The 144179-nt window shown below is 42.7% G+C and overlaps 2 protein-coding genes across 2 annotated transcripts in view; one reads left to right on the top strand and one right to left on the bottom strand.

Annotated features, from left to right (window-relative positions):
- The window catches only part of GALNT2 (polypeptide N-acetylgalactosaminyltransferase 2), a 73230-nt gene extending 20319 nt beyond the window's left edge, over positions 1-52911 (top strand). The window contains exons 2-16 of the mRNA XM_081188252.1: positions 9791-9884; positions 20251-20404; positions 23004-23102; positions 23220-23287; positions 24522-24587; positions 31286-31407; positions 34064-34151; positions 37295-37382; positions 39950-40053; positions 41488-41614; positions 42809-42901; positions 44443-44526; positions 45897-46023; positions 48828-48947; positions 50209-52911. Of these exons, the coding sequence (XP_081044378.1) occupies positions 9791-9884; positions 20251-20404; positions 23004-23102; positions 23220-23287; positions 24522-24587; positions 31286-31407; positions 34064-34151; positions 37295-37382; positions 39950-40053; positions 41488-41614; positions 42809-42901; positions 44443-44526; positions 45897-46023; positions 48828-48947; positions 50209-50364 (1590 nt within the window). The 3' untranslated portion in view covers positions 50365-52911. The remainder of the gene's footprint in view (positions 1-9790; positions 9885-20250; positions 20405-23003; positions 23103-23219; positions 23288-24521; positions 24588-31285; positions 31408-34063; positions 34152-37294; positions 37383-39949; positions 40054-41487; positions 41615-42808; positions 42902-44442; positions 44527-45896; positions 46024-48827; positions 48948-50208) is intronic.
- A 4108-nt stretch (positions 52912-57019) lies between these two features.
- Positions 57020-133765, bottom strand: PGBD5 (piggyBac transposable element derived 5). The gene is made up of 7 exons (XM_081188244.1): positions 133063-133765; positions 93894-94321; positions 85952-86086; positions 76746-76926; positions 73673-73870; positions 73315-73420; positions 57020-67390 (listed from the first exon to the last, which is right to left on the bottom strand). The coding sequence occupies exons 1-7, from the start codon at positions 133736-133738 to the stop codon at positions 67195-67197; spliced, it is 1920 nt and encodes a 639-aa protein (XP_081044370.1). The 5' UTR covers positions 133739-133765; the 3' UTR covers positions 57020-67194.
- Positions 133766-144179: the final 10414 nt, after the last annotated feature.

Below are 144179 nucleotides of genomic sequence, written 5' to 3'. Positions count from 1 at the left end.
AACTCAATTAGAATCTATTTTTAAAGCAGGCACACGTGTAGTCATAACACAGTGCTTAGTGCTGTTCTGAGGCAATTATTTTTTATGATAAAAACTTCCTAAAATGTACCGTCTCTTGTTTTTGATAACAAGGACTTGTATTTGACAACTCTACTGTTGCATGTTCAAGGTGCTATTTTATTATATTTATTTAATAACATATCTTGCCTTTCTAACCCAAAAATTATATACAAGGGTACCTCACAGATAAAGCTGAAGAATTTCTACCCACCAAAACCATAACAAAAACACAGCATAAAGACACAGCAGCAAGCAGAACTAACAAACTGCAGGCTTAAAAAAATAAGCAGTAGGGAGTGAAACAACTGTTCCTCTTAATGCTCAGTAGAAAAGAATGGCCTTCCCTACTAATTTAAACCTAAAAGGGAAGAAAGTTGAGTCTACCTATAAGTTATGCTTTGATAAGTCAAAAGTTTCCCTTTCCAGAGGAAGGAACTGTTGAAAGTTGAAAATCCATGTAGTCGGAAATAAACCTTTTGTTATGCTCCTGCATTGGCCTTGTCTGACTTGTTCAAAACTTAACAGCGGTTAATTGATCTGCACTTGGATTTATCTGGTGACGGGGATTTGCGCTTGGTCTTGTGCCTGTTCAAGAAAGGATGCAGTGTTTTGCTGCAGATGTTAGTGTTGCCCGATAGATATTCATCATTATATAATGTTCTCGATAGCGTGTGTATCATGAAATGACCTGTGCTTTGGTATCTGTTCGCTGGAAACAAAGTTCCTTCTGTGTGATTTGCTTTCAGAATGATACACTGAAGTCTTCCAGAAACAAATATTATACTGTTAACACATCTCTCGGTTAACTTTAGGACTTCAGTTTGTAACTTGCTTCAGCTTGCTTTTTGCTACATGACCTTTAAAGTTGCTCAGTCAGTTGTAGACTTGAGTTGGTTCTGTTACTGTCATTCTGGCAGTTTTTAACTAAGGTTTCCTCTGCCTGTGAAGCACCTAGTTGTAAGAAATATTTCTCTTGACAAATGTGTCACCTTCAGCATACCTTGAAAAAATTAACACTCCTCCAAGGCTTACTATGTTCTCTAATAACATCAATGCAGTCATGCCTTTTATCTTTAACACAGTTATTATTTTCGCATTATTGGTCATTATGTTGTCAATTCTTCTAAATACCATATATGCATCCTTGGGTTCATCTTGGTGTATTGATCTAGGAATGCATACTCAGAAGCTCAAGAATTCAGCTCACGCTGCTCTCATAGTTCCATATATTACAGGTATGACTGTAGGACTACTGAAATCTGAGCAATGCTAAACAAATGTCACATGGGTGAGATTGCAATATCCTTGTCAGCTCAGTGGGCTGATGGTAGCTGAGTTTCATCTCTATAATTACTTATTTTCATATTGGGGGGAAATGATTTTTTTCCTATAAGAGAAAATGTGAAGGATTTTTATAAATAATCCTTCTATAACCCTGTATATAATAATTCATTCCAATATACTAGGGCTTTGCAAACTACTGTAATGCCTATCTCTTACCTATCTGAACTTACTTTTTTGCAAAACTAGTCCTAAGATTTTCTTGATCTGCAAATAAAGATTTGGCATGGTTGTGTCATCAAACCACCATGTTACAGTAAGATTTCACGGAAGTATTTGTGTTGCAAACAAAAGTTTGTTTGGATACATAGAACCGGTATTCTTGGGCTTATTTGAACTTGGTGGGACTTACTTTTCAGTCAACATGCATAGGATCAGGTTTTTGCCTTGTGCAGCAAGGCTTTCAAGGTAGATTGCTAGACTCCCTTGGTGTGTGTCCCTTTCCCATGGGGAAAGTAGGAGTGAGAGTCTATTCTAAGACGCAAATGTTTGCATGGGTAAATGTTTAATTAATTCAAAACAAATAATAGTTACTCATTTTAATTTATTAAAATTTATAATTTATAGAAGCAGGTAACATCCAATAATCTAGTTACAGGTAGGTAGCCGTGTTGGTCTGCCATAGTCAAAACAAAATAAAAAAATTCCTTCGAATAGCACCTTAGAGACCAACTAAGTTTGTTATTGGTGTGAGCTTTTGCATGCATGCACACTTCTTCAGATATCACAGTATATGCATGGTATAATATATTTAAGTATTTAATTTATTAGATGTTAATAGATCTAGATAGAGTTGAGGGTTGTTTGTAGTTCAAGTAACATTAGCCTCCTTAGCCAGAGCACTGTAAGGAGAAAGCAAGTTCTTGTTTAGTGAGCCGCTGGCTACCTGCAAGGTTCCTACCTCCATGGATGAGAGATCCTTGCCCTTTCTTGTTAATCTGTGGTTTCAGAAAGACTCTTCAGATGGCCAAGACCACACAAGACAGGCTCCTGCTTGATTGCTATTGCCTGGCTTCAGTTCTCAGAATTTTATTTTGCTTATTTATGTACAAAGACTGTTATTTTCAGCTTTCTTAGCAGTGTTTGGTTCTGAATATATTGGTGTTAATTAAGAATCAAAGCACATTTAGCAGATGGAAACTGCTTGAGCCAGGACTGAGTCAACTCTGAAATGAGAGAGAGAGTTTAACTAGTGAAAAGTAGCTGAAAGGTATTCACTGCTATTGCTGAAGCAAACATGGCAGCAGCTTTTTATGTGTATTGTGTCTCGCTTTCTCTCTGGGGCAGTGATTTAAAAAAAAATCACTTTGGTCATGCCTGCACTCCAGAGGCAATAGAATCAGAGACTGGCATGCAGTTGAAATCCTATAGGTGCCCTTTCAGACACCGAATGTGAACAGAAGAGCTTTTTTGTTATTTGACAGAGGGTCTCATTTATGGAAGGAGAGGAGGTGTTTTGCCAATTTCTGGAGAATTTGCAGCTCTCCGGGGCCTACAGGGAAAATGACCCCCGCCCCAGCCTCTATTAGTATGTGCTCAGAGCACCCTTTCTATGAGGACTATTCTGTTCTTGGCTTCTTATAATCCTATAATAATATTTTCATGACATAATAGAAAAGTATTTTCCAGGACCCAAAGGGCTCTGTGTGCCAGTCGAAAATGCTTCTCTACACACAAATGGAATCAAATGATCCCTCTCCCGTTACATGTAGCTTAAGAGAGTTTCCCAACTCCCAGAAGTTGCATTTCAGGGGCATGTGGAGGACTGGATGGGAAGGTGGAAAGGCACCAGTATGCACACATAGCTTTATGCATGCACATTATGCATGCCTTTGGATTGCAGTCGCGATACTGTTCTCTTCTGGTACTTCTGTATTGACATTCAGAAAATGCTAGTAGTTACTTTCCCCAGTTAATATCGATTGTGAAGTGCTTTGCTCATATTAGTGCTGCACAGGTTGGCAATAATGGTTGCAACTTGGGTTCAGTACTAGCAATCTTGAAATATCAGCAATATGATGTAATAAACTCCCCTAGCCAGTCTTGAAGTTTGACCTGATTTTTGCTTTTACAAACGTTACAAGCGGAATCTGCAATAAAATGTAGCATGAGCATGGAGTGCTCCTGTTAGGCTCCATCCAACCGTGTTGCCTTTCTGGATAATCTATTTCATTTCCCCCTCTGCTGGCTGGGGCTGATGAGGTTGCAGACCAAAACTTCAGGAGGGCACCAGGTTGAGGAAGCAAGATGTAGACACTCTGTCATACTTGCATCTTGCTTTTCAGTGAAACACAGCACGGTGTCAAGTTTTGCTTACATTGACAGGTTGTACTGCAAACCCTTCTTTTATTTAGTGGCCCACCTAGCTTGCTAAACTGCAAATTGTTATCTGTATCTGATTTAAATGTCTGAGGGTCTTGTAAGGAGAAAGTGGTACACAAATACACATTGCAGCCTTCTAAACCTACCATAGTTAAAACTCTATTAGTATGACTTTGTTCTTGAAGCAAATGTGTTAAATATTGCACCACTGAAATGCAAAGAAATTGCATATATTTACAAATGGAAAGTGGACATAAAAACACACAGATGGCTATTTCAGGATATGTAGAAAACTTGGCTGTTAAATTGCTTCTCTTAAGAAATTGCAAGCATCTTCTCTTCCAACACATCCCAGGCTGTTCTCATGTCTGTCACACTGTTACACAATGCATTTTGAATTTTCCAGAAATGGCCTGTTAATCTGGTATAAACAGTGTTTTAGATCCAGAGTTGCACTTCTATTTGCAAAAGTGCTAGTGATTCATGGGGGCTGCTAATCTCAGAGGGAGAGGAGTAGTGATTGTCACTATTTATCCTTCCCTTCTGTGCCACCTCCCAATATGGAACCTTCAACCCAGGGGTCGCCAAGGTTTACCGGCCATGGGCTGGATCACTCCCACGGAGATTGTCCGTGGGCCAGACTGGCGCAGCACAATGCCAGAAATCGCGTCTGCGCATGTCAACGGCACCGGAAATCGCTTCTCCACATGCCCAGATGCTGGAAATCACGCCTGTGCAGAAGCGATTTTTGGCGTCTGGACATGCGCAGACGCAGTTTCCAATATCTGCGTGTGCGCAGATGCAATATCCGGCGCTGCTCGGCGAGTCCCTGGGCTGCGCTGTGCTGGTTTAGCACAGTGCGTGGGGAACTCGCCAAGCAAGCGGCTTGGTTCGGGGGTGGCTCGTGGGCTGGTAAAACGGTCTTCGTGGGCCGCATCTGGCCCATGGTCCACACGCTGCCGACCCCTGCTCCAACCCTTCAGAGCAGATTTGCGGGGATGCGGACAATGAAGCTGGGGCAATTGTAAATTGTAAATGGAGCCCCATTCATAGGAACTATGAAATTGACCCACTATTTTTGTAGCAAAGGCAATTCTGTTCTTCATTTTTGAGCATTGTATCTCTCGTATTTTATGGAACTTTACTAGAATAGAAAAGCTCTTTGTATTTCACACCTGGTTCTTGGATTAGTTCATAGTTTTTGGTATGTGTTTTCTTTCTTAAATTAACTTAGATATCTCTTAGATATGTGCTTTCTGGGCAGAGTTAATTTTGGAGTTTCCTAAAGTACACAGAGGGACACTCCTCCTAAAAGCTGCAACCCAACCTTACCTTTCCCTGCCTTTTACTACATCTTGGGATGCTAGTGACTGAAATGTGTTTTGTATTCAGCATTCTAAATTGTATAAATCCATTCACTAGATCTTAAATTGTGTTCATGGATTTTATTAAACCATCCACACACAAACTATTTTCCCTGTGCAAATGACATTCTGTCCAATGCCTCCAAATTTATGCAGTGTCCATTTTAATAATCCTTTGGGAATCTTTTTGTAAAACCAAAGTACTAGGCATTATTCAGAATAATGGCAATGGCTTGGAATATATTATTTTATAGAAGCCAGTCTTAAGGTATAATTGACATTCCACACAGTCTGGAGAAATTCATCTCAGCAAACCTAGCATTCATCCAGCTGTCTGTGTATAATTGCACAGATATGGACTGACTCTCATTTTAGATACAAACAATTAGAGTGTGAATTTTTTAACCTTCAGTTGAAAACTTCGCTGCATTAAACTACCTAAACATAATGGTGGGTCAACAATGACCATAATTAAGTGAAGATGTATTTTGCAGTCATTGACAGGGTTTTTAAATGTTCCCATGTTTTCCAAATTATATCCCTGCTTGAGATTCTTACAATGTGTTGGCTGTTTGGAATATATCTGAAACATCTTTAGCCTTTATTTTGATGAGTTAGTTTTATAAGATTAGTGCTCTTACAAGCTGGGAAGATTTACTGTCCCAAAGGATACTTTTTCTGTTTTGATTTTTGTCCCCTCACCCCACGGCATTCAATTACTACTCTGAATTTTTATATAATAAAATATATGATAAAAAGCTGTTTCCTCTTCCTAGGTTTGACTATCCTAAGTTTAGATTAAAATAACACCATATTTTAGGAGCCCAGGTGAGCAAGCACTTAGACTTTTAAAATCCATGAAAACAAGGAGAAAACAAATGGAAGGAACTCTGATAGGCAATTTCAGGAAGTACGAGGGACTGCATAAATGCACCCCTATGCTACAGGTTGCCCACTTGTGGACCATGGGCAGGAATTACCTAACTAGCCCCAACATCAACAGAAGCTCCCAAGCACTGTGATTGGAGAGTGCTGGCTGGGGTGAAATCATTCTAGCCTTCCTGACTCCTTCCTGCCCCTCTACTTACCCTGGCATTCTCCTTATATGGTGTTGTAATTATTAATTGCAACATTTCAGAAACACACTGCAGGCTTTCTGAGAGACTGTTTTGAGCTACAGATCTGCACAAATCAATTCAGAACAAGTCAGTCTGGCCTGAAGTCTGCTTCAGCCCAATCTGGTCAGGATATCTAGACATATTTTAGAAACACGGTCAAATAAATTTTGTACCTTGGTTGTCTATGTAGAATGCTACAGGTCGTGTTACCGTCATCTTTTTGTACTGTAGTGAATATAAGAAATAGGAATTAAAAGCTAAGGTACCACGGAAATGATAGATTTGCTGCTTTTAAATCTACTGTGTTACAACAGACAACATACCAAACTGTATTGTGTTTTGAAACAAAAAGTGCTTAGTCGATGCATAGTGGAAGAAACCTTCCTGCGTCATTAGTTGAGTCCCCCAATGCTGAACATTTGAACAGTCATCTAATAATGTTTGCCTAGTTTTATCTGCCATTTTTTACATGGGCTGACGTAAATGTATTGCTATAAAACATTGCAGGACGGGGATTATTCTCATCTGTGAAGCTTGTGCGTCATGCTGTCTTTGTCAGTTAATCTAAATACTTATAACTTCCTTTATATATTTGCTTCAGGCGTGAGTCTGTAGAAATTGGCTTCTGTGCTTAGTTTACTAAAGCCTGTTCGTGAGAAATGGCGGCTGCCATCGTCTGCTTTAAAATTTCAGTTGTGCGTGATTTTTGGGCAGTAACTGTCATATATCTCAAAGGGCAAAGCCCCCGTGGGGGTGGGGGTGCCCTTTTCTTTATTACCATTGGAAATTCAGATTTTTCCACTTAGTGTCGCTGGCTCTGTAACTTCTGTGAAGATATATCCAGCTAGTAGAGGTGATTGTGTAGTCCTCTGCTTGGCTTTTTTCAGATGTTTCATGGGAAACACAATAGGGGAAAATACAGCACGAGCAATCAAAGCAGGGGCTGTATTAACTCCATCTAAGCAATATTCCTTGAAATTTATAGTGCTGTAAGTTGCCTTGTGGGAGGTTGTTTCTGCCTAAAAGTGGAGTGTAAATTAACTAAATTTAGCAAATAAGCTATGTTGGCATTAACCTGTCACAATTGTATTGCCAAGTCCCATTGAGTTCAGTAAGAATTATGTTTAATTATGGATTATAGCACCATAAACGGAGCCTGTTTTGTTATGCAGTTATCTGCCATCTCCTCAACCAATATTCTGTCCCCTCTTTTTCTCCCTACTTCCAGGAATGCAGATGTTCAGGGCTAGGATTATAGTGAAAACATGGTTCTATTTCTCTCACTAACTCCGCCCCCAATTGAAGAAGGGCTGTAGCTCAGTGGTGAAACACGTGATTTGCACACAGAATATTGCTGGTTCAGTTTCTGCCATCGCCAGGTTGTGCTTGGAAAGATTCCTGTCTGAAACCCTGGAGAATTGCTGTCATTCAGCGTAGAATGCTGAATTTACAGTCTGACTTGGACTGACAGCTTGCTCTGTTGCAAATATAATACAATCTAACCTTTAAAAGAAACTACAAACATTTTTAATTTGGGAAGAGTAAACTTGTGGTCCTTCTGTTTCAAACAGGTTGCCTTTTTATGCAACAATTTAAAGGTGTGTACCAAATGCAGTACTGTATTTTTCGCCCTATAGGACACAATTTCCCCCCTCCAAAAATGAAGGGGAAATGTGTGTGCGTCCTATGGGGCGAATGCAGGCTTTCGCTGAAGCCTGGAGAGCGAGAGGGGTCGGTGCGCACCGACCCCTCTTGCTCCCCAGGCTTCAGGAAGCTATCCGCAAGCCCTGGGAGCCCAGCGGGAGTTCCCACCGGGCTCCCTAGGCTTGCAGATAGCAGCCTGCAGCCTGAAACCTGGGGAGTGCAGCGGAGCGCACCCTGGGCTTCGGGCAGCTCTCTGCAAGCCTTGGGAGCCTGGCGGGAGTTCCTGCCGGGCTCCCAAGGCTTGTGGATAGCAGCCTGTTCTGAGGGCTGGGGTCGGGGGAAGCTCGAGCTTCCCCCGCCCCCGCCCTGCACCTGGGGGGGAAATATATATTTTTTTCTTTATCCCCCCCTCCAAAACTAGGTGTGCCCTATGGGCCGGTGCGCCCTATAGGGCGAAAAATACGGTAATTCCTAAAATGATATAAACTAATACCCCAATACAGAGCCATCAGAATGACGATATGTATATTCCTGTTTCTCCCCCCCCCCCCTCTTTTGCCTTTGTTTACATAGAGGCTCATATTTCACAAACTTTAATGTCTTAATGGCCACCAGAGTTAAACTCGATTATTGGGAAATCAATAGGCCAAAACACGAAAGCATGACTCTGAAGAAAAGTTCACATGCAAGATGTAGAATAAGGACCAGCAAGTTCATAAAATAGGCATATTTACTCATTTCTGGTTTCTGTTGGTAGTTCTTCCAGTTGCTGTTAATTCATTGAAAATACACTGGGGTAGAACTGGTTTTCAAAACACAAGACTTACAAAAGTTAGCATCATATATTGTCTTTATTGTAGAGCAGTGCACATAGGGGGATGAGGGCATGGATGCCCAATTTTTAAAACTAAAGATAGCAATGAATCCACTGATTTGTGCTCTATTCATGTTCAGTATAATATATGCAGAAGCAAGCTGGCCCACCTCCTAGCCAGTCTCTGGTGCCCCCCGGCCGGCTGGCTTAGCCCTCCAAGGCCTAGGACAAGTGCACCTGGCCGCCCCCCCCACCTGTATATACCTGTGATTAGAAGGGGGAAATTTATAGATTACTGTGACTGCCATGTAATTTCTGTTGGTGAGGACCTCGTGCTTGGTTCTGTGAGAACGCAGAAATGAATTCAGCTGTTAACATTATAAAATTGTAAACTAGTCTAAGGCTTATTGTCTAATCCCTTCTATGGCAAATCAAACAACTATGACACAGAAAACAAGCTCATGTTACAAGCCCTGCATCTTAAAATTTCTCAGAATTTGAAGCCGTTTATTTCATTTATTTCATCATTGCTTGGAGGGAGGAGTGACTCACAGAGTACTTTCTCGTTTTCATAGTATACAGAATTAGAAACAGATGTTTGGAAAGTTAATGCATGGTCGAATAACTCCCACGTGGAGTAGAATATCACAACAGAGCTTAGTAAAATCTAGACAGGTGGGAAAAATAACTTGCTGTAGATATGTGACAGTTCCCAGTTGTGGTGTTTGGTTCTGATAAAGTGGTCTGATTACCTGGCATATATTTTAACACATTGCATGTCATGCACATTCCTGAATATTGGATATTTAATAATTTTTGGCCAGCCACAGTGTGTTAGCTGTAAAGGTACATAGTTTTCTAGTAAATGGTTTTTGTTGTCATCGTCAGGATTTTTTGCGGTAGCCTTGGCAATAGATCTTGTACTATTCACTTGTTCCACATATAGTGGATGTCTGAAATGACTGAATATATGCTCCATTGCTCAATAATCCCTCTTGCTAATTGAGGCTGTCACTTTACTTTGAATTAAAATTTTATTGATTCCAGGAAGTAAAGTAGTTATTTCTCTCCTTGACAAACTTTGTCAAGTGTGAATTTAATGACAAATCTGTTTTTTGTCTTCTCAGGATGACCCAAATAATGTTAATGCATTAAACAACAAAGAACAACGCAGTAATAATGGGAACGAAAAATTGCAAAACATCGAGACCCTACCTCCAGGTATTTGAACAGTATTTCTTTATTTTAGAGTAAAGTATGGACCAGTTATGAAAATTAGCTTCTAATAGCAGGAGTAGGAAATATGCTTGGTATATGTATGAAGGGGACAGGTGTGTTTTAAGGTTTTCATAAGTCATCATAAATACAACTAAACAATAAAATGTTAGAACCTGTAAGACTGCAATCCTATATCCATTTACTTGGGAGTCAGCATCATGAACTCTACAGCAGGCATGTATAGGATATTATTTTGTTTTTTACATTTTGATTTAATGTTTGCTGCTTTTGCAGCAACTAAGCACAGCAACAATAAAACATTAACAAATAAAGACATCACTTCTCAATATATAAATACACAGAAAAGATATACTGTAAAGACAGAGTAAGATTAAGAGTCTCATGCTCTACTGCGCTATCCCAGCTCTAGAACAATAAATGAATCAAAACAAGAAAGATACTGTAAATTAATCAGAACAGTATAAATTGCAAAAGTATGAACCAAGCAACCCTGCATCAACCCCCCCCCCCAGTCATGAAACAAGTCTCCCCCATCTTTCACCCAGGGTGCATGCACTTCTGTCCCACTTCTCATCACGGGGAGCAGGTATCCCCAGGATGATTTCGCCCTCGAGTAGAAACCAGATTGAGAAGTTTAGGTAACCAGCTTCTTATTATAACTAGATCCTGGAGAGAGAGAAAATCATACAAGGCATATAACATCCCGCTCCTCACCTGTTTCCCAGCCAGGGCGGCCAGATCCGCAACAGTCAGTTCTCACTCTGGAGTGAGGAAAAGCTTCCATTCTCCCTCTTTATTACCCCAAAAGGCAAATAATAAGTATCCTATACCATTCCGCAGTAAACCGCCCTGAGACCTACAGGTATAGGGCGGTATACAAATTTTATAAATATAATAATATATAAGAGCATAGGTTTTTAAAAAGAAAGGAGCAGATCAACAAATTAAAACTCAAGAGAAGTGGCATCCCCAAAGGAAAATTATTCCTTTTCTGGTTGGCCCACCAATGATGCACTGCTGCATGGAATGCAGAGGATATTGTATAACTCCATAGGCCCTGCCCTGATAAAGAGTCGCTAATGCCCTGTGCTTCCTTGTCACCTTCCCAAACAAGCTGTCTTTATAGGCAACCAACCCAGAGATATGCAAATGATATACAGTTGAACCTTGGAAGTCGAATGGAATCCATTCTGGAAGTCCGTTCGACTTCCAAAACACTCAGAAATCAAAGTGTGGCTTCTGATTGGCTGCAGGAAGGTCCTGCAGCCAATTGGAAGCCCCATTGGACGTTTGGTTTCCAAAAATAGTTCACAAACCAAAACAATCCCTTCCGAGTGTGCGGTGTTTGGGAGCCAAAATGTTTGAGAACTAAGCTGTTAAAAAACCAAGGTACGACTGTATGTGATAATTGTTATAACTGGTTTTTTCCTCCAGTGAAAGCTTTGCCCCTGAAAATCTCAGTATCATTAATATGTAAAGACCCTGGTCATTGCAATTGTGGGGAGAGGCCCCAAGTGGCATTGTTTGCTAAAGGATGACACTTAAAGCATCAAGATGACTGTGTTTTTATACCATGTTTTAGAGAATGAGCAACTCGTAACTGAAGCTTCTGGACATTGTGGTTGACTAGGCTATGATTCTCATCATTGCCAAGAGCAATCTCCGAAAAATGAAATGTGTCACTAGTCATATATTTGGCTTCTGGGCTGTTCTGGAATAGCTGTGAGAAACTGTGTCAGTGCATAGCTTTAGGGGTTGTTGTTGTTTAGTCGTTTAGTCGTGTCCGACTCTTCGTGACCCCATGGACCAGAGCACGCCAGGCACTCCTGTCCTCCACTGCCTCCCGCAGTTTGATCAAACTCATGCTGGTAGCTTCAAGAACACCATCCAACCATCTCATTCTCTGTCGTCCCCTTCTCCTTGTGCCCTCCATCTTTCCCAACATCAGGGTCTTTTCCAGGGAGTCTTCTCTTCTCATGAGGTGGCCAAAGTATTGGAGCCTCAGCTTCACGATCTGTCCTTCCAGTGAGCGCTCAGGGCTGATTTCCTTCAGAATGGAGAGGTTTGATCTCCTTGCAGTCCATGGGACTCTCAAGAGTCTCCTCCAGCACCATAATTCAAAAGCATCAATTCTTCGGCGATCAGCCTTCTTTATGGTCCAGCTCTCACTTCCATACATCACTACTGGGAAAACCATGGCTTTTACTATACGGACCTTTGTTGGCAAGGTGATGTCTCTGCTTTTTAAGATGTTGTCTAGGTTTGCCATCGCCTTTCTCCCAAGGAGCAGGCGTCTTTTAATTTCGTGACTGCTGTCACCATCTGCACTGATCATGGAGCCCAAGAAAGTAAAATCTCTCACTGCCTCCATTTCTTCCCCTTCTATTTGCCAGGAGGTGATGGGCCCAGTGGCCATGATCTTCGTTTTCTTGATGTTGAGCTTCCGGCCATATTTTGCGCTCTCCTCTTTCACCCTCATTAAAAGGTTCTTTAATTCCTCTTCACTTTCTGCCATCAAGGTTGTGTCATCTGCATATCTGAGGTTGTTGATATTTCTTCCGGCAATCTTAATTCCGGCTTGGGATTCATCCAGCCTATACAGCCTTGCCGTACTCCTTTCCCAATTTTGAACCAATCAGTTGTTCCATATCCAGTTCTAACTGTAGCTTCTTGTCCCACGTAGAGATTTCTCAGGAGACAGATGAGGTGATCAGGCACTCCCATTTCTTTAAGAGCTTGCCATAGTTTGCTGTGGTCAACACAGTCAAAGGCTTTTGCATAGTCAATGAAGCAGAAGTAGATGTCTTTCTGGAACTCTCTAGCTTTCTCCATAATCCAGCGCATGTTTGCAATTTGGTCTCTGGTTCCTCTGCCTCTTCTAAATCCAGCTTGCACTTCTGGGAGTTCTCGGTCCACATACTGCTTGAGCCTTCCTTGTAGAATTTTAAGCATAACCTTGCTAGCATGTGAAATGAGTGAAATTGTGCGGTAGTTGGAGCATTCTTTGGCACTGCCTTTCTTTGGGATTGGGATGTAGACTGATCTTCTCCAATCCTCTGGCCACTGCTGAGTTTTCCAAACTTGCTGGCATATTGAGTGTAGCACCTTAACAGCATCATCTTTTAAAATTTTAAACAGTTCAGCTGGAATACCATCACTTCCACTGGCCTTGTTATTTGCAGTGCTTTCTAAGGCCCATTTGACTTCACTCTCCAGGATGTCTGGCTCAAGGTCAGCAACCACACTACCTGGGGTGTACGAGACATCCATATCTTTCTGGTATAATTCCTCTGTGTATTCTTGCCACCTCTTCTTGATGTCTTCTGCTTCAGTTAGGTCTTTACCACTTTTGTCCTTTATTATGGTAATCTTTGTACGAAATGTTCCTTTCATATTTCCGATTTTCTTGAACAGATCTCTGGTTCTTCCCATTCTGTTGCTTTCCTCTATTTCTTTGCATTGCTCGTTTAAGAAGGCCTTCTTGTCTCTCCTTGCTATTCTTTGGAAATCTGCATTCAATTTCCTGTATCTTTCACTATCTCCCTCGCATTTTGCTTGCCTTCTCTCCCCCGCTATTTGTAAGGCCTCGTTGGACAGCCACTTTGCTTTCTTGCATTTCTTTTTCATTGGGATGGTTTTAGGGGTACTAAAGCACAAAAAGTGAAATGTGTATACACTAAAACAATAATAGTGCACAATAGCATGGCATATCAGATTCAAGGTTCGGTTCTTTATTTTGACTGTGTGAGGTGAGAGGGGTGGGGGACTGTATTATTTCCTTCACCAGCAGTTTGAGCTATGGATTAAAAAAGGAAGACCAGAAGGAATAGAAGCCAAGCTTATTCCACCCTTTTTAAAATAAATTAGAATTAATATTAAAACTAAACCCATAGTTGTGCCTGAAACTCTCCATGTAATTCAGGGGCAGCAAAAAAAAAAAAAGGGGTGGGTGGGGTGGGGTGGGGGAGATGATATTTCACTTATAGTTTAGGGAGACCCCAAAAAGAGAAATTCTTAGAAAATGTATCTGGATATTCCTCTTCTGAGAAATTGTAGCCCAGCTTAATTTTTATTCTAGATAAGCAAGCCATATTTTGATAATATTGTTTTTTCCTAGTGCATACTAAAGTACAAAGTTCTGTTTGCTTAACACATTATTTCCTGGCGGTTTTATATTAATTGCTGCACTGTTTCTAGCTTATTAATCCACTTTAACATATAGGTTTGGATCCAGACTATTCCCTAGGCAAGCGGAAGGCATTTCTATCTTGTATAGCTATCCCAATTACCCCTTCTTGCCATAGCTCCACATTTTGTGACTCTTAGCAATGGCTTTGTCAGAGAGTACATGGACTGCAGGGACGCAGGTGGCGCTGTGGGTTAAACCACAGAGCCTAGGACTTGCCGATCAGAAGGTCACGGTTCGAATCCCTGCGACGGGGTGAGGTTCCATTGCTCGGTCCCAGCTCCTGCCAACCTAGCAGTTCGAAAGCACGTCACACTGCAAGTAGATAAATAGGTACCGCTCCGGCAGGACGTTAAACAGCGTTTCCATGCACTGCCCTGGTTCACCGGAAGCGGCTTAGTCATGCTTAGTCAGGCTGGCCACATGACCCGGAAACTGTACGCCGGCTCCCTCGGCCAGCAACCCCAGAGTCAGTCACGACTGGACCTAATGGTCAGGGGTCCCTTTACCTTTGCCTTTACATGGATTGCAATGAGATGAAGGCAGGAAAGGCCCATATCATTAGCAGAGCTTTGTTCATTATCACTTCATCCAACCCATTACTCTTCTACCAAGGGTTTAGAGTGACACCTGTGTTATCTGACTAGTAACCCTGTTGAATGGGCATGCATAAGAACAATAACTGCATGTCCACCAGATCCTGCTGTGGGCTATCAAGTTGTTAGAATGACACTTGGACAGCACTTCTGTTAGCTGCAAATAATCTCTCTAGCAGAGCCTTTGATAGAAAACACACACGCCTACTACTAACCTGGTGATAAAGATCATAGCCTCTTGGAGCGTCCTTCATCTCTCTTCCTATGTTCACTTTGGCATATAAATCTGACCCCGGGCATTGAAGCAATAAGCATTATTGTGTCCAGTTGGAATGGCTTTAGTCTGTTGATAATTCTGTGTGCTAGCTTCATCTTTTAAGATCACAAACCAGTAGGAAAAGAATATGGGCTTTTGCAAGCCATTAAGTTTCACAAGGTAAACAGATGTTCTGTGTTTTGAAATTCTGAACAGAATTTTCTGAATCCTGCAAAACTTGATGACCTCACTGCTGTTAATAAAGTATGAGGATTATAGCTCACTGAATTTAGTAGTGCCGGCTTATGCAGGACATAAAAACCTGAGCTTCCCTTTTGACACTCAACTTAAAGAAAGATTTATATGCAGCTTTGTGAATTAATGTGTCCCAGCCCGCAAATGCTACTATCATTTTAAAATTGTACCAAAATTTTATGACCACACACTTTGTAATGAAAGACTTGCAGTTGACCTTTTTAATAAAGTAGTAATTAATATGCTTTAATCTTTTAATTTTAGCTGTGATAAATATTAATAAAACTAAGGTTGAGACTAACAAAGGTTGAATAAATCTAAGCACACTTTATAACTAATATTTCCTCTTTGGCTACTTTCCCAGTATTGGCTCCTCCATTTACATTCGATCATATTACCAAAGAATGTAATCAGTACTGCTTTGCACTGAGTACCTTATTGTTGGCCTGTCACTTCTGAATCTGTTTTCTGATTATGTCTAATCTGAGACAGGCTGTCTGATCCGTGTTCTGAAGTGTTGGGAAGGACTAGATGGGAGCAAAGCATGACATTAGAAAGGAGGTGAAGGTAGACTTGCATCCAGCAATGTTCTTCTGCTGATACAAGACTAGTTGACCTAGCAGAGGCTTGAGTTGAATAGAAAGGCGGAAGATGTGACTTCTGGAGATTCCCCCTTTCTCCTGCACCCTTTCCCACATTGCTACCTATTGGTCTTCTGACTCTCCGAAGCAAATTTTGGGGGCAAAGAGCTGATTTGGGGAACCAGCAAAGATTGTACCCCCTCTAGTTATGGAAGTCTCCGCTGGATCAAATACTCTCTCATCAGGGGAAGGACACAATTGAATTCAACCCAGAGTTAATACAGGTTTCTGAAACACTTCATTATCTCTTACCATGTCCCTCCAGCAGTATACTCTTCAAAATAAGCAAATATGCTTCCTTTTCTCTCCAGCGTTTATAGTGTCACCTTGCTGACATAAACAGCAACCAGCAAAAACTGACCCAAATTCTTTTTGAATCTGTCAACCTGAATTCAGGGATGAATCAAGGCTTTGAGTCTCCTTAGGCACAGTTAACTAGATGCTTTGTGCCTGAAGCAGTGTGACTGAATGTAGCTCCCTCTTGTATTAGAACTGTAGTTACATTCTCATTCTTGCTGAGTTCACATCCATAGCAGTTGTGGAAGGACTCCAAATCCAAGGTGAAACAATAGTTCATGTTGCTATGTTAACATTGATGAGAGAGTTTATTGTGTTGCATATAAACTAAATGTCTTTAAATGTACAAATTGGTAAGCAAGTTGATGTTAAGTATGTATATTTAAAAAGTATTTCAAGTAAATGGCCTATCTGTTTTTCAGACCACTTCTTGCCTGTTAATGTTTTTCAGCTTAACAAAACAACCCCCTAATGGCCTCCAGAATCAAATAAAAGAGTGTTTTTAGGGTTACAATAGCATTGGGTTCCATGAAGGATCCAGATTCCTGGGCCAAAAGTCCAAGAAAGACATTTAAAACAAAACTTACTTGATAGAGGTGCTGCTAAGTTATTTGCTCTGAGATGGCAAAAGGATAAATGCTCCCTAAATCAAATTTTACTTTGAAATGCAAATGTCATTTTGCACTCAGAAGATGTGCTTTGGAAGTTGAACATATTTCTTGAGATTGAGTTTGTGTGTTTTGCAGTGTGCTTATATTGAAGAAATGTCACAGTTAAGCAGAGTATTTCAAATTTATACTATCGTGCTTATCTGCATTGCTGTAACCTCTGAAAAAAAGTGCAGTGGATGAATAGAAAACAAATACTGGTCTCACTGATTGTGTAATAAAACGGCACATTACCTAGTTCATGTTATAAATAGCTTCGTTGCTATTAACAATTGTAAGGATGACATATTTAAAGTCAAGTTCTTAAATGTTTCATTGGCAGCAGAGCTTCCTTAAAGCAGGTCTGTCATGATGCGTGCTATAACTTGTAAACTGAATTATGCATGAAGCTGATGCTACGTTTTGTGGAATATTTTTGTTGATTATGGAATTAATCAATGGATGCACTTCAGAGCGCACACAGGCTTTACAAGTAACAGTTGCCCCCAGGTCCCGCTTGTGTGATTTCCACAGGCATCTGGTTGGCCACTGTGAGAACAGATGGGCCACTAGCCCGATCCAACAGGGCTCCTCTTACATTCTTGCACTCTTATCTTTCAGAAATATTATTAATATAATAATGAAATGTTACTAATCTTTAATGTCTCCATTAAAAAGTGAAGGCCACAACTCCCCCAATTTTGGACCTGTTGGTTGTTTGAGGTCCCATGCTAACTTCTATTTAAACTGGTATTTAAGGAGAAGCTGAGCCTCTTTTGCCTTGTCATATGATACAACCTATTTTAGGATGGATTCTTCCTGTAATCTCATCAGGCGCATGCCAAGTATGAATGCAAGTACCGGTTTCGTTTGCTTAACTGTTAACAGAGAACTACTATGGTGTAATACTGGAACTTGCATTTCATTCCCCACTCCACCCCCCCTTTTTTTTTGCATTGTACCATGATTGATTGATTCATTGCTTTGCCAGTTATGCCTCTGGGCACCAGCAGGCTCAGTATTATTCAATCATAGCCATAGTTCACTTTGGGCTGAACAGGAACGTTCTGCCAGCCTCTCTAGTGTAGGACTCACCCTTAATCAGACGCTACTTATTTGAGCTTTCTTTTTGGAAGGAAAAGCAGGGTACAAATGCTGAAATAAGGAATAGTTGCAGAGTGGCTTAAGCCTTAGGACATTTCTTATTCTACTGGAATGTTAGAATAGTGGAGTTAATGCAAGATCTAGAAATCTTTCCTTTCAGAGTTCAAAGGGATCACAACACAAGCCTCTTTTAACACCTTATACATTTGAAGCATCTTTAAGTGCTATGTATAACTTGAATCCAAACAGACTTGAACCCCAATAGATCCTGTTAAATTCAGTAGTTCATGTGTATCTGTTGACCAGGTGTATCTGAGCCAAACTGAAATGGAGACAGTTTACCCTAACTTGTGCTTCATATCATTTATGCGTATGCATTTTTTATGATAATGCATTCCAGAGAGAGAGGGGTGGGGAGGGAGAGATCTTATGTAGGTTTATCAGTGGTTTATGATGTTTTGCTGCACCTACTCATTCAGTTCATTAACTTGTAAGGCTAGAGTTGTTGGATCGAAGCAGATTTAGTCCCATCAGGGTCAACTGGCTTAGCTGGAATTAAATCATATTACTTCATCTCCAGTGGTTTGTGGACAAGTCAATGGCCTCTTTCTCAGCTATAAGTGATCACCAAAGAAAGAAAGAAAAGTAAGCAGAGTCGCTGGGGTAAAGAACCCTTTTAAGGTCCAAAATACACATTATGTTAAGAGCTTAATTGCATTTAAAGCGACTGGGTTTTCCAGCCTGAATGGCCACTGCTGAGAGAGGAGAGGGATTAGAACGGTCACAGTATTAGGGAAAACGTAACCCACATGAATGCATACATGCACACACCAGGCTCACAGTCTCCCTCTTGAACTGTTGTTTGTCACTGCAGCTTAGGGGATGTGACTTGCATCGAGCAGGAGCAAACCCTTAAACCTCTTTCTCTTGGTCTGTCACCGTCCCAATTAGGCTGTGTTGAAATTCAGAACCAGACCAAAATGCTTGCTGCCTGAGAGAATGACAAGATGGCACTTTCCATTCTGTTTCTTTATTTAAATTTATTTCAATACATCTCTTTATCTGAGGATCGCAAGGCGGTTTACAGATATAAAAGTACATTCCATAAAAGTGCATTCCATGCACAGAAGCAGACTAGACAGACCACTGAATCTTACTGGGGACACAACAGTGTCCACTACACCTGAGGGCAGCAGGCTAGCTTAAGGGAGTACAGTAGAACCTCTACTTATGACTGCCTCTACCTGGGCCCGTTCCAAGTTGCGACCAGGTAAATACCAGGTTTGCTGTGATTCGTGCACGCACAGAAGTGGCTTCTGCCATTTGTGCACACGCAGAAGCGGCCGCCGCCGTGTACACATGCGCAGAAGCGCACTGCTGCTGAATGCGGCTGCGCACAGTGGCGCTTCTACCAGCGACCCAGATCGACTTATGGACGGACCTCCGGAACTGATTACGTCCGTAAGTAGAGGTTCCACTGTATAGAGCTAGACATGTGGGTGCATACAGCCCTGTCTTCCAACACTCCTCTGCATCTGCTGTCTTAAGGCAGCCCCCTCACTGTGCCTAATGGCAGGGCCAGCCCCAGCTAAGTTAGTTTATTTTTTTTAATCATTTTAACTTCCTTAATGCATTTAATGCAACATGTAGTTTTGCCCCGTTTTAAGTTTTTCACAAGTTCTGCATTAGGTTTTAAATCTGAGCAGCTGGTGCACAGTTGTTGTTGTTGTTGTTGTTGTTGTTATTTTACAACAAAGTGCATGGTACTTGCAGAACCTTGTAATAAAATGCTACTGATAGGGCTGGCATGGAAGACTCTTTAGCCATGTTTGGAGTCTCAAAGCCAGGATCTGCGTGAGCTCCAGGCACCCATATGCAGCCATTTTGTTTTTCCTTTCATGTGAATGAATAAAGAAACAAGCTGGAATGCTGCAGTTAACCCAACTTTCTGTTACATCCGAACATGCCAGCGTACGGAAGCCAACTTAAATTGTGTTTCATATTCTGACTTCTTTGGAAGCCACTAACCATAGTTCCTACTTTGGATAGAATAGGAAGCTGTGGTTAACTGGGGCTTTTGGGGTTGCTTGTGCAAGAGTGAGTGAACAAAGGGGCAAGCAAGTGGCTTCATATATGTGCCTGAAACGTTTGCATAGCTTGGCTCATTTAACCAAAATTTAATAATCCAAACGTGGCCGGTGTGTGGCTGGGGGGGAGGAGGAACCTGTTGAGTTTGAAAGAAAGATGTCACCCGCATTTCTGACTACTTAGAAATGTTACTGTGCTTCTCTGTTAATTGTATATTATCTTTACAAAACCAGCATTTTGTGTTTGAATCTGTTAACACCAGATTTTCCTTTTCTTAGGGAAAGTTAGGTGGCAAGATTTTGACCAGGAAGCTTATGTTGGAGTCACCATGGTCAAAGCTGGCCAAGACCCGTATGCCCGTAATAAGTTTAATCAAGTGGAAAGTGATAAGCTGCGCATGGACAGAAGTGTACCAGATACTAGACATGATCAGTAAGTACCAATTTGCTGTATATATTGGCTTCCTTTAAGTAACTTTGCCTCTCTCCCCCCCAACCTTTTTAAAGTGGGACACAATCATTCATAGGAGGCCCAAATGCTATCTGAAATCATATAGACAAATGTTTTCTACCTCATTAAGAACTAATGCTTGGCTCTTTTGGTGGGATCATTGATTAACTAGGTTCAGTGTTGCTACCTTGTTTATTTTTTTTTGCATGGCATCAGTTTGTCTTCCAAAGCTATGCCTATTTGCCATGTGGCTTCATATCCAAGGTAAACTCCCTTACAAGTTGGCAAAGCAAAGTCAGCCCCTTATTTCCCAGTTAGTGGCTTCTTTTAGCCCCCTCTCTAAAATTGTAGTCTTTCAGACATTTACAAAGGATGAAGCCAGTGGAAATGTGGCCTTCTCTAGTTCTAAATGTGATATTTCAGCATTCAAGCTTTTCATAATATAATGTAAGGATTGGCCTCTATTCAGACAGAAGCTTTAAAATACTTGAGGGTCCATTGGAACGTATAAAATAGACTAAACATAAAAGTACCTGCCCTGCTATGCATGGAGAAAAAACATTTATATATTTTTTCCTTCCTGTGTCATGTGCTTAAAAGAGGCCTAGAAATGCATGAAGGCTACCTGCCCCGATTAATTCTGGAGTGGAATAAACAAAGGATTAACAAGGCTTTTCAGTCATATTGCCAGTGAGACTTTTAAGCAGCTTAATTTTATATGGACCCTTCAAATATTTTGAGGATTTGGTTCACTTTAGAAGGCCTATATTCAGCTTGGACTATTAAAGCTGATCAAATGAATTGCTTTAGACACAATTTTCTGCTGTCATTGGTAGGAATCGATTTAAACATAACTGGTGCACCACACTGCTCTTAAGCTACAAGCATGTTGTGATTATTATACTTTTTCAGTTTGACAACTAGTTTTAATGGGATACCATTGTGCAGATGACTCACAGCTTGATTTATCCACTGTTGAGGACTGTCTGAGCCATTTAGGATGAGCTTCCTCTTTCGAAGGTCTTCAACCTAATAAGAGTCTGCCTTGCCAAAATGCCACCTCACACAGAAATGATAAATCTTAGTGCAGCATGGATCTTGGTATTGGTACCCACCCTGTGGAACGCTTTCCCAGCAGATGTCAAGAAAATAAATAGCTATCTGACATTTGGAAGACATCTGAAGGCAGCCCTGTATAGGGAAGGTTTTTATGTGTGATGTTTCACTGAAGTTTGCTAGAAGCCACCCAGAGTGGCTGGGGCAACCCAGTCAGGTGGGCAGCATATACCGTATTTTTCGCTCTATAGGACACACTTTTTCCCCTTCAAAAATGAAGGGGAAATGAGTGTGCGTCCTATGGAGCGAAGACGCCATAGCCCTGCGACCCTCTCCCGGCTGGAGAGGTGACGTGCGGCTATGGCAGGAACCTCTACAGCCCCGTGTCACCTCTCCAGCTGGGAGAGCGCGCGGGGGGCTAAAGCAGCCCCCCGCGACCCTCTCCTGGCTGGAGAGGTGATGCGCAGCTATGGCAGGAGCCTCTACAGCCCCGCGTCACCTCTCCAACCGGGAGAGCGCGCGCGGGGCTAAAGCAGCCCCCCGCGACCCTCTCCCGGCTGGAGAGGTGACGCGCGGCTATGGCAGGAGCCTCTCCGCTGCGCCTTTCCGCTGCTCCCTGACCTGCTCTTTGGGGCTGGTGGTGGGCTTCCCCCCGCCAGCCCCAAAGAGCAGGTCGAAAGGAACCTGAAGCCTGGAGAGCGAGAGGGGTCAGTGCACACCGACCCCTCTCGCTCTCCAGGCTTCCAAGGTAGCCGCCTGAATGCACCTTAAACGGCACCTTGTTTTAGAGTGGGAAAACAAGAGGGGGAAAGTTCTCCCCCTCTCTGTGCAGCGCCTCCTGCCGCTTCACTGAAGGGGCGCTGGGCAGAGAGGGGGATAATTTTTTTTTCTTGTTCTCCCCCCTCTAAAACAAAGTGCGTCCTATTGTCCGGTGCATCCTATGGTGCGAAAAATGCGGTAAATAAGAAATTACTATAATAATAAGTGGACAGAGATGATGTGAGAGTTTTGAGTGGTTACAAAAGTTGGTATCCTCTCCATTGTGCCTAGGAACAGAGGTAGACCTTGCACCTATGCAAGGGAACGCTTCAAAAACACAATTCTTGCAACAGAAGGATAACATTTCTACAGCAGCCTATATGACAATTGGTACTCTGTGGCATGTACTCAAATGTCAGCAACATTCAGAATACCACACACATAGAAACATAGAATTGTAGAGCTGGAAGGGACCCTGAGGGTCATCTAGTCATGCAGAACAGCCATACAGAACAGCCCCAGAACTCCCCCACCAGTTCTCAAATCACAATCTTTAGCGCTGTTCCTGAGCTTATTTTAGCGTACGGAATTGCAGTTTATTTTTTACAGCAGCAGCAATTGTTCATCAGACTTTTCTGCCATTCCTCCTCTCCTACAAGATATAATATGGATGCCTGCTGTGAATCTTTCAGTAAGCATCTCTGCTTAGATGGCGCCGCTAAACATAAGCGGTCTAATGCTTGAAATGCTTTGTGTTTCTGTCAAGGTGTCAACGGAAGCAGTGGCGGATAGACTTGCCAGCTACCAGTGTGGTAATCACCTTTCACAATGAGGCACGATCGGCTTTGCTTCGAACAGTTGTCAGGTATTTCTGAGAACAATTTCTTCACCTGCAAGGGGCTGCTCTAATGTGGTGATATATGGTGATAATATGAATTTAAATTTTATCAAATGAAATTCATTGATTCCTCTCTTTTTTTAGTGTTCTCAAGAAAAGCCCGTCACATCTAATCAAGGAAATCATACTTGTAGATGACTACAGTAATGATGGTGAGTATTCATACAGGATTCTGCTCCTGAAGTCATCTTAAGAAGATTAAAATAACATATTGAAATAGTTGTTGAACCTCTAGTGGATTTCTTTTTGGTTGTGGTTGGCACGTATTTGTCAGGGTCCTACCTAGCCTGTAGCAACCAAAGCTAACACTTTCTTTATGATGTCCTGAATGAAATAGCTTGTTGTTGGCACCCATCTGTCAATGGGGTGTACCTCTGGAGTTGTAGAAAAAGCTCACACCCTGCACAAATCCAGAGTGGTGTCCCTAAGGCGGTTGGATGGCACCTTGTACACCTCCATCCAGCACCTCTTGCAGCCAAGCTGGTGCCAAGCATATTGCTCTGCTTTCCTTTGGACCACATCAACAAGGCTGGGGTGTGTGTGTCTTGTTGTCTGGGCAGCCCAGGATCTCCATACACACTGCTTAGACTTACAACTTGGGGAGGTCACTTCAGTGCTGCTAATACAGCAATTTGACTTGTGATCACAAGCAATTGATCTATCTAGTTGCTTGAGCTGAGTTTCCATCTATCTATTTATTTATAGAGGGATTTATATACCTGTAAATAATACAACATATCACAGCAGTGTGCCTTAAAAAGATGATAATCAAACAATAAAAACATTTTAAAAACCACTATTTAAAAGCAGAATGTTTAAAAACAAATTTAAGTAGTATTCAGCTGAATTTTTTTACTCATACTCATAGTTAAAGGACCCCTGACCATTAGGTCCAGTCGTGGCCGACTCTGGGGTTGCGGCACTCATCTCGCTTTATTGGCTGAGGGAGCCGGTGTACAGCTTCTGGGTCATGTGGCCAGCATGATTAAGCCGCTTCTGCCGAACCAGAGCAGCGCACGGAAATGCCGTTTACCTTCCCGCTGGAGCGGTACCTATTTATCTACTTGCACTTTGATGTGCTTTTGAACTGCTATGTGGGCAGGAGCAGGGACCAAGCAAACGGAGCTCACGCCTTCGTGGGGATTCGAACTGCCGACCTTCTGATCAGCAAGCCCTAGGCTCAGTGGTTTAACCCACAGCGCCACCTGCCTCCCTCATTATGCTCATTGTTATGTCCTGTAAATCAAGTTTGCCACAGAAACGAAGTTATTAGGTATTTCTTAGCTCCAAAACCTGGGTAGTTGTAGGTCTTTGACTGTTACTCTCCCCATCTGTTTCTTGAAGCAGTATGAACAAATGATTAACCAATTATGCCTTTTTCCTCAGCTGAGGATGGTGCACTCCTTGGTAAAATAGAGAAAGTGCGGATACTTCGAAATGATCGTCGGGAAGGTGAGCATTTTGTTTTGAGACTGGAAAAAATGTAAAGAATTCCAGGCAGAATTACTTTTGTTAACAGGAAAAACATGCTCCTGTGGCAGGTATGGTATGTAGAAGAAGTGAAATGCACTGAATAGAGCAGAAGAGGCAGCTATTTAATTTGATAGTCTTTTATTATTCTGTCTTCTGGCATAAATGCTCTCATTTCACAGTACTGGAGGCCTGGAGCCCTTCCTAAATCAACAGCTTCCTAACTATATAGAGGCTTTAGAAGTCAAGTGTGGAAAGCTGGTGGTCTAATTGCTTTCTTCTACTGCCATAAGTTAGAAAGACAGACTATTCAGTTGAACCGCATTGTCGGTGCTCTTTATGAAACTAAGTTACAAGCAGTTAGAATCCCTGGCCTCCTTGATATCTGCAAAAGATTGTAAAGCACAAGTTGTTAAGCATTCAGAAGTATGTGAATTAATGTTTGTATTTTCTTCCCTAATGGTAGGAGATGATTATTGAATCTTGCCTTGTAGGTGTAACATGTATTGTCAGAAAATTAAAAAAATGTAATTTGTAATGCCAGCAGCAATAAAACCTTCAGCGGCATTCCAGTAGAATGAAAACTTTCAAAGTCAATGTTAATTTGTTCTCTGTGGATGGCTAGACCATGCTTTGTTATAATAATGATGATGATGATGATGATGATGATGTTTATTCTCCCCCCCCCCCCATCTGACTGGGTTTCCACAGCCACATTGAGCGGCTCTCAACAAAATATAAAAAAGTGATAAAACATCAATCATTAAAAACGTCCCTAAACAGGGCTGCCTTCAGATGTCTTCTAAAAGTCAGATAATTGTTTATTTCCTTGACATCTGAAGGGAGGGTGTTCCACAGGGAGGGCTCCACTACCGAGAAGGCCCAGAAGAGTCTTTTCTACCCTAGACTCCTTTGCGAGGAAGGGTGAGCTAGAAATTAAATTAATTTATTGATTACATTTGATAACTGCTGTATTATCTACAAAATTCCTGTAACCGTGCAACATATACCCGAGGAGGCAGTTAAAAGATGGAAGGTATTTCCAGTTCATAGTCAGTAGTGGCATAGTTTCATCTGCAGGAACGTCTTTTACAAAATTTGAACAAATTCATCATTCAATGGCAATATTCTAGTCTTCTTGTATTATGTGAAGTTTAAATGATGTTCTTGTGCTGAACTTAAAACTTTGTTTTCTTTTGGAGTTCATAACATGTATAGATTGCTCACAAAGTAGCTTTAATGAAATGTTTGGCAAGATAATAATAATAATAATAATAATTTATTATTTGTACCCCGCCCATCTGGCTGGGTTTCCCCAGCCACTCTGGGCGGCTTCCACAGAAACCAAAAAACACTAAAATATCATACATTAAAAGCTTCCCTGAATAGGGCCGCCTTAAGATGTCTTCTGAATGTCAGGTAGTTGTCCATCACCTTGACATCGGATGGGAGGGCATTCCACAGGGCGGGCGCCACAACCGAAAAGGCCCTCTGCCTGGTTCCCTGTAGCTTCGCTTCTCGCAATGAGGGAACCGCCAGAAGGCCCTCAGCGCTGGACCTCAGTGTCCGGGCAGAACGACGGGGGTGGAGACGCTCCTTCAGGTATACTGGGCCGAAGCCGTTTAGGGCTTTAAAGGTCAACACCAGCACTTTGAATTGTGCTCGGAAACGTACTGGGAGCCAATGTAGGTCTTTCAAGACCGGTGTTAAGTGGTCTCGGCGGCCGCCCCCAGTCACCAGTCTAGCTGCCGCATTCTGGATTAGCTGTAGTTTCCGAGTCACCTTCAAAGGTAGCCCCACGTAGAGCGCATTGCAGTAGTCCAAGTGGGAGATAACTAGAGCATGCACCACTCTGGCCAGACAGTCAGCGGGCAGGTAGGGTCTCAGCCTGCGTACCAGGTGGAGTTGGTAGACAGCTGCCCTGGATACAGAATTGACCTGCGCCTCCATGGACAGCTGTGAGTCCAAAATGACTCCCAGGCTACGCACCTGGTCCTTCAGGGGCACAGTTACCCTATTCAGGACCAGGGAGTCCTCCACACCAGCCCGCCCCCTGTCCCCCAAAAACAGTACTTCTGTCTTGTCAGGATTCAACTTCAATCCATTAGCCGCCATCCATCCTCCAACCGCCTCCAGGCACTCACACAGGACCTTCACCGCCTTCACTGGTTCTGATTTGAAAGAAAGGTAGAGCTGGGTATCATCTGCATATTGATGGACACCCAGTCCAAACCCCCTGATGATCTCTCCCAGTGGCTTCATATAGATGTTAAAAAGCATGGGGGAGAGGACGGAACCCTGAGGCACCCCACAAGTGAGGGCCCAAGGGTCTGAACACTCATCCCCCACCACCACTTTCTGAACACGGCCCAGGAGAAAGGAGCGAAACCACTGTATAACAGTGCCCCCAGCTCCCAACCCCTCTAGACGGTCCAGAAGGATGTTATGGTCGATTGTATCAAAGGCCGCTGAGAGATCCAGCAGAACTAGGAAACAACTCTCACCTTTGTCCCTAGCTCGCCGGAGATCATCAACCAGTGCGACCAAGGCAGTTTCAGTCCCATGATGAGGCCTGAACCCTGATTGGAAGGGATCCAAATGGTCCGCATCCTCCAGGCGTGCCTGGAGTTGTTCAGCAACCACACGCTCAATCACCTTGCCCAAGAATGGAAGATTTGAGACTGGGCGATAGTTGGCCATACTGGCCGGGTCTAAAGATGTTTTTTTAAGAAGCGGTTTAATGACCGCCTCTTTCAGCGGATCTGGGAATGTTCCCTCACAGAGGGAAGCATTCACCACCCCGCAGAGCCCATCGCCCAGCCCTTCCCGGCTAGCTTTTATAAGCCAGGATGGGCAAGGATCAAGGAGACAGGTGGTTGGTTTCACTCGTCCAAGCAGCCTGTCCACATCCTCGGGGGTAACGGATTGAAATTGATTCCATGCAACTTGACCAGACAGGGCTCTAGCACTCTCCCGCCCCAGCCCTGCTCCCACGGTGGTGTCTAGCTCCTTCCGAATATGAGTGATTTTATCTGCAAAAAACTTTGCAAAATCGTTGCAGGAGATCTTGGGGTCTTTACAAGGCCCCGGTGGTAAAGGTGGTTCCGTTAAATTGCAGACCACCTGAAAGAGTCTCCTGCTACTATTTTCTGCAGATGCAATAGAGGCGGTGAAGAAAGTCTTCTTCGCCGTCGCTATCGCCACTTGGTAGGCTCGACGTTGAGCTCTAACCTGTGTCCGGTCAGATTCGGAGTGAGTTTTCTGCCACCGACGCTCTAGCCGTCTCAGCGATTGTTTCATCGCCCTCAGCTCCGAAGAAAACCACGGAGCTGTCCGGGCTCCATGCAATCGGAGAGGGCGCTTCGGAGCCAGACAGTCGATAGCCCTGGTTAACTCCGCATTCCAGCGGGCCACCAGGGAATCAGCTGAAAGGCCATCAACATGGGATAAAGCATCCCCTACCACTCTCTGGAAACCATTTGGATCCATTAAGTGGCGGGGGCGGACCATCCGAATTGGTCCCACCTCCCTGCAGAGGGGAAGGGTCGCGGAGAAGTCCAGTTGCACCAGGAGGTGATCTGACCATGGCACTTCTTTGGTTTCATTTTTACTTAGTGTCAGATCACCCACGTCGCTAGAGGTGAATACCAGGTCTATGGCATGTCCATGACTATGAGTTGGGCCCAACTTATTCAGGGACAGCCCCATGGAGGCCATGCTTTCCACGAAGTCCCGAGCGGCCCCTTGTAAGGTCGTGTCGGCGTGGATGTTAAAATCCCCTAGGACAACCAAACTAGGTGTCTCCAGGAGAACATCCGCCACGACCTGAAGCAGCTCGGACAGGGAATCCTTGGTGCAGCGGGGAGGTCGGTACACCAAAAGGAATCCTGTACTGCCCCTATTACCCAACTTCCAGAACATGCACTCAGAAAACTGGGTCTTCCCGGTAGGACGCCTGATGCAAACTAATGACTTCCTAAAAATCACTGCAACCCCCCCTCCCGCCCACATGACCTGGGTTGCTGTGCATAAGAGAAACCTGGTGGGCAAGCGGCAGCAAGGACGGGCCCATCTGCCTCATTCAACCAGGTCTCTGTCACACAAGCCAGGTCAAGATCAGGTAGAGGCATAAATAGCATTTCATTATCCACATCTCTATTGATTCCTGAGCTGAAAAACTGCACAGGGTTCTAAAAAAAAAGAAAAGTCATGCATAATAATTGCACTATAAGATATTAAAAAGTATATATTGTAAGCTAGCCAAAAATATACAAAATCTTAGTTTGCAGCCATTGAGAAACAGAGTAATAAAATCAGTAACCTGTCATTAAGAGCTAGATATGATGATTGATTACTACTATCTTATTAACAGATATCTGCAAATATGACGGAGAGAAAGAGAGAAGTACAGTCAGCTGAGCTTAACAGTAAAATTATTACAGTGGTGCCCCGCAAGACGAATGCCTCGCAAGACGAAAAACTCGCTAGACGAAAGGGTTTTCCGTTTTTGCGTTGCTTCGCTAGATGAATTTCCCTATGGGCTTGCTTCGCAAAACGAAAACGTCTTGCGCTTTTTTTTAAAAGCCGCTTGAAGAGGCGCAGTTGCGACAGACCGTGCTTCGCAAGACGAAAAACATTGCAAGACGAAAAGACTCGCGGAACGAATTCTTTTCGTCTTGCGAGGCACCACTGTATATTGATCCTGACAAATGTATAGATCAGTATACGCCCAAATGCAACACTGACTATTATAAGCTGTATGTTCAAAGGCAGAAAGAGTGGCAAGTTATTCAGACCACTGGGTAGTGGAAGGTGGGTTAAGGCACTGTGTTGTTGGGTTTGCTCATAAAAATTATAATAGCTCCTAAGTTAAGGAGATAGTCAGCTTTCAGTACTGCTATTGGATCATAAAAAAACATCTCTGATAGAGCAGTATTAAAAAAAAATATTCAGGAGAATATTATCAGAAGAAAAGTTTTCCACTGGGCAAATGAAACAAAAAGGTGGGAGGGAGTTGAAAAGTTCAAGAGGTAGTACCTCCAGGAGAGTGTTTTTGAAGAGATTTGTTGAACATGAAATGGGCAAGTAATTTTTAATTATATAATTTGCCTTTCCTAAGTTTTCCTTTATTTTTTGCTGCAGTATTTCGCCCCTGTATATTCTCTATTTCTGAAACATGAGCATCATTTTGACCTAGAGTACTGGTGGTTATCTGTTAATAATGTGACTGTTATTTATCCCAGATACCTTCCTTGTATAGTTATCATGACCTTATACTACCAAAATATATAAAAAAATAATTTAAACTGGAGTTAATTTACAAAACATCCCATTGGTTTTGTTTAAACTGTGTGGTCTGTACAATTTTTAGCAGCTCATTAGTAGTGTTGTTCCCAGAGGCGTGAAGAGGGTTAAGGTTGTGAATATCTCAACGTAAATTATTCTAAAATGTTCTTCCTATTATCAGTTTTATAGCAGAGAGGGACTGCTTAACACATAAGAATTAGAGCTAGAAAGTAATGAGGATTCCACTAGAATGTGTGATTACATCTAATTACTACATCATGGATGTTTGTAGTCTTTTCAGTCTTTATATGAAGTGATGCACACATGGGTAGCTTATTAGATGAACAAAGCACAATATGGTGTAGAGAGAAATAAGCAAATTAAAAATTCAAACTGCAATGCATAAACTTCTGTGTGATGCTTGCAAGGCTATCTATCACACACTTTGGATGAATGTAAAAATGGAAACACTAAGATATCAAGGCTTATGTGTTTGCTGAAAGTTTTCCCCTTCCTCCTCATATACATTAGCCTGTGTTAGTGCTTCCAAGTAGAGTAGTGATGGGCAACATTTCACTTTAGGTTAGTTTAGAGCTGGACTCAGCAGATAGAGCTGTTTCCCCCAAGCAAACTAATAATTATGTTAATTCGGAGCTCAGCTGGGGCTGTTCTGTGCTCCTGTTGACATCCCTGGAAGTACAGCACTCTCTGATTCCCTAATTCTTCCCCCCACAGTCCCCTTATTATGGCGACTGCAGCTTTCCACTTCAGGAGCAATGATAACGGCGTGGAGAAAGGGAGATGCTCTCTTTCCTCCATGGTTCTTGGAATTTAGAATGCTGCTGCTGCTGCAGCAACATCCCAGGTACCAGGGATGCTGGGAAAATTATGTTTCAAAATGTCCTTAGTGCTTAGGAACTTGCTACAGCGACACTCCTAATTTTCAGGCACCATGATGCGAAGAGGGGAGGCTTCCCTCATTCCGCTGCAACCTCTGGATATGCACGGTGATTAGGATGCGGGAAGTTGTTGGCCCAGTTTGGAATACCGGCACAAGTCCATCCGCAAGCACACCAGATTCATGTTTCACACCAGGCAGTTGTGAATCTCAGTAACGTGACAATAGGAAAGCCGAGTGTGACTGTATTAGTCACGAGAGAAGTTTATTTGGATCAGGTCTAATGGGCTGTCTAGCTCACTGTCCTGTCACCCAACAACAGCCACTGCTAGATGTTGTAGAAGGTGTAAGTATAGCAGGTTGATAAGTAAACTCAGTTGTTTTGCCTTTTGTCAGTAGTCTGATTCTTTTTGAACTGAATTACTAAACTGATGGAATAGTGAGCAACAAAAAAAGAAAGAAAAGAAATTGGCTAATATGTGGTCTTGATTTTCAGGTTTGATGCGCTCTCGTGTCCGAGGGGCAGATGCAGCACAGGCTAAAGTACTGACGTTCTTGGATAGTCATTGTGAATGCAACGAGCACTGGCTGGAGCCTCTTCTGGAGAGAGTAGCTGAGGTTTGTTATGAGGAACATAGATTATTGATCCATAAACACTGTTTTGTTTGAATTCTGTGGTGCTTAAAATCATTTGTAGTGGCTGTTTTCAATCTGCATCTCCTTTCAAACCACTCTTCCAAAATAATTCCCAGTGTACTAACTAGCATGCCAATTTGATACAAAGAGTTGTGAACTCCTGATTTCATCCATGGATAGTGGTTTTTTACTGTATTGTGAACAATGCTGTGATCCTAACTCGATGAAGGGTGGTCTGTAAATGAACCAAATAAATGAATGAAATGAAATTTGAAAAAGTAGTATTTCAGGCAGGGAGATTTGTACATTTTGCCCCTCACATGATTAGATCAGAATTGTTTGTAAATAATCATTGATTTAAAATAAAGAATTCCGGAGGGTAGTTCTTGGTTTAGTAGGCCACACAATTAAACCTAGCAATAGTTGACATGTCAGCCAACAATTGATTTGACCTCAATTCTGTTAGGTATTAGGAAAGTGTTTGAAAACAATGGTTGTATCACAGTGCCATATTACTATAGCATAGTTACACTTAGGATACACGCTTAACCCATATCAAGAAGCATACCATAAGACTGGGAAAATTGCAGAAAAGGCAACCAGTGAACAAGGGTTTGGAGGTTCTTTCCAAGAAAATGTAGTCAAATTCCTTTGTGTTATGCATTATTGTAAAGCTGATTATTTTAACAGCAGGCAAGTTTTGTCACTTCTGTTTGGTGTTACTTTGAATTCAGGATTTTTTTATATTATAATCAGCTATTGTTACAGACAGTTTGGAAATGGTTTACTTAATAACTGGCAATGATACTGGCAAACGTTATACAGTGGTACCTCGGTTTTCGAACGTAATCCATTCCGGAATACCGCTCGAGTTCCAAAACATCCAAAAACTCAAAACAGAAGCCTCAAAATGGAAATCTCAATACAGTACAGAAAACTCAATACGGAACCCGCATTTCCTGTTTGACTTCCGAGGCGAGTTCAAAAACCGAAGCATTTACTTCCAGGTTTACAGTGTTCGAGTTGTGAAACGTTCATCAATGGAGACGTTCAGAAACCGAGGTAACACTGTACTTTTATAGTAGCATTGGCAGTACTTTTTTTCTAGAAAAATAGGTGCCTGTATTCGCCATGAAGTTGTTACAGTACATACCACACTTTTTAATAATAATAATAAAGAGAAGTGCCGGTACTGTGTACCCTTGAGTACTCCTGAGTACCCCTTGGGGGGGGAAGCACTGAGTGTAGGATAGACAGTATAATAGGAGTAAGCATAATCTTCTTGTAATCATTACAACTCTTTTGAAGTCTTCAAGGGACATTGCTTATGTAGCCAAAACAGCACTACCATACTCAAGAGGGAGGTATTGGGAGACTCAGGGAGGAGGGAGCCCTGAGGTATGCACAAGTATAAAACATCTTTATTTTAAAAAAGTGCACGTGTGTGCACTCACAAAGAGAGCCGGAGAGGAGGATGAACCAAGATAAACACGAAGGTCCGGGAGCTGGTGGGTGAAGCTGCCCACTTGCCTCAAGACCTGCATTTTTACCATTAAGACTTAGAACTGTGCTAGTTCTTGGCTCTGCTGATTCTTGGGGGAGCAAGCAAAAGGTGGACGACTGAAGAACAAGCTGAAAAATACAGAAAGAGATGGGTTAGAGAGGCAAGTAAGGAGAAGGGGCAAGCACTCAATGGAAGCAGAGGGAAGGGGGCTATGGAGTGAAGAAGAAAGAGGCAGGTCATAGGAGTCAAAGCAAGAAATGGAGGGCAGAGAAGATAGAGACAGAAGTGAATAGTTGTGTGTGTCGTACACAGGATCTTTAGCACTTCCTTGCTTTTTCTTGCCTGCTTGGCGATCATGCACAGCCTAGACACAGAGGAATAGGCCCCCACTCTTTTTCACAGGGCTCCCTGTGCCCCACAGCTACCTGGGGGTTCCTCTTGGTTGCCGTCTAACCTCCCTGGCACACATTTTATTGAGAAATAGCTGTAGGGTTCCATAATTAGCCCCCCTCTGCTTTCCTGAACACATCCAAACAGGTTGGACTGTTCCTTTCCTTGTCTCCTGACCCATTTTATTTGGTGCCATCCCACTGTTGCCCTCGCCCTTCTCCAGATCCTCATGATCCTCCTACCAGTTGGATTATTGGCCTTGGATGTGGTGGGGAAATTACGTTCAAATCCCTGCTCAGATCCAAGGCTCACTTGAGGGTTCTTGATCAACTCATCTGCCTAATCTCCCTCCAACAGATGCATTAGAGGTTAAACACTTCTTATAGGAAAGATAGAATACCAATAAATTTATGACTTTGATATAGAGTTCAGCTTTGAGACTATTGCAGGGCCAGGCTTGCACAAATTACTGTTGCTTGCCATGTGAATGGTGCCTTCAGTACCCAGGTTTACTTTTCGCATAAATAAAGTATAGAATGAACAGTGGGGCTTGAGGACATAAGGAAAACTTAATTATAGAGAAATATTTTCTAGCAAATATATTTCAAGGGAGGTATAATCAGAAAAGTAGATTGCCTTTCTATCGATTTTGTGACAATTTCCATCCATTTCAAAAAGTTTCAATGACCTTCTGTCTCTGAATATTTTACACTGACTCCACCCCCCTCCAAATATTTATTTTAGGACAAGACCCGAGTTGTGTCTCCTATAATTGATGTGATTAATATGGACAACTTCCAGTATGTGGGAGCATCGGCTGATTTAAAAGGAGGTATGTACCTTCACTGGAACATAGGATCTTCCCGGGACCCCTAAATGTGAACACACCAAAGTATCACAACATACAGCTGAAATCGAAAAAAAAAGAGTTGGGGTGTTCTTGTTGAATCAGGTCTTTTATGGCATAGTTTTGAATGAATACCTGTTAAGTTTGTTTGGTTTTTTTAAAAAAAGAAATGTTACTTTCTGAATTGAAAAATCTGATAGAAATGGTGGATCTTTATAATGACTTCACAAAAATGTAAGGCTATACTTAAGCCATGAAAACAGAAGTGTTCAGTAGATATAAAGTGGGATGTTTCTACCTCAAATTTAAGTCCATATATGCCAGAGTAGCATGCATGGAAACAGAATATACAATGCCTAGTTCTTTTGCTATTTCTCTCTGTTAATTGATTTTAAATGTTGCATTTGTATGAACTACATTTGTGTGAAGTTTATTGCTGTAATTAGCTTTGGAGATCTTTTGGAGAAAGCAACAAATAAAATAACAAGAAGAACAAGCAGAATGTTCAGTATATCACCACTCCTCATAAGAGGGCTTCTGTAAACCTGAAACAGTTATCTTACAGTCCTGATCAGGTTTTACAAGGGCTGAACTGGATTTCGGGAAAGGGGAAAGGGAACAGAAAAGCCCTTTCTCTTCCCTTCCCATATCCTTGAGGCCTTCCCCTCAAAACCATTCATGTCTTCTAGTTTCAGATAATCATTATGAGCAGGTGATGGTGACTTAATTTCCTTATGAAAGGGGGGGGGGGGAGAGAGACTTCTTTATGGTGTTGTCCATTTTAGCTGTACAAATCATCTTGGTACACAATTTCCATTTAGCCTTAAAGTAGGTGGAACTTGTCTGATCAAATTGGGCTGATGCATCCATGTCAGATTACTTTCCTTAATCCTGCCAGCCCTTCAAGATATCTTATGCTCGATGTTTTTCGTTCTTGCTCCAGAAGAGCCCCCTAATGCCTGTTCTCGTGCATACAACTTCTGGCTCAATAATAGCTGGGAAGCAGTTGCATTTATTCTACTGTTTGGATTAAGAACATTCTGTGCCAAATTGCTATTTGAAAAAGCATTTTAGTGATCACAACACTACAATTAGTGCTGTGTAAAATTAGTATGCAAAATGCTTTTCTGATGAAGGATCTAAGTACAATGAAAGTAAGTTGAGCTTGTATCTTAATTGGTATATTGCTTCTGATAGCCTACAGATCTGCTAAGCAGAGGAGGGCGTATGAATAAGAACAGCACATGTATACACATGTAGAAAAAACAGTTGAGACTCATTTTGCTTCTATCATACTAATTAGCCTATTATGCACATTTTACCATTGGACTTCATTTTCAACTGAAATTCAGTGAATTATTCTGACGCTTCTAACCAATTTCCAGTCCCCTTGTGTATAGTCTAGCAAGATAAGCAGAGTCCCTTAGCCTTAGGGAAATAAAATGGCTTCTTGTACAAAGTCTCAAATTACAGAAAAATATTAAAATGCTTCTGGACGGTGTTTAGGTATGACTTGGGAAATACATATTCCAAAAGTATGCCGCTTTCCTTCTGGGGAAAATAAAATAATTCTTCATCAAAGGAAAGTTTGGAAATGCATAATTGTCTAACTTTTTAGGTGTCAGATATCCAGCAATTATAAAAGGATTATAAATTACACTGTTGTGGCACATTCAGAATATTCATTATTGCAATCATCTGGGGTAACAAGAATATCTGTCTCTCCTGTATTACATTTAAATTGTGCTTTTCCACCCAGGAGAACAAGTTGAAGAACATGGTTCTTCCCCTCCCTGCTTAACTTCACAACAACCCTTTGAAGTAGGCTGGGTTGAGAGTGTGTGGCTGGCCCAAGGTCAATCTGGGGCTTTCAGCTTGGGTCTTCACAATCCTAGCCCTACACTGTAATCACTGATTCTTTGTTAGTTGAAGCTTGTCTGTAAGCTCCATATCAGCAGATTTTCTGTAACAGCTAACAGCTGGTCTCTGCGCATGTGGCCCTGGAGTTATGGTTAGTAGTTGCAAGCTATTTACAAGCTCCTAACCATAACTCCAGGATGCAGGTGGCTCTGTGGTCTAGACCACAGAGCCTAGGGCTTGCCGATCGGAAGGTCAGCAGTTTGAATCCCTGCGACGGGGTGAGCTCCCAGCTCTTGCCAACCTAGCAGTTCGAAAGCATGCGGTGCAAGTAGATAAATAGGTACCGCTCTGGCGGGAAGGTAAATGGTTTGCCAGAAGCAGGTTAGTCATGCTGGCCACATGAAGCTGTCTGCAGACAAACACCATCTCCCTCGGCCTATAGAATGAGATGAGCGCCGCAACCTGTGAGTTGTTCGCGACTGGACTTAACTGTCAGGGGTCATTTACCTTTACCTTTAACCATAACGCCAGTAGTTATGGTTGCAAGCTATTTCTGACTGTTTTTGCAGAGCAGTGGGAATAATTTACGTCTCACAACTATTGTCCTAATTTAGCATTAGTAATTGAACAAATGCACAGGGAAAACCAGCCTTAATTTCATTCTGATTTTCCCTAGCCCAGCCAGAGCGGAGGCAGCGGTCTCTCTTGCGCATCCCAGTAATGGGCTCTGATCTTGGTCACTTTGACCCTCTAAGTGCACACAGAGAGGAACAGACAAGCCAGGACCTCTGTATAATATTACATCTTAACCTGGAATTGTTACCTCGGTCTGTAGCCATTATTTGTTCTTGGCTCGCTCATTGTGCTTTGTTGCAGCAAAACAGCACGGTCCCCGATTCATTCATAACACTGTTTCCTCTCTGCATCAGCAGAGAGGAAACAAACAACCTCAAAAGATGCATTTGTTGTTAAACCCTTAGCTGTTGTTTACAAACCGCACATGGTTCCATGTTACGTGAATGAGCTGGAAATCTCATGCATTCTTCCTGTTCTTGCATTCTCCTGCACAACGGGACTTCCACACTGTTTAATTTAACTTTAGAACCCTTGCTTGTCATTACATGCAAACGAGAAACCATAGATTAAAGCAAACTTTTGTCTGTTTTAAACCATGGGTCCAAAAACTAAAAGAAACAAAATGTTGTAATATCCGATCTGCACCTTTGTAACTTTTTCTTTTCCCTCCCCACCTCCCCACTGTCTCTTAGGCTTCGACTGGAATTTGGTATTCAAGTGGGATTACATGACACCTGAGCAAAGAAGAGCACGGCAAGGAAACCCAGTTGCTCCCATAAAGTATGTTCCTGCCACCACCCTCCCCCTCACAAAACAATGTTGTGGTTCTTAGTAAGTGCAACTTTGAGTTACCATCTCCCCAGGTTATGCTTGGCAGACTGCTCTTGAATTACTTTGCACATCACAAACTCTAAATGCAGGAGGAAAGTCTTGCATTTAATCAAAGTCTCAACTTGAAATATGGCAGGCTGGTACTTGAAGTCAAATATTGTTCACTGTGTATTAAATGCCAGAGCTTTGCTGTGGTAGTGATATTGAGTCATCTGAGACTTACCATTGGAAAACATAAAAAGGTATAACCTTCCATTTAAGGTGAGGTTGAACTGCCCGCAAGGAAGGAGAAATTGAAAACTGTTTTATGAAGCTTAGTGATTTTCTGTTCTGCACAACATACCAAGAAAGTAATATAGAAAATTAGTTAATACAGACTCCTTAAACAGTAGGGGTCTCACAAAACGGATAGCGTACTAATTTAATTCATTCTTTAGTTGCTGCTTTACCCAAATAGCATAAAGTGAGCATACAAATTATTCTTGTGTACACAGTTTGATTCTTATTACTATTGAACTTTTAAACTATTAACTTCTAAACCAAGGATGGCTAACCTGTGAGCAATCTCTGGCCTCCCAGAAGGGTTTCTGGTGGGTCTTTGGGGACCCCCTCAATTTTTGCAGCTTTTTTATTATTATTATAATGGCACTGAGACTGTGTTCCTTGGCTGTTTGTGTTTTGTTGTTTGGCAGGGCTGAATTTCCTTTGTGGAGTCACTGCAAGAGGCAGCTGCCACTTCCTTTATTAAGAGCTCCTTCCTCTTTAAGGAGCTTCTGCAATGCTTAGCATCCTTTGTGCCAATGCCTAATGAATGAAGACATATGTCTGTTCCCTAGAGTAGCTGAAGTCACTGGCTCTTGCTGGGCAGGATGAGCAGATATGGTTATCTAGCTCAAAAACAGAGATTTGCTATGATCTTGAAATAGATTGCTGGTGGTGCATCCCTCCCTTCCTTTCCTTTTCCCTTGCCAGCCCCTTCCCAGAAGGGAGCAGCACTCTGAAGCAAACAAAACATAACACAATCAACATATCATCCCTTAGCCTTCTAAGGATGAGCTTCCCCCTTCCCTTGCATTCCGCACCCACTGCCTGCAGGGAGGAAGAGAAGATGCAAGTTTGGAATGAGAGTGGAGCCAGGCTGCTGAGACTGGTCCCAGCTGCACTTTGCATCTCCTTGGGACCAAGGGAAAAAATAATCCAAAAAAGGAAAAGTTAAACGTGCAAAGTGCAGTCCTTGTGGTTGCTGCTTTGATTTACCCCCCCCCCCCCAGGCAAGGTGTTCTCCCAGCTTGACCTCCCCTCCCATCTCAATTTGTGCCTGATACTGGCAAGTTTGGTTTTTGTTTTCAGTTTAACGTGTTTTCAAAAACAGGATTCATTTTTAGCTCGGTGTGGTTGAGTGCCCCACACCCACCCGCCACCAGAAATAAAATGGCAGCAGTCTGAACTTTACATGGCAAATGAGAGCAGCCTCTGGGGTGTGTTGTTTGCATGAGCTGGTGTGTGGATTGTGTGAGAGAGCAAGAGAGGGCTGTCCACACCCACTTTGGCCACACTATGGTATGTACCCTTCAGAGGGCTGGCCAAGGGTGAATAGATAGTCCTTGGGCCAAGAAACGGTTAGCCACCCCTGTTTTAAACTGTTGCACTGTGTGTGTTCCATGCAGATCCTAAATTTAGTTCTCTGCATAGAACGCTCTTTCATGGGATATCCGCCTTCACTTTAAATTAATGTAAATTTCCTTTCCTTCAGAATGATACACTTAAAAGTTGGCAGGGGATCTCCTACAATTCCAGTGGTCAGAGGTGTGGGATTTGTGTGCCACATAAGTTGCTATCCCTCTCCATGAACACAAGAAGCAGAATAATCAAATGTACATAACTCATATCTAAGGCGAAGAATGTTTTGAGCAGAATATGCGTTATCCTGAATTTAAATCGATAAATGGGATAGATTTGTATGTTGGTTTGTAAAATACTTAAAGAACTTCAGAGGGCAAAGAGTTGTATTTTCACATATCTTAAGCTATAACTTGCTCTAGGGCACATCATACTAATTTATGATAATATGCAGGAGCAGGAAGGAGCCTTAACAAGCCTTGGACTCGCACGCTTCTCCCCCACTTCTCTCTGCACAGTCCAAAGGAAGACTGCAGCAGAATTCACTTTCAGTTTGAATTTCCGCTTCTTGTATAATCTGAACTAGGGATCCTAGTTTCTGGCTACTTATGGTCTGTTTCAGAACAAGCGTGCAGATAACATTTTTCAATTTCTAGGAATAGCCACTTCTGCTTCCAAGAAATCTGAGAAATGGTTAACCAGGAATCAGTTTTAACCGCATTAGTTACGTGATAACATGTTTCAGAGTGGTAGCATGTTCAGATAGCTAGAACTGAGCAAAATGGCCTATTTAAGGTATGAACAGAAAATGCTTTGTTGAAGAGTCTTCGTATCTGATTATCCTGTGCCAGTATGTAATGTTCAGTTTCCCTCTTTTATCCCTCCTGTCTCTTTAGAACACCAATGATAGCTGGTGGACTCTTTGTGATGGACAAATTTTATTTTGAAGAGCTGGGAAAATATGATATGATGATGGATGTATGGGGTGGAGAAAATCTAGGTAAGACTCTTTCTGCATAGAATTCTCTCTTGAAGAAAAGCAAATTATACTGTAATCTAATTTTTGTGAGTTCATGGCCTTTAGTTCACTGTCTGGAGTGGGTTAAAATGACAGCTAATACTTTAAGTGGATTATTGGCAAAAATTCAGCCACAACAGGGCTGCATTCTAAAATTAGAGCTTTATGTTGAAAAATAAAAGCTGAGAGGACTTCTTTGTACAAGGGAGAAGCAGACAAAAACTAAAGGGATTTTAGCCTTTAAACAAGTCATGCATAATTTGGGAACAACATTCTGTGTTAATTAAAATGTTGCAAAAGTGTCTCATTTAGCAGGGTTTATAAAAAGTTCCACACTTTTTAAAAGTTGGGCACAGACAGTTCATGGGTTTAATTTTCTTGTGAATACTTTAAGGAATCTATTGTAAAGTCGTTACTTGAGGGATGAGCTAATTAATTTTGATTATCATTCCTGGTAGACACTTGGCACCTTAGCCGAAGATGGATTGTGATTTTATAGTTCTATTACACCGTCAAATATTGATCCCACCCCATGCCCACTTTAGTTATTGGTCCTTATTTCAAGGTGTTAATGTAAGAGTCAAGAAATACGAATGTCCACATAGTTATGGTAGCCTATTGAATGTTGGAATTTAAACATTTTTAATTACCTAATTGTAAGTGGGTGGACATTTTAAATAATTTGTACTGATGACATAAGCTTTTCCTTTTTACTGTATTAGGAAAGAAAGGGAGTAAATTAACCTGATCCAAAATGGGAATTTGAGAGGTGAAGTAGCAGGTTTGCCGTAAGTGTTGACATGAGGGGCACATAAAAATAGCACAGGGTAGAAAGAACTGGAACAAAAGTAGCAATTTTGTTCTTATTGATTCTGAGGGAAGTGGTTGCCATCTACATTGCTGCAGTATATAAGAATATAGAAACCACGTGGGAGAGACAAGCTTGATTCTTGCACAGATGTGTCCCACCACCCCTGACATTGATGTGTTTCTTATCATTCATTCTTGCTCTTCTAGTGTGATGTTGCTTCAGTGTCCACAAATTGCTGAAGCAAAATGGGATAATAACCTCAGAAGACTAGGCAACCGCACTGTTTCCATAGCCTACAAATCCATATTAAAGAACAAAAAAGGAAAGAAAATAAATGGGAATTGCTGATTCAGATATTCCTGCGGATTTGTGCATGCACAGCCCCTCTCCCACCACAGTATTTCTTTTTGTCAATCAAGTAATAAAAACTCTCCCAACTCCCTTTTTTCGGGACACAAGAAAATCCCGAGAAATTTCCAGGGAGTTAAAAATATACATACTGTGCATGCGTTGCGGGCAGTGGGAATGTTTGGAGGAACAGAGAACTATTTTTGCATTCTTGTCTTCTTCTTTTTTATTATCTATTGCTTGTTTCCCAATGACAGAGATTTCATTCCGTGTTTGGCAGTGCGGAGGAAGCCTAGAAATAATTCCATGCAGCAGAGTTGGCCACGTGTTCCGAAAACAACACCCTTATACCTTCCCAGGAGGAAGTGGTACCGTTTTTGCAAGGTAATGGTCAAGAGATTGTTTTAAGTAAACCAATGGAACCAAAGATGATTAGCTTATAATTAGCTGGCTGAGCTCTTTATCAAAGAGTAAAATGCTATTGAGGCTTTTAAAAAGTCTTTGCAGCTTAAACTACTGTCAGAATAACTAAATGAGCTAACCTTTAGCAAACATTCCCTGGTATGGGGCAAAAATTCTGTGCTACACTGGTGGTATAGTTTTTCTCCTTCAAAGACCAATGACATCAGTCGAAAAGGTTGTTGAAGAAAGTAACCATATTATAGAAAAGTGCTGGGATACAAAATCAATTTAGGGAATTCCGATATTACCAGTATCGATGATCAAACCAACCAACCATTGAAAATGTGACAAGTCCTAATTGTAGTTAGAAGGTTTAGGGGTTGATCTCACTGATACAGCAAATCTTTTAGAAGTTAATTTCAGGCCAGTGTAGAAAAAGCAAAGGTGAACATGACTAGTTAGGCCTACCTAGCTACCATTTTCATGGTTAGGAAGGGCAGTAGTCAGAAAAATGAAAGTATATTGCCAAATATTTGTGTAAGTACTTCCAGCAATAATGTTTATTTTATTGCCTGTTAAGATAAAATAGAAGGTTTTGAATAAATTCCAGTGAGCATGAATCAATACATATTGAATTAATAAAGGTCTTTGGATTTCAGCATGTTTCTATGGCAACGAGAAAAAATTGGGAGTCAAAATGTAGCCGAATATGTCAGAGTTGTTAGTATAAAAGAGGAAGAGTGCACATATGCCCATATTTGGTATCAAGGTCCTTGGGTTAGCCAACACTGATCAGATGCTAAGTGTATCAGAAGTATAGTAGGACATGAGATCAAAATGAATCCTCAAACAATATTACTGGGAGCAATAAAAAGACAAATTGGAAAGGAACATGTCGTGCTACTTGTGAACATGTTAACCTCAAAATGTATCTTACTGACAACAGCACAGAAATCAGTTTTTCTACAAACGCTTGGTCAATGGAGAAGGAAGATCCTCATTTTTTTGAGCAAGATCATGACCTAAAGGAGGGGAAGAATGAAACTTGTCTATTATTTTGGTTCCTGCAGCATCTTTAATGTTCAAGGATCTGCGGTACTCAGATAGGAAGGGAATAAGGACCCTGCCACATTAATAAGAGGAAAAATAACATAACATACCGAATTATATTTCCAGAAATACACGTAGAGCAGCAGAAGTCTGGATGGATGAATACAAAAATTTCTATTATGCAGCAGTGCCTTCAGCCAGAAATGTACCTTATGGCAAGTAAGTGTAATTACTCCTTTCCTATTGTTAGTGCGTTTTGAGATTGCCTTTCGGAGCTGGCCTGGATTTAAAATATTATAAAGTTAATGCTAAAAGTATCGTTGACTATAGAAATACAATTTCACATGTCTCCAGAGAAGGGCATCAGTGAAGGTTTCAGTCCCACCTTATGGTCAAAGATAAGAAAGATTTGAGGGAAGCTCCCAGAATCCAGAATTTTCTGCACCTAGCTCTCTCCCTTAAGGGAACTTTGCTTCCTGGCCTCTCAGGCTCCTCCTTGCTGCTCTAGTGGTAGTCGGCTAGCCAGAGAATGTGGCCTCAGGTGGCACTAACCAACCTGTAATCTGCGGAGCAACACAAAACCTGAAAGCCATTGAGGCTTCTGTAGGGGAAGCGGCAAATGGATGTGAAGCCAATTACTCTTATTATCTAGGAATGCCTCCTAGCAGCACTCAGACCTCCTGACTGAGGCTAGTGACTGCCCCTTTCCTTATAAAGAGTGAGGGCTTAAGGATACTGTGTGACAACTCGTAGCGTTCCCTTTTAGAGGTTTTGCATTCTCCCCGGTCCTCTGAGGATGGGCAGTTTATGGTTTTGTGTTCTTGTTTTTTAACTCCTTCACCCTTCTCTGCATCCCTCTATTCAGTCCGTTCAGCCTTCTGTGCCCAATAAAATCCCTGCTTGAAGCGCTCTACAAACTGCTTCTCAGGCTCCTATCTTTCAGCTTACTACTGACATTCTCACAACAAATAAAGTAAGCTTTGTTGGCAGATACGTATGTGGAGCTAAGGGGTCACATTACTGCTATCCTTTCTGACTTGCCTGTGGCAAAACCTACTTCTGTCTTGCCTTCACAGAACGGACAGTGTGATCAGTCACAGCTCCACAACAAAAGGGTCTCCCATCCACATTAAGCCTCCACATTGGGCTGAACTTGCTCCAGACTCCCGTAACCCTTTTGACATTTCCCAAGGGACAGCTAATATTTATCCATTATTGCAACACCCTTCTCTAGCACCAGCGTTGGGCTCACTGGATCCCTTCGTTAACCCCGAATATGACCCAGGGGAGTGGAGTGAGGGATCTTGGGTGGAAGAACAAACCTCATACTTTCTATTTAACATGTTCCTCACTGAAGCTCTTCTCCAGCAACAAGAGAAAGAAGCGTTGGTTCACGCTTGAAAGGTAGTTCAGTGTTGCTGGGTGAGGGGCATCAGGTCTCGCCCTGTTTTGGGCTGCTGCAATTAATCACCATAGTTTATCCAGCTTAACATGCTTTTCCCATTTAGTTACTGTTAGGGAAGTGGGCATTTGTTCTTTCGGTGTATGTTTCTGTGTCTTGTCTAAGCAACCTGTTGGAGCTTGGCTAGGACTCTGGGAGCTTTCCCTCAAGTTCTCTTTTCTGCCTTTGACCACAAGGTGGCACCCTGAGTGATGCTCTTCGTCCAGCAACACAGAACTACCCTTGAGATAGGAACCAATGGTTCTTTTTAGATTGTGCCAATTTAAATATAGCTGATAAACACTGTTTCTCTCAATAGTATTCAAAGCCGAATGGAGTTGAGAAGGAGACTTAACTGCAAACCTTTCAAATGGTATCTTGAAAATGTGTACCCTGAGCTAAGGTGAGTCATCTATTTTATACAAATGATGTTTGCTGTTGCTTTTCAGCAAATTGGGGAGTGGGGACAATGACTATCCTTTCCTCATTTAACTTTTATTTTGTGACTTTGGTCCATCTGTTTTAATACCTTCAAAATGCAGCTTGTACATCAAGTGTGACAGTGTTGCTAGGAATAGGTTTGCTGCTTTTGTAAATCCACATAAACTAAAAACACAACACATAGCATTTACATGTTTGTTTGTTTGTTTATTTATTTCATTTCTATCCTACCTTTCATCTAAGGCAGGCTTCCTCAAACTTGGCCCTCCAGATGTTTTTGGCCTGCAACTCCCATGATCCCTAGCTAGCAGGACCAGTGGTCAGGGATGATGGGAATTGTAGGCTCAAAACACCTGGAGGGCCAAGTTTGCCTATGCCTGATCTAAGGAGCTCAAAGTGGTGTCCTGTACCGTTGGCCGGGAGGGGAAGCAAAGTTGCCTTTCTGCCATTTGGCCTAGGCTGGAATAGGAGGCTGCTTCAGAGGCCAGCCGCTGCTTGCCAATCACAAAAGCTAACATTTCATGTCCCTATTCCCATCTGCACCTAAAAAGCAGCTGAAGATTGGAATATACAAACCCAGATGGCTTACTAGACTGGGCCCCAACCACAAAGTTTCTGGTTCAAGCCATGTATTTCCCATACTATATAAAAGTCACATGGATAAATTTTTTTCTTCTATGTGTGGTCACTTCTAGGGAAATAATCTGGAACTCCTTATTTCTTATCAACTCCTTATTTCATACTCATAATTACTAAAGTAGATAGAATCCCTGTTTTTCCTATTGTGCATATAAATGTGAATTTAACAGGGTGGGGTGAAAAGACATTGAGGAATAACTAATTCATGTTTAGTTAAGGGAGTTTCTGCCCTGACAGTACTTTAAACCAGATCAGTGTGAAGTAATTTCTCATCTCTTGTCAATTGTCATTCTGGATGCAGTTCAGTTTATTTTAGCTGCTTCATCAGGTGTGTTATGGGGAGAAAGGGCTTTGAAAGAATATTTTGAATGCCTCTATTAAAGGATAAAAGGCAGAGAGATGCACAGCACATTGAGTATTTTTCTGCTCTCTGCTGTACCTCCATAACTGTGTTTGAAGACCTGCTTATTGGAAAACTTCCTGTGGTGCAGTTGGCTGCTGTTGTGTCATTTATCTTCAAATCCAGGGGAATTTAAAATGCAGTTTTGGTGGAGGTTGAGAGAGCTACCAACAGGAAAGCTCTAGAAAAGAACTGCATTGTGTTGCTTCTGAATTTTACTCAAACATAGAGTAGTTTTCAATATTGACGGATGTTTGGAATTCTAAACTATTTGGTGGTGTTTTACTTTTCAGGGTACCTGATCACCAAGATATAGCTTTTGGGGCCTTGCAGCAAGGAACCAATTGCCTTGACACTTTAGGCCATTTTGCAGATGGCGTTGTTGGTGTTTATGAATGTCATAATGCCGGGGGAAACCAGGTTAGTAATCACAGGTTCATAAGTGGCAATAAATTAAATTCACTACATGTTAGAAACAAGACTGATGGGAAAATCACATTTTATATTCTTTATCACCCCAAAGAAAGTAGGTTTATTACTATATTACTCTTTTAAGTCTTTTAGACCTGCCTATTTGGAAATTCATTGTTAAATGGTGTTTTCTCACCTTTCCTTCTGACGTTTGCCAAATATGGCTTTGTGAATTTCCGTTTGTGTTAAGGAGATATGACACGACAAACAAAAGGATACTGGATAATTTAACTTTTGTGGGCTGTAAATAGGCTTAACTTCTCATTGTTTGTGCAGATACAGAAACTTAACATATAGACATTTGAAGTATTACTTCATCCTTCTGAGACTTGGCCTGCAAGCATTTTTCTTTTCATGTTGAGGATAAGGTGGGTGAATGAATGGGTTGAGTGTATATGCATGTGAGAAAGACATTCTTCCTTTTAGAACACGGATTTCCATTAACAGCTCTTGAACCTCAGGGTTAAACATAATTAAACAGCTACCAATGAAATGGTGCCTTAAACGAGAGACACAAAGCTGACATTTTCAAAATTCATGCCTTTTTGCTTCACTTTGAGATGATGTGCAGAGGTGATGTCAATAAACTTAGGTATTTATTTCCATATCCCATGCCGTGCATGGGGGATAGTTTGGCTGAGTGAAAAGAAATAAAATATCTGGCATGGCTACAGGAGCACAAATTCCCTAGGCTGAAGGGGAAGTGGAGTGTGCCCTAAACTGAATCCAGACAAAATAGCCTGGATTCTGGTACACAACAGCCCTCAAGCAATGGATGTATTAAGTACCTGCGGTCATCTTTTGCAGCAGAGTTGCAGTCAAATTGTTCTCATCTTGCAACTTAGCGCTGCAACTTCAGTTGCCTTTTCTCCCTTGGCTTGTGAAGGTCATTGTTTGGGAATGGCTCCATCTTGTGGTCAAAGGCAGGAGTGGAACTTAAGGAAAGTAGGCAGCTCCCACAATTCAGATCACTCTGGCCTTTTTTTCAAAGCAGAATGCTTTCCTCTAGCTCCTGGCCCTTACTTCACCTTAAGCTTGATAATTTTATCTTTTTCTAACTGCAGCCATTCATTAAATGCCTCCTCCTTGTTCCATTCTCCTCTTGGCTACCCATGCTGCCTGCAACTCAGAAGCCCTCATTCTCTGCAGCCCTCCTTTCCCTCAAGCCTAGCCTGCTTTTTTCTTCCACAGCCTTTTTTCTACATTTGTTTTGCCTAAATCCTTTTCCACACTGTCTGTCTCCCTCCCTCCCCATTCGCTATGTGTTGCTCCATTTTGGAAATACTTTAAGCTGCCCCAATAGTTGAGGAGCAAGTCTCCACTTAGGCATGTCAGATCATGTGGGAAATAAAATTAAGCTGATCGAATGAAAACCAAGAATAATTGTTCGTTAAACGTACAACCTTCTACTTGGGAAAGATATGCTTGTAATACCCTTTAACATCTCATGCTTCACATAGTTTTTCAGTATTTTTATTCAGGGGCTGACTTGCACATTAATCATTTTAAAACACTGTTACCAAATGGCTTCTTTGCCAAACCCCATTAGTTAAGTCAATTGCTCAGTGGCGCCTTCGTCCTAATCTGACTCCTAGCACAATCAGATTTCAGTTGCTGCCACTTCCCAGAAGTAGGCTGCATGTGTCTCTACTGAAAATGAAGTGGCGCTGCTGCAGTTCTGCATTTGAAATATTCCTATGGAAGAGCTGGGTGCTTACAGTGTAGTTAGTGGAGAGGTCGATCTTGATCATCTCCAATAATGGGAAATTGCACTTCAAGGCAAGTTGGAGATGGAATGAGACCCTCAATATGCATTGCCTATGTGGGCGATAGTCATCAGAAATGGCCTGGTGTACATGCTGAAAGGGACGCGGGTGGTGCTGTGGTCTAAACCACTGAGCCTCTTGGGCTTGCCGATTGGAAGGTTGGCGGTTCAAATCCCCGCAACGGAGTGAGCTCCCATTGCTCTGTCCCAGCTTCTGCCGAACTAGTACTTCAAAAGCACACCACTGCAAGTAAATAAATAGGTATTGCTGCGGCGGGAAGGTAAACTGTTTCCGTGCGCTCTGGTTTCCGTCACTGTGTTCCGTTGCACCAGAAGCAGTTTAGTCCTGCTGGCCACATGACCTGGAAAGCTGTCTATGGACAAATGCTGGCTCTCTCAGCCTGAAAAGCAAGATGAGCGCCGCAACCCGATAGTTGCCTTTGACTGGACTTAACTGCCCAGGCAATCTTTACCTTACATGCTGAAATACAGGTTTTATAAGAGAGATGGGTATAAAATGTCACTGGCAGTTCAAACGTTGTCTGTGAGTCTTTCCTGTTTCTTACTTTCTTAGGGGTGAAGCAAAACCTTAAATTTCATTCAATACATTTAGGTATTCCCGGAAGGTAGGATCCAGCTGTATGATGTTGTGCTGTACTGCCAGCAGAGGGCAGTATAGGACAACTCTCTCCAGTTCATCTTAAAAGCAGTATTGCACTTCCAGATTCACAATTCCAGGATTGATGTTGGATTCCAAAGCACCATCTAAAATCATTGGGGCAGAGTTCTCAAATGTTTCTCCCTAGGTAGAAAGAGAGAGAGATGGGGGGGGAGGGGAATATCAGCAATTCGCATTTCATAACAGACACTTCTGTCTTTGTAAGAGCCTTTTCTCATATTAGAAGAATTTTGTAACTATCAGGTAAATGAAATGTTTTGCAAGCATTCTGCACGAATATAACTATGTGTCATTTCCTTTCTGTTGCAGGAATGGGCCTTAACAAAGGACAAGTCAGTGAAACATATGGATTTGTGCCTTACTGTTGTAGACCGAGCTCCTGGCTCACTCATAAAACTTCAGGGCTGTAGAGAAAATGATGGTAGACAGGTCAGTAAACAGAATACAGCCATGTGCAAATAGGGCTGAGAGCACACCAATATCATGTGCACGCTTGTAGATATTTATTCCTCTTCCCTGTGCCTTGTTCTGCCACCTACCTTTCCATAGGATATTATATATGTCTGCTGGATTTCTGGCAGTAGAGCAGTGTTGGGTTTGTGTCACTGAATCACTTTGCCCATTGGATTGGCTGCTGTGAGACTCATTGTAGTAGTAGTAGTAGTAGTAGTAGTAGTAGTATACTAACATGAGTTTGACCAAACTGCAGGAGGCAGTGGAGACAGGAGTGCCTGGCATGCTCTGGTCCATGGGATCACGAAGAGTTGGACATGACTAAACGACTAAACAACAACAGTCGTCGTATAACGCCCTTCATAGGTTGATCTTAGGGAAGTTCACAGCATATAAATGCAACATAAAACAATAAATACATAATAAAAACAAAACAATAACCCCCTCAGCCACTCCCACAAACACATTTTATTATTATTATTATTATTATTATTATTATTATTATTATTAATACCCCGCCCATCTGGCTGAGTTTCCCCAGCCACTCTGGGCAGCTCCCAATCAAGTGTTAAAAACAATACAGTATTAAATATTAAAAACTTCCCTAAACAGGGCTGCTTCCAGATGTCTTTTAAAAGTAAGATAGTTGCTTATTTCCTTGACATCTGTTGGGAGGGCCTTTCATAGGGCGGGTGCCACTACTGAGAAGGTCCTTTCCTGTAACCTCACTTCTTGTAATGAGGGAACCGCCAGAAGGCCCTCGGCACTGGATCTCACTGAACGATGGGGGTGGAGATAAGATGTTATTCAGCCAAAGGCCTGGTTGAAAAGGAATGTTTTTGCCTGGCGCCTAAAGGTATATAATGAAGGTGCCAGGTAAGCCTCCCTGGGGAGAGCAGTCCACAAACAGTAGAACTAATGGCTGGCCTTTCTTACAGCAAGCTCTCTAGTGTAACTAAATCCTTAGGTTTCATTCACCTCCCAGCATTTAATCTCCCACTCCAGTATACCAGGGGCTTTCAGCTTCCATTTGGGAAGTTTGCATGGACAATGCTAAAGGAAAATTTACAGCCACAGCGGGTTTGCAAAGCAAATTTAACAGTAATGACTTTAAGGAGTTGCAATTCTTTGCCGTAAGGAAAATAGATGGTAGACAAAATAACCCTAGAAAATACTGGCTTTTAAAATCAACATTTCTCTAAGTGGAATAACTTTTTAAATTTTCTTCTTCTTCTAGAAATGGGAACAAATTGAAAGCAATGCGAAACTGAGGCACGTGGGCAGTAACCTCTGCTTAGACAGCCGAAATGCCAAAAACGGTGGTCTGACGGTTGAAGTCTGCAACCCCTCGCTATCGCAGCAGTGGAAGTTCACACTGAACCTGCAGCAGTAGTAGGGCTTGCTCAGGAGGACTGTTCCCCTTTCCGAAACCTTGGGCAACATTTTGATTGCATTACTGATACTTTATATACCTCAGTATTCCATCTTTGTCTGAAAGTAGGCGACAAGTGAACAAAAGGGAAGCAAGTGAGCTGGGGACCGTGCCATTGCCTGGTCAGACGTAGCTGCTGCACGACTCGCTCCCTTCCACCGCAAAGGCTCACCAGTTCCTTTCCGGCATCAAGCTAAATCCTTCCACAGCAGATGACTAAGATTCCTAGGAAAAACAGATGTACAGTAGCAGGAAACTGCTTTCAACACACAGAAGAGGGGGAGGGTGGGGGAGAGGGAGGGAGGGAGGGACTGATGGGGAGGGAAGCAAATGGTTTGGAGAAGATCATTGGCAGTCTCCATTTTACATAGAAATCAGTGTTCGTGGTTTCCAGAAATCAAAGCATTTTGAAGGTTTTTGCCATGTGTACTTGGTATATTTCACCATGGACTTTTCTATGACAGAACTCTTAAATATAAACATTATATATGTTTATATATAAATATATATAAAAAATATATATTGTCGAAATTTTCAACTTTCTATCAATTTTTCATCATCCTGTAATTTATCCAAAAAACAAAACAAGACAAACAGAACAAAGAAAAGCAATTTAACACTTTTCTGGGAAGTGGACTGGACAGTTGGTAGAAGAACAAAACTTTGTGAAGATGCAGGTTTGTGCTGCTGAGTTGTGTTCATGCAAACACTGGATGTTTCTGCTTTGTGAAGTGTGCCTATTTTTTATTTTGTTTTTTGTGCTTCCTCCTGGGAAATGTTGGACCTCTGCAGAGGAGGGTGATCAAATGGCAGAAAGGAGCTCGCACGCTTCATCTCACCAGCATTGTCACCTCCAGTTGGGGAATTCACGCCATGTGCTCTGGATATCTATAAACTTGGTATTTGTATTGGGCAATTTGGGGCTACTTAAAAAAAATAGTTTGGCCTTCTTAAAATAATGCAGCTAGGAGGGTTTGGTCTTCAGGTTGTGTTCTTATCAATATGTGCTTCTTTTTCTCCTTTTAAAAAGTTGTCTGACAGCACAAGATCACAATAGCCTTCTCGTGGAAGCATGGGCAGCTACCTACTAAATATCAACATTTCAGCTGTCACGCCTCTGCTTTTGGGGGGCGGGAGTTATCATGGTCTGGGTTTTTTCTTTACACCTGTGTCCTGTTTTAAACTGGTGTTTCAAACTTGGCTGGAGGAAAATGTTCTGAATACATTGGAAGGAGCCATTTCAATCCAACTGCTGTTTTTATATCAAAGTAATGTCTGGGGTTACTCTGATGTCTTTGCCTGTAAACCCCCCCCCCTTCTTAAAAACACAGCTTATGTAAGATTTTAACGGTGCCCTCTGGTGATTACAAAGGACAAAGACAAATTATTATGCAATCATGTTTTGACAGTGTTCTCTTCCAGCTACATAGGTCATAAGAGTATTCCATAAACTGTATTTTCCCCTATAGCTGCAGTATTTTCCACAAAATTCTTCCATTGACACAAAGGCTTTGACATTTGCAGTACTGGTTTAAAACAGGCTGATAAACTGTTATATGACATGCTTGTGATCTCTGCAGGTAGTATTCACAGATGTCATATGAATTCTACATGGTTTGAATCCACATTGCTTTTTCCTTGAATGTGGATTTGTGCATATAATCCTCTTCCAGACCAAATTTCCTTCTCCCACACTGCAAGTTCCCATGTATATCCTATTTACATACGACCTTGGCAACAAAGAGAGAGAAACTTTGGACTCGAGTTTTTCAAGATTCGCTTTATTTTCAGCCACCCAACACTTGACATGAAAAATATTAGTGACGGTGAAGATGGTGATATTTTAATATTTGAGGGACTATGCATTCAACTCACAACTATACAGCCAACTGGTTATGATCCAGCGCTTCTGGGAAAAGAACTTAATGAAGGGGAGCTAAAATATTAACATTTTTTTCTTGTGATTTAAAAGCTAGCAGGCAAATCAGCTGCTGTTTTCTGAAATAATAGGAGTTTGCTGCCTTGACTGTTAACCTAACCAGAGTTGCTAGTAAGTTTTATTAATAATATCTCCCCACTCCAGAAACTCTAATGTCGTCTATGTATTATAAAATGAGAATATGTTCTTAAAATTCTAGAGATCCTACGCAGACAGTATCTCCATGCTGAGACCGCAAATTGTGGGTGATGGATGAGAATGGAAATATGGTAATGTGGAGTTAGCTATGTTTACATGACACAGTGTGCCAAAGTTATTTACTGTGACTTCATCCTTTTTTTAAAGTCTATGGATTTCTGGTGCTATGCACCAACGACTGCTGCTGCACAGATCCTCTGTCAGTGGGGTGTACTAAGGGGCACTGTGTGAAAACCTTTGACATGAACGGAGGGTGTGCAGTTGCAGTCAGTGGCAGATATTGACCTTGGGTATCAGAAGTAGCCAACATCTCTCCCCCACCCCCACCCCTCTTCCTTTTATAATAAATCACTAGGAGACTTGGAAACAAATCTCTGTGCTAACCTTATCTTGAGTGTCTTCAAAGCAAAAATGATGGGGGTACATGTGAATTTTGTTTTGCAAATCAGATGTCATTTGGAAACTGTCGTTTCAGTTGGTTCTTTAAAATCTGCTGTACAGAGCTTGTACTTTGTTCATTTTATAGATGGAAACTATCCTTGAAAAAAAAACCCTGTTTGTTTAACTTAAGGAAATAAATACTTTATAGATAAGATAGCGAGGTTTGCTGCCATTCTGTTTTTGTGTACACTCAGGAACTGGCCCCAGAATACATGAACTTCAGCTAAGACCACTTGATCTCCTTGGCTAGCCAGCATTCTTACAGTGACTTAGTTCGGACATTGTTTTTAACCATAAATTAAATTCAACTATGGTTTTAAAGTGAACATGTGCAGCACTCCTCCACATTGCTCCCTTTCCTGAATGGAGTGAACCAAAAGAGGCTGGATTGCCATTACATGTGAACCTTGTGGGTGGCTTCTCTCCTAACAAGCCATGGTGGTATGTTTGTGTTTTGTTACACAAGTAATAAACTACAAGCACGAGTCTGCATATTTAAAAAAGCCAGTTCCTGGTTTGTTTCTTCCATGCGGTGAAGGAAGGTGTGTGGGAGGCACATCTGCAGGGATTTTTGCACCAGCATGCTGCTCATTCACACGAATCCTAAGTTTCATATAAGCTGTACCTTAATAGAGTGTGCAAACCAGGCCTGTGTTTTCGTAAACCAATTTTGCAGATCCAAAGAATGCTTGAGGCAATTCCAGTCGGGGAGGTGCATCCGTTGGATTTGGTTTTTGGTTTTCACTTTCAACAGCAAACCTTCACGCGGGATCTGAAACCGCTTCTGAATCTCCCTTAGAGATTTGTCATGGTCGGTGGGTGTTTGAAAAACACCAAGGATGCTTTGAATTGGTTTGTGGTGCTTTGGATTCGATTTCATGGATTTGTTTTATGAGTTGCTGAACATAGAAGGCTTCCACCATACCCACTAGACAGTATTGTTGCATCTAATGTAGGTTGAAGAGGAAGCTGACTTCCTCACCAGAAACATTCTATTTCCACCTCCTCCAATTCCTGGCCATTTCTACCAATGTAATACTATATTACTATCTGTAACAACTGCTGACGTTCATCACAACTTTGAAACAGATTTCAAGTTGTGTAAAAGTTTGCCTTTCTTTGCTCAGGACAACTTGGGCTCCGGAAACTTATCTCTCCCCTCAACTTTCACATCATGCCACAGCTGAGAAATGATTTGTACCAAATGTTAGAATAGCCTGTTGCTATTTCCTGGAGGTGGGGTCGATATCCAGAACCAAGTATCTGGAAAAGTGAAGGGATTGCAGAGCAGTAGTTGGCCTGCCAAGTAGTAGATTTCCAGTGTTCTCACCTATTCTCACCTCCCTACCTATAACTCTGCCACATGTATACCCTTCACAATCAATGCTTGCTGTTGAAAACCATAATTTCCTCTCCTTTGTCCAAGCAGGGAATTAAAATGCTAGGTACAGTTGTAGTCAATGGTGTCCTTGCATTGGTGGACTTCCCCCTCTTCTCTCTTGCATCACCCAAATCTGCTTCAGAGGATTGGGAAACCCTCCAGTGTAGATTACAATCTAGAGAGCTTTATTATCCTGTAGGGTGGCATGGGGGATAATTGTCTGGGGCTTTAATGAAAACCCTTCACCAGTTAATGAGAAAACAAATTGCATTCAAAACTTTAAAAGGTAAAGGTAAAGGGACCCCTGACCATTGGGTCCAGTCGTGACCGACTCTGGGGTTGCGGCACTCATCTCGCTTCCAGGTCATGTGGCCAGCATGTCTTAGCTGCTTCTGGCGAACCAGAGCAGTGCACGGAAACGCCGTTTACCTTCCTGCTGGAGCCGTACCAATTTATCTACTTGCACTTTGACGTGCTTTTGAACTGCTAGGTTGGCAGGAGCAGGGACCGAGCAACGGGAGCGCACTCCGTCCTGAGGATTCGAACCACCAACCTTCTGATCGGCAAGCCCTAGGCTCTGTGGTTTAACCCACAGCGCCACCCACGTCCTTCATTCAGAACTTACAAAGAGAAAATTTATTCTGCAATTCTCATGGGTCAGGTGCAGAGGGGTTGTGGGGTGAGATTGCACTTACCATAGTTTTGAGGTGGCTAAAGGGTTTTTGCGGGTGTCCTTGCTTTTCATTCTAGAAATGGACTGCACTCTGCAGCCTGCCCAGGTGCCCAGATTTTAATTAAAGCCCTGCGGAAGAGACCAGGAAGCCACCCTTCCCTCAGATGGCGTGGACAGCCAGGGAGGCTGCAGAGGGCTGGTGAAATGTTTACCAGAAAGAAAAACACACCCTGTCCATGGTCACCTTGCTGTGGTAACGTAAAATCAAAACCCTGCACCCACCCCAGTTCTAAAGATTTCCTAATGAGGCAGAAAAACACCAACCTTTTTAGAAATAGGACCATTCAGCACTACTCAGAGCAAGTGTTCGTAACCTGTGACCCTAGATGTACAGCCTTCGTCATCCTGGAGCTGACTGCGGGTGATAGAAATTGGGAGTCCAACAATATCAGGAGGTGTACACGCTCCCTGTCTTAAGAAGGAAAGTAACCCTGTTCCTGCATGTAAGTACTGCAAACCTTGGGGGCCTTGGTGGAAAGGTGGTGTATCAATGCAAAAACTATTATTATACTGCTGAAACTGTTACATTCCAAATGTCACAACATGTGACTTAACAGATGTGAGCTCTAATAATTATAGCCATCATGTATGAGATGGAATTCATTGAGTTCCAGAAGAGACTGGATTGCGCCCAATAGTGGCTTCTGTGCATAAGATGAGATAAACAGTTTTTGCCAATTACCACTGCATTGTGCAAATTGAAGTGCTTGGCACTAATGTAAAGCCACAGTTGGATGCATTCCAGTGTGTCTGCAATCATTGCACATAATGCTTGCCTAATTGGTTGTGTGTGTCCTAGGCCATTCTTCCAGTGAAATCTCCTGTGCTGAACTCTCAGATCTAATGTGTTACTGCTGGTGCCTTCGCCAATGACAGGGACACACAATCTCTTCAGCCATGTGTTCAGATATTTGTAGCTGGATAGCATGAATCAGGAATTGTAATTTGCCTTCCCAGCACAGCAGCACAAGCAACCGGTTCCTAGTTCTGGCTCCACTTGAGCCTGCTGCGTCTTGTGGCTTGCAAATCCTGTCTATGCTTGGTATGCTTTTAAAAAAGAGAAATACAGTGGTACCTTGGAAGTCAAATGGAATCCGTTCTGGAAGTCCGTTCAACTTCCAAAACATTCGGAAATGAAGGTGTGGCTTCCGATTGGCTGCAGGACGCTCCTGCAGCCAATTGGAAGCCACGTCAGACGTTTGGGTTCCAAAACACATTTGCAAACCAGGACACTCACTTCTGGGTTTGCGGCATTCAGGAGCCAAAACGTTTGAGTTGCAAGGCATTCAACTTCCGAGGTACAACTGTAACTATAAAAATCCAGCATGCTGGAGAGAATGGAATTTATGAAAAAGCAGTACATCTGCTTAAGCCAAATTCTGGGCATTTAAAATTAAGCTAATGAAATTAATATAATTTCAAAATGTTTGACTTCAAAATTTGAGTTATAAATTTGAGTGCTTCTGACTGCTTGGAAATTGTTTGTTGATCAAATGCCATAAGCTGACAATTTTCAAATCCTACCAGTTTTTCCAATAATAGTTCTCAAAGATCAAATACCATTGCCTGGCAATTATCACATACTGTCAAAATACTGAACCCCGTCAGCTAAAACAAATATGGCCAAGTAACAAGAAACATACCAGTTGTTTATCCAAACTGTCAGGTATCAAATTTGAGCTTTGAACAGGTTGGTTCTTCGTGGTTGATGGGATTCTTTAGATTGGGGCTGGGGAACCTGTGGCTTTCCAGATGTTTATAGACTACAACTCCTATCAGCCCCATTCAGCATAGCCAATGGTCAGGGATGCTGGGAATTGGAGTCCCATAACATCTGGAGGACCAGAGGTTTCCCATCCCTGCTTCAGATGTTTAATCATGTCCTCCACCCTTCCCTCCAGCAAAAATGAGACAGGAGAAGATATAATCTATATTTGACTGTATTTCAAAGTTGTTGATTGTAAACAAACTTTGCATTGGGAAGGGGAAAATCACATGACAAGATATCAGAGTGATACTATAAATCCATTCAGTTGTTTTGTTACCACACTTCACATTTTGGAACTCAGAATTTAGCTTATGGTGTAGAAAACTTGTAAAAATTTTATTGCAAGCGTGCCTTTGTGTAGAACAAAAACCATAGTCACAAAATTTAGGTCCTCACGTGAACCAAGGAGCCAGGAATACTGATGGGAACATTCTGTTAGGGTCCCCACACATGCATTTCCTGAACAAATACAGATAGATATCGATATATGTATAAAATTGATCTTAAAAGTTTCAAACCAAATGGTAAACAAAACAGCACCGCACATTTAAATCTATAATTGACATTGTTTAACCGAACATTTTTTGGGGACGAAAATGGAAGCTTGCAACTGAACTGCTATCATTGTCGTGTTGTGAACATAGCCTGATAATACAAGGGTAGCTGAATGCACTTTTCACAACAACAGCACTACAATAGTGTTCTGTACAGTCATTTCATTTGATGGCATGTAAGTTGCAAAGGTGGAAAGAACTAAAAGTTTTGTTTTTTTAAAAAAATGTAGCTCATAGGGCTTCCTTCCAAAACATGATCTCCTCTGTGTTGCCTTTGCCTGTTTAAGTGATAACAAATCCCAAGATCTTTTTTTAGTGCCTTGACTGGTGCTATCTCAACAATAACTTTCTAGTGCACCAAAGGGGAAATTGCAAAGGCTAGCTGTATCAAAAACAGCTTGTAGGGTTTGTTTGGTTTTTATGGGGGAAAGAGAGCTGAATAGCCAGAAACACAGCCATTCCTAAACCAGAACAATTGAAATTGGTGAAGGAAGCCACTAAAACCCAACTCTTCTTTTCAGATTTCTCAGCACTTCTGGTTCCTCTGAGACTACCTCCTCCCACATGCCAAGCCACATATATCAGCCGTCATACCATAACTGCTAAGTTGGTTTAGTTTGGCCAGGAAGGGGGAAAAAATTCAGTCAGTTTCACTTTTGCTCTCCAGTATACAGATTTTGTAAATAAACCTCTCTCCAGGTCAGATTACAAAGTGGCTACAGAATCAGAGCCCAGGAAACAAAACAAGTTGTAAAGTGTATAGTGGGAACAATCTGAGTTGAATGTCCAACATCTTCCCTGTGCCAATTGCATGAGCAGTAGCGTTCCATGCTTGTGGCGAAGTGTGGCATCTCTGCTAATTGTACACCTTGATACAGATGAATTTGTAAAGCATTGCTACAAAACTGGGAACATGGGGTTCTTCCTTATACTGAGTCAGACCGTTCATTTGGTCCATTTTGCACAGTACAGTCTACACTGACTTTCCAGGGTTTCAGGCAGGAGTCACTCCCAGCCCAGCCCTTACTGGAGCTGCCAGGGACTGAATTTAGAATCTCCCACATGCCAAATAGATGCTCCAGCCACACTTCCCAACGCTCTGTCCTTTGGGGTTCTCCATAAATGACACCAAAAGTTCTGATCAGAGGTGGGGAAGGCAGCATTTCTGCCCTCTGGAGACCCCTCTGAGTACTCAAACTTAGCTGCAGCATTGCCCCTTCCTTGCTTGGGATAAAAACATCCCGTGCTGCTACCCAATTTGTGCTGTTCCTGTCTTTTCTTCTGCTCAGAAGGATTTTGCCATCTCCCATCATCTGCGCCTAGATAGTTCTTGTCTTCATCTAGTAAACATCCTGCCCCAGTACAACAGTAACAGGTTATCAAGAAACAGGGCTGGTCTCCTGTTTAAATTATTACACACATGATGGCAAATATCTATTTCCGGAAACAGGTGAATAGTTGAAGGGAGTGACATTTTATACACACCACATCTAATACAGTTCTACTTCATAGTGATATGTAGGTATATTTGAACAGGGTTCCAGAGAGCTGTTGATGCCATGTGCAGTTTTAAAAGCCTACCAAGATCCCATTAAGCACAATAAAAAGGTAAAGGGACCCCTGACCATTAGGTCCAGTCGTGGATGACTCTGGGGTTGTGGCGCTCATCTCGCTTTACTGGCCATGGGAGCCGGAGTAGAGCTTCTGGGTCATGTGACCAGCATGACTAAGCCGCTTCTGGCAAACCAAAGCAGCACATGGAAATGCTGTTTACCTTCCTGCCAGAGCAGTACCTATTTATCTACTTGCGCTTTGATGTGCTTTCGAACTGCTAGGTTGGCAGGATCAGGGACCGAGCAACGGAAGCTCACCCCGTCACAGGGATTCGAACCGCCGACCTTCTGATCGGTAAGCCCTAGGCTCAGTGCTTTAACCCACAGCGCCACCCACGTCCCAATAGAATTTACCAAAAGGAAAAATGCAGCATACAGTAAAAAGCATGGTGGCTGATGGGATACCTCTGATATCTTTGCCACAATAGGTTGCCCTGTCACAGTGATTGCCATCAATATACCCTGTCTTGATTTGGATGAAATTTACACACATGCCTACATACCTAAATGGCCAAAGTTCAACGCTCAAAAATGATTAGCATTTTCAAACTTGCACTGGTGTAACATGAGGGGTTGAGCTGATACCTCCTGGTCTAAGCACTTACGGGAGTGTAAGTTGAAAATTTCTTTTAAGGACCAATGACGCTTTAAAAAATCAAGGCTCGTGACACACACGTTAACGAGGAATCTTGGTACAGATACTGTTTTTAAAAGAAATAACATTTAATAACAGAAAATTGAACTGCTTGAAATCAGCGGGTTTGGGTGCATAGGAATTGACTGTTTAGTTTAAGAATCTAAGTAAACTTACTTCAAAGGCAGACTTATGCATATAATAAGTGCTTTTGCGGAGGACGAGTGTTGCTTTCTTACTTGGAGAAAGCTGCTGTTGCCTCAGGGTATTTGTACGTGGGCCGCGATGGTGGATTTTAACGCTCAAGACCCATCACAAATTTTCTGGTAAGCTCATATATCCTAGTCAGGTTGAATTTGGTTTCTAAAGGCAGTGAACTGCAGTGTGGCTATGGATTATTAGCCTTGTGGCCAAAAGAAAAAGATCTATTGCAACATCATATGGTACCAGCTCATCAACACTTTTGAGGTTCATCCCAAGACCCAAATCTGGAAAAGTTGGGGAAGACACTGTGTGAGGCTGGGATCAGTGAAGTTTTCTTCTGAGTCAATGTGTCATAGGATTGCACTGTAAGCCTTAGGAAGGTCTGCCACATCTTTCAAAATCCACAGTAAAGCCTACGTTAATACCTGGGATATTGCTGGCTTTGCTACTCTCTTCGAACAATGGATCACAACTCCTCTTTTTCCCTCTGCTCTTGTCTCTTAAACTTATTACAGGGTCGAAACAAAATAAAAAAATTCCTTCCAGTAGCACCTTAGAGACCAACTAAGTTTGTTATTGGTATGAGCTTTTGTGTGCATGCACACTTAGTGTATCTGAAGAAGTGTGCATGCACATGAAAGCTCATACCAATAACAAACTTAGTTGGTCTCTAAGGTGCTACTGGAAGGAATTTTTTTATTTTGTTTTGACTATGGCAGACCAACACGGCTACCTGCCTGTAATTATTACAGGGTTTATTTTGCTTTATATCTGAGAAGGCTCTTTCACAGAGAGTATGAAAGACTAAGGAGCTCTTTCAAATCTATACACACTAATAGTTTGTTACAATGCAATGATAAGGTGTTACTTCTAATATTTGTATTATGAACCTCACTGAGCAGCAGTGCTTTCTTTCCTGGTACTCAACGGTATGCGATACCTGCACCTCTTTTTTCTAAAAGAAAAGCACTGTAACAACTTCATGGTGAGTACTGACACCTTTTTTTCTAGAAGAAAAGCACTGCTGAGCATCAATATTAGAGCTCACCATTTAACTTTGAAAGGTATCTATTTATTGAGCAGGTTTAGCCGCAGAGCTGTTGGGCTACAGATCTGGTCAGTTTTGCTTTTATCTCATTTTCTTATATTTCTAGTCTAGTCTATATTTCTAGTCGGTTCAGCGCATGTCTGCATCAGTTTCATATATATATATATATGTGTGTGTGTGTGTGTGTGTGTGTCACAAAAATGAGCCTGTAGTGTGCACAACTCCTAATGTATACTTATATGCAATCTTGCCCAAGACACACATTTTTGCAACATAATTTCCCCATCTGTAAGGCATTTTTAATGTTGTTTTCACTAATGTGCATTTTTATAAGCTATTTCCTCTAAATGTGTGTATTTTGGATTTTTTGTTTGTTTCCTGGTTGGACCACAAGATCACAAAATTTGGAGAAGTGTGAATTTTAAACGATAGCTTCATTTTAGTCATGTATTATTTCAATGAGTGTGAATTAAGGTGGGCATGCAATAAAATGCAAACTGAACTAACTTTCACCCCATTCCCTATTGGAACCTCACCTATAAGAACATTTCTGCAGAGTTTTATTAATGTCCTCATTTCCAATCATTTCATTAGGCTGTGGCCCTTGGTAGCTCCTGCAGGCGACGATTGCTTAGCCTGGCCACCTTCCATTTTCCTGTCTGCTGGTTTTCTATTTGGAAAGCCTACATTTTGTCCCCTTGCAGTGGGCAACACTGAAAAGCACTACCAGCCAAAAGAAGACAAAGCATTTTGTCTATTCTGAACATAGTATTCAGCACCATAACTTTCTAGATCTCACACAGCTTTGGAAGCTCATGAGAAGTAAATATGAATTGCTGCAGAGAATAGGCAGCCAGCTGCTCCACAGGCTCAACCCTTTCATCTTATTAGGCTTTCATTTTCGATATGCAATGCTCAGAGACACCTCCAGCTCATATATTGGTAGCAGAAGGCAGTAAAGAAGTAGTGCTAGAATGTCAAATATGGTGTCTTAAGATTCACTAGGATCTTGGGCATGGAATGTAACTTCTGATGCAAAAAGGAGTGGTCATAAACATCAGCAATGCCACCAGATCTCATAAGAGAATTGATGGAAACTGCTACTAACAAGCTGTGGATTTGCGAGTGGCTAACCCAGGAAATGTATTTTTTTTAAAAAATGCAGTTCTTAATCTTAACTACTTTTCTCTATTCCACATTTTATAGGGCAAAAAAAAAAGGCTCTTGCATTTCCATGTGTTGCAGTGAGTAGTTCATTAGTGTTTTTTAAAAAAAGCACTTTCTTGAACTCTGTGACTGGGAGGCGTCATCAAAGTACAAAATGCTGAAACGATGCGGCCTCATCCTGAATCACTGCTGAAATGAGCACCAGAACTGGCAGTCCATACCTGGAGGAAGCATAGGAAGAAGCTAGGAGAGGTCTCATTAACTGCCAGGTCAGATGAGATTCTGCTAAGCACCTGTTGGCAGAACAAAGCCTTCTGTAGGGAAGCATCAATCAAAAGTTCTAAAGTGGCTTCTTTTTGAGTTGCTGCCCTCTTGCTAAACTTTAGGGAGCTATATCCTCATAAATGTACAAGAACAAAAAATCGTGATATCCCCAAATCAATTATTAAATGGCACAAGAGAACTGCATGTAGGATTTCTGTGGGTTTTTTAAAAACCGAACAAAAGTAGTGCCTGGAAGGGATGGCTAAGAAGAGCAAAAAGTGGAGCCCAACAGGTTTATGTTTTAACCCCCCACCATTTAATTGTCAATCATATAAATGGGAAAGGGGGGGCAGTCATGAGTCAGGGTCCTACTGAGCATTCAGAGCTTTCAAAAAAGTTCCCAAACAACACTCATTTTGCCCTGATACTGAGCTTTAGTGAGCATGAAGATGTTCCATTCCATAATAATAAACAATAGTCAAAGGAACATCTTAAGGGAGCATGGTGACACGATACTTGGAGGATAATTTATTGTGCATGGTGTGTGGTTTATATATTGCATTGTCATGACAATTTTTTCCCCATGTTGAATGGCTGAGCTGCAACAATGCCCAAAGGCCCCGATCCAACTCTAGGGCTGAGCAGGATGTTGTGTACGTGCAGCAATTGGTGGGGAGGGGGTTGCACCTATGAATGGGTTCCAAATAAGCATCACAATGTATGGAAAGCTACATCCAGATGTGTCCCTGTATCAGTTACACATGCAGACGGTTGCTTCCATGTCTCCTTCTAGTGCTGAGTGGCAGACATTAGCAGAGGGAAAACCAGTTACCTCAAACAGGCAGCCTTTTCACTCTTCTGTCTCTTTGGTCAACTTGACTTTTGTGGCATTCAGCATGTGATAAGAATGTTTCCTTCGCTTCTGCCCCCCTTGTTGAACAGCTCCCAGACATGAGACTGGCAAAGATCCCTGCTGACTGTTTGCGTGGTTACTAATATAGCAGATCAACATAGTTACTATTTTATCCAGAGGAAATAATAGCCAAATGCTTGTGTATGCTTTCCCAGAAGTAAATCCCAGTGCGTTCAGTTGATGCATAGGTTGAACTCCTAAACAAGAAGGAAGTTTTACAGTCCAACATATAAAATGCTGGTCAGCTGGGAAGGGCCGGTTCATATTTGTCATGCTGTCAAAGGATGAGTTGAAACTGTACAGGAATCAACTTGCCTTTCCCAACTCACCAGGATTATAGATGTTGGCTTGCAAGACTTCCATCCTTTATGCAGTATCTTGCAGAAACTCAAGCACACAATAGTGATGCCCTAGTGATCTAGTCAGAAATTGAACACTTTCAAATTCTGTTGATTCCAGTGGGAGGAATTTAAATCTATGTCCTGGTCAAATTGTTTGAGAGTAGTCTAGCGAGGGTGGGATGGACACAGCCCTTTTCAGATAACTTCCTAGCACTTTTGTCTGGTTAATTGGGGAAAGAGGGAGAGGAGGAATTAAATTCTGCCTTCAACACAAAGGCCAATTGGAGTCTGAGTTTGGCACAACATTCTTGTGCAGTTATATTATTAGTAGCTTACAGTGCAATCCTATCTATATCACTCAGAAATAAGTCTCATTGGGTTGCCTGGGACTAGGAATGAACAAATCAGTTCCATTCTCAAAGTTTCTCTTAAACTGAAATCTTAAATTCAGTTCTACATATTCCTGCAACCTGTGATATTTATTTTTTTAAAAAAAAACCCTAATAAAAATTTGTCAGCATTTTGGTATGAATTTCTCCGAACGAACACATTTTTGTATGCAGTTTTAACTAATATACACATTTTTTTTTTTTGCAAAGCAGTTTCCCCTGATAAAAAGCATTTGCGTATGCTATTTTCATGAATATATGCATTTCTATACCCATTTTACCCTAGAATATGCTTTTCTGTACACATCACTTGACACCACTGCCCTGCAAAATCCAAAGTGTGAATCTTGGAGGATTACTGTTTTTCAGTTCACATATCGTTCAAAAAAAGTGCAAATTAGGTAGTTTAAAGGTGAACGCAAAATGAATTGAATTCCTCTCGTTGGGGCTTACTCTCAGGTAAGCATGCATAGAACAGAGGCTGAGGACACCCAGATGCAAAGAGCTGAGTTAGAGCTCTGTAAGATTCCCAGGGTGTTGTTTATCTCCCAAGACCTGACAGCAGAGCAGTGGGCTTTGGCACGCTCTTGGAGTGTTTAAGCTCAAGATATATATTTGGGAATGAATGCAAACATTAGAAAACAGCAGTAACCCTCCAGTGACTGACCTCTTCCTAAAGGAATTGTGGACCTTTTCACAATTTAGAATAGTTGGGTGAGTGTAATAATATATTTTTGAAACGCCTTTAGGAAACCATCACATGCCAATGAGTAGAGTGTCTAGGTGGGAACTGAAACTCATTACCAAACAACATCCGGCTGCCATTTTGTTTTTTCTCACTCCAAAGCTGTAAAATCTAATAACCAGTGTTAACTACAAGGAAAAAAATTATCAGGAGCCAATCCCTGAGGCCAAACTAGGACCTGGTGGAAATTTTAATACAAGAAAAGAATTTTGTTAAAACATCTGACTGGCTGTTGCTATAGATTTCTATTAAGTATATCTTGATCCTATGACCCACACTGAACTCTGTGGAGTCCCTAATTCCAGCGGGAATTTAACCTGTGTCTATGTAAGAGAGAAGCATTACTGGTTGGGTGCAACATATTTGGAAGATTGTTTCACACAGAAACCTTCAGAATAAGTAGGGAGTCTGCCATGAAGCCTTATTTGCTTCACTCACCTTTCAAATTGGTGCACTGTAGGACTCCAGGGGGAGGAAAAAGAGGGCAGAGGCAGGACTTGACCCTGGAATAAGACACCGCTGAGTTGAGCCTCATTTACTGAATTGAGAAAAACAGCAAGGAGAGCCTTTCTGCATTACTATTTTCTACAGGGAAATTCATATGTGTGTACTCTCTAGTAATCTTACTGGGCTGAGAGGCTGCAAGAACAGCATCCTGTCAGGCTACATCCCTGACTATGTAAAGAATGGGTGGGTGGAAGGCTCTCCATATAATAGTACCACTGTTTTCCTTAAGGAGTTGTAATGCAGCCAGATTTCCTTGCTCTATGGTATGGCCTTTAGGAGAGGATGAGTTCTGGGTAAAACAAGCTACCCCTCCCCATCTCTCAGGAAAGTTAGCCCTTAAAAACCACTAGTGCCAGTGAGTGTAGAAGAATTCAGGCCCTCCTCGGAAAGCCCATGAATACACTTTCCCAGAGGAGATCTTGCCACTCTGCTGATGGAAGGTGTTTATACTGAGCTCATGCTCTATGCAAGCGATGGGGAACCTATAGCCCTCCAGATATTCGTGGTACTACAGCTCCCATCACCACTGGGGCTGATGGGAGCAGAGACCAACAGGTTGGCCATCCCTACCTTAATGAAAGCCTTTTATCGTGTCCTCTTGCAACTCTTGGCCACTAGTACCATAAACTTGCAAGTAGCCTCCCTACTCACAATCCACCTATTTGTCATGTTGCCCTTGTGAGAGCTACAGGTCCCTTGCTTGGATCGTGGTTGATTTCAAAACCTCGGTACATGGTTTTTACAGATGTGTAATTTCTGCAAATGTGCAACTATTATGGGAAGTCTCCACTTCAGAGAAGTCTTGCAGAGCAACACCCTGAGCACACAACAAAACATATTAAACTATTATTTCCTGCCAGGTTTGTGCAAATATTAACTAAAAGGTATGCTAAAACAGTCTTGACCAGGAAGGTGGGGTGGCGGGGTAGTGCATTACATTATGGTCCAAATCCAAAGATGCTCTCGCGCAATAGTGCATTATGTGCTGTCAGCAGTATTTTCATGGAAAATTCAGATATGGGATATGCATCTGAAAAGAGAGAGCAGTGGGAAGCCTCTGATTCTGCTTTTTTCATTGTTGCTTGTGCTGTGGGATCCTGTGTATGTTTGCAGATACTAAAAGTTAACGAAAAGTTAGATTATCTTTTGTATTAGTGTGCTTTGATAATGGGAAAAGAATATACTGTGTTTAAAATTAAATTAAATCTCTCGCATTATGGCATCACTGAAGTTAGCCTCAAAGCTCACACTGACTTTAAGGCGAAATGACATTAGCTTTGATAGGCAAAGCCACCAATTTCTGGCTATTCTTTTATATTTAAAAAAATTGTTTTTTTTCTTCCCCCTCCTAAATTATATTCCCTCCTACAATCCAAAAGCATTGCAAGAAAATAAAATCTTCGTCAGTCATCTAAGTCCCCGCTGCCGTTGCCTAACCATAGGCTTGCAAAATAGATTTATACATTTTCCGGTATCTCTTTTTAGCGACCTCTCTGTGGCCCCTTGCCAGGCGCTGAGCATCTGCAACCACAGGACACCGCTTGTGTCTACACTGTGTGTGGATCACATTTTTTAAAAAAACTGAATATGCTTTACAGTAATGCCCCGTCTGAACAATTGAGCCACTTCAGTTTGGGAGAGGACAGGGAAAGGGGCCTCATGTGACAATTAACACCCTGTTTAACAAATAGTATTAAGAAACAGCTGCTAACTTAAATTTGCTTCTGATGCGTTAAGTGCCCATGACACTCTTTAGGGCCTTAGGGATACTGGTGGGGCCTTCATGAAAGCCCACCACCACCACCACGTTCATGGCTTCCCTGGTCACTTTGTCACATGGGGGAGCAACATGGTTGCTGTGATTGCAAGGTCCTCACTTTGGCGTTCCAGAGTTGTTGTCGTCTTCCTCCTCCTCTTCCCCGCTCCTGACCTAAGCCACGGGGAATGGTGCATCAATGGCAAGGTGAAATATCCTCCAATCCCAGTAGCTCTTTGACAAGTCTCTCGCCGAACTGCACCCGGCTGTACTTTTTCACGTGGTAGGCGTCGGACATTTTGTATAGGATGTAGGCGTTGTTTATGGCAATGCTGATGGCAAACCAGAACACTTGCTGCCAGGTCTTGTTTGGTTTATGAGAGATGAAATACCTAGAAAGAACAAAAAAAGGGGGGAGGGGAGGGAATCCAGCGGTCATGAAAACGTTTCTGAGATAAGGCAAAGGGTCTGTGCCCTAAAAACTACAGAATCTAGACACAAGACAGAAGAATGTTCTGTCTGTCTATGTCTTACACTTAAGAAATCTGGCAATCAATGGCAGTGGGAATAGGGAGTTTGTTGGTTGGTAAAAAAATATATAGAAATGAATCTTGCCGATTTCTCTATAAGCTGGCGAACTGGGAGAGAGGACTTTATTCTGCCACAGCAACATAGCCACCAGAAGGGACGGTATTTGTTTAACAATCCCAGGCGCCTAATGCTTTTTGGACCAACAGGCAGCTTAAACTGGCATGGCAGAGACTGAGAAAAATGATGTTTGATTTTGCTAGATTTTCTCATAGCGCACACTGGTGCATCGGCACTGCTGCTGAAGAGCAGTCCATTGAATTCTGCACCTGAGAAAGCACATTTTGTGTTGCCTGCAAAGCGTCAATGCAAAAACACTGTTCAGTGCCAACTGTTTTCATGTGATTGGCCTTGGACATTTCGTACAGGATTTAGGGATTGTTGGTGACGCTCATTTGACATCAACACAAAACCAAGCCTTCCGTGTTATTGACCCTCTCCTGTGGAATGCTTCTCCAACAGGGATTCCACAAGCACCTTCTGTACTAACTTCCACACGTTTGCCAAAGACTTTTCTTGGCAGCCAGGCTTATGCTGACAACTGAGAAAAGTATTTTCCAAAACAGTCGGCTGGTGATACGGTTTACATTTTTGTATTCATTTTAACTGGTAAACTGCTTTGATTTTTAAAAAATGGAATTGCAGTATACTAACATTTTTTAATAAATAAATATGGGAGAAGATTAAGACTATTTAAATTCCCCAAGGCAAATTATGCGGTTCCTGATCTCAGTGCCCAGCACAGTACCTTAACTTTGTGCTGTGACTTGGAGAAGTAAAAGGAATCAATTCCCCCGTCAAACATAATTTATGAGCTTTTCTTCTAAACTGCAGTATCCTGACATGACATGTCCTCTCATGACAGTTTTCCTCTCTTGGTACAAAATGTTCCATGTGTAAATAGGTCATGGAAGAGCTCTAGAATTGCAGCCCAACAAAGTCAGCCATGCCTCAAAAGTTCATCTAAAACCAGGATCTTCCTATCTGGTGTCTGACTAGGGATGCTTTCATGGTCAACTGAAAAAATCATGTGCAAAATAAACAGGAATGTTGTATACTGGTTGGTGTTGTGAGCTGCACTGATCTGCTGGGGAGATGAGATAGAGCTGTTTCTTAAATAACAAATTCATCAGAAGGGTTGAATTACTCCCATGCAGTTGCTGCTCAATGTTAAGTTCTGTGCGCTCTCTCTCTCTCTCTCTCTCTCTCTCTCTCTCTCTCTCTCTCTCTCTCTCACACACACACACACACACACACACACACACACACAATATCTCCCTACTGTAAGTTTGTTCCCCCCCCCCAACACTTTCTAGTTTTAATGTGAGTGAGATGGAGGGAACAAAATTTCCACGTGTCTATGCCCCACTATTTTATTTAAAATGAATGAAGATTTGCGGCAGTAGCACCTGGTACATTGGGTCCAAACTATACTTGCTTTTCGCTCAATATAAAGGATGACTCAAACACCTTTCTTCTATTTGCTTCCTAATTTATGCAGATTTAGCATTTGCTTTCAAGCGTACTGGGCACACTGTTAACTATTTCGAAGGGCTGCTTTCGATTGCTTACATTGTGGCTCTTTCACTAAGAGGCTGAGGGTATTTTGATTACTAAAAAAATTGCTTCGGGGAAATACTTTAGAAACACACATTCAAGCCTACAAATTTCATTTAAATTGCACGAAATGGGTTCTTCCTTTGGCTGTTTTGAAAAAGTCTTCATCCAAACTCCTGCCATTTGCCTATAATGGGGCCAATACAGAAATCTGTGAGGACTCTTATAAAATGACTCTATAGTTGCCGACACACCATTCCTCTCCCAAAGAATCTTGGGAACTGTAGTTCTTAGAGCTACAATTCTCAACTCTGTTGACAAACTACAGCTCCCAGAATTCTTTGGAGAAAGTAATGTGCCTGATGTATATGCAACCTATGTTTGGATATAATTCAACTGAAGTAGCCCATTTATGAGAAGGTCTGGTCTCTCTTTAGATGAAGATGGCATCTTTCTCTCTTTTTTCTAAGAGGCCTTTTTAGGGCATGGTAATGGATTGGTGAAAATAAAATGGCAACGCCATAAAACAAGAACACTTTTTCACTTTTCTACCACTTGTGTATTCCAGACCAGTATTTTGGTTGGGACACACCTACTAAAGTGACCACAGGGGAACTGTTTTTTTGTTGGGGGGTTGGGATTCAGTTTCTAAGAGACAAGGGCATAATGGCCCTTGAAGAAGCAGCCTATAGAAAGGCTGCCCAAATTTGTTTTTGCCAAGTCCTTTCCCTTTCCTGTAGAACCTTGGCCAAATGGATGCCTTTCCACTCCTCTGCCCCATTTCCCAGCCTGCAATCCTATTTTCTTCACAGAGTTTCCGGTTCCACTGGCTGTCTTTCACTGCTGTGCTGTCACTATTTGTCACTTTCTTTTTCAGTTAAGCCCCCAAGAAAACAACACTGAAGTTATGCCAAAGAAGACCCGAGTGAGAACTTTCCTCCCTTTTTTTTTACTCCATGAAACAGTTTCCTGTACTTGGAAACTGCTTGCCGTGGCATTTTATTTGAATCGGGATAGGAAATAGCCTCTGAGCACAAAGGCTGGGCTTAACTGTCCCAGATACATCAAATAGCTAGTTCTTCTATATGAAAAGGGGATACTGGGTAGTTCTTTGAGGACTTTATCACTTTAGTGTGCAGGTAAAGAAACCTTATTTTCAAATTTGAAAACATAACATGCAAAACTAGACAGGAGAAAGAAAATACAAGCACTATGCACTTCCTTAAACACTAAACCACAAATATATCCTTTGTAGAAAAAGTTAACCAAAGTAGCCCTGTTAACAAACTATTACTTTGTTACTCGAGTAGGTTAAAACCTTGTGAACAGAGAAGAGTGTCAAGTGTCAACTTGGAACTGTAATTCTGGAAGAGACTCAAGGTTTACCATCTCTGCATACAACATCTATTAAACAGATGAGCCTCTCTGACCTGCATGTAACATGTAAACTTTAGTCATAATTGCCCACATCCACATTTTATTAAATCACCCAGAGAATGATTAGGGAACAGTTGAGTTATGTCAACATAATTTGGATTTTTGAATGAATACGATGGTCACCACTCTGGTCACTCCTCTCCCCATTCCATGGAAACAGAGAAGTGCATGTGCACACACTTTGCTCTTCCAAAACAAATGGGTGAAATCCAGATCTTGTAGGATTAATCTGAGTCTTGAACGACACATAGAGCTGAAAGAGGAAGTGGGAAAGAGTGCCACACTTCCAACTTCCTCCTTCAGCTCTATTTACTTTTCAGGAGAGAGAGAAAAGTAATCTTCCTCTCCACCTCATGACCAGTGGGGCAGCAAAAGAGGTAGAGGCTCTGATGCCTTGTGGTGATGGCCTCGGCATTACCACTGACATCGCTGGTTGCTGTCTATGTTAATGTCCATTTCTAAATCTGTGTCACCTATACAAAACTGTAAACAATGTAGAAGAATTGTGTCACACGTTCAAGAGAGTTGCTGAAAGATTTCCTCCAGGCTTGTGTAGAAAACTGGCTAGACTTCGATACTGTTGTTACTGACTCTTGTGTTTTCATCTGCTCCTGTATTTATTGCTTGTTTATTGTTTGTGATTGATTTTTTAAAATAAAAAATCTTATCTCACCCTGGTACCGGTATGTGATGACAGGTGAGTTGGAAATAAGTTTAAATATATAATCACAGATTATTTAAATGAATAACAAGACAGCACCATGCTGGTAGCTCTTTTAGGGTGCCGCAATCCTATTCAGGATAAAACAGTGATCCCTTTAGATGGGAGAAAAGGGTAGGCTAGTTCTGCATGGAAACAAGTTGAAGCATGGAACAGAAATCAACTAATAAATAAAACTACACTCTCTAATGGTGATTATCTTGAGTTTGCATGTCATGGTTGCTGCCATTTTACAGTGCCTAAGCTCCATTTTGGGAGCCAGCAAACCTTGCAAAGCAGCCAATTCTACTAATACTGTATCTATATGTAGCATTTCTTTGGTTTAATTCTTTCTGTCACAGCCAAGAAGCAAAACTGAATTCTGGCCAGGTTGCCTTTCCCTTCCTGGAATTCCCAATTGAAATGCTAATCAGCTTGTTGCCAGGCAGGGGTGTGTTTGCCAACCTTTGGGTACTGAGTGATTAACACCGCGGCCAGTTCCATTTGGCCTATCACAAGCTCCGGTTCTGACTTGTCATATAAATGGCCGTAGGCACCCTTTGCTGAGTTGCAAAAGGTTTGCTTTGGTTTTGAAGAGATATGCATTCTACCTGATACCTTTTTGTGGTGACAAAGGCTGAGCCGAAGCTGCTCTGGAACCGAGACACCATGTGGCTGAAACCATCTTGTAACAATCTGAAAGAATTGCCCAGCTTGGTTCCTAGATTGTATGACTAAGACAGTCAAAGATTCAATGTGTTTAAGAAGTCTGTTTGGTGGAAGGTTCGCAGGCTATGAAGGACTTGCTCACAAATTTATTGACAGCTACACAAATTACTATAGCTAGGAAGCGGAAAGGGAAAGCAGAATATAAAATGGGAGAGTGGTATAAAGAGGTGTGGGATATAGGCTATTAATGATAAATTAACATGTGTCATTAAGGTAAGATGGGGAATATGAAGGAGAAATGATTTTGAGGAGATATTGCAGAATTTGTGCTGTTCAAATGGAAGGGGGTCAAGCCATTGCAAGAGTTGTTGAAATTTTGGGAGGTTGGATAGTTACAATAGAATGGTCTTGGTGGTGGGGTGCACATTTTTATTCTTATTTATTTATGATTATTACGTAGTCAAAATAAATAAATAACTAAGACGCTGTCTGTTTTCTCCCTTTAACAGCAACTGGGTTGTGAAGCAGTATTGGAACCATGAAGTGGGAAGGTGGGTAAAAGGCTTTTTTAAACCCCTTTGACAACTCCACCTCACAAATTGCTATAGGGCTGTGGAGGAAAAACACTAACAACACCAATGGAAGTTTCCATCTCAGAACAAAAAGGAACAGGTGGGGGGGGTGGAGATATTTTTTGGCAGAACTGTAGTGCTGGTGAAAGCTTTAAATGCACTGTTTCCCTCTTCCTCTATTCTAAACAAAATTCAGATTCCCCATAGCTGCTCCAAAGTGGGAGAAATGTTAGGAAACCCAGTCATAGATCTTCCACAGCATGTCTTGAGTCACCTCTGAGTGTTTTTATCCCTGTGCAAATACACCTCAGAACTGAAAAGCAGTTGAAAAGGGTAAAATTTCCTGACCCAATAGTTTTCCAACTACAATAAGCTTTTCACATGGAGGGACATGTAAAAATGTGGTCCCTCAGCTGAAGTGTGAAGTACTACAACCCAGGGAGGGGTGTGCTATGTGCCATTTCTGCACATTGGAAATATGCTGTTTCTATGTGGTAGAAACCAATATTTATTCTTAGCCACAAATCCACACTGAAGCTCTTGAGGGACAGTGCCTATATGTGGTTCTTAGATAAGCTGTTTGAAAAACATCCCCGCCGTGACCCATCCAGCTCTCTTAGAAGATATTCAGACAAGTTGGGAATGAAGTTCTATGCTTGGCTTCATTGTCCATGCTGGAGTCAGTGAAGGCAAAGTCAGGTATCTATTTTCTTCTGAAAAGCTGAAAGTAGTACCCTTATTCCAACAGTATGACATTCATCCTCAAGTCCCCACCACCCCACAACTTGCTTACTTGCTGTATTTGTCATCATATTTGCAGATATAACTAAGATGAGCAGCAAAGGCTTCTACTGCCAACGGGCAAGGGATCTCTCCACTTTTCCTCTTAATTATGACACCTGTTTTGATGAAAAAGAAACATGTTGGTTGTCACTTGTGGTTAACATGCAGTATGCTCTGATCCTGATAATTATCACCCCTCCAAAGCTGGTGCTATTCCCTTTTTTGGGGGAGGGGGGCAGAATTTGCATGTTAGCTGCAAAGACACAGTTAATGTCCTATCTAGTTTGACCCTTATTGCCCTATGTTTGTAACCTGTTTTGGGGGTCCAGGTCCCACCCCCAAGCAATGTAGCATCTCTGAGCCCTTACCTTGTTGAATTGGAGAATAAGCGTTGGTCAGAAACCGAAAGTAGCCTTTATTGTACCAGCAGATCAAGGACATGTTTCCTTTCATCTTTATCCTATATTGTCCTCGAGACTGAGGAGCATCTGAGTTATTTAGCATAGATGGAGGCAGGCCTGTGCAGTCACTTTTTCTTGCACTTAACAACCCACAACAATAAATCTCTGCAAATGGAAGATGACAACACATATCTATTAGCAAGACTACCTTGAGGTTTGAGAGTTGAATGGAACGGTCATCTCCTGACCTACCAGGCTTAGAGGGGGAAAGGTGGGGCAATGACTTACAGTTTCCATGAGGAAATCCTTCTTGTCTCAATAAAGAATGCCATATAAAAGGAAATCCCAGGAGAATTGTATGGTGAGTTGTCTACTGTATGAACAAGATTGCAATGCATTTCCAAGGGAGAAGACTAACTGGAAAAGGAAACTCCAAAAGAGGTGGATCTGCTTAGCTGTGCCATACGTCACGACAGTAAAGGCCGCCTTGTCTATAGTAGGAACTGAGAACCTGTAGTTCTCCAGATGTTGCTGGACTACAGTTTTCCTCACCATTGGCCGTGCTGGCTGGGGCAGATGGGCATTGGAGTCCAGCAACATCTGGAGAACCACAGCGGTCCACCACCCCTAGTCTAGAACATTGCAATTTGACAAGTTTAAAGCATGACATTATCAGACTGCAGTCTGAAGTGCCAAGGATAGCTAGCGCGATTCAACAAGACTTCCTGCCATTTTTATTCAGAAACATTAAAACATAAAATAAAAACCTCAAACATCTTAGCTTTTAAGGACTAAAAGCTGAGTTCATATAGAGAACTGACTTTTTGTGACATCTTGTGGCTATATTTCATATCTAGTGAGGCTTATAGATCACATTGCCGGTCCCTTCCAACTCAAGAGTCTACAAATCTATTCCTTTTGGTGTATTACTGTTCAAATATCCAAGCTTTCTTAAGCTCCATTAGAATCTTAAATAGTCTGGTTGAGAAGGAGCCAGTGGGGGAAATTGGATTTGTTCATATTTGTAATTTCAAGTCATTAGAAGGATTTCCAGCCACAGTTCTAGCCACATCTGAACACGAAGATTCACATTTTAGTTCTGGGGCCCCTAAATGAAGGAAAGAACTAAGGTGGGTGGAGCAGGTGGATGAACTACTGAGCCCGGTATCAGTTGGAGAACGCTAGCTGGTTAATATCATTACTGATAGGCTTACTGAGTTCAAGTGCAAACTCTCTGAGGTTAAGAGAAGGCACAAAGACTCCTCTTGACAAAGACTCCATGAACAGTAGGGCCGGCACAACCATAACACTGGACCAGCAGGTGCAGTTCTGATCACCTCTTAAACCTCTTCTATTTGTCTTTCCTGCCACAGTTAAACTCATAAGCCGTTCACTCCTATTGCGCAGATCCAATTTTCTCCAGTAGTGTGAAGTCAATGCTATTGAGTTTGCTAAGGGGGCCTTTAATTCAGAAGCACAAACACCAAAAGGTTAGAGGTAATTAAGCACAATCTTTCTTTCAGTCCAGACAGAGAACTTGTAAATGGAGCGTCACCTTACAAAGGGTAATGAGAACCATATGTCAACCACCTCTCTAATGCAACAGAACAAATGAGGCATCCTAGATTTATGGCCAAGACAAGTGACTGCTTTAACAGTGGCAGCAGATTTAGTGCCGGCACATGGCACATGTAACTTACATAGATTCTAAAAAATAAACCTGTGATGGAAGCTCACAGTTGCTAGGGCAGCAGGCAATAAAAATGAAATAAAAATAAAATGAAATCCATCTGGGTCGATGGATCTGTTCTGCTTTGTTACGTCCAAATAGCAAGTGCCTTTCTCTTATACAGTCATACCTTGGGATGAATATGCTTCAGCTTAAATATTTTTGGGTTGCGCTCTGCAGCGACCTGGAAGTAATGGAGAACATTACTTCCGGGTTTTGCCGCTCGCGCAGACGCTCAAAACAACGTCATGCGCGGAAGTGGCGAAATACGATCTGCGCACATGAAGACGTCCAGTCGCGTCTTACGTTCGCTTCAGGATGTGAACAAGGCTCTGGAACGGATCCCGTTCGCATCCAGAGGTACCACTGTATATGATATACTTGTGTGGTGCAGGGGTGAAGCCTTGACAGTGACAGCACGTAGGTCAGCCTGGGAGACAACAGAGGGTAGGGCTGCCTACGATGCCCCCAGACAGCTGTGTGACAATTTTTTAACATTAAGATTTTTATGAAGAGATTCTAAAATGCCCTGAGAAGAAAGCAGAACAATGGAAGCTTCTGTTGCAGGGGAAGAAAAGCTTCAAGAAATTCAGATGAGGCATTTCCTTGATTTATATCACACATGCCTCAGGACAGGTAATTTGGGCAAATGGTAGCTAGAGAAAGAAAGAGAAAGAGAGAGAATGAAAATAGGGGATTGGGATTTAAATTCGGACTCCATCATTCCTTTAAAGTGCAAATGGAAAGCTGGAAATCACATTCTCTCAGGTCACATCAGTTTTGACCCAAAATAGAGAGTGACATCTTTATTTGCTGATTTGAGAAAAAGTAACAAGTGCCTCCTAGAGAGACAGCTTAGGTCACCACTACCTGCTTATCTGTCTGCATCTCCCACTTATGGGCACAAGTGAAATCTTTTAAAAGTCACACCATATATTCAAAGCATTCCTATATCACTTTAAATTTCCCAAATGTTCCTGTGTCCTGAAGTTTTTTTAAAAAAATTATGGGCAATGTAGAATTAACACAGGCCATTTCTTTTCCCCATTAATTGCTGAAGGATGGTTGGGGGGGGGGGACAGGAGAAAATCTGCTACCCCTAAAATGCCACAGCAATTAAACAGCTATGAATTGCCTCTGAGGTCCACAGGGATACTCCACAGCAACCATGTTAGCCTGTTTTCAGTTAAGCTGTCAAAGCAGAAGCAAAACAAGAGAGCTTTGTGCCCCCGAAAGACCAACAATTCTATTGTTTTGTGAACCGGAGGCCAACCCCCCCCCTCCCAGGTCAACACGTAGCCCGACACAAACCTTGTTTCTCAAACTCTTCAAAGAGATTCAAGCTGGTGATGCTGGGCCCAGTAAAAATGATGTAGTTCTTCCCTGCCGCGTTCTGACAAAGGCTCTTGGCCACCATGCTGTGGAGCTGGGTTTTGTTCTTCAAAGCATCCAGGCCTTCCGTGCCACTTCCTTCTTTCAGGTGGACATAGATCTTAACAAGCAAGCGGGGGCAGGGGCAGAACAGCAGGGAGAAAAGTCAGTGCGCAGAAAGGCCTGTGGCAACGCTCTCTCGTTCTTCGGGGAGATGAGCTGAATAGTACAAGTGCATACCTAATCAATGCTATGAGGCCTCTTCTGATGGACTATGCCAAAATGGCAAAATTAAGTGGGAAGATTGGAAATCAAGAAGACAATAATTTTAAGAGAGAATGGGGAAAGTTTATAAGTTCTTTACGAAACCACTGTAAACAGGTTAAAACAGTAGCAGGATTTTAGTCACACTTGTAAAGTAACAGAAAGTATGGATGATTTAGAAGGATAAAAATTTGGATAAGTACAGTGGTACCTCGCGTTACGAACTTAATTCATTCTGGAGGTCCGTTCTTAACCCGAAACCGTTCTTAACCTGAGGTACTACTTTAGCTAATGGGGCCTCCTGCTGCTGCTGCACTGCTGGCGCTCAATTTCCGTTCTCATTCTGGGGCAAAGTTTGTAACCCGAGGTACTACTTCCGGGTTACTGGAGTTTGTAACCCAAAGTGTTTGTAACCCGAGGTACCACTGTATTGATATGCAGTTGTAAATATTATCTTTAGGACCCATGGAAGGGATGAGGGGAGGGGGAGTCAGAAGATTCAGAATAATCTCAATATTTGGAATTGGTTTTTTTGTTATGTGTTTATACCTTTTAAAAATCAAATCAAATAATAATAATAATAATAATAATAATAATAATAATAATAATAATAATAATAATAATAATAAATGCTAAGGCCTCTTCGGTCCGGAAGGGGAGCAGTCCTATGCACAAGAAGCTGGCGAGAGGCAAGCTGGTGTAGCTTAAACCGGTGCAAAGTTACAGCAGATGCAAGTCCCGTTCAGCAGTGGGGCTGCTGCTCTGACTAAACCTGGCAGAGGTAATTTTATGTTCTATAGCCGGTTGCCAGGTAATTTGATGGAACTGAATGGGCTCAAAATCCAGCCTAAGTTTCTCCTCTCTGGTCCTGCCTCCACCTCACCCCCAGAATGCCCCTTTGGGGGGACTTACTCCAGCTTCAGCTTAGCCAGCTTCCGCTCTGCTCCAGCTATGCCAGGATGAGGAAGTTATACCACTGCGTCTGAGCCAGGATTAGAGATTTAATGCTGGCGGAGCCCAGATGTGCTGCAATTCTAAGCTGCTCATCCTGGCCGCTCTTGCCACAGGCTTGTCCCCCTGAAACCTTTTGTTGGAACTGCAGTAAGAAATCCCATCCCAAAGCTGAATTAGCAAGCATCGTTGCAAGAAACAGCATGTTTAGAGCTGGCCTGTTTTCAAAAATCATTAGGTATTCATCCACAGGAAAGCTACAGAGTTTGAATTGTGAAAGAGACTGATTGTTCATGGTTGTGCAAAAGAAAGAAAGAAAGAAAGAAAGAAAGAAAGAAAGAAAGAAAGAAAGAAAGAAAGAGAAGTGCACACTGGTACTGCTTTTGGACTACTATGGGAAACAAGGAGTGCTTCACCTTATTGTGCAGCTTGAAAAGACACTTGCTTGTCACTATATTTTGTGTCCTTCATTTCTAGAGATGTATCTCTTACTCCATACACACCCATAGTAATGAGACATCAGCCCCGTTCAGGCATTCTTAAGTTCTATCCATGGAGTCCTGTGCCCTGGCATCACTACCCAGCCTTTCCCATACTAAGGAAGAAGATCTGAAGCAGGACAGTAGATGCATTGGGCTGAATGTCCAGTCCTCCTTGCAGCTGGTAACCCTGCTCCATCAATCAAGCAATTCCTGTTGGTCAGGCATACAATTCCTATTTGGCCCATATGCAGCCAGCTGACTTTACACTGAGCCTGGATAAGGGTGGTGGGAGCTTAAATAGCCCACTGAGCTCTCCCCTCTGTCAACAACATGTTTCTGTGGACGCGCTACTTCCACAGGATCTTAAGGCACAAGCCAACCCCAATCAATTTTGCATTGGTTTCAGATTGAAGTATCAAGTTTTAAGAAAGGGTTAGGCTGTGGCAGAACCAAGGAACTGACACGCCCACGGGGGGCCTGATAGAGAGTTGTAAGCAGCCGGGAGAAATTTGATCATGTCCTAAGACACTCCAGTCCTGTTTGAACAGGAGCAGTTTATGGCATGACGGATCCTTCTGCTCAAACTGCAGATGCAATTAGGTCAGTTACAAAGGAAATTATGGCAATCCTATCTGCCAAAACATCCACTGACCACCTTTCAAGCAGCCTGTAGTAAACCAGTTTTTCAGTCCCACTGACTAGACATTTGGACCCATGTAAATAGTTGTAGAGAGTCCTCTGCGTGCATGGCAGAATCACATGGACACAAGGAGATGTAGCCGCAGGCCCATCTGTATCCATCACATGAGAATAGGATTGCAGCAGAAGGCAGCTATAATGGAAGCTAGGAGAAAACCTAAAGCAGGTCTCACTTGGGGGCACAATTCAGTGGAAAGTTTTCTTGTGCAGTCCTCAATTAAATGAACAGTGGTTCGTTTCAACTGGGTTTAGGGATGAGACCTCCTTTGTGGTTACTAGCCTAACTTCTCATGGGCTTGAGCACCCCTCCTCAACACCTCTAGTGTGGCTGCAATACTTCTGGTTTTGATTAACCATGGTTTGCTATGTTGTCTAAACCCAACAACAACAACAACTGTGGTTCATCTTGGTTGAAACATGCCAATTTCAGACTATGAGTCATGCGGCTGGCTTGTTTCTGCCAACCACTGCTCATCTCACTGTTCAACTAACCATTGGTCAACCATAATTGAGGGGTCTGGCATAATGCTAAATTCCCGTTAATAGACAAACAAAAGCTTCAAAACTCCTTCTTGGGCCCACACCAGATGAGGAGGTAGCACACACTCTTGGTGGGTGGGAGAGGTGTTAGGAGCGCCCTACTCTCGTGTAGGACCCTGGCAGAGACACATGCCCAACTGGCATGTTCTCTCCCTCCTGGTCGATCATTTGGGAGCTTCAAAAGCTTTCTTCTGCCCGAACATCACAGCGACTGATGCCAACAGACATCTACACACTCAGGGATCCTTACCATCTTGCACTTCTGACTAGTCTTCACGTCATAACCCTTCTGACTGTCAGGAAGTCTCACATCTGGCTTTGTTGGGACTCGAACTCTAGTCTCGTTCCTCTCTGAGGAATCGGTGTTCACCCTTACAGCCTTTGGGTGTGGTTTCCCGTCCCTTGAGGACAAACCCTGTACCCCTTTCACGACTCTGGGTTCCAAGACCTGTGTCGAGCCACTAACCATAGCTAAATCTGCAACAGCCTAGGGCCAATGAATAAACCATGGTTTATAGTGACGTCTGGAGACGTTTGCATTATGTTTGCATTTATTTTTAGGATGAGCACACAGAACTTCCCCGGCATGTAATTGTCCTATACAAAGCAGCCACCAGGAAAGCAACTCTGTCCTGAGTAATATTCCAAAAGCCTATTTTCACAGACGTTTGAGCTGTCTGCCTAACAGCTGCAATAATCTATGCACAAATTGATGTCTTGGCCCTGTGCTTGACAGGGAAGGTTTCCCACATGACCCTCATGAGTGGATATTCTTTAAGCTTAATTAATACTTGGGAATGGATTTTTGGGATGCTCAAGGAGAAACAACAGTAAAGCAAGTATTATTTAAAAGAATTAAATGAAATATACTCTACGGGGTGTTGTGGAAGGGAGCTGTCTCAAAAATATGAACAAGGCAACTGATAAATTCAACTGGTTTTATTCCTACAAGCTTTGAACTTTCACAAATTTCTGAGAGAGAGAGAGAGAGAGAGAGAGAGAGAGAGAGAGAGAGAGAGAGAGATGTTAAATACGGATACCCCTACGAAAACGACAGATGGCTAACCCTTCTGCAACTCTGCCCTTGAAAAGGAAATTCACCCCGGGCTTATATTTTGCTCTCTCAAAGTAGAATGAGTAAATCAATTAGGACTTAATGGGACATCAAATAAGCTTATTCACAACGTGAGGACAGCGAAAGTCATTCTAATTTTTAATGTAGCACCTTACCATTGTGCACAGTTCTGACATTCTCCAACATCAGAAATGGCTCTCTGTTTAGAATTGCCACAGGTTTATCATGAATGAAAAACAAATGAGTAACAAGGAGACAGGGAGGAGAAACGAAAGAAAGATGGAAAACTCCAACCCATCTGCATGCATTTACAGTGTGGCCTGATGCCATGTTAGATTGGATCAACATAAGCACATTTTAAGAGTCTAGAATCAAGGCTATTGACAAGACTCAAGATGTCAGCCCCTTTCAGCACCACTGGAACCATTAAGAGAAGACCAGACTTGGGCCACAGCTAGGGATGGGTGAATGTGTCCATTGTGATTTCAGTTTCTAATTTCCCAATCTTCAGTTCTCTACATTTCCACATCCGTTTGCATTTTTCTTTTAAAGAGTCCTCACAACATCACCAGCATTTAAATGTGAATTTCTCCTAATATACACATTTTTGTGCACAGCTTTGCCTTACAGTGGTACCCCGCAAGACGAACGCCTCGCAAGACGGAAAACCCGCTAGACGAAAGGGTTTTCCGTTTTGAAGGCGCTTCGCAAAACGAATTTCCCTATGGACTTGCTTCGCAAGATGAAAGCCCATAGGGAAATCTCTGGGGACCTCTTTTAAATGCTAGCGGTGGGGAGCAAAGCCTTTCCCCCCCCCTCCGGCCTTCAGAAGAGGTCCAGGAAGGCTGGCGGGGGCCGAAAGGCTTTGCTCCCCAGCGCCAGCATTTTAAAAGCAGTCCGGGATAGCAGGGAAGCGCTTCCCTCTATCCCGGACGGCTTTTGAAGGCAGGAGAGGTCCACGAAGCCTGGGCGCACTGATGTCAGCGCGCGCAGGCTTCGGCATGCCGGCCACTCTCCGCCAGCAGCGGCAGCGCTGCCGCTGATGGCGGAGAGGTCCGCGAAGCCTTGGCCGGACAGCTTTTGAAGGCAGGCGGGGGGAGCAAAGACTTTCGCCCCCGCTAGCCTTCAGAAGAGGTCCAGGACCTCTTCTGAAGGCTGGCGGGGGGCAAAAGTCTTTGTCCCCCCGCCTGCCTTCCCAGGGGCTTTTAAATCGCCCCGGACAGCGGAGAAGCTCTCCGCTGTCCCGGGTTTTTTTAAAATGCTGGGGGTGGGAAGAAAAGCCCTTGTCCCCCCCCCCAGCCTTCAGAAGAGGTCGGGGGACAGACTGTCCCCGGACCTGGTCTGAAGTCGGTTTCCCTAGGAACACATTAATTGATTTTCAATGCATTCCTATGGGAAACCGTGCATCGCAAGACGAAAAACTCGCAAGAAGAAAAAACTTGCGGAACGAATTAATTTCCTCTTGCGAGGCACCACTGTATACGCATTTTTGCCAAACAACCTTCCCAAATTAGAAGGCATTTTGTGTGCTATTTTCACTAATGTATGCATTGTAAGGCACATTTTTACCCTGTGTGTTTTTGTACACATCACTTGGGTGGAGAACTACACTGCAAAATTCAGAGAAGTGTATATTTTGAAAGTTGCTGTATTTTGAGTCTCCTACTGCTTCCCAGCAAGGGACGCGGGTGGCGCTGTGGGTTAAACCACAGAGCCTAGGACTTGCTGATCAGAAGGTTGGCAGTTTGAATCCCCACAACGGGGTGAGCTCCTGTTGCTCGGTCCCTGCTCCTGCCAACCTAGCAGTTCGAAAGCACGTCAAAGTGCAAGTAGATAAATAGGTACCGCTCCAGCAGGAAGGTAAACGGCGTTTCCGTGCGCTGCTCTGGTTTGCCAGAAGCGGCTTAGTCATGCTGACCACATGACCCGGAAGCTGTACGCCGGCACCCTCAGCCAATAAAGTGAGATGAACTCCGCAACCCCAGAGTCGGTCACAACTGGACCTAACAGTCAGGGGTCCCTTTACCTTTACCTTACTGCTTCCCAGCAGTAGGCAAATTTGGTAAGTTCACCTTTAAATGCTGAATCAAATTTCTCCCCATCCCCAGTCATAGCTCTGACTTCCTGATCCAGTTTGGAAGCTGTCATTTGAGTGGCAGGAGCATGAGATGATCTGTCTCCACATCTCTTCATGGCTTAATTAAACTGGAAGCATGCCGTGCCAGTCAGACTGCATTGGGAATGGAAAATTATTATCCCGGCTTATCATTTGGAAATTATTTTCCTCACTTCTGGACACCACGGTTAAAAGAAGTTTATTGATACAGAGTACAGAGATAAAGAGCAGAACTGCAAAGATGATAAAGAGTCCAGAAGGTAAATCCTATCAGAAAAGTGGTATGCGTTTAGCTTAGGGAAAGGAACCTGGACGGGGGGCGGGGGGGTATTTAAAATCTACCAACAAATGAAAAATCAGCTTTCTCTGCATTTTGAGATCTGATGGGCACAAGTTAACATCAAGAGAAGCACCAAGCCAAAAATCAGAATAAAAACATATTTAAAAAGAAAAAGATCGTCAATTAAAAGCAGCAGAAGGAAACCATTAAATCACAAAGGCTAAAAGGTAAGGTCTATGTCAGGCAACATAGACAGGTGAGTTTCTACTGAGAGGGAAAGTGGTGCCATCACAGAAAAGGCCCTCTTCTATGGCTGCCATCTACCTCGCCTTAGTATGGCACCCAAAGGAGTGCCTCATCTGTTGGCTTCAGTGCACTGGTGTGTTGATGTGGGAACAGACATTCCTACAGGCACCTGCATCCGAAGCTGTGATCCCCAGGTGCTAAGTAAAATAGCTAGTATGAAGGCTGGGCAAGGGGCAAAGAAGTCCCATTGCATGGGTAGAAGTTTCATGACTGAGACTCATGAGTTGAATTCCACTCATAAACCCCACAGGCTACACCAGTTTTGGCTTTTGTGCAATTTATTGCTTTGCTTTATCTTTTTACTCATCTGAATTTCTTTGAGATGTCTTTACATGTAAGCTATATGGAAACATTATAAAATCAAAACATAAAGTATAATAAATGGCATTTTGGATTCAAGAGCTTTGGGCTTCTACATTTGTAGAAACTGTTTTTGTTAGAAAGATGCTCTCATAAAGATAGCCGCAGAGAGTTTACCATTTCTTCTCACTTAAGTCAATTATCTCCATGTTGGAACCAATCATTTAGACTAAACTAAAGCCTCCTTTTGGTGCATTGAGCAAATTATTGTTTTCCTCCTTCACAGAACAGCAGGCAGTCTCCAAATAAGTGGTTGACTTCCACAGGGCCTTTGTATAAATGTACTGGAAAGGTCGTCAACATAAAGGTGAATGTGGTATTTAAGTCTCTAGTCACTGGGGGGAAAACATCACACCTGTTCTTGCAAGCTGTGATATTGATGGGTTCACACTTTTTGAAATGTTCATTTTCACAACTTCTTGAACTTCTTTCTCACCTGATCCTTTCAAATATGAACAGAGGGCTGTCAAGATGTGCATAGACAAAGGCTCTTGAGATTACTTGGGAGTTATTTGGATGCAAGTCAAACGCAAGTGTCAAGTTCATTATTTTGCTCAAGCTGTTGAGCTTGATCCTGTGACGTGCGGAGTGTCATCCATTCTCATTGACTTTGACAGTTTGAAGATGTATGTTAATGGAGATGGACTGAGGGCAGAAAATAAATTATATTTGGAGCCCAGAGTAGCTGGAATCTCTCCAGCAAGTCTACATTTGTAACAGTTTTCATTTATGATCTATAGACCTTGCTCTTTCTCCTTCTTATCCTTCAGTGCCAAAGTCCATGAAGGCCAAACAAAAAGTCTTATACCGTGGGAACTATCGCCCATGGCTTTTCCCCGTGATGCTCCTGTAAGAGAAGAATCCCGAGGCTGTGATGTAGGAGCTGAAGACACAGCTACTATGCTAATGGGAAGTGCAGCAATGTCAGCATGGGAAGTAACTGGTTATGATGACAAATTTCAGAAATGGGGGTTTCAGAACGATTTCAACTCAGAAATCCATGATCCATCAGAAGCCAAGCACAAGCCCTCTCTGAAATTTGGGGCCAGTCCATAATGGCTTTCCTGCTTGGATAGCAGAGTTGGTTAGAGCATGGTGCTGATAACACTAAGGTTGCAGGTTTGATCCCCATATGGGACAGCTGCATATTCCTGCATTGCAGGGCGTTAGACTGCACGGTCCCTTCCAACTCTACAATTCTATGATTCTATGACCATCATCTAGTGCTCCCTGCCAATTCCCTCCTATGTCCCAAAACATGCAAATGGAAACGTGGGCATCCACTGGTTTCTGTGTTGCTGTGTTTTTCTGGGGAGGAGGGGGGGAGATGTGCAAAGTATTTATTTCATAAAATTGCTTGTTTTTTGTTTTTGTTTTTAAATCGAAGTAGAATACCAAAAAGGGGCAATAGGACTAATTTCTCACAAAAATTGAAAATAATACTTCCTGTCCAGTTTCTCTCAGGTGCTACAAGTGGTTGCAACTTAGTAGTTTTGTTGTTGTTGTTTTTTAATGAAAGCTGGGAATATGAGGATTATGGTTCATCCTGGGATGGAGCAAACCCCCCCCCTTCATTTTGTCTCTCCCCGCCCACACCCTGCAAAAGATACCTAGGATTTGTTGAAGGAAAAACTTTATAGGCCGCATCTTTAAGGGATGGGCACTTAGTCAGAAATTGTATCTCTTGCTGAGGTACCTTGGGCTTGCAGTCTGAATTATTCAATAAAATTAGGAGGCATAGAAAACAACCATCTTCAGACTGGCAGGAACGACAAGATGAACTTCCCCAGGATATTTTTTTTAAAAAAACCTGCCACTTTTTCATATAAACAGTGTTAGCTTGGCCCATGCAGAGGGCACTGGTGGACAAGAAACAGTATTCTTGTTACCAGAGGGCTTTAACATTTAACATAAATCATGCAAACAAAGACTTGGGACTAAGGCCTTTTTCTGTACAGGACAGACAGTGGCTCCCCCTTGTAGCCTCTTGGAAAATGCCTTAAACTACAAACCAAGGCACCTTTCTGTGTAGATGCCTGATTCAGGGTTGAGGACAATTCCACAGGCTCTTACCTGGCAGATAAAACCAGTTGATGAGCACTGCCGTACCCAAAGACTGAATTTCCGCTTTTTCCTCTTGCGTAACTCTCGCTCTGTGCAGGTGGCAATGAAAACCGGATCTTCGTCAATCAGAGGTTCATGAAGTACCTAAAATCACAACGGGGTTCTGTTATTCTATCACTGGGAAGGAAAACAGGGTTTTCAATTTCTCTAAAGCAAGCATGGCAAAGTGGATCAAGTGTCGCATTTCAACCAATCCCCATTCAGCTGTGGAGCTTACCAGGTGACCAGTTGCTATCTCTGAGCCTAATCTACATCGCTGGGTTGTTGTGGAAATAAAATAACAAAGGATTGCCACATTGTAAGCTAAAAAAACCCAGCCAGAAGATATGTCCAGAGGCACAGGAAAACCCTGAAGGCTGTAGTGGACACAGGCGCAAGCTATTGAAAGAGCCAAGAAAGGGGCAAAAATCTTAAGGACTGAAAGTGGAGGAGGTAAAAAATAGAATTAACCTGACACAGCATCACCTGGCGTTCGCCAATATTTCCATTCATTGGAACAAACCAATAAATTGTTGAGTTGCACACATCTTTCCGCTCCCATTATTTGAGGACCCAGGGTGGAGGATATGGAGTTGTATAATGTTGACCTTTCCCCTGATATTCCAGTCACAAACCTGGCTCTGAGCTCCTTGGAAGGGAAAGGAAGACCATGGATGTGATGAAACAAACAAAAATGTTCTCTCCTCAACCCCCAAATCCATAGCAGAGTCAATTGTTGTCCTATGTAACGAAGACGATTGCGAGATAGATGATAGATGGATAGATGATGATAGATGATAGATAGACAGATGATAGATATATAGATAGATAGATGATAGATAAGTGATAGAATGATGAAAACTTCAGATTATCTAGATCCCAATACATTTTGAATTATAATTCATAGGGGGTTATACACAACCCATTCTAGCAGCTGCAACAAAATCATGTTGTTCATGTCTGAACAGTGCACTCTGGCCTAGTTCGGACAAGCTATGGTGTTATCCAACTAAACCGTGTGTGGTTTGTTCCCTTCTGCCACTTATGGTTTATTTGGGGAAAACAAATCACAAGCTTGGATTTAGATGACACAACCCAGATTCTGGCTTCTTTCATACATGCCATGGCAGGATTGCTGTGAGAACTTTTGAGCAGTGTACACCAGTAACTATGGTTTCTGCACCAACTATAGTTTAATGTGAACTTAATCCATGTTTCCAGGGCATACGTTAACCATCTCCCCAAATATGAGGTGGGGTCACCATCTTTGCTCAGCCCTTATTCCTCTGATTATCGCTAGTTGAAACATTTACTTTAGCCCTTGTGAATTTGTAGACTGCAAGCGGAGCAAAGAACAGCTTGCTTATAATGAACTTGTTGTTCCCTCCTGAGAGCTATGCCTTGGTAATTTTAATTCCCTCCAGAATGTTAATCTTTGGCCGAGTTCATGTTGCTTCTTGCCAGCCATGTTCCACTCCTCCGGCTACCCAACAGCATCAAGCCATCAAATGAGATTTTTTTTTAAAAAAAGAAAAGAAAAAGAAAAGGTTGCTCATTCAAAACATAGGTCTGTTTTGGAAAGCATCTTCAACGCATCACGGGGCTCACCTGTGCAATTATCATTAAAACGCGAATAGCAGAGAGAACAGTTTGAAGCCACAAATGAATGCAGATATTTTTAAAAAGCAACATATTTATTATGTTCCATATAACCCAAGGAATTAGGACACACAATGCCACTTCAAACTGGTGACGAGAGGACCCTCACAGTCCACGTGAAAGTTATTTGGAAAACGGGATTAATTCCAGTTGTTCAGCAAAACAATCTATAGATTAAATTGAATATGTTGTGTATTGAGCCCATCCAAGCATGGACATCACTTCGTAGGAACGGATTGCTTTTAGATGCAGATTGTGTATAGATAAATATAATGATACTTGCGAGTGTGTTTATAAAAATTATAACGACTTGCTAATAATTGTACACTTGTTGGAATAACAGCATTAGTTATATACCTATATATCACATTATATTACAGTTTCAAGCACCTTTTTTCTTTTCTTTTTTCTTTTCTTTCACTTCATTTGCCCACTGAAACTTTTCAATAAAATATAAATAAATAAAAACGATTACAGGAGACTTCTCCATTGCTGGCAGTCACTGGGAGAAGAACATGGTGGGCAACAGCAAATTTGGGACGGGGGCAGAATTGTTGTGCTCCTTCAAACTGTCTCTTCCTTGTAATGGTTCGGACTAGATGACTCTTGGTGACCCTTCCAACCCCACAATTCTATGGCATACATGCTGTTCAGAATGCCTGAAGATGACTTTAGGAGAATTCCCAAACTGCACACATTGATCCCTCGGCGGAGTGCAATCCCACCTAGGACCAGCTGAAAAGCAATACCCAGGGTATTTGGATTCCCAGCTTGCAGAACATCTGCCTGGTCTCACTGCAAGGGACATCTATAAGATGTGTAGTGTTTTCTTGAACCACCATGAGGGTATACTCTGAAAGTCGACTGGGTTTTGATCAGGGTTTTGATACCGAGAGTTTAAAATCCAAATATGCCTGCCTTCAAACATATTGGATATTGTTAGGACAAAATTTCTCCCCGCCAGCCTTACATCTACACATCTTCACCTCTGGAGCTGCTGCACGTCTTCATTTATGCAAGCCCTTAATAGCTCAGAAAAGATTCACAGCATCATCTGAAAGCACCATAGCAAAACGTGCAGATTATACTAAAAAAACCCAAGCGGCACAGATGTGTGGAGCTGGGCAAAGTCTTTTTGATATCCTAACGCAGACATGTACAACCGATTGACCGGTAGATCCCCTGTCAATCGTGGGATCCTTATCGATCGCTGGGTTAGAAAAACTTTGAAATGAATGTTTCCACCCCCCTCATTCTGTCCCTCCATCGCATCAAGTGGGCAGAGTTTGGTGTTTTATCATTGCGATGTTGAATACAGCAATTGGCTTAAGCACATGTGCATTTGTTATTGGCGGAGTGTGAGATGAGCGAAATATGTCATTCTCCCTTTAAAAAAGCTCAAAAACTGTGCCCCCCCCAAAGCTCAACAATTTGGGTCAATCCTCAATGACAATGGGTAGATCACTGCCAGTTTTTTTACACTGGGAGTAGATTGCAGTCTCTTGGGAGTTGGATGGGCCTGTCCTAAAGAATATGGATGCTAAGCCAGCAGCTACCCTGAGCCCCTAGCCATTCTCCTCAGTCACTTATCTCCTCAAGTAAGTTTTAATACTAGAATGTGGCACCTTAACTTGACACCACTTTGTACAAGTGGGTTATTGTGTTTAATTTGCCTTGAAGCTATATCCATCCATTCCACTGCTTATCTAAGAGGAGTTAGGACAAGGTGTTGTAGAAAAGGAGATTTAAAGGCAAATACCGTATTTTTTGGTCTATAAGACTCACTTTTTTCCCTCCTAAAAAGTAAGGGGAAACGTGTGTGCGGATGTGGAAATGTGGAGCGAATGCAGCTATCCCAGAAGCCAGAACAGCAAGAGGGATCGCTGTTTTCGCTGCACAGTGATCCCTCTTGCTGTTCTGGCTTCTGGGATTCAGAATATTTTTTTTCTTGTTTTCTCCTCCAAAAACTAGGCACGTCTTATGGTCTGGTGTGTCTTATAGAGCGAAAAATACGATAATTGAAGGTGCTGGTGTTAACCAACAAAACCATACATAGTCTGGGACTCCAGTATCTTTTTCCTTCACCACCTGAACCTTACAAAGGCCTTCCTCAGGGTGGTCACTCCATCAGAGTTACAGAGTGTGACAATGAGGGGGGTGGGGCTTGTCAGTGGTGCCCCCCCAATACAGAATGCTCCCCAGGGAAATTTGCCTGGTGTCTTCTGTGCAATTTTCTCTCAGGGTCAAGTAAATACATTATTCCCTGCCTAGGTTTATAGTAAATTTTAGAAGTTTTATTAGTTTCAGCAGCAGCACAGTTTTAAAGCTTTTAAACATCTTCCTTCTGATGACAATTTTAATATTGTTTATTCAGGTTGTTAAGTTTCATTGGTTTGGAAAGGGAAGTGTCTTCCACACAGCTTGGTATGAGGGAGGGGTGGGTTACTGGTGCCTGCATGCCATTTTATGTCATTTTTAATTAACGTTTTTATTTTTTGTGTTGCAAATTGCCTAGAGACTTTGGAGTAGGCCACACACACACACTCTTTTATAGTGGTGACAATGACAACAACTAAATGGCAACAATTTCTAGACTATAAGTGATCACAAAAGAATCCAACTAATTTCTTTAGTGAAATGCGGGGGGGGGGGGGGAGTGCGGATTGCAAGGTTCAAACTCAAGGGAATCTCAGCCTTTCGATATCCAATAAGAGTCTTTCTTAAATCAGGAGCAAACTGAAGTATCTTCTCTCACCCCCACCTTTGCTATTTTATGTACCACTTTTTGTATATTGTTAACCTTGGCACATTAGAAAATAAATTCAATAACCAAAATGCTGTCAAGGGAAAGAGGTGCCAAACTTAAAGGTCTCTGAATAATTCATTTGAAATCTGTGCTAAACTACCGCAAAAACAGCTATTTCAGCATCTGCCACTCTGAAATCTGCGTTCTTCCATTAGTACTGGAAGAGAGGCAGACCAAAGAGACAAAGACAATTTAATTTGCTTTAGCAAATCTTCAACATAGGGCCAAACACAGGTATATAGGCAGAGCCAGATGTTCAGCGTTATATAAGGCTAATTCCAGCTACATAAGTATTTCAAACAGGAGCAAAGTATTCTTGGCAAAAGGACTTGGAAATGGGGAGATGGATTAGATGGAATTCAGAATTATAGCAGTCAGATATGATTAAGCTTTTAAGCCTTTGACATTCAATGCATTTAAAGGCCAGCTCACATGCATGGACGTCACTTAATGATATCTGCTGGTATCTGAATGCGTGAACTGACACCACTGAAAAACAACCAGCAGATTTGTTGTTGTTGTTTAGTCGTTTAGTCATGTCCGACTCTTCGTGACCCCATGGACCAGAGCATGCCAGGCACTCCTGTCTTCCACTGCCTCCCGCAGCTTGGTCAAACTCATCCTGGTAGCTTCAAGAACACTGTCCAACCATCTCGTCCTCTGTCGTCCCCTTCTCCTTGTGCCCTTCATCTTTCCCAGCATCAGGGTCTTTCCCAGGAAGTCTTCTCTTCTCATGAGGTGGCCAGAGTATTGGAGCCTCAGATTCAGGATCTGTCCTTCTAGTGAGCACTCAGGGCTGATTTCCTTAAGAGTCTCCCTCCAGCACCATAATTCAAAAGCATCAATTCTTCAACAATCAGCCTTCTTTATGGTCCAGCTCTCACTTCCATACATCACTAATGGGAAAACCATAGCTTTAACTATACGGCCCTTTGTTGGCAAGATGATGTCTCTGCTTTTTAAGATGCTGTCTAGGTTTGTCATTGCTTTTCTCCCAAGAAGCAGGCATCTTTTAATTTCGTGACTGCTGTCACCATCTGCAGTGATCATGGAGCCCAAGAAAGTAATATCTCTCACTGCCTCCATTTCTTCCCCTTCTATTTGCCAGGAGGTTTTGGGACCAGTGGCCATGATCTTATTTTTTTTTATGTTGAGCTTCAGACCATATTTTGCACTCTCCTCTTTCACCCTCATTAAGAGGTTCTTTAATTCCTCCTCACTTTCTGCCATCACGGTTGTGTCATCTGCAACAAATTCTCACCGTGAGCAATGGGAACCTGGACAACGTCACGGCTAATTTAATTCCATTGATTTCCAGTTAATCTTAGGGCCAAACCAGATATTATGTTGAAGTAAAAAAGCTGGCCTCTGATCTCAAGTGGAGCAGCGCAGGTTGGGGGAGAAGGGCTTTAAGCCTTTGCCCCGGCCGTGATTGTCACCAGAGCAGGTGTGCATTGGCAGCCAGGTGATAATGAGGCAAGCTGAGACCATTATCTTGGGCTGTGGATGAAGTGGAGCAGTAAACTGACACATCCTGCATCCTCCGAGGCTTGTGCACCCTTGTCATTGCCTGGTTCCATTTATTGACACTGGGTGTCCACAGACATGGCAAGTCTCTCTGCTTCCATCTCCACCTCCTCCCTGCCTCACTCTAGTCCATGTATGGGGAACCAGCAGCCTATGGAATTAATTAGGCCCACCAGGGCTTTTAATTTGGTCCATGAAGCCACCCCCCCCCAGCCATGCCCACCTGTCAGCTGCGGCTGCAAAAAAAGTAAATAGAAGTCTTGGCTGTCCCTTCGCCTGCACAGGTTTAATTTGGCGCTGTTTAAATTTGCACTGCTTTCAACAGACATCGGTTCCACGTGGGAGCAAACAAGTAGATCCACCCCCATGGTCATGGTCAAAGAGTGCAGAATACAATATGCTTCCCAGTGAATGATTGGTAGCACACTCTAAGGCCCCTGATGGCGCCTTTGCAAGCACAACTTGTATTCCTTGCCATTTAAATTTGGCACCAAATGCAAGCCACGCTGCTTCAGTAGGGAGGTGTGCGTGTCAAATCCATCTGCTCTCCACCTGTGGAGGGTTGGCCACAATTGAATCCTCTCCACCAGCCGAAAGTAGTTCCTCACAGCCTCTGAGGAAGGGCCATGGGGAGTTCCTTCCTCAGAATAAGGCATTCTAGGCTCTAAGAGCATTTGCCTTGCTGCTGCAGTTTGTCACCGTGGCTAGAAATGTTGTTTTATTTGGGAAAGAAATGTTAAAGTAACAGCATCTTTAGATTTTTGTGGCGGTGGAGACAGTGGAGAAGACACTTTCCCAGTCTTCTTGTTAGCATATCTCTGGTGGCTAATTCTCACACTCGATGCTGCAGTCTTCAAGTGGGGATAAAACACATTCCACTCTTTAGTCAGCAGAATATTCTCTCACTAACAGCCTTCCAAGAATAATCTTCACTTACAAAGCATGCTATACCTTCATGTTGGAAAGGGTTAACATTTAATGCTGGGTTCCAGTCTTCAATTCAATTAAACAATTAGCCATAAAGAGAAATAGTACAGACACAAGCTGAATTAATTTATCCCTCTGATTCACCACCTTCCAAAATGAAAACCAGTAGCTCCTACTGGCTAATTCTTTTGGTTTGTTGGTGACTGGTTTCATCTTAATTTGATTACAGCTAAGCTAATCAATTTACTGAAAAGAAATATCATATATGAACTTTAAACCTTAGTAGCATGGCTTATTTTGTGATTGAATTAAGTGCCTGCCTTAGCTCAGGATAGATTTGTACATACTTATCTTGATGTACCACAAAACTGTATGACATGCATTCACAAACACACCGCTGCGCATTCATGCTTTGCACTGCTGGGAGTGCGTGCTAAATGTGCACTTGAAAAATTTCTTTTTTAAATTTATTAAATTTATTAAATTTCTATACTGCCCCTCATCTGAGGATCATAGGGCAGTTTACAATGTAAAAACATGAAAAGTATAACATAGTAAAAGTAGTAATCTCAGCGCCCTTTTACATGATCCACTTTTATTTTGTATTATGAGATCATATTACGTTAATCAGCTGTTTACAGTGGTACCTCAGTTTTCAAGCATTGGAATCCGAAAGTTTTAGTTTTCGAACGCTGAAAACCCAGAAGTAATTGCTTCCGTTTTCAAACGCGCCTCGGAAGTCAAACGGCTTCCGCTGCATTCCCCCCCCCCCCAATTTTCTCAGTGGAAATTGCAGGCGGCCTTTGTGCCTTGGTTTTTGAACATTTCGGAAGCCAACCAGTCTTCCGAAATGGATTACGTTCGAAAACTGAGGTACCACAGTATCAGGAAAGTTGGATACATTTATGTTCTGCAGCTTTGGTATAAAAGAGCCTCTGACGTACCAGCACGGAGTAACCAAAGATCTCCCACAGCCAAGGAACCATATCTCACCTGGGTTTGGGAAGGCTTAAAGGCAGAGTCAAAGCTGTGTTGCAGGGAGTCCAGAAAGGGCTGGATTTTGTAGAGGCCGTGCGTAGTCTGACTGGAACGGAAGGCCACAATATGGAAGTACTTGAGGATCTTCTCAAATCTCGGCTGAGTCATGATCAGTGCTATGCTCTTGTTGCTATAGAAACCACTACTCCAGATGCTGAGTACGGACTCGCAGTGGTGAGTGCTGGTGGATATCATGTACGCGAGGAAAGCCTTGATTTCTGTCAGAGTGACGTCTACCCAGGCATCATCACTCCCAAACCGCTCCTGGTACTTCTTGGCATACATATTGGTTTGCACGACCACGTTCTTCAGCAAGTTGTCAGGGACAAAGAGTTGGAAGAAGTCCATGGCACTGGCAGTTGGTGCCATTTTGCGAGTGGGGCCTAGAAAACACAAAAAGAAACATGTTGTGCTCATTTCCTGAGTAAGGGAACTGAGAATTAGCAGTTAGGCCATCTGGCCCATGGACACTCAAATTCAGAGCTGTTTTCTTACAAGACATATCGTAATCTGTAGTCAGAGCAACATTAAAGGTAAAGGTAAAGGGACCCCTGACCATTAGGTCCAGGCGCGGACGACTCTGGGGTTGCGGCGCTCATCTCGCTTTATTGGCCAAGGGAGCCAGCGTACAGCTTCCGGGTCATGTGGCCAGCATGACTAAGCCGCTTCTGGCGAACCAGAGCAGCACATGGAAATGCCGTTTACCTTCCCGCCAGAGTGGTACCTATTGCATTTCGTGCTTTGTGCTAGGTTGGCAGGAGCAGGGACCAAGCAATGGGAGCTCACCCCGTCGCAGTGATTCAAACTGCCAACCTTCTGATCGGCAAGCCCTAGGCTCAGTGCTTTAACCCACAGCGCCACCTGCATCCCATTTAATAGGGTACAACATTGTACCCTATTAAAAAGAAGAAAAATAAATAATTAGGTATCTGGGCAATCCAACTTTGGTGCCACAAAAAGCTGGATTTTGTAGTATAAAAGATGCAGATTCAGCATGTTAACATAGCAGACAATCTTATTTTGTCTAATTTAGTCACATTTTTTTTTGTTCTGCATCATCTTTTCTGAACATATATGTAAGAGCATAAGAGGAGCACTGCTGGATCAAACCAAAGGTCCACCTAGTCCAGGTCTATCTAATCTAATTCTCACAGTGGCCAGTCTATGCGAAGCCTACAAGCAGGACGTAAGCATGATAGCACCCCCCTGATCATGAACTTTACTATTCAATGCCATTCTGCCTCCTATACTGGAGGAAATATATAGCTAACATATATATTGGCTTCTCTTCCATTTCTGGCTTTGCTAGATATTGAAGGGGGAAGAAACTCCACCCTCAACTGCTAAAATATGCAGCATGATCACTATTCCTGTTTATTTATTTTATGCATTTATATACCACCGTTCAACCAGATGGTTTGTAGGGTTGTCTACAGCAGAACAACTACAAAAAATTCTGAATCAAAATCAAGAAGAAGAAAAAGCATCCCAATAAAAACAATTCTACAGCATGTAGTCACAAGTGAGTCTCACTAAGCTCAAAAAGCAGAATCAGCCTCATATAACCAGCAGGCCTAGTTAATAGATGAAGGGGTTAAGAACATTGAGTAAGTTGGTTTCCTAGACTTAGCTAAAAGGAGGCATTTTTAAGCCTATATTTCCACACTTTACTTTCCTGCATGTTTTGTGATTTTAAATCTCTGCTGGGGTTTTCTCACCAAGAGAGAATTTGCCCCCAAACCTGGATCTAGGCATCCAGGGAATTCTCCTTTTATCCTTTACTAAATTGTTAAATAACCCACAAAAGTGAGTTGGTTTAGGAATGGAGACATTTTCGAGTGCCCCTTTGACTTCTGATATTTCAGTGGACATTGCTCATCTACTTTCAACGCTGCCTTTCCAGACATAAGAACTAAAAACTTGGTTTGAAGGGCTGTCAGAGGACAACCCTTTATTTGAAGGGTTTCTCTCTTTGGTCTAAGTCCAGTTTAAAGATAAACAATGACAAGAAGGGGGAAACCACTGACAGTTAGCATGTGGGGAGCAAACTGAGCCAGTGCATGGGTCACTTGGTTACATAGTACAGTATAGTTGTATATATACAGATATATTGTCAACCTTTTTTAAAAAAATGACAGAATGGATTGTGGAAACTATCAAGGCATCTTTTTATTAGCTGCGGCCAGCAAACTTCTTGCAAGGATCTTAACAAACTATATTCAAGGCTACCCTTCCTGAATCTCAAAATGGTTTTTGACCTTCTAGGGGGACAATGGACATGATTTTCACTGCTCGACAGCTTCAAGAAAAATGTAGAGACCAAAACCAACCCCTGTATATGGCATTTATTGACCTGACCAAGGCCTTCAACACTGTAAATCATAATGCCCTGTGGACTGTCCTTCTCCTCAAAGTCTGGCCCTTTCAGAGTACAGTAAGTCCCCTGCCCCTCCAGAGAGACCCCACATCTCCTTTCCAGGCTCACATCATCCCTACATTCTCTTCACTCTTTCTCTCTGTGTAGTGATCTATATTATTCTCTATGGTTGTCTTTCTCTTCATTTCCTGTCGCTCCTCACCCCAGCCAGTTGTTGAAGAGTTTAAGAAATGGCCCACAGGGTCTGCAGAGCTGGACCATTCCTCAGACCATGCAAAGTTAGGCCATATCTAAGGGCTGAACTTGATTCACATAACAGTTGAGTGTAAACACCAGCATTTCCTCTTCCAGACTTGGGTCACCAGGGCAAATCATCTGAAAACTCTGTCATGGTCTTGGATAGATGTTTATACCATATTTGCCCAGCAATTCAGGGTGTTATCACCCACACATCCATCAGCATTAGGAATACAGATATTTGCCCAGCAATTCAGGGTGTTATCACCCACACATCCATCAGCATTAGGAATACAGAAAAAGGTTTTTTTTAAAAAAAGGGTAAAGGACCTCTGGATGGTTAAGTCCAGTCAAAGGTGACTATGGGGTTGCGGCGCTCATCTTGCTTTCAAGTCAAGGAAGCTGGCGTTTGTCCACAGACACCTTTCCAGGTCATGTGGCCAGCATGACTAAACCGCTTCTGGTGCAACGGGACACCGTGACGGAAATCAGAGCACATGGAAACATCGTTTACTTTCCCGCTACAGTAGTACCTATTTATCTACTTGCACTGGCGTACTTTAGAATTGCTAGGTTGGCAGGAGCTGGGACCGAGCAATGGGAGCTCACCCCGTCACGGGGATTTGAACCGCCAACCTTATGATTGGCAAGCTCAAGAGGCTCAGTGGTATAGACCACAGCACCACCCACGCCCCTATTAGGAATACAGCAGTGATACAGGGAGATGGTATCTGGCCCTTCGGCATTTATCATTTTGGGTTGCATTTATATGTAAAATCAATTTACTTTGCTTCAAATATACAGATAATGAAGTTTCCCAAAACAGCAAATTTCCATTCATAATGCACAGCAGGCCAAAGAAATAAAATAAATAAAAAGTACATGCTAGAAGTTTCAGAAAACCAGGTTGGTATAGAATATTCCATTATTATGATTTTTCGCACAATTATATTTTCAGCAGCTAGCACTCTTTAAAGTGCAATTTTTCTGAGACGTGATTATGTTAAAGTGGTACTCATTTATTCAACAGACGTATTTCCTGAGTGCAGTTATTTCTATATATCTGCATTAATGCTCAAAAATATTTTTCCTCCTTATGTAATATAAGGGCATGATCCACCCCAGCACAGGTAAAGCTTAACCCATTGTGGGCAATCAACACAGGCCTTATCTCTTCCCCCTTCTTCAGTCTTGAACAGTAAGAAGCAGCAAGAAACCCACCAGCCATGGAACCATGGCCTGCAGGCAATTATTCTACAAGCAACTTGTTTGGCTGGGGCTCTGGCAATACAAAAGGTGTGCCTGAGTTCTGGCCAGTGCGCTACAGCTTGTGTGTCTCCATATATGTCTTTTCATGCACTCCAAATATTTTGGACAACAACTTCCACCAGGCCCAGGCAGTATGATCAGAGATGATCAGGCTGGGGAAGACTGTAAAATTGTATTCTGTTGCTTCATATATTGCTGAACCTGTTCAGGTTAATGTGTGTGTGTGGGGGGGGGGTATTTTGAACTTGCAAATGAAGCAATGCTTCTTTTCATGCTATCCGACAGATGTTTGAGTCCTCTCCAGCTCTCCTCCATGCAAAATCCACCCAGCTGTGGTCAGCATTAAGTCACTTGCTATTGAAGTCTCTGGTGATTTAAATTCTGGAATAGACATGGCAGGAGTCTGGTATGCCTGTACTCGGCACACTGTGTTCCGGCTCTGATAAGCACGACTGCTTACTGCAGGAGACTCGCTGAATCCAGCATCCAGAAGCAGAGAACACGAGAGGAAACCACACATCCAATCTGCCAAACAGCATTACGGTTAAAATAAAGAAGTCAGTGCGTCATAGGGAGCTTAGAAGGATGCACATTCACAAATCATCAGAGTCAATCAAATGCTGCAACAACTTTGTCCTGCAAATTAAGGTCCTGCAAGTAGTTAGTTATTTTGCGCTATTATATTGCTTTGGCCAATCACTATTTGCTTAAAAACAAGACCGAAAGCAAAGAACTTTTGCTTAGCCTCCAGGTTCTCATTGGATTTTAAGAGTACCACAGATTCTCAGATTTTTAAATACATATGTTTTTTGCAATGATGAGCTTGGAAATAGGATGGAAATGCACCAAATCACATTTCTCAGATCAGAAGGGAACAATTTCAGAATAAAAAGAAATGCTGGTGAAGAGTGTCAAACTTTCCATTTACTGGGCTTACTCCAAAGAAAGACAGAGTCATGTCACAGCTTCCATAAAAGAATAATAAGGTGGGCATGCTAAAAAAAATCCCAATGATTTCAGTAGCATTTAGACACACCATAGTATTTCTAGAGTGTGCCGAGATACACAATATTGTAAAAGGCCAATAATAAAGAAAACATTTTTATTTTCATCTCTGGCAAGACCCAAACCACCCCTTATTTGAATATTCCCATTTGACTATTTCCCATTTCTATTTCTAGGAGGCCACTGTGAAAACAAGATGCTGGACTTGGCCTGAAGCAGCAGCCTCTTATGCTCTTATTTTGGAAACACGGCACAAATTTCCTTCTTCAAAAGCAATCTAAGTAAGGCTTCTGGCTACAGGGCAACCCAGTTTGATCTGGGGGTGCTTAGGCAGATTGACCACAAGCAGTACTGATGCAGATGGACTCTGAAGAAGATAAACTGTATTTCTGAGATGCGTTTGGTTTTAACAAAAGAGGTGTTCACACATTACATTCAGTGAGTGTATATACTCTGTGGACCTGTGTGTACATAATAGAAGAGCTGTGCAAATCCAGTGTACACTTTCTCACACAAATACTTGCACATGTGTCAAAAGAAGTCAGCTTGCCCCTGTGTTCAGTGCAACATGTGACTAAGCCTAAACTCAGGTACACTGGAGAATTCCTATTCCCTCTTGTCTTTCAGCTGTGCCTAGTTCCTTCTATTTTTGCTTCTCTATGTCTGCTCATGTTCTTGAAGCTGACAAGTGATGGTGGGAAAGAATGTGGCAGGATCACATACTCACACATTACTGCCCCCTAATCCCTACTGTGATCTCTTGTCAAACAGGTTTTTTCAAACACGGCAAAAACCTGTTTGCCAGAAGTGAGTATCTATATCACATGCTGTGATGTCTTTCTCTCACTCCACCTTCAACCATCTGGAAAAGCTATCATCTGTCCTGCTACCTGAAATTGACAGAGCTAGACGTTTCATTCACAATTATGGGTTTATACCTTGCTGAAGACCATTGTATGCAGGTAAGAAAATAGTGCTTCAAGTCCACACATTAATTTTCCAGCAGGGCTCTATGATACATGATGAATCACATTTCAACCAGTCACAATTGCTCATAGGTGGTGCAAGGGATGCTAAAAGACCTTCGTAGCATCAGCTGTGAAAATATGCTTAGCTAAAGCTAAATCTGTTGCATGGTGACTGGGAGTTTATGGGTAAAATGCAAGTGACATCCTGTCCCTTTGTGCCATAAAATAAAGAAATAAAACCCAGCCTATATTTCTAAGAAATGTTTTCTGTTAGACCATACTCAAATCCCTTTGTCCAATACGAACTGGGCGGGAGTGGAAGGCTACAAGCCATAGAGAATTTCCTGGCAAACGCCTATAGTTTTATTTTCTCCATTTAAAAGCCTCACAGTGATTTGATGGTCCACCAGATGGTTCCCTTCAGTAACAGTCCCAACAGCTAGCAATTAAAAGCATCCCACAATACATTTCCTTGAACTTTGGGGCGGCTTAATACAACAGAGAAGCTACAGAAGCGATTGGTTAATGTGTTTACAGCAGCTGGAAATAATATTAGAAGCTATGCAAGATCCTAAGCAGCAAGTGAATGGGCAGTACAGTGCAAGGTGGACCAAAACAATGTTCCTTTAATTGGGATTTCCCTGTGGATCTACTATGTAGCATAGTAGAAAATACGTGGTAGAATATAGTTTAATCCTCATAGATTCTTAAGGTGTAAGTGGTATTTTTCTAATGGGTGCATTCTCAGCAGAGAATCAGAGACACCCAAGCGGAAGAACACGGCTCAATAGCTGCAATTCACCTGCAGTCTAGCATGAATTCATAGTCCCTGAGGTAAAGGCTTCGGCAGGGGAAAGGAAAGAGCAATAAAAACTGCCACTCTAGTCTACATTTCTATTTATGCAGTCGCTGTCAGATGCCCCTAGCTTAGAACAGCTGGCAATTTGGAAGGACCCCAAATGTTTGCATTGGTCTTCAACCAGTGTGTTGCCTCAGCAGTATGGATGTGTAATTACACAGCTGTTATATCAACCATCTTTTGGAGAAAGGAGAAGGAATAGGCAGCAGAAAGAATGGCACAGGAAGCTGACTGATACTGAGTCAGCCCTTTGAGTCATCTGGTTTAGAAATGTGACTATGCCAGCTGCTGCAGATGTTTCAACTACAACTCCCATCTGCCCCAGCCGGCACAGTTGGGTAGGGGTGATGGGAACTGTCCAAAACATCTTGAGAGTTTCAGACTGGCAAATGCAGGTCTACAGTGGCTTTCTTGGGTTTCAGATAAGAGCCTTTTTCCAGCTGTATCTGGAAAATGTTGGAGAGATGACAAAGGGGGGAGGGGCAAAAATGAGAAAGTTAATAAGAAAGAGAAGTTTAGAGCTAGAAAAATATAGGAAGGAAAACAACATTGAAGTTACAACAACAATAATAATCCCATGTTGCTGCTTGTATTTAAATGGAGCCTTCATTTAGGAAGTTTAATGACCATTAACTAAATATTTTTGTAAAACAGTGTGTGTCTGATTACCAATACACATGGACAATCTAGCACAATACAAATCGCAAACTGCCAAAGTACATAAAACAATTGAATTCATCACAAAAATATGCTGAAAAATGTCAAAGCACCGCTGCAAACAGTCATGCCACAGTTTAAAAAAATGTTCTCATGCTACTGTTGAGGATCTAATGATTCGACAGTATGTACCTGCTACAGGTTTGCAAACAGAAGACACAGCACTTCCAATTTCCTCATGTACATTCCACCGAAAAGAACGTTCAGAGAATATCTCTGTGAATTGGTTCTATTTTGCCAACGAACATCAAACCAGATCATATCTTTTACAGTGCTGGCAGTAAAGCGATCCACACATGGCACCTCGGGGACTATCCATTAATGAATATTTACAGTCATCTTCCACAGGCGAAGTCTGATTGCAAAAATGCATGCTCAGAATCTGATACCTGGCACAGTATCATGACCTGCAGTTGTCTTCCACAGGCTAAACATTTCAATTCTTATCTCCCTGATGTCATAAAAACAGCACTGCAGACCGAGATATGAGAACATATACAGGATAAGTCCGCTTCTTCACTAAGCTCATCTTTTCCTTATATGCAGGCATGCTCTTATTATATATATATTTATGGATTTAAACACGAAACTGAATTTCACTATATTTCCTCATTTATAGCCTTGTGATAAACTTAAGATTTCATGCTGTGACCAGTGAATTGAGGTGGGATGTGTGAAAGGCACACAGTTAAGCGCATTTCAGGCATTAATTATATGTGCAGCTGGCTTCTGTTGCAAGTTCTGCCAATCAGTATTATCGACACCCAAACAGCCACTAAGCTGCCCACATTTTGTGCTGGTGCATTATGGATAGCAGTGTAAAGCTGGAGACAGCATAGCATTGCTCAAAACAAAAAAACATAAAGTTCCACAACTTGCACAATTATCTGGTTGAGATAATTGGGAAATGGAGGGGGGTATCTTCATCAGATTTTAGTCTCAACTTTTTGCCACTGTGTTTTCTGCTTATCATTCCCTCTATTTCTGACATTCATGTATGAGTGCCATTCCTTATGGAATCATGATGACATCGCAATCTAGAGGTGATATCAGAAGGCTTGGCGAACATGAAGATTTTTAAAAAATACAGCAAACCTTAAAAGCCTAAGAGCCGCCACCCCCATGCCGGCAAAAAACCCAACAGCCTAGTAAGGTGTGTGACCACAGAAAGCTGACTGTTAGATGGAAGGAAGATTGGGGGTGAGGAATGGCCTATCCTGGAGTAGGGCAAATTTGATTTGACTGTAACTGTGTTCCTCTTGAAATTCAACATTTAAAATAAAGCCTCAAAATATGTGTCAGAGGACCACAACAAACCACAACATATTCAACTCAAATAATTTATTTATCAGGCCCATAAGTCATAACAACAAAGATAAATCATAAACATTCAAATGACTTCTACAATTCAATAAATCCCAATACCATTAAAACAATCAATTACATGTTCTGTTTTGACTGGCTGCCCTTTAGTTTAAGTGAGTGATTAATAATCCCTTCCTAAAAGGTAAAAGTAGAATGTCCAGATATTTATTCAAAACGCTTATGACATTTGGACAGGACTACTATCTCATTAGAGTAGCAATAACCTTTACATATGTCTCTTTACACTGATGTGAACTAGGGATGGAAGGATCTGTCAATTTTGGTTCTCTGTTTCTCATTTTTTCCTATTTGAAATTCAGTTCTTGATATTTTACAGCCATTTGTGATTTTTTTTTTAAAAAAGAATCTTCAAAAGAATTCATCAGTGTTTTAGTTCAAAGTTCTCCTAATAAACATATGCTTTGACTAATGTATACTTGTTTGTAAACCATTTCCCCAATACAAAGCATTTTTGTAAGTTATTTTCACTAATATTTTCATTTTTATGCACACTTTCCCCCAATGTATGCATTTTAGCAAACACTGATTGGAGAACTGTATCAGAATATTCAGATAAGTGCGAATTTAGAAAGTTGTGCTTGGGTTCGCATATTGCTCTGGAAAGTGCAAAATTGATAGATTTGGCCTTAAATGCATATGAAATCAATTTTCTCCTCCAGCCCTAGTGCAAACTGGAAATCATATACCATAGTAAAACAAGAAAAGGGCTTTGCACACAGTCAAGGTACAGAGCAGGAGATAATATGAATCAATGGGTTAACATTTCCTGTTGCTATTAAGTCAGAGACATTTGCAGGTATAACATATTATTTCCCACAATGACTTTTTAAAAAGAATCTGCTCCTTCAGCCATTGCCAGACATTGTTATACAAAGAAACAGTAGCAGCAGTACTAAGGGTCAAGATGCTGAAATAAAAGCAATTCATGAAATTGAAGTTATCAGCTGACTGACTTGCATAACACCACTGAAAGCACTAAGGTTAATGCGTACTTTGTATGCAAAGCATAGGGCAGAGGAAAATGGGCTTTGTTAGTGAATCTCAAGAGAGACCTGTGTGAGGGGCTTTGTTCAACAACTGATTGTTAATTCATGCAAAGGGGTTTTAATTTTAAAAAAAGAAAAAGCATTGGGAGAGAGGAGATCCAGATAGTCAGAAGCACATTAACTGCAAGCCAACGTTCCCGACTGTCTAAGAAAACAGAAGGAGCAACGCAAACTCTTTAACAAAACCTCCACAGAGATCTAACACATTTCACGCCTGTGTGACTTGTGTCTTCATCAGAGAAATGCTACAGCAAGAAATGTTTCTTTCTGCTCTCACAACTTCCTGATTGCTTAGGGTTGGAGCCAATGTTTGTCAATTGCTCCGTGCTGAACAGCTCTAGACAAACAGCCAAGTGGAGGAAGGAACGACTAACCAAAACAGAGGACACAAGTGCTGTTCCATCATATTTCCATCCTGCCCCTTCTCAAAGGAACTCGGAACAGGAGAAGGAAACACCCCAAAACACATTTGCGTGTCTTGGCACATTTCCTGCTTGGCAGGGGGTTGGACTCGATGGCCCTTGTGGTCTATTCCAACTCTATGATTCTATGATTTGATTCTATGTGTCGAGACCCCGCAGCCACCCCCTCATTGGAAATAACTCACACAAGGACACAGATATTAGGTTTATGTTATTGGGCAAATTTTGGCCACAACTTTATTGAAATTACAGAATGTGAGCGGTGTTGGCTTAGGCATTGATTGGACCTGACTATATCTGACTCCTGCCCATTGTGCAGGAAGTCCAGTAAGGGTAAGCCACCGGTAGGGGGAGCCCTGTCGATGCGAACCAACTCAAGCTCCCCCTGATGTTCCCGTCGGGGTAGTGTCAAGGCCCTAGCCCCCAGCTGGGCTTCAGACTAGATCAATACCCCCGGATTCCTTAAACAGAATACCCTTAAGCATGGAGGGGCAGGTGGTGGCCACACCTTCCCTCCCCCCCACAAGGTCAAACAATGCCTAACCACAACCCTAACAAGGTTGAGATGAGGAAGTCCTCTGGCTCGCTCCTCAGTTTAAACGGCCCTGGCCACGCCACCCCCAGCCAGCGGACTAGCTGGCCAGGCTCTGATGCTGCCGGAATCCCCCAGGCAACAGGGAACAAAGTCCCCCGCCCCTGGTGAGGAGTGGGTGGCCATGCGGTCCACCACAACTCCTCCCCACTGGGAAGTGGAGCGGATTTATGTGTGTGCTCTCCCCACCCCTCTCACACGATACACCACTTCCCTGAATGGTGAGAAGGTCCTGGGGCACAGCACTTACCTAGCTGAGGCTACCTGTGCCCTGGAGGAAGTAAATGTGGTGCCCTCTGAGTGTTGTTGGACTTGCTTCCATCAATTCAGCCAGCATTGCCAATGGACGCAGATGATGGGAGTTGGAATCCAGCAACATCCATAGGGCACCCCATAGGCTCTCTCTGCCCCACTGCCCAACCTTCCCCAACCTGATGCTTTCCTCCAGATGTGCCATGGGTCTCGTAGTGCCAGTTAGGATGTGGTGGGAAAGGCAGGATCTGTCTGAGGGGAGGAGGTTGAGGGTGGGAAAGTTCAGGCAGAAATGGAGAAGAAGGTCTCAAACTGCTGCTGCCCAACACTTCAGTAAGGGAAAAGGACTTAGCTGAGTCAGTTCTGACTCTGCCTCCTGAAAGAGAAGTTCCCAGAGTAGTGGAAGAGTGACAGGTTAATAAAGCAGATCTGGCTGAGTTAGAGGCAAAGGGAGAGGCAGAGGACTGGACTCTGGTCTCATCACTAAAGATGCGCCGTTGCACCATTGCAAACAGACTCAGCAAACCCCCATGGTAAGCACGGCATTTCCACTTGGGACAAGACTGTGAACCGTTGTAATAATAATAAAATAATAATAATAATAATATTTATACCCTGCCCATCTGGCTGAAAGTATGAGTTAGCAATTATGGGATTATTTGCCTGTGGGATATTTTGAAGGAGTGCTCCAATATCATAACTGTACTGGCCAGAAGGGGTAAAATGGGAACCAGGGACTAGACGGGGGAGGGGGCAGTTTTAGCTGAGAATTCTTGACTCAGGTTGAAAAATGTCCCCCCACATACACACACTTGAGAAGCTGTTATATATAGATAGCTAAACAGATTTTTGTTAAAAAGCATTTAGGGCAATGCACAGATGTTTGAAAAGCTGGATTTTGGGGAAGAAGCATTTAGGCATCTGCAAAAAAGGGGAGGAGGGAGGCGGCAGCAGCAAACTCCAGCAACTAACAACCTGATGGAGTCAGAATAGACTCCAGAAATAGCATTAAGAGTCCCTCCACGACAGAACACCGCCTCTGCGAACTGCTCTCCAACAACTGCATAATGGAGTAGCACCTATTAAGGAGTCAGTGTTAAGGACTCAATCCTGCAGTGGAGGAATGAAGGAGGATGAGGACAGACCTGGAGACTAGTCCATTTGTGAGAACAAATGGTAGGAAAATGTTCCTATACTGTGCCGGCAGGCAGGATCAAGCATTGGGGGTCAGCATTCTTGGGCACCCCACATAAGGAAGAGACCTACTGCTGATTAATCAGACTTCCTGGTCTTGCTTCTCCTCCTCACGGGCCTTGAAACGAGAATGCATGGGGGATGGATGGAAACATTTTGTTTGGAGATTTTTCCATATTATTTTCCCTATCTGTTTCCAAAAAACTTGGGTGGGGGGAAGTGGGGAGGGGAATCCAATTTTTCGTCTCTACACTGGCCTGCTCTCTCCCTCTGAGCATGGAGGAAAGCATAAGCAAACACTAGGTGCAAATAGAAGGAGCAGAAGTTGCCATTGCCTACTTGCTTACCTCCCCTTTTCCTCTAGATCAGTAATCTTCAGCCTTGTCTGATCCAGAACACACCAATAACCAGTAGAGGGCTGCTGCCTCTAGAGACTGCTAGGGTGGGAGTCAGGGAGGCCAACAGTAGGTGGCGCCAAACTCAACTCACCAACTGAAAACCAATGCTGTAAGTGACAGGGGAGATCAAACGCCCAGTGGAGGAGGAGCCAAAAATAGGAAGAGAACTAATTCAGGTTTTGTCCCCCTAATCCTCCCTACTGAAGTCTGTCAGGGCAACACAGAGACTAAGGATTCCCTTTTAAAATGGTTTTTTTTGGGGGGGGTGTTATTTGGTTGTTTCTTTTTTATTTTGCTTATGTATTCTGCATTTTTATACTGTAATTTTAGCCTGTGAACCATTCTGAGACCTGCAGGTATAGGGTATTATGTAAATTTAATAAATAATAATAATAATAATAATGAGGAGGAGGAGGAGGAAGAGGCTGACAGCCAGTGCCATCCCCCAGATAGGCAGGTAGGGGCTGCCTGAAGATAGACTGAGGTTGATGAAGCAGTGCCCCACTTAACCTAATGGACTAGCCTCCTCTACTTTTAACCCAAACATTCATTTGGGATAGGGTTGCCATATTCCGGGGATCAAAAACCCAGACACCCCACCATCTGGACACACACACCCCACCATTCTTCATCTCCCTCACTCGCCCCCTATCTGCCACTAACCCCTTCCTCGCCCATATGCTCCCCTCTTCTTCCCCTCCCTCTCTTACCTTTGCTGTCTTTGGCCTCCTGCTCACAATGGGAAGGTCACGCAAGGCCTGGCGACCAGCATGGGGTGACCAGACACAAGGTCTGGTAGCAGCCAGGAACAACACCAGGCCTAGTGCGACCCCCAGCAGGCCACTCCAGGCCACCTGATGAGCACTATCTGTTCCGAGGCACAACGCCTTCTGAGCATGCAGGTCCCCCCCCACAAAAATAACCCCCCAAATCCGGACATTTAATCCAAAATGCAAACATCCGCCTGGATGGGGGTGCTGGCCCCCCAAAAGAGGACATGTCTGAGAAACCCCAGACATATGGCAGCCCTAATTTGGGAATCCTTTTCTTCTTCGTCGTCTTCTTTTTACCATATAGTGCTGCTGTTGAAACACACCTTTCATCAGGCCATGACCTGGTGGTGAGCTGGTGACCAACCAGCTGAAGACCAATGCTCTAGGTGGTAAGGTAAAAGGTAAAGGACCCCTAGATGGTTAAGTCCAGTCAAAATCGATTATGGGGTTGCAGCGCTCATCTCACTTTCAGGCCGAGGGAGCCGGTGTTTGTCTGCAGACAGCTTTCGGGGTCATGTGACCAGCATGACTAAACCGCTTCTGGCGCAACAGGAGATCAAGCACAAGGGATGAGGGGGCAACCCATTCTAGGTATCCTGCCTGACCCACCCCATCTCCCAAACCTGGAGCTGACACTGTGTGCAGGTGAAGGTCTTTCCTTTCAAGTGACACAGAAGGATGCTGAACCAAAATTGTCTTCCTTCCATCTCTGATGCTGTCATCACGCAGCGATCCCAAGGGTACGAAAGTGAATCTCATCATAGCATAGAAGTTAAAATGCAAAACATGCCAAGTGTATAATGAGCTTCTGATTGATGCAATGCCACTTAAAAATGGCACCATTAAAATTATAATAAGCTGCACACCTCTTTTGTGTAGAATGTTTGCTATACTCTAAAGGATCCCTGAAATTTTTAACTTGAGGTTGCTATGCTGAAGAAAACACATTCTATGTATTCTAGCAAAGGACAGCATTTATCTAAAAGTCACTCACATGTCCGCCTGCAATACTAAACACCAACCATCTCTGCTCAGTCTCAAGATGGTGATATAAGAGATAAGTCCAGCCACTAATTTCTCAGGAGCTCTTTCACTCATTTTCAATTCCCTTTAGCTCCTAAATACTCCTTTGCTTGAACAAACATGAAATAAATGAGACCTGGAGGCCTATTAATACCCTGACAGAGACACGTTAGAGGGTTGTCATAAAATGGGCTGGTGGGTGGGAAAAGCCATGCAAAGTGTCTTGTGTTGTTTCCAGGAAGGATTGGAATTGAAAAGGAAAGGAAAAGAATCGTGAAATCCCATTCAGCTTTTGTGCTTCCCTGAACCACCCACCTTCCTCATGTCCCTGTTCTCTCACCTCCTATTCTGATTCTCATTTCATCTGCATCTTTATCGGATTCTGTTTGCAATGCCTTCCCTCCCACATCTTCCCTGCCCATCTGTTCTCTTCTCCACATTTGCCCTATTTCTCAAAACAGGCCAACTCCAATTCAGGGCCCCCTAATCCCTAATGAAGACCCCGATGTCTTCAAATGAACTCCTAGAGATAAAAGGGAGGAGAGGGCATTTCAAAGGAGGCACAGCTGATTCCACAGATTTTATGCCGAGTCAGAGGAGCAGCATTAAATAAAGTGTTGTGTCTGCCAGATTTTAACTGAATGATCACATTCATCAGTCAGGTCAATATTATTTATGATCTGGAGAGGAGATAAATGCTATTTCAGATCTGGCTATTTATAATACCTTACAAATCTCTGGGAATAGACCGTCTTCAATCTCTTTGACGTTGTCCACGGGTATCTTCAGGATGTTGTGTTAATGCCGAAGATAATAAAGGTAATATTTCATTATCTTTGAGAAGTGAGACGGGCCAACATTCAAAGAGAGAGAGACACACACACACAGTCATGAGAATGTAGTGCACTCATTATCATCGCTAGAAGAGCACACAGAAGACCATTCAAAAGTGGCACCACCCATTTTCTGCCCCCCCCCCGACCGGAGCCTGCGCAAGCGTCCTCCACATTTGCCATTGAGGCAGCCAGGCAGAAGTATGACGCCTTGTCCTTGTTGTCTCCGCGTCCGGTGCAGACCCCTCAGCCACTTTAGTTCTCGGGATTCTACTACCTCATTCTGAGGTGTGTGCATATATACTGCACATCTGCAGTGCTCAAATCACAGGGAGGTCAGATGGTACCCCCCTCCTTTTGGGGTACCTCCCAAAAGTCCTGTCTGTCTGTCTGTCTGTCTGTCTGTCTGTCTGTCTGTTTGTTTTTAAAAAGCTCCAGAGATGGAAAACTTTGGTTTAAATTGAATGGATAGGACTTGTGAGTTTCATTTAGAACCTTCCTTACCTCTTCCCTCATAATTCAAGTACCGGGCTGTGATGTGACCTGGCACAAGTAAGGAAATTTGAATTTTCCACACCACAGATAATCCACAGATAATTATATAATGTAATTAGATGATTATATTATCTGCTCCGGGGGCAGTGGCATCTTGAAGGGCAGCCTTGTACTGTTGAGTTATGGAAAATATGCAGCGTAAGTTGAGATAGTGGACAACAAGTTAACGTTTATGTTTTCGTTTTGTAAAAAACCAATAAATTAACTTTGAAGCGGGAAGCTGGGGGATGCCTGAAGAGGACCTAAATTGGCCCTAGATCTGCTTCACGGCTTTTCAAGCAAAGGTCACATTCACACCATACATTTAAAGCATATAACTTCCACTAGGATTCTTCCCAGGATTCTTAACCTGGGAACCATAGTTCTTAACCTAGATTCTTAATCTGGGAACCTGAACAGACTAGAGTTCCCAGAATTAGGGGGGGGGGTGCTTTCAGTGTATTGTGTGGATGTGTCCTTAAGCAACTGAGACTGCTACAAGGCTGAGGGCTCACCAAAACTTCCCTTTCTCCTGTGATTTCTTCTGCTTGTCACACAGTTTCTAGGCACGGGTCCGAGTTTTTCTTTCGTCCTGCCACTTTCTCTGGGCAAACCCATGGTTCACTGCTGAGTCAGAACAAACATCAGTCCACAGAATACCCAACTGACGTTTGTTCTGATTCAACCGTCAACCGTAGGTTTTGTCAGGGGAAATGGTGGGACAAAAAGGAAAACCTCTTGGACTCTGTGCCTTAGAAATCACAACTGGAAGTCTGGATGAGCCCTTAAAATGCTAGACCTCCTTTCGCTGCTCCTTTAGGTTGCTTTTCTTCTTCTTTTGAACTTCCTTCAAATGAGTTACAGTAGTTTAAAATACCTTTTGAACAAAGTAGAAGACAGCAACGATCCCAGGCTGCATCTGCTAGCCTTCCCCCAGCCGAAGGCAATCTTTATAGGAACAGCATAGCAAGAAAATCATCAAAGGTAAAGAGAAGAAACAAGCCAGAGCTCCACAGGGGTTTTGGGTGCCTCTTTTTATATTATTGACCTTTTTTATTGCTTTTGTGTTTTCTCTCTTTTTTCCCCTTGAGATTTTCAGTATGATGCTCAAAAGAAATTTCTTGGTTAAGAAATAATTTTCTCAACTAAGCCTTTTATAGTTTTATATATATATTGCTGACCATTATCTCCCCAGAATAAACTAACAAGCAGCACCTGCTGTCTCCATTCACCAGCCCCAGCTTTGAGGGAGCTTTCCGCTTCCTTACAATGAAATGGCCTAAATGAGCAACGCTGTTTCTTTCAAGCCGGGGAATGGCTGCAGAAGTCTCTGTTTTAGGGTTTGGACTTGCATCATTTGGAAACTCCTTGGTTACCACATCGGTTCCTCAAGCCAGTGGTGGAGGAAGGGGGCTGCGGTGGGTGGGTGCCACCCTCGGTGTCACCACTGAGGGGGGTGACAGAATGCTGGGCGGCACTCACCGCAGGGCCTTCAGCGTGCCTGAGCCACACGTCTCTCCTGGGAGAAACACGGTGGCTTGGGTGCGTGCAGGCTCTGCGCTGCCCAAATGATCCACCCACTGCCCCCCCCAGCTGTAGGGTGGCTGAGTGGGAGGAGGCAGGCAGGCTCCAGAGGCCCCGCAGTGCACCATGCCCTGCCCCTATGGGCGGCACACGCCGCCCCAGGCGTCCGAGTGGCTTCCTCCGCTGCTGCCTCAAGCTGAAGTGTTGGTTGTGGAGAAGGAAGAATGCTCAGGACTAGCACTGGGAGATATATAAACATATCGTCCAAAACCAGTTTGAAGTCCATATTGTTATGTCTGTTTCATTATTTTTCACCTGGCAATATATTGCAAATCATGGTGTGTGTGTACGCTATGCAAAAATCACAATGAACACATATATCCATGATCAAGGCCCTTTTTGCCACAGAAAGCTATGGAGTGGTAGAGATTGGTGGATTTCTCTTGAAGCTTTAGATGTTTGTTTCTTTTTACTCATAATTCATTTCCAAGGTAAGATGGCCATTGACACAAATGTGACCATCTGCTCACAGGATGCTCCTGCCAAAGAAGTGGAAGGAGATGGTCTCTGCCAATTCTGCCTTCCTCTTACAGCTTATTAGAAAGCTGCTCTGAAGAACTGAGGAACCCTCTGGGACAGCATGGAAGATGCAAGGGGAAGGGGGAATGGAAATTGTCTTCTTCCGCTTCCACACTTCCTCCAACAAGTGCTGGTTCTCAGTCCCTTCTGCCTTTCCATTTGCAGAAGGTGTGCTTCTGGATCTAACCCATTGTATATGTGCATTCTGCAGAATTAAAGCACACTTCATGTCAATGGCTCTAAATGGACTACTTCCAACACACACACACTGCAGATTATATAGTATCTTCCTTTCATTTTGTACAATGAATCTGCCTCCGACCCCCAGCCCCCACCCCCACGCACTTCTTCCATCATCCACATCTCTATGGGGTCTTTGTTCTTTGTTTACTTTCTGTTGTTCCATATTTGAACACACATATTTGGAGCATGGCTCCAAGGAGATCTGTGAGACACATATATGGACTTAAGAGAGAGAGAGAGAGAGAGAGAGAGAGAGAGAGAGAGAGAGAGAGAGAAGAAAATTGGGCATCATAAAACCGGGGGGGGGGGGGATTTTTGTGCTCAGTTGGTAGCTCCACTTGGGAGTTTTTGGTTTCTTTTCATAAGATGGTGTAGCAACTGTTCAGATTTGTGTTTGTCAATTTTTTAAAATACTTTCACAAAAAATAAAGTTTACAAATATGGTTTGGGATTACTGTACTGATGGAGAGAATTAGAGGTACTCTCTTCCATGAAGCAATTCTAAATAAGCTTGAAGAAGGAAGCCCTATTCTAAAATGGAGGGCAATGAGATGGTAAATGACAGGTGTCACTCCGAGTAGGTCAGTAGTCTTTCCTCATCATGAGAGGTGCTCGAGAGGGAACAGGGGGACAAGTGAAACAATAAGCTTGCACAAACAAAACAACATCTTATTATTTTCCCAGGCCTGATTAACTGAATTGTCTTTTTTAGATTTCCAAAAATTATATTTACTAATAACAACACGATCTCATCTAATCCAATATCCAGGTCACAATCTACAACCAACTTCTGGTATGACAGAAGATTGTTTCAGCAGAAGGTTTTCATTATTACATTCCTGTTTTATTAACCACAGGGCCACCTGAATCTGGTGTAAACTCCCTTGGTAACCACAGAACGTTTTCTCATTTCTTCTGATACAGAAAACTGACACTTAGAATTTTAAAGAAAATGCTCTTTTTATGGCCTGGTAATTTTCCACTCAGGTTTCTATAAGTATGATAGCTGGGTTCCTTACGCCTACAAAATCAAATAAGCTTACATGCAGGTATATATGTTGCCCTAAAATGCATAAATCATAACACTTTGCCTACAGTTCTTCTGCCATTTCCTTGTGACTCTTGGTATAAATAGGATCTCTGATGTGCAGAGCAAATTTGTGGACATAAAAACAAGGCCTTCCACCTTCAGTACAAGCAAAATATTAATCTGCTTCATTTTAGGGCATTAAGAGCTGTCAATCTAGTCCTGAAAAATATTAATTAATACTTCTAACCTTGTCCTAAAACTGCCAAACAGCTTCATTAAGACTCCTGAGAGGTATATGCCTAGGATTAGATGACCCCAGGCTCCTACATGCATGAGATCCCAGGCTGCTATTTAAAATCTCAGACATACACATATGGAGATTCCAGCCTTACACTGCACAGCTAGGCCTTGAAACACACATTCATCTTCAGAGCTGAATTGGAGCCTGTGACGGAAAAATACTGTACAAGTTACTGTGCAGCTACCAAAGACTACAGCAAAGACTGTTTTGGTTTAGGCTTCACAGCTGATGCTAAGAATGAGGTGGAGAATGCTCAGCCATCAGCAGTTACTCGTGCACAAAACAGCACCTGCAGCGATAAGAGAATGTTCTTCCTCAGCGTTCCTCAATTTTTAAAGAGCGGCAATTCTACAAAGATGCCGCAAATGACCTCACATTCCTGGAAAATGGTACACATGACCCAAAGTTCATAGACAACATGCAGACTTTAAAAGGACAGTAGAATATAATGGGCTAGATATTCCCGTAGCAAAAAGTAAAGGAATTGGGGCAAGTGGAAACCTTACCTTTCCTAAGAAAATGGCAGTGTCATCCTACAGAAGTATAAGAAGCCAGGAAAGGAGATTTGTGGCCTGTAATGTTGTTTTGCTTTGGATTCTTCCCCAGAACCAAGGGACTAAGGACTTTGATTTTGCTGGTGAATGGAGAATTCAACCCTGTTCCCAACCATCTGGGGTGAAATGGCACTGTCTCAACTTGATCCAGCCAAAGCCTACCCACTATCAGCCCAATTTGGTTCAGTATCCAGGCTTTGGACAGAGCACAGGTCTCCTACAAACCCAATAGGGAATTTAGTGGTGCTGCCATCTGTATCAACTGGTCCAAAAGAACTGGACACAATTCTAGAGAGAACTTAGAGTTGTGTGTAAATCCAGGTTACAGTGACGACACAGAGAGCAGCAAAGTACCCTCCTGAAGATCAATAGTTCCAGAACACTCAAGCAAGCAAGGAAGCTAAGGTATGCAAGCTGTGTTGGAAAAAATGATTAGGTTGTAAAATAACATTAGCATTTGGATCAAGAGAGCAATTTGGTACTATTAGTCCCATCCATGTACATATTAGAGGGCCTTGCTCGGAGAAGCTTCCCTTCTAAATGTTGAAGGCACCAGGGGAGCAAAAGAGAGGAGGAAAGGGGGAAGCAAGGGTTTCACCCATATAGCCTTAATTCTCATGTGTGGGTTTTGTTCTGGGCTGGTTTGTTTTGCTGTTGTCAGAATAGCACCCTGTGCAGCAGTTTGGCAGAGGTCCAGCAAACAAGCCTAATGAGCCATGCTGTTTTTCACTGAAATCCGCTTTGCTCTAAGACAACTGTGTTCTCTTTTGGGGAACAGGTGTGTCTAAGTCCTGCTTTCCAAGCAGGTCTTTCTCAGAAAGCAGCTGCTTTTTTGCTTGTTTATTTTGGAAGCAGGGGTAATTGGATAGTTGGTTCCCAAGAAGCAGAATTCTGCATCTCTTCCACCACTCGTCCCTTTTATGGTTCTCCTTGGAACAGTGGTGCTTGGGAGGCAGTTTCTGCAAAATGCTGTAGAGGAAAATGAGGGGCAGATGGGGCTCATCAACCTGGGAAGGTGGCCCATCTAGGACAAGGAAACTCTGATCCTAAACCTCTGCTGCCTTGTGGGCGTATCTTTGGCAGAATAAACCCTATACAATCCAGAGTGAAGTTGCTAAGGTGGTTGGATGGTGCCATATATGCCTCCTTCTGGCAACTCCTGTAGGCAAGCTGGTCCCAAATATATTGCTCTGCTTTCCTTTGGGAAACATCAGTGAGGCTGGGAAAGAGGTCTTGTTGTTTGGGCAGCCCAGGACCTCCATGCACACTGCCCAGACTTGCGCCCCAGAGAAGTCACTTCAGTGCTGCTAACACAGCAGTTTGACCTCACCCCTGGAGGCAGACTCCATTGTCTCTCAAGACATATGGATGCCAGCAACAACTTTTGAGTAAACATGGGCTGAGCTGAAGTTGCTCAGTGGAAGGCTGTGGAGCACAGGAAGAGTAAGGGAACCGGCCACCATCACGGAAAACTGAGAAATCTTTGACAGGCAGTCATCCCAGTTTCCCTACTGTGGTTGAGCTGCCCCAGTTACACATTTCCTGAAGGGGTAAGAATTTCCTCTCCAAGAGCAGTAAAAAGGAAGCAGCATTGATGAATAAAGTCAGGTTGCTAGCTGCAGTCATTAGCACATTTCAATCTTCCATTCAAATTGTTAGCAAAGGCAGGATCACAGGAGGAAGACTGTGGCATTCCAGTATTTCATATTGTTGCTGAGTCAGTGCCCAGAGAAAATGAGTGGCAATTCTCCTTTTGAAAACACCATTTTTTATTTATGTGGCACTCAGACAGAACCCCAAGTGACTGTTGTGACTCACATATCTTCTTTTACCAGAGAGCCAAGAAGAGTCGCAGTTACTACCTAGCACAGGGCTCCTTCTTTTTAAAAGAACCACAGTGGAAATGTCTGGTCATATGCCATAGAACAAAGGCCTGGGGTCCCACAGAAATCAATGAGCTTTGCTCTTAAGACCTCAGTGCTGCAAGTCAGTCCTTTTTTGTGATTTATGAGAAGATGAAAGGAACCATCTGATGAAAAGAATAGTGGAAGAAGCTGAATTTCTACAGACTATACCTGCTGAGAATGGAACTCCACTAACTGGGTAGAAGGGGGATATCATGTTTGATTATGTCCCTTTTTTATTATTAAATTTATTGGACACTTTTTCATACCACAGGCAATTTAAAGTGACTTTACAGAAAAACAAGCAAACAAAATAATAAATTCATTAAAACCGGTGGGGGGAGGGATACATTAAAAGCAACCACACCCCATTTTAAAAGGCCATAGATTGTTAACATCCTTTTTTCGCTGCAGCCCCATCTGCCCCTCAAAAAATCTGCTCTGGGTGGCAGGAGGACATCATGCACATTAAAGGAAACCTTTGAGAAGGGGTTTACGAACTAGTGGTGTCTAATTTTTATGAAATAATAAGGAATAAAACAATGATGGAAGTTGTACTTCAAAACATCTGAAGGACACCAGGTTGCCGGAGTGCCCTACATCTTCATAGGTGGTGCACCTATTTTGAGTTAAGTCCCGCTGAACTCAAGTAAGTGAAGATGCAGAAGATGGGACTGAAAGGAACATGATTTCGGTTAATGGCTCATGATATTGCTGTCTTTTGTGACAAGGACCCCTACTAGACATCTTTCTTATTTTGCATCTATGCTGATTTGTGCTCATGACGGTATCAGGGTGGTTATGTGCAACCCCTATTTTCAGTACTCTTCGTGCCTGCAGTCATTTCGGGGCACACATACTGCTTTGTTTCCAATCAGTGCATGTCCCATCTCTCCCTGCTGAAATCCTGTAACTCTTAAATGGTCCTGGGCTGGGTTGTCTACTTTTGTTGTGCTCTGTTGCCAGAGTGCGCCCCTCCAGACAGTGATAGTGCCGCAACATTGGGGAAACATTGCATAACAACTGATTAGATAGATGGGCCAGCATAAATTCACCACTACTACACTATTATTGAATCAGCAATATGTTGCAGAATACATCCATAAAAGGATCCTCCAAAGTGTAGAATGGTAAGGAGAAATGGCCATTTCTTGCAGAAGCATGGGCTCTATGAACTGTGCCTGCCTTAGGTTCACGTAACTTCTTTTTCCAGATCTACTGACTGTCTTTTAAAGGACCCCAGCATTAATTAAGGGATAGTCATCTTGTCAAAATCTATCAACACTCTTTCTATTACTGTTCTGAATATAGCATATATGTCAGAGAGATTAAACTGCAGTGTTTGTTGACCTTTGCTTTCCTTTCCAAAGTAACATGGACTCTCATTCTCAAACCCGGAAAATCAGGCTTCCATGCCAGCTTAGTCTCCAGGCTCTGCCTTTTGTCACCGAATTTGAGCTAAGTGAATAATGCAGAGTTTGCAAAGAGAAACCAAACTGTTAAATAAACTGCACATTATTATTTGGAAAGCAGCTGGGTAGCCACAAGGAAGCAGTCAGATTTGAGGTGCATGTTCTGATTTCACAAAATGATAAGGAACTTCGACTAAGTCATTCTGAAATGACAGCACAGAGAATACGTCTTAGAAATGGTGATAGCGATGTCTCTCAATATGTTGGGGTGAGCACAGAGGCCGTGTTGGCTGAGGCACAGGGGGGCACCACTAGGTGTGCACACTTGTGCTGCTGCCACCATGGCAACCATGATGCCAGCTGTCCACCACCAGGCTCGTGTCTGCTGCAGCCACCCAAGGGCTTGCTCTGGAGTTTTTGAAGAGGGTCACATGCATGTTTCCTGTTCGCTCACTGTCTGCGCTTGTGCCTTCAGCCATGTGTATCTCATACGGAACTTTCAACGATACAATACAATACAATACAATACAATACAATGCAATACAATACAATACAATACAATACAATACAATACAATACAATACAATATTTATTGTCATTGTCCCATGCAGAACAACGAAATTGAAAAAATCTACATCAGACATTCAAAAACCAACAAGCCTGCTATCCCAACTATGCCAGCCTGGTTAGCCCCTAAAAAATCTGATACCCCATAATTGAATACAATATACTCACATAGAGACTACCTTACACTGCATTTAAAAACAAGATCACATTTGGATAGAAACTGTTTCTCAGGCGGCTAGTCCTAGTCTTTATAAACTTGTACCTTCTACCAGAAGGCATAAGCTGGAAGAGATAATTTCCAGGGTGCGCACTATCCTGCACTAATTCTGCAGCTTTCTTATGGCATCTGGAAGCATAGATTTGATCCAAGGTGGGAAGAGTGCCCCCAATTATTCCCTCCACAGCCTTTACAACCATGGACAGCATTGTTTTTCCCCTGACCATGCAGCTCCCAAACCACACACACAGACCATAAGAGATTATTTTTCCGGAGGATTCTCAGAAAATATAACCTCTGCTGTGCTCTCTTCACCAGGTCTTTGCTTTGCCACCCTTTAGCATCTCCCTTCTGTTGGGGTGTGGGGGTGCCACTAGCATCCTGTGTGCACGCCTGGTGTTTTTGCAAGGTTTATGTGTGTGTGATATGGGATGCTGGGGCACTGCAGCGCTCCAAATGCCTTTCGCTACCCAGTCTTGCTGTTGTTGCCTGTGGGTGTGCACTTTGCGTGTGCTGTGTGCGTTCCATCCCCTGGTTGTTTGCTTTCCCATGCTATCAATTGTGTGCTGCTTCCCATGACCCATCTCTGTGTAGCCTTGTCGTTCCTACACATCTGATCAGGGCACCTGGGAACTTGTCCTCGCATGTCAACAGGTGGGCACAGTTCCCATACTGATACCAGCTGAGCCGGTTCTTTGTGTTTTGCTGGTTTATTTCCACCCCACTGGTCCCAGGCTGGCCCAGCCAACATTTCCCCCCTCCCTGAACCTCCTAAACTAGCTCTGGATCTGTCCTGTTTTATGCTGGTTTAACTTAAGCCTGTGCTTAGAATGGCCTAGTAAATCTATAAAACATTGCAGATGCCTCAACGCATTCACTCTGAATGAAACAGCTGGCTTTTAAAGATGATGGGTGCACATATTAGCATGCACTATCTTCACAGCTGTCAACTTTTCCCTTTTTTAAAGGAAAATTCCCTTATTCCAAATAGGATTCCTCGCAAGAAAAGGGAAAGGTTGACAGCTGTGACCATCTTTGTAGAGACATTCTGTGTGAGAGAATGGGGAATGCCTCTTCTAATCAGCCCCTTCCCATTTTCAGATTTATTTATTTTAAAAAACCAACACCCTGGTTTCTAAGAAACTGATCTTTTAAAATTGACCCAAGATTTTAAAATCAGTTCATCTAACTGATTAATTATTGCATCCACTTAATTCCAGTGTACTTTTCTGTGATGTATGTAGCGGTCTCAACAGCTCAGATTGCAGCCACCATGTCTCTTTAGAATATACACACGTGCATATGAGTGGAAAATAGGATTGCCACCTTTGTGCTGGCAAAATACAGGGCAGGGTGGGGCAGGGGTTGGGGGGCAATTTTTCTCCCATCTGGTGCTGAAATGAATTCAGAGAAATCCATTCTAATCTATTGCAGCCTAAATGCCCCCTCTGGAATTTTACACACACACACACACACAAATTGGTTTGTGCTTTGCTACCCAGAGCTTAAATACATGACCTTTTGCACACCCTTTCTCACAAACACATCTGGAGAGGATCCCTAACTTGGCAGAGTGGGAGGGAGAAGTGGAAATACAGGACAAACTGTATCCTGTATTGAGTCAATACAGGACATAGCATCTTACATTGAACTACAGGCTGATCCGATATTATACAGGATGGGAAGGCAGGTCAAGGGTCAACTGGCTCACCCCATATAAGGTAGTGGCACAACAGCATTGCGCTAAAGTTCTGCTCTAGCTCTTCTCTACAAGCCATCCATTCTAAACTTCTTAACATTTCCCCAGGGAAACATTTGATGAATGAAAGCCAAAAGTTCCCTGCATAATCAAGGACACCAGGCGCACGTCCTCTGTGCTTGCTCAGTGCATTTCTACTGCCACTCAGAATATTTTAACTGCAAAGAAAACATGGCCCAAATGAGCGCTGGAGTCAAAATAAAACAAAGTGGTTCTATGGCACGAGGGGGAAATAACCTGTCCTTACGTTTGCTATGTTTTTCTTCTCTTTGGCCATCGTTTAGGAAAATAACAGCATTTTTAAAGCTAAAACTGTCAACGCTCCACACTCTGCTCAGCAGTGCACTGCAGATCTTGCAAACATGGCCAGCTCCCAAAAGGCAGGTCCAGCTCTCTGCATTAATCAAGTTATCTCCTTGGTTTCCTGGCATAAATGTCTAGATTGTGCTATAGAAGGGCATGTGGGCCTGATTAAAATCTCTCCAGCTGAGAGGGATTTTTTGGCAGATGGGGGCACAGTGACATTCTCTTAGTAAAGGGGGGTTGTATCATTCTCTGGGACGGTTCCCATCCTTTTCAAAGGAGGCTTAGCACATAGGATTTCCCAGTGGATTGTACGCAAAAGGTTTTCGGTAATCTAGCAGTTTGCAGGTGACGCTTCCTAGAAATGTAGGTCAAAAACACCTTCCAGTGAAGGCAGATGTGCTCTGGGGTCTTCAGAGGTCTTTAAGAAATTTGGGCTGTCATTTCAGACCAGTGCTAGAAGTGGACACAGAGGTAACCTGTGATTTGATGGTGGTTTTGACAGCAGCACTGGTTATAAATGGTGGTTTTTATTTCATTTTTAGCAAGGATGCATGAGATAAACTTAACACAGGCTACCACGGAAATGCCATTTTATTTTTCATTCCGTATTTCAGTAATACAGTGGTACCTTGGGTTAAGTACTTAATTCGTTCCAGAGGTCTGTTCTTAACCTGAAACTGTGCTTAACCTGAAGGACCACTTTAGCTATTGGGGCCTCCCGCTGCCGCCGCTGCGCCACCGGAGCCCAATTTCTGTTCTCATCCTGAAGCAGAGTTCTTAACCTGAGGTACTATTTCTGGGTTAGTGGAGTCTGTAACCTGAAGCGTATGTAACCTGAGGTACCACTGTACACTATTACCAAAATAGCCTCAAAAGTAAACTAGTATACTCTTAACTTGCATGCTTAATGTAATTATTAATCAACCAATGTTTTGCAGTGCAATCACATACATGTCTACTCTGAAGTAAGGCCCATTGGATTCAATAGGGATAACTCCTAGGTAAGTGTGAAGAGGAATGCAGCCATAGTTGGTTAATCAACTAAGACTGGAATCCTACACCCACGTACCTGGGAAAAAGCCCCACTGAACTCCATTGGACTTCTGCACAGACATACTTAGGATACACTTTGTTCCATTTGTAACAAATGCTTGCAGCCCTAATTAAAAGCAAAAGAAACCTCAGCCTTTGTTAGAACTCCTGATCAATTGGTCACAACCAAGGATAGGCTAATCTGTCAACTTTGGTTTCTCCTAGTTTCTCATTGTTCCTGTTTTGGTCCTTCACATTTCCACATCAGTTTGCAAAAAAAAAAAAAAAAGGCCTCATGAAAATTCAGCGTGCTAGTGCAAATTTCTCCTAAAACACACGTTTTTATATGCAATTTCTCCTAATATATGGATTTTTGCAAATCAGTAATGCATTCTTGTATTCTCTTTTCAATAACGCATGCATTTATATAAACACTAGTATGTGCATTTTCAGACATTGAATAAAGAACTGCACTGCAAAATTCTGAAAAGTGCAAATTCTGAAGGATGGCTGTTTCAATGCATTATTTATTATTATTATTATTATTATTATTATTATTATTATTTGCAAATCATGTAGATTCACCTTGAACTGCATCAACCTCTTCTCCTATTCTTAATTACAAATCCATTAATTCCTCCCATACCCAGAATTCCCAGGTTTACATCAGTAGCAACCCCCCCTTGCTAAGGTTTTAAGGACTGGATCTCTCCATTGTTCTGCATTTAGTCCCACAGAGCCATTCTAGATGCTGAAATGATTGAATGGATTATCCGCAAGGGAAAAGCAGAGTGTGCTCATTCAGACTCATCCTGGATTAAACTTGGGAAGTATCTATAAGAGCATCACTCAAATGATTCATGCCTGTGTAAGTGCATATACAAATAATGAAGGGAGAATAAGGCCATGATCCTCTCCAGCATTAATAGGGTTGCAGCCCTTTCCTTCCTCCTACTGTATTATCTTTATATCCACTTATACATCAATGGGTCCCAGTTTAATCCTGGATAAATCAGAATGCACACTGTCTTTCTCTCCCTCCCAGCTACACACACTTACCTGAGAGTAAGTCCAACTCCCAGGGGCTTCAAATGAGGTTGACTTCGATATATAGGATTGTACTGTCAGTACTGCATGTGGCTTTTACTACGTTGAATGGAAGTTGGGCTTCCATTTTGGTTCCAGTTTGGTTTTGAGTGCTTCAGTGACTGAGCTGAGGGCACGGGGGCAGGAAGCACAGAAATATGAAGGGAGAGAGCATCACTTTGCAGTTATCAGCAAGAGCCTGGGTGACAGGAACATAGCTCATTCCTCTGTGTCAAGCAGATCTGTGATGGTGCTTCTCCAAAGCTATTCCAGAAAACTGTAGTACTGACCGTTCTACCCCTTACAAACCTGTGTAGAACCCTCACTGCATGGGTTATTATAATCATATAATGCAACCATCATGAACACCTGCGAGGCAGCCAACTGAGGAGCAGAGGGCTTGCCAGGCAGGGGAAACCTGATTGGTGGCATCAAAGAAAAAGAGATGTTTGAACTTGTAAAGAGCAAACTTGCAAGTGGGGCTGTGTACTAAGAAGAAAGAGCAGACAGCCCACCTAAAGCGTGGGGGGAGATGCAAGACAGACGACTCCATCAGCATTCAGTTTATGATAATTATGTCTTTTAGAACCATTACAAAGGCAGGGGAAAACAAGCTTGCTCTATGGCAGAAAAGACAACATGCTCTTGTTAACAGCCAAACATTGTGGGCATATTATTTAGCCACAACCTTCTGAATTCAGTATCACCACCATCATCAAGTGTTAACCACAATGAACATTATTAAAATTACCGTATTTTTTGCACCATAACACTCACTTTTTTCCTCCTAGAAAGTAAGGGGAAATGTCTGTGCGTGTTATGGAGCGAATGCCTGCGGGTGGTGGTGGGGATCTGCTGCAGTCGTGAGCAGAGGATCCATAGTTCCCCTTCCTTCCCTCCTCCATGGTTACAAAGCATGGATCCACATGGATCCTCAGGATTTTTGCATTGGGCTACTCCAAACTCACTGTCAGATCACATGTCTGTGGCCACAGCATGAACCACAAAAATCATATATCCACTATTTCGTTTAGAATTTTTTTTTCTTGTTTTCCTCCTCTAAAAACTACGTGCGTGTTATGGTCTGGTGCGTGTTATAGAGCGAAAAATACGGTAGATCTTTTTATTCTCCCCTCACTTCCTCCTGCTGCTGCAAATCTATCCCGATATATGATAGGATCTGTTCTGTGACTCCAATGTATATACTACTTCTTCCCACTGAAAAAGACAACCCTGAAAAGACTCCTGTATCTGTATTATATACCCTGGCACTGCACAGATATCCTCATGCTGCTTTCCACCAGTGTCTGCTAGTTGCCCATGTCTGATATCTCAAGCTTAATTTTAAAAAGTCAAATGTTTTCAAAATCCTGCTATAAGGAACAGGGCAAATACAGCAGCCTGAGAACTGAGCACTCTCAGTCTGCTTTTTAAAAAAGCAAACTTTAAAGGTAGCTAACATATAAAGCCCTGGAACAACACACCTGAAATGTTGGCAGGCCTAACCCCCTCTATAGTGGCTACTATAACCACAAAGTTCATGCCGCTGTGTCAGAAACCAAGAATGTTATAGCCATTTACATGTTGCAATGCAAGTCAATGGGATTTTTAGAGTTGTGTAAAACTCAGGTGCAGATTAGGTCAAACTAGGTCCAGATCAGCCTGAAACAGACAGGGCCTCAGCAGCACTTACAAATCAGATTGGGTTGGAAGCCCATGCACAGTCTTATTGCTTACCTGTAACGCCAAAGCATTTCTGAATAAGTTAAAGAGAACAGATCCTGATACTTGAGGATCCCCACTGCTTACATACTTTAAGTGTGAAAGCTGTCATTTATTCCCAGCATCTGGTTTCTGTTCTTTAACCAATTACAGATCCCCAAGAGAGCATGTCCTCTTATCCGATGACTGCCAATTTCACCCAAGAGCCTTTGGCGAGAGACTAAGCTTTTTGAAAGCCCAGTGTGAAATATCTACTAGTTATTCCTCTCTGCAGGTTTGTTGATACTCAAAGATACTAACGCCCTTTTAGAAAAATCATAATATTCTTGATAAATATTTCTTAAGTAACTTCCTCTTGAAGAATGTTATAGATGCAAAGGAAAGAACTGCCTGACCAAAAAATAAACCTGGGGAGGGGGGAGGGTCTGTGTACTGATTTTATGCTAAAATTCCTTCATATCTCAATTGCAATAATACATGCCATCCCTTAAGAAAAACTGGTATTTAAAATTTTGCAATCTCTATTCTGCAAGACAGATATCATGCATAACTAGAACATTTTTTTAAAGAAAAAGCTAAGAAGATTTATAACGTTGAAAAATCACAAGTGTTAAATAAGCAGAAAAGGGGGGAGACATGTTCTGTCACACTTTTGAAAAGCTTTATATAATAGAGATGGTCTAGAATTTATATTATTTATATTATCTCTCTGCTTCATTGCAATGCCTCCAACACTGGAAAAAGATTGACAGATTCACTGAGCCCAGCTGTAAGATCCATGAGATTTTCTTCTCTGAAAGAAAAATTATCCTTTTTTTAAAGGCACTTCTCTGGAAAAGGAATGACTAATGCCATTTGCATCAAGAGACTGGCTCTGTGACTAACTCTCCTAAGGAATTTTTTTTTTCTTTTTGCTGAGATCTCAATGTACATTTCCCGGGCCTATGTAAAAAAATAGACAACTTCGCCTGCTGTTAGCATTGCAACATTTGGCTCCCATCCCACCTCTGTTGTCCTTCTTGAGATAACCCACAGAGGTCTGGTCAGGGAGGTAACATGGCCCCAGTACTGTGCCTCTTCCAAGTCCCATTGCCTTTGGAGGTGATAGCTCAGTCTGCTTTGCCAACAGAGGGTCCCAGCTTCAATCCCTGGCACTGGGGAAGGACACTAAGACCCTAGAGCAGGGGTCTGCAACCCGCGGCTCCGGAGCCGCATGTGGCTCTTTTACATCTTTGCTGCGGCTCCGGGGCGGATACTAGCGAGGGGAGGAGGCGCATTGTCTCCTCACTGTGGCGGGCGCTGTACTGGCTGTGACGTCGCATGGGGGCGGTGCGTGCGTTAGTCACGCACTGTCCCGACGTCACCTTCCCGCCCGCTGTCAGATCGTGGCTCCGGAGATATATTTGTTTTAAATGTCGCAATGGTTTTGCGGCTCCCAGTTGTTGTTTTTTCTTCCGAAACGGGTCCAAGTGGCTCTTTTTGTCTTAAAGGTTGCAGACCCCTGCCCTAGAGAGTCAACAGTACTGAAGTAGCTGGACCAATGGTCCGATGTGTTTGAGATCAGGCAGCTTCCTAAATGCTGTGGCTGACTGACACACAACACAGACTGGCTCTAGACTGTGGAGCTCACTTCCTCCGGAATCCTGTTTGACCCCCCCCCCCCGCTTTCTGCAATTTCAGCAAACTGAAAAGATGTTATTTCTTTTGCCAAGCTGTTGCTTTGCTTGGAGTTTTTGCTGTCCTGCTGCTGCTGTACTTTCAGGCTCCTTCTTATTTTTAGCTCTGCTTGTTTTTATTATTGCTTTGTTATCATGATATGCTCCCCCCCTTCTAACATTAGCAGCCACTTTAGGGACCGAGCGGGGCTGACAAGTGAGGAAGCAATGTATTAGTAAATATTAATAAATGTTATTTCCAGTGGGGGTGGGGCAGATATTTGTATTCACAGTGATTCTGCAAGAATGCTCTTTCATACAACCGTAGAGTTGGAAGGCACCCCATCTGGTCTAACCCCCTGCAATGCAGGAAACTCAACTAAAGCATCCATTTTACCTTTCCTTTTACATTTTCTGGCACAGGAATATAGGAAGCCTTATACCATGCAAAACCATCTACCTCAGAATTATTTACTACGCTGAATAGCTGTGGCTCTCCAATGTTTCAAATACACGTCCTTTTCACTGACCTATCTGTAGAAGTAGGGGATTGAACCTGCGACTTTTGACACACAAAGCATTTGCACTCCCTGCCCTGTCTGATGGGTGAGGGGGAAGTGTCCCCACATCCAAAAAGCCCTTTTCTTTTCACACACCTTGTCCCCCATTTGCTTTTGAACCTTCTAGTTTTAAAATATAAGCAGCAATACATAGGGTCTGATCTAACTAAGACTCACAGTCAATGGACCCAAGTTAGTTACATTCAGACTTTGAGTTTCATGAATGCTGGATACAGTCCCTGGTGTTCCTCTCAAATGTCCTTTTTTCACATGCAATTTTTCCCCAGACAAAATTGGTTCTCTGTACGTGTTGCCAACAGCTTCCCCCTCTCTTACTTTTAAGTTTCTGAAACATTTGCATCATCCCCCATATTAGATAAATTGTCATGAACAGGATGCTTCCCAGCTCCTGTTGGCTTTTCCTTAGGAATCTTCATCCTTAGCTTGCATTTCCCGTCCAGAAAATAAGATTTCAAACCTACAACTGCTTAAAGGCAGAAGTAGCAAGAATATGTTTTCTTATCTTGAGTCTAGCTTCCATGCCATTTTTAAAAAGAGACATTCATCCTTTGCAGAACAAAGGACTACATTTTGTTTAGGTTCTAGATTCAAACCAGCAGTTTGCTGCCACTAGCATATGGCAGCCCAGAAGGTTCCCCATGAGGGAAAGCAGCTCTCAGGCTGAAAAGGGATTTTGCTCCTGATCTAGTCCAGCACCCTTCTTCCCACAGTGGCCGGCCAGACACCACCACAAAGCCCACAAGCCTGCTAGGAGGCAACAGTCCCTCTCCCACTGATATTCACCCAAAAGCTGTCCCCAGGCCTGGAGGTTCCAGTTAGTTGTCAGAACTAGAAGCTGCCAATAGCCTTATCCTCCATTAAATTTGCCTAATCCCATCTTAAAACCCGGCTATAGGTCCATCACCACATCTTATGGCAGAGAATTCCATCAATTAAAACAGACGTGGTACGAAGTAGCACTTCATATTGTCTGTCCTAGAGTCGCCTGCTGAGCATTTTCAATTTAGGGCACTGTGTTGTAGCAAGCAGGTCAGCCACTGAGACCATATAACACCGGTCCTGGAAGATCTTCATTGGCTCCCAGTACGTTTCTGAGCACAATTCAAAGTGTTGGTGCTGACCTTTAAAGCCCTAAACGGCCTCAGTCCAGTATACCTGAAGGAGCGTCTCCACCTCCATCGTTCTGCCCGAACACTGAGATCCAGCGCTGAGGGCCTTCTGGCTGTTCCCTCGCTATGAGAAGCCAAGTTACAGGGAACCAGGCAGAGGGCCTTCTCGGTAGTGGCGCCCGCCCTGTGGAACACCCTCCCACCAGATGTCAAAGAGATAAACTACCTGACATTTAGAACACATCTGAAGGCAACCCTGTTTAGGGAAGTTTTTAATGTGCGACATTTTAATGCATTTTTAATCTTTGTTGGAAGCCGCCCAGAGTGGCTGGGGAAACCCAGCCAGATGGGTAGGGTACAAATAATTAATTATTATTTCTCCATCCATCTGGCCCAGGACTGTCTATTCTGATCAGCAGAGGCTCTCCAGGGTCTCCAGCACTGGTTTTTCCTATCACTTGCTACCTTTTAACCAGAGATGCTAGGGATTGAATCTGGGACCTTCTGCATGGAAAGGATAAGCTCAAACCCATTTGTTGCTCTCCCTTGTCAGTCCCCCTACAATGGAGTGGTGGGGACAAGGGACTTATTCAAAAAGCCAAGCTTTACAGCATATTTGGAAATTTCCCTCCCATCAGGGACCTTCCAGCTCCAGCCATTTTGGTCCCCAGCACCTCCATATGCCAGCAACCAACTTTTATTAACAGGAAGGATAATAATATTCACTCCAACAGAAATACTGATCTGGCAGAGGCAACACGTACCTTAGACTGGGCAGGAGTCTCTCATCTTACTGTGCTTTCCTCCACCTCCTCCAAATCTGCTCTAGGATTGCAAGAACCCCCAGATCAGTAGTTGCAGAGGGTGGGGGAGAAAAGATGAGATCTGATGGAACAATCTCCTTGGTGCTACGTTGAAGTCCACTCTTTATTTTTAACTCACAAGCTAATGGATTATGGAACGAAAGTATCACACAAGGTAGACTGTGGTTTTCCCAACCCTACTCTATGAAGCAGTCTCATGTTCTTAAATGGATTTATTCTTAAGTGTTTTGAGATCAGCAATCTAAGATGGCTATACAAAATATCGAGAGAAAATAGATCTTGGCAACTAGTTAGATTGCTGAAGTTTGTAGTCACGTGGTCCAGAGTATATATTTGTCTGACTTCTAGAGCTCAAATGTATTGCAGATTCAGTGTCTCTTCCCTGCAAAATCCTTCTCCAGCTCAGGATGTGAAAAGAGTTAAATGTACGACTAGGGGCCAGACTGTCTTACAGCTAAATGTACAAAAATTGAAAACGTTCATCTTTTTTTTAGGACACTAAATCACAGCATCAGTGGAGCCACTAAGGGGTGGATTTTAGAGCTCTGGGATCCCTGAGTTATTGGCCCATTGTCTTGGGAGAAAATGAGCTGTTCAATCTCTGAACCTGCCTGATGTATCACAGGGAAGCTCCCCAACCAGAGTGAGTTAAAGCCTGGGACTTTAGGTTCCATTTATACTGGCTTTGTAAATCTCCCCTCTCCCCTGCAACAGCTCAAGTCACTGTAGACCTGGGAGCACAACTAGGGCAGAGGTCTTACCAAACACATGGTACAAGAAGTGTACAAAGTATATCAAGCTAGTCTTGTCTCCCTTTCAGCTCATGTGGCTCAAGAATATTCCCTGAGCTTGATCAAATAGTTTGTCAATTTTGGTTTCTCATTTTTTTCACCCCAATATAATGCATTTTGTTATTTTCACTAATGTATGTATTTTTATGCATGTGCTAACTTAGTATATTCATACAGTGGTACCTCAGGTTACAGACGCTTCAGGTTACAGACGCTTCAGATTACTGACTCCGCTATCCCAGAAATAGTACCTCAGGTTAAGAACTTTGCTTCAAGATGAAAACAGAAATCACGTGGTGGCAGCGCGGTGGCAGCAGGAGGCCCCATTAGCTAAAGTGGTACCTCAGGTTAAGAACAGTCCTCCAGAACGAATTAAGTTCTTAACCTGAGGTACCACTGTATTTTGTACACATAACTTGGCTGGAAAGTTGCCCTCCAAATTCAGCAGAGTGCAAATTTTGAAGGATAGCTATGTTTTTTGGTTTGTGTAGTTATCGAAAGAATGAATTAGGCAGGTTCTCTTCAAATGCAAACTGAATCAAAATTCCCTCTCCATCCCTATAGTCAAACAAGCTTAGGGACCACAGCCTTTCCAGAGCTATGCCTTGTGCCAGTAGCTCAGGTATTATGCAAATCCTTGGAGCCTCTAAAAATAAAATAATCATCCTTTGGGGTGGTCTTTTTTGTTTCTTTTATTTGGTTTGTTGTTGTTGTTTTACACATTTCTATCTATAGTATCCAAGGCAAGTAAATTTAAAAAATGGAAACTGAAAAAGTGAAAGAGAAGAAAATACTTAAAATAAAGGATTGGGTGAAGAAAATGAGATGCAAAAAACAAATAAGAGAAGCTCTAACAGGAAGTAAAATAACTTGGTTTAAATGTATACAACTGGAGCAATGGACAAAGAAGTGGTTAAGGGAAAACAAGAACTTCAAAGAATATACAAAATATGAAAAAATGATTATAAAAAGGGGGGATAAAGAAGAAAATAGTTATAAAAGGTATTTTACACCAGTCAGATTAAATCAAATAAATAAGGCATATTCGGTGTTATGTTGGAGGGGATGTTCACATGTGGTGGGGGTGTAAATATAGAATCCAAGGCTTAAACAAACTGAGAAACCAACATACAATTCTGAGAACCAATTGAAATTATGAGCTAGACAAGAAGTCTCCGAAAACAGACAAACTCCCCCACCACACATATGCAGATAAATAATTCCAAAGCAATTCCAACTGGAGCAACACCCACTCCTACCTCCTACACAGCTGTTGCCAACTTCTGCTCACATTGTCCAGTTCTTACAATTCAGTTCAGTGAATGCATCCAGTATAGTGGTGGGGTTCTTCATTAAGAAAATGGTAAAATGCTGCAATATAATTTTAACCAGGCTACATCCAACATTTTTCACCACCACATATTATAAAACCTGGTATTTCACATTGTTAAGAGCCACACATTTGTCAGCACACTTTAAAAAAAGAAGTTTATTCACCAACTTTGAATTTCCTAATCAGACTCATTAGGAGTCCTATCTGACATAGTCATCAATCCACAACTCAAATGTCTACCTAGACCAAGGATGAAGAACCTGTGGCCCTTCAGATGATGTTGGATTCCATCTTTCATGAGCCCCAGCCAATGGCTCATCAACTTCATGAGTGTCACAGGTCTGGACATTGATTCTATGATTTTGCAGATTAGATGAGAGCAAGTAGATACAGTATGTGCTTCATGAGAAACACACCCCTCCCCCTCACTGCAGAATGTCAGAGAGCCCTGCATCATGTGCTTTGTTGTTCAGAGGTATCTTTAGGGCTGATTCACACTTGCACCTTTGTCACTTTAGAACTCGTCACCACTGGCTCTTGGTAGAACCGTCTCTATGGGCAAAAATTACTGTATTTGAGCAACACAAAAGCAGATTCTCACATGCACAATGTATTACCATTTTTTACAGTCATGTCATCACTTGCTGTTGTAGTCACCGAGTGGTGAACATTCATTTGTGAACTCTCCTGGAATCATCCAGGGAGAAGGGCTTATGATCCTGCTAATCCAATTCCTACCCCTCCTGGGATCCCAGGAGAGAAAGGGACAAGACAAAGACCATCTCAGAAGACCACCTCCAGCCAGCACATCTCAAAAGACCACCTCCAGCTAGACTTACCTCCACCTGCCACCAACTGCCCCAGAGGAAGAGTCCCAAAAACTTATTAATATGTTTAATATGTTGATATTGATTATTGCTTTTAAAAATGTAATTTAAATGCTACTTGTAAGCCAACTTGAAAGGATTTGTATCCTAAAAGGTGGGATATAAACCATTCTCATAAATAATCAATCATAAACAAGAGGCAGTTGTCATTTTCCAAAAGTAGCCAAGCCCTGCCTGCCAATGACTAAGCTTTCAAAGTTTCTGACTGGCATGTAGATCTACACTTAGTTAAAGTGATATCCAAAGAAAACTTAGGCACCTCTGTGCATCCATTCCTGAAAGCCACTTCACTCCTTTCTCCTCCTGTGCAGCTGGTTTCCCAGGCCGCAGCCTAAGAAAAGCTTGTTCCCCTAATGACTAACAGGCATGATGAAGAGGAGTCTGCCCTACAAGCTAGTCTTTTAATGAGGCCAGGATGCAGCCAGACATTCAGGGCTGGGCTGTCGCACTAGCTCTGGGGATCTTGCAGCTCATTTATGTCTGCTGACCCACTCTTTACAAGATGCAGTGAGACGGCTTGGCTCAGCAGTTGAACACCCAAGGCTTCCTTGTTACTAGTCAGGTTAGAGAGGGATTCTCTCAAGCAGAAATTTCCAAAATGCTCTGTTATTTGAAAGGATGACCATTTTACTGCACAGGGTGGTCCCCTTTTCAGGAACACACTTCCAAGGTGCTTTGTTTTTGAATGCTCCGCAGCTCCCTCAAACTCTACAGATCAGACCACACGGCCAGTTCTGAAACTGGAAAATGTAATGGATCTGAGACTTTTTGAGGCTTTGCCCTCTAAACAGATGGAATGGGATGGAGCCTGGCTTAGTTCCCTTATTTTTATTAGTAGTCATTATTATTTCCTCTCGATACAAGGTCCCAGGGCAGGTTACAACAATGTCAAAATACAACATCATAAAAACCGGTTTCCCACTCCCCTTTTATATTTTATTTATAATTTATATTTATTATTTATATTTTATTAAAGAGAACAATAATGGGGAGGGACCTCAGCTGAGTGGTAGAGCATCCGCCTTGCATGCAGAATGCCCCAGGTAGAGCAGAGAAAGCCACTGTTTGAAACCCCCAGCAGCCGCTGCCAGTCTGTGTGGACAGCACTGAACTAGCTGGATCAACTAGCTCTGACCTGCTCTAAGGCAGCTTCCTCTGCTTCCTGGAGAGCGATGCGCCTTTTCCGCATCTCCTCTCCTCTGGGCAAATCTAGGCAGCAGCGGTGACTGCAGTCTGGCACTGGCGAGATCAGCTTCCTTCCTCCTCTCCTTCGAGCTCACACAGAAGATGGCTCTGCTCAGGCAGGGTCACCCCGCTTCAAAAAGGGGTCCTTTCCCCGCCACCCCATAATGTGGAAGAGTCACTCGATAGAAGAGCATCTCCGTTATCCATGTATAAAACGCACACATCTCTTGACACTTTCCTGGCTAGGCACAGCAGCAGCACGGATGCAACAGGGAACCATCCCATTACAGACCGTGCCACACTTTCGAAGGTGCCGCCGTCTTTGGGGCGCTCCTTGCAAGAAGAACCGACCAACAGGGCGAGGAGGAAGCCATGCACCTACCCGGGAGCCCGTCCAGACGTGCTCTTCCCTAAGTTCCCGGGTCTTTCCCTAACCAGGAAGTCTTAGACATCAGGGGCTGCGCCTTCCCCGCACCACCCAGTAACTCCCCACTTCTCCCCACCGCACTTTACAGAATCCTCGGAACGAGGGGCGAAGGGTTGCTACTCCCCCCACGCGCACACTTAGAGACCCACGCATTTCGAGTCACCTAAGCTCCCCCACCGTCACACACACACACACACCCGAACCGATTTACCGCTGCTATCCTTGAAGAAAGGGGTCGCGGTGTTTCTCAGGCTCTGGCTCCAGCCCCTCTTCTCATCCTCCACCTCCTCCTCTTCCACCTTCTCTTCTTCCTGCTGCTGCTCCAGGGAACCCGGGCAAGCCGCCTCCGAGCAGCCGGGCACTTGCTGCTGCTCGGCCGCTGGCTTGGCTCCGCGTCTCGCCGCCGTCCTTCCCCGCTGGCTGCGTCCTCCGTCCGGGGCTTCGCGCTCCTCGTCGGCGTCCTCGTCGGAGGCGGAGCGCGACTCGGCCGTGGTGCTGTAGAACGGGTTGCCGCCGCTGCTGTCCTGGCCCGACTCGCCGAAGACGTCGTCGGAGATCTGCAGGCTCTCGTAGCGGCAGCGGGCCGCCTCCAGCAGCGAGAGCGCCTTCAGCCTCTGGCCGCCGCCGCCGCCGCCCTCCGCCATCATCTCGCCCGCCGGCGCCAGCAGCAGCCCCCGCTCGGCCGGGTCGTCCGGCCGCAGGCAGCAGCCCAGCAGCAGCAGCGGCTCGGTCACCGAAGGAGGCAGGCAGGCTGCGGGAGCAGCAGCACAGCCGCTTTCTCCTCCTCCACCGCCTCCGCCGCCTCGGAGCCCAGCCTCCCGTTCTCCCCGGCACAACCCGCCCCTGTGTGTGTGCAGAGCCATGGGTGGAAGCAGCCAGCTCAACATCTCTCCCAGTGCCTCATCGAGCCAATTGTAGCTGCAGTCCTGAAGCGGGAGGTGGGGTTTTATGCGCGCTCCGGACGCCCCGAGCCCGCCCCTTCCCCGCCCCCGAAAGGGGACGGTCTCCGCCGCTTAAAACCACAGGCTTGCCTGGGAGGAAGGCGAGAGAGAGGCTGCTGCGCACAGAGCAACCGTCCAGCCGGACCAAACGCCAGGCGCCTCGCCGAGCCCCTCTGCGCAGCTCCGGCGTGTGGAGCTGTCCAGCGGCGTTGGTGCTGAAGCCCCACCAGCCTCTGGACTCCGTCCCACAGAAGTCTGGAATGAGTGAGTTCAAGGCAGAGCGAGCGGGATCAAGCCGCCTCTCCACTCGCAACAACAAACAGATGTGGCACATGGTCTGAAAGGAAAGTCGGCAAGCAGCAGGACCCAGCAGGACTGGTCGGCTGACCGGAGCCGGAAAAGAATTGGGGAAAGGGGGGGGGGGAGGAATTGCACGCCTTTCTGCACAAACCTGGGACATGACAATCGGCTGGCCATAATAAGCATCCTGTCACATACCCTTCATCGCAAATAGCATCTGCAAGCACGCTTGTTGCACTCAGCTGTGATGAAGGTCTTCGAGTCGCTTTCATGTCGGAGAAAATTGGAGTGGCACTAATACATCCTAAGAGCGCACTTTAGAGCATCTGGGAAAGACTGCAAAGAGGGGAAGAGCCGCTGCTCATCTGCGGCTCTGGAAGGTCGGGGACCAAAGTATTGGGAAGTCAGACTTGTTTTCGAAATAGCTGAGACATACAATGATCTGGATCGTACCCATGCCAGCAATGCTTCAGCTCCTGGAAAGGAGAATGTTGGTTCTCTGGACATACCTAGCCCAGTAGCTGACATTTGCTTTGCTGACCGCAGATTTCTAACATTACTAAAAGTGCATGGCAAAGCCACCCTGGTATGGTCTTGAGATTTGTTTTGTTTTATTTAAAGTATTTACACAATTAGTAATAAAAAAATGTTGACAATAATAAAACAGAATAGAATATGAAACCTCCCATAAAACTCACGACACTGATAAAACCAGAAATACTAAAAGCACGTCCGGCCCATAGATAAAACAAACAACTTACTGGAATCTGTTGCAATGTCAGTTTGCCTCCTGGGATTTATAGGCCTTCCAAGACCTGGGTTTGTCATGATGCCACATGTCCACAGCTGCACTATGTGTACACAGGGAAGCCAGTATTTGGGGCCTCTGCACAGTTCACCTCAGGGCAGGGCAGGCTGCTACCTCCCAAGGTCATTTCCCAGAGCAGGGAGGCCCTTATCTGTGAAGTGCAACTCATGGCCTGCCCAGATGCCTCTAGGCACCATCATGTACCACTTAAGTACAGTGGTGCCTCGCAAGACGAAATTAATTCGTTCCGCGAGTTTTGTCGTCTTGCGGGTTTTTCGTCTTGCGAAGCACGGTGTCGGGAAAGTTTTGGAAAAGCTTCAAAAATCACCAAAGTCTTTAAAAACCTCAAAAAAGGCAACCTCGAAAAGGCTCCTCGAAGTCAAGACGCAACTGTATTAACGGTGTTAAGAAAAAGGAAACAAACTTGCAAGACGTTTCCGTCTTGCGAAGCAAGCCCATAGGGAAAATCGTCTTGCGAAGCAGCTCAAAAAATGAAAAACCCTTTCGTCTAGCGAGTTTTTCGTCTTGCGAGGCATTCGTCTTGCGGGGCACCACTGTATAAAATAAAAGTGCAAGAGCACAAGCTCTGAGTAATGCAGCAAGAAGGAATCACATATTATCAATTTTGCACAAACCGCACTGGCCATTCATTTGTGACTGTACACAATTCAAGGTGCTGACTTCAATGTAAAGTCAGAAATGACTTAAAGCCCAGCTACCCGACAGAATGCCTCTTCCTAGGTTGGCTCCCCATGTGATCTGCAGGGAATCCCGCCTCATGTCCCCATCAATAAGCATAGTTTGCTATGCGCTGAAAAGGGATAAGAACTTCTCTGTGTTGGTCCCCATTTGAGAAATTCTGTACCTATAGAGGTAAAGCTGCCACTCTGATTAGTTTTCCCTTTTAAAAAAAAAAGGAGTTGAAAACACACACAAGCATTTGGGTATGGCTATTTTTTTATGCTACTTATGAACTGGTTTCACTGGTTGAATTAACTGTTTAATGGTTTTGTTATGTGTGTTCCCCACCCTGAAATCCTGGGGCTGAGGAGTGATTTACAAATGTCACACACACACACACACACACACACACACACACACACACCTCTCTACATTTAGAGGTCCAACAGATTCAGAAAAGGTAACTAAAGTATTTCTATTTCCACTTATGCACCAGAAAAATAACCCAATTTTACTGGAATATTTCCAGCTTGAAACCAGTAAAATGCACCCATCCCTAGTGCTGGAATAAATAGGACAATACACTCCTTTTAGTAGAGCAATGGAGTTAGGTGATGAGGGTCTGCAGTTATAGTCACAACCTGCAACTTAAAGGGCAGGGGCAGATGCATTCATTTATTTATTTTTTATAAAATTTTTATTGGTTTTTCACAGTTTTTATGAACACAAACATTACACAATACAAACAAACAAACACATAAACAAACATATATAATTTCGAATCCTTTTTTCTTAAACCTTACTTCACCGACTTCCCCATACCTCCCCTTTCTGCATCCCAATTTCCAAATTTGTTTCAGCAAATCCTGCCCCTTGATTTTATCAAATTTTCCCTTATTCTTTTCTTTTACTTAATCTTTTACAGCTGTAATCCCCTTTTTTCTAAAACCTCAACATTTTAGCATTCCTTAATTTTACAATGTTTCTTAAGATAAATTTTTAATTTCTTCCAGTCTTCATCCGCCGTCTCTTTCCCCTGGTCACGGATTCTGCCAGTCATTTCAGCCAGTCCCATGTAGTCTATCACCTTCATCTGCCATTCTTCCAGAGTGGGTAGCTCTTGTGTCTTCCAATATTTTGCGATGAGTATTCTTGCTGCTGTTGTAGCATACATAAAAAAAGTTCTGTCTTTCTTTGGCACCAATTGGCCGACAATGCCCAAGAGAAAGGTCTCTGGTTTCTTAGGGAAAGTACATTTAAGTACCTTTTTCATTTCATTATATATCATTTCCCAGAAAGCCTTAATCTTCGGGCACGTCCACCAAAGGTGATAAAAAGTACCTTCAATTTCTTTGCATTTCCAACACTTATTATCAGGCAAATGGTAGATTTTTGCTAGCTTGACTGGGGTCATGTACCACCTATAGATCATTTTCATAATATTTTCCTTTAAGGCATTACATGCCGTAAATTTTATACCGGTGGTCCACAACTGTTCCCAGTCAGCAAACATAATGTTATGACCAATGTCCTGTGCCCACTTAATCATAGCTGATTTAACTGTTTCATCTTGTGTATTCCATTTCAGCAACAAGTTATACATTCTTGACAGATTCTTAGCATTGGGTTCCAACAATTCTGTTTCTAGTTTTGATTTCTCCACCTGGAAGCCAATTTTCCTGTCCTAAAGGGCAGGTGCATTCAGTGCACACTTACAGCACATGACTTTCGTAAAGAACCCTGGAAACTGTGTTCCCCTCACAGAGATACAATTTCCAGCACCTTTAAACTACAGTTCCCAGCATCTTTTGGAAAAGCCACGTGCTTTAAATGTGCATGGATGTGCTTAAATGTGTTGCGGATCTGCCCTTTAGCCAACAATCCTTAATGCAGACTACTTACCCCTATAATTAGGGTACTTAGATTTAAGAGATTAACCATGCAATCACATTCATGTCTGCTCAGGAGTAACTCCCATTCAGTTCCAGGGAGCTTACATTCAAGTAAATGGGTGTGGGGGTACAGTCTAATTCTGTCCATTCTTTCCATGTTTTTCTTTGTACGGGAGAAAATTATTAATATTCCAATTCAGGTGAAGGGTGCTTCTGAGTGTAGAACATGCCTCTAACATCTTCTGCTCATGTTTACATTCCCTACTCTGGCATGAAGCCTTAATAAGGCTATACAGAATGAGGGGGTGACAACTTAATTCATTTAGGATAGGGTTGTAAGTGTATTGCAGAGTGATGTTCAAATCCGTAAGCAAAATGGTAGTTTAGCTTCAGCTCTCAAGCAAATTATGTGGCTGGATGTTAAAAGAAAGAAAGAAAAGGAAACCTAGTATCTATGAATTTGCAAAGTACGTATACAATTTATTGAGCAACATTATTACTGAAGTCAGTACTCCAAAGGCAAGTAATCACAGCGCTGCAATTCAGCTAAACCTAAATCTGTCTTAATCTAATGGATGATTACATATCGCATCCTGCTTTCATGATAATTACTTTACCTATGTTTGGATAGTCAGACAAGAGTTGAAACAGTGAATAGAATATTGTAGCCATGGCAACCTGAAGTAGAGCTTTTAATTTCTCCCAAATATAAAGCTCTTCCCACTTTTATATTCTTCCGTTTTGGGTCAGCAAATATTCAGGGTGGAGTTCCTTGATCAAATGGCATGTCAGCCCACAATTTCCAATTCCTGCAATAAACAGCCAATGATCTCCCTGTGATATGTTATCAGGTTTTTAAAAATAATAATAAAACCCTCTAAAAGTAAAAACAAAACACATTCTTAAAAATTCTATATCAAAACAAGAAAGAGGAACAGCAGGGACAGGATGTGATTAAACCAGACAGACCACACACATTTTAAGTATCAAGTTAGAACTCAAAATCGAGTTCCACCATCATTCAATGGGATTACAAATCATTAACAGAAAGTCTGTTGTCTAAAACAGAGTAGCATTATAGGACTAAAAGGTATAAGAAAATTTCCCAGTTCTAATGCTTCAGTGAGGACCCTCCATTTGTCAGTTCCCTGCAGGGGAAATCAGTCCTGAGTGCTCACTGGAAGGACAGATCCTGAAGCTGAGGCTCCAATACTTTGGCCACCTCATGAGAAGAAAAAACTCCCTGGAAAAGACCCTGATGTTGGGAAAGATTGAGGACACAAGGAGAAGGGGATGACAGAGGACGAGATGGTTGGACAGTGTTCTCGAAGCTACCAGCATGAGTTTGACCAAACTGCAGGAGGCAGTGGAAGACAGGAGTGCCTAGGGTGCTCTGGGGTCATGAAGAGTCGGACACGACTAAACGACTAAACAACAAATTGGAATCCATCAGCCTCAGCCAACATGACAAATGATTAGGGATAATGGGAGATGTAGACCCATAACAGCTGAGGTCACAGCCTCCCCACCCCGTAGTAAATCGGTCCTGGTAAGAATGAATTACTATGGTCTGATTCAGACACTTCATTTACATGAAGGAGTGAGCAAGTGCCCCTTCGTACTCCTGCTGCTGATGCTAAATGAATGATGATGATGTTGTTGTATGAGTACTAAAAGGTGCAACACAATATTATTGTGTTTAATGTTGCCAGGTTGTTTTGATACCAAAGGCTCTATTTCCCCCCAGTCATTTTTCTAATGGCTTGATTAGTACTGCTTCTGGAGTGAGCTTAAAGTTGCCGCCAAAACCTTACTTTGTGACAACTCATATTTGACATGCTCCTCACAGCCCAGATGTATTTGCTGTTTCAATACAGTATTTGGGGTCTTCTTTCTGCTTCACTATGTGATCCCATCCAATCAGGGATCCTGTAATGAACTTAAGGATGCTATGGCATCATGGAGCTAATCAGATCTGGCTATGTGATGTCAGAGAGCAAGGGCAAATCAAACCAAACACATTGCCCTCACTTTGAAGGGGTATCAGTCTGTAAATGTTCCTTGGACTGATATAGGTTTGAGTAATATTATTGGAATAATTGGTTTATTTCCAAGTTCATCTCAAAGAGAACATATACACTTTGTCTATTAAACGTGAACAATTTGATGGGTTCTTGCTTCTATATTCTATTTGTATAGAAACATAGCTATATCAGGTCAGGTCATCTAGCTACCTATGTTGACTGGCAGCAGTTTTATGGCCCAGGGCCTCCTAAGACGCAGAGGTCTTGGGAGATCGGTGCTGAAGATGCCAATGATTCTGTTTGGGACCTTCTGCATGCAAACCATGTCCTCTTCTCTAAGTATACAGTGGTACCTCTGATTATGTACTTAATTCGTTCTGAAGGTCCATTCTTAACCTGAAACTGTTCTTAACCTGAAGCACCACTTTAGCTAATGAGGCCTCCTTCTGCCACTGCTGCATGATTTCTGCTCTCATCCTGAAGCAAAGTTCTTAACCCGAGGTACTATTTCTGGGTTAGCGAAGTCTGTAACCTGAAGCATATGTAACCCGAGGTACCAGTGTAGTCTATCTGGTTGCAAGGATAAAATGAGGAGAGGGAAGAGCCATGTATAGATTCCTTGACAGAAGGGCGAGATATAAATGCAACAAGAAATAGGGAAACATAGATCTTGTTTCTTTTGAAAAACAAGGTTTCTATTTACCTGGAACAAAAGTTGGATTTTAAAAAACCCAGAAAAGTCACAAGTAATTAAGGTGCCAGCTACCTTTGCTAAAGCGGGAGCTAAAATTAGGACCGAGACAGGAATACGTTTGCAGCATACATCATAAAGTGTGCATTTATAATTAATTTTCAAGGTTTTAAATGCAGGTTTGTAGAGAAGTACATCTAAGCCCCAGATGATTCAGAAAGAAACAGAAGTGGAGTCTATTTTAACCATTGTTAAGACTTGGGAAATTGGCTGCATGTTTTAGTCGTCTGTTTTTGCTATTGTCCTCATGAGATGTCATGTGCTCATATATGAGTAAATGATTACTTGCCCAATGGTACTTAAGCTGAGATGAAAATAAGCCATTCATTCATGTACAAATGCAGTATTCCAAAAATATTTCAAAGATGTGCACTTTAAAAAAAAGATATGTGTTACTAAATCCACATTTTACAAAGAACAGCATGCTTGGTTCATGACAATCATTTGTGGTGCATAGCTTAAAACAAGCAGTAACGGAGCAATTCATTTTTCATCCAAAGAATCGGTTTGAGAAATGGGTAAATATATAATTCTGCAACATACCAGTCATTCGAACAGGAGTGGTTAATCCCTGAACTGGGTCCTTGATCTATTCCACCCCAACCCCCAATTTGTGGGTTCCCAAGACTCCACTGATTTTGGTGGTGACAAAAAGTGGGGAAATTAAAGCAGTAATTAATGTTAACGTAGCATGCTAATCTGTGCAGCTGTTAGCCTGCTGTTAAGCATTTTATACAGGAGTGTGCACATTCCCTATGATTCTGTGCATTTAAAAAAAAATCTGATCTGTTTCTGAGATACTGTATGCTCTCTCTTGTTTCAGGTTCTGAGCCAAAGCTCTGTATATTCCCATTCACTATCACAGAGAATCCACAGCTATAACCTTTTGCTTTGGGGATGAAATTTACAGTGGATGAAATTTACAGACACAGAAGCCCCTCCAGAGTGGATTAATTCTCCCAAATTTCGAACATATAGGTACAGGAACATTTTCTAGGAGAATGAAGGAAATCCTCCACATTCCCTTACAGAGGAGTGGGGATTTATCTCTTTCTCACCTTAAAATAATTAAGAGTCGGTCAGGTGGTATCTATTCTTGCTTGTACATTTAAAAAATCAAACTTTGTAGCTTCACAATGACCTTCTTTTTCTCGTGGACTGAGTTTTGTTTTTCATCTTCTACACTTTAATGTGCTGGTAATGACCGCTCCCCACATTAAAAGGGGGGAGCCCTTCGCATGGTCACGTGCAGCCCCCTGTACCCTATGCTGCACCATTAGCACAGGCTTGACTTCACCTCCCCCCAGGTGGAATACCTGGAGGTCTCCGCCTACCCCAGTGAGTTGCCCAATCCCACCTGGGTAGGCGTTGCCAAGGTGATCAGGCCAGGTAAGGGGAGGGACTACCTGCCCACACAATAGGGGAAGGATCTTACCTGGGAATGAATCATCAGTTGGCTCCAGAGCTGGTGATGGAAAAGCATTTTCAACTCTCCACTGCTGGATTTAAAAACTCCGACAAAGAAGAGTCCACCACCTTCCAAGGGAGTCTGTTCCACTGTCAAGCTGCTCTTAGAAGAGTTTGGATTTGATATCCCGCTTTATCACTACCCAAAGGAGTCTCAAAGCGGCTTACATTCTCCTTTCCCTTCCTCCCCCACAACAAACACTCTGTGAGGTGAGTGGGGCTGAGAGACTTAAAAGAAGTGTGACTGGCCCAAGGTCACCCAGCAGCTGCAGGTGGAGGAGCAGGGAAGCGAACCCGGTTCACCAGATTACGAGTCTACCGCTCTTAACCACTACACCACACTGGCTCTCTTAACATCAGAAAGTTCCTCCTGATGTTTAGTCAGAATTTCCTTCTTATAACTTGAAGCCATTTGTTTCAGAGTAGGAAAAAACAAGTTTGCTCCAGCTCCATGTGATGGTCCTTTAGATATTTGAAGATGTCTATCCTATCTCCTCTCAGTCTCCTCTTTGCCAGACTAAACATACCCAATTTCCTCAACTCTTCTTCATATGGCTTGTTTTCCAGACTCTGGATCATGTTGGTTGCTCTCTTCTGCACACATTCCAGCTTGTCAATAGCCTTCTTAAATTGTGGTGCTCAGAACCGGGTCTGACCAAGGTAGAATAGAGTGGTATTATGACTTCCCTTTATCAAGACACTATAGCTTTTTTGTTGTTGCTGCATCACACTGTTGACTCATGTTAAGCTCATGAAGCTTGTGGTCTATTAAGGCGCCTAGATCCTTTTCACATCTACTACTGGTGATCCAGGTGTCCCCCGTCTTGTATTTGTGCAGCTGGTTCTTCTTGCCTAAGTGTAAAACCTTAGTTTTGTCCCTGTTGAAATTCATTTTGTTAATCTTGGCCCAGTTCTCCAATCTGTTAAGGTCATCTTGAATCCCAATTCTGTCTTCTGTTGCATCAGGTACCCCTCCCAGTTTGGTATCATCTGCAAATTTGATGAGCATCCCCTCAATTCCTTCATCCAAGTCATGTATAAAGGCACTGAACAACAAGTCCAGGACAGGATCCCACTTGTCACTTTTTTCCTGGATGATGAGGAACCATTAGTGAATACTCTTTGGGGTCTGTCAATCAACCAGAAATCCACCTTATATTTACCTCATCCAGCCCACATTTTGCCATCTTCTCTACAGGACTATCATGGAGAACTTTGTCAAACACCTTCCTAGATGACCATATCTGGTATAGATGGATTTCTATACAAATAGAATAGTAGCAAGTGCTTATCAAAATTGTTCAAGTTTAATAGACAAAGTACCATTAAAAATATCCCACGACTGCGTCATGTGCTCCACTAGCCATATTTGCCAGGTTTTTTAAAAAGTGTTAGGAAGTGGGACAAAAACATATATTTAGCACCACTTATGTACCTTTCCTGTGTCCTGGCCTTTTGCAACAAGAACATCATGCACAGTGTCTGGTTTTTTTCTTTAGTTAAAAAAGTGTGGGTCCCCCCCCCCCGAAAAACATAAACAGTTTCCTGCACACCCATCTTCCAAATAGATTCACACTTGCCTCTATTTAAAGATCGCTGTGCCAATTTCATTTCCCTGGAAAAGTGAATGTCCTAGCAAGATAGTAATTAACTACATCAACAGCAAACCAATTTCTTTTCTGCCGATTAATAATTTGATAGCATTGTTCTATAAGGACCGTTTCTTGACTTTTTTGTTATATTTCCAGCCATTTCTGAGCCACCAAATGAGACACATTTTATCAGAGACATGTTCTAAAGTAAGTCTCAGAACATTTCAACCCAATTTTCTGAACTATTATGATCAGAGAGTGAATAGAGTCCAGATCCTTCTCTGTTGACTGTAATAATGTCCCTTTTTGCCAATTCAGGGATCTCAAATCCCACAAATCTTTCTGATCTTGAAATCCACACAAAGGTAGAGAGAAAGCCAAATGAGGAAACAAATCCTGACTGTTTATCTGTCTCCGAAATGTCTTTCCAGATATATTTCTTGCAGGATTTATGTGGAAAAGCTTCTTAGCCTGTTCTGCCTGGCACAGAGAACCTGACATCTGTGGAGTTTAAATAAAGAGTCATTGATTCCACCGTGGAGAAGAATAGCTAAAGGCAGCAAATAAATTAAAAGACATTGTGCTAGTGCCTATCCGTAAATAAGGATAGCCTGGAAAAAAGTACCTTATATAACTGTTGAACTTGAAAAAAAATACCCCAGCCAGATGCTATATCAGGAATGGACTAATATACCACCAATGTCATGGGCAGTACAGGAAGCGCAATATGTAATAACTCTCTGCCCACAACAAAAACAGAAAAGTCAATAGTGTACCATTAAAGAACTTAAGTGGGTCAATGTAAAGCCTGTGTGCAAGTTCTTCTCTTTCTTTTCTATTCATGTGTATGATTTGTGCATGGCACTGCCCTT

Source organism: Podarcis bocagei (assembly GCF_964188305.1).
Source record: "Podarcis bocagei genome assembly, chromosome: 3".
In the NCBI taxonomy this organism is placed as follows: Eukaryota; Metazoa; Chordata; class Lepidosauria; order Squamata; family Lacertidae; genus Podarcis; species Podarcis bocagei.
The sequence above is the reverse complement of the archived record's forward strand: the minus strand, read 5'-3'. Positions and strand labels throughout refer to the sequence as shown.

What these genes read in the sequence shown, in the direction of transcription:
- PGBD5 (XM_081188244.1), bottom strand. Translation starts at nt 133,738, where the DNA reads ATGTTGAGCTGGCTGCTTCCACCCATGGCTCTGCACACACACAGGGGC. An exon ending in TTTCTTCAAGGATAGCAGCG is followed by an intron (nt 94,322 to 133,062) that starts GTAAATCGGTTC and finishes TGTGTTTTCTAG; the next exon opens with GCCCCACTCGCAAAATGGCA. An exon ending in TATGATGACAAATACAGCAA is followed by an intron (nt 67,391 to 73,314) that starts GTAAGCAAGTTG and finishes TGTTCTTTCTAG; the next exon opens with GTATTTCATCTCTCATAAAC.